General features: G+C 40.7%; 1 protein-coding gene across 2 annotated transcripts; it reads left to right on the forward strand.

Moving 5' to 3' along the window:
- The first annotated feature begins 42,161 nt into the window (after nucleotides 1-42,161).
- Nucleotides 42,162-104,825, forward strand: LOC126187501 (CCA tRNA nucleotidyltransferase 1, mitochondrial). Of its 2 annotated transcripts, XM_049928615.1 has the most exons (10): nucleotides 42,162-42,428; nucleotides 42,533-42,741; nucleotides 50,079-50,244; nucleotides 50,317-50,434; nucleotides 67,484-67,610; nucleotides 80,921-81,114; nucleotides 88,174-88,286; nucleotides 88,765-88,868; nucleotides 96,633-96,805; nucleotides 104,659-104,825. In XM_049928615.1, exons 1-10 carry the CDS (start codon nucleotides 42,366-42,368, stop codon nucleotides 104,793-104,795), a joined length of 1,404 nt encoding a protein of 467 aa, XP_049784572.1. In that variant the 5' UTR covers nucleotides 42,162-42,365; the 3' UTR covers nucleotides 104,796-104,825. The 2 variants fall into 2 exon arrangements, with proteins under 2 accessions (XP_049784572.1, XP_049784573.1); XM_049928616.1 differs by having other exon boundaries at nucleotides 42,162-42,741.
- Nucleotides 104,826-144,179: the final 39,354 nt, after the last annotated feature.

Genomic DNA, 144,179 nt, shown 5'->3' on the forward strand with positions numbered 1-144,179 from the left:
AGTCTTGTTGCACGTTGGTAAAGCCAAGCGTGACGTCATTATGACGTGTACACCTTCCATCGAAATCAAGTGAGGCCGTATATCGACTTGTGTCTTCGTTCGAGGCGCTAAACTGAGGTAGCCATGTTTGTAGATTAATTAAAGGAGCGCCTCATTACATCTTCAACTGATTTATTGACTACAGATCTGGAAGCTATTGATGTCTGCATTTTCTTTGGAAGTATGAACCCGCCAACTTTTGGAAAAAAAAGGTACCCCCCCAAAAGGCTACCTAACTGGGAAAATTGGCTATTATCTAAACATAGTCACTGTAGATCAGTCATTTAATTGCGGATGGATGGTGACAGAGGTCCCTTGTTCAGAGCTACTGAAAATTATTTTTTTAATGCGAAAATTGCCACCAAGAAGCAGCCTTGTACGGGATTCACGTTTAACTCGATACAAATAGGGAATTACCTTCAGAAATGATTCAGTTGTTAAAATTAAATACTGAAACGTCTAATGCCAAAGCACAATTTGACAGATACCCTCCATTTTGTCAACCAGTTACACATACTAGTTCAATGAAGAACTGCATCAGTGTGTCTGAAGTCCGTCTTGATAGCTGAGTGGTCAGCGCGACAGGATTCTATGCGAGGGACTTGGGTTTGATTCCCGGCTGGGTCGGAGATTTTCTTGGCTGGGGGTTCAAAATGGTTCAAATGGCTCTGAGCACTATGGGACTTAACGTCTGAGGTCATCTGTCCCCTAGAACTTAGAACTACTTAAACCTAACTAACCTAAGGACATCACACACATCCATGCCCGAGGCAGGATTCGAACCTGCGACCGTAGCGGTCGCGCGGTTCCAGACTGTAGCGCCCAGAACCGCTTGGCCACTTCGACCGGCTTGGCTGGGGGACTGGGTGTTGTGTTGTCTTGATCATATCATCCTCATTGACACGCAAGTCGCTGAAGAGGCGTAAGCTAAAAAGACTTGCACCAGGCGACCAGTCTACCCGATGGGAAGCCCTAACCACACGACATTTCAGTGTGTCTGAAGTTGTACTAGTAAGTTTATTACTACCGGTAAGGATTATTGAACACACTTTTGAGATTTTCAACATCACCAGGGAGAAAGACAGGTGCTAGTTTGACTTATTCGCTGCGAGACATCAGGAAAGTTATTAGTCACATCTAATGTTAAATTTAACTTCTCATTTCGTTACTGTGCACATGATAGGTACAGCATCTTTGCTGAACATGGTGACTGGAGAGCTTTTTTCTCAAATACCATTTACCCATCATACTTTAAAAGCTTAGGGCACGACTAATGGCAGTGTATGTAGCAAAGTAGTGCCTCAATACACGAAACATAATGTTCTCCCCTTAGATGCAGAAGGGCATAGCATGCCACAGATTATTTTTCCAAGTAGTTTGATATCTTCGTCCCATTTTACCCAGAAGTCAACATGTACAGAATTCTTCAATTCAGTACTCATCAACATGTGGAAACTACAATGGAAGTACTGTTGCAAATTTTAAAACGTATTGAAAGTAAGTGTCAGATGGGTAATGTTAATAAAGCTTTGTGTTGTACTAGTATAATTGGTCATTTACAAATATTGTCACCTTAGTACGATCAAGTGAAACTCGTTTTCGAGAAAAAAAACTCTTAGTCACCTAATTTCAGCAAAAATGACGTACCTATCACGTACATGGAAACGAAATGAGAATTTAAATTTGACATTAGACATTAATGTTAAATTTAGCTTCTCATTTCGTTTCCATGTACTACGTTAACATTATATGTTACTAATGACTTCTCCCCCCCCCCCCCATGAACCATGGACATAGCCATTGGTGGGGAGGCTTGCGTGCCTCAGCGATACAGGTAGCTGTACCGTGGGTGCAACTACAACGGAGGGGTATCTGTTGAGAGGCCAGACAAATGTGTGGTTCCTTAAGAGGGGCAGCAGCCTTTTCAGTAGTTGCAGGGGTAACAGTCTGGATGATTGACTTATCTGACCTCGTAACATTAACCAAAACGGCCTTGCTGTGCTGGTACTGCGAACGGCTGAAAGCAAGGGGAAACTACAGCCGTAATTTTTCCCGAGGGAATGCAGCTTTACTGTATGATTAAATGATGGCGTCCTCATGGGAAAATATTACGGAGGGAAAATAGTCCCCCATTCGGATCTCTGGGCGGGGAATACTAAAGAGGACGTCGTTATCAGGAGAAAGAAAACTGGCGTTTTGCGGATAGGAGCGTGGAATGTCAGATCCCTTAATCGGACAGGTAGGTTAGAAAATTTATAAAGGGAAATGGATAGGTTAAAGTGAGATATAGTGGGAACTAGTCAATTTCGCTGGCAGGAGGAACAAGACTTTTGGTCAGGTGAATACAGGGTTATAAATACAAAATCAAATAGGGGTAATGCAGGAGTAGGTTTAATAATGAATAAAAAAATAGGAGTGCGGGTGAGCTACTACAAACAGCATAGTGAACGCATTATTGTGGCCAAGATAGACACGAAGCCCACGCCTACCACAGTAGTACAAGTTTATATGGCAACTAGCTCTGCAGATGACGAAGAAATTGATGAAATGTAGGATGAGATAAAAGAAATTATTCAGATAGTGAAGGGAAACGAAAATTCAGTAGTCACGGGTGACTGGAATTCGATAGTAGGAAAAGGGAGAGAAGGAAATGTAGTAGGTGAATATGGATTGGGGGTACGAAATGAAAGAGGAAGCCGCCTGGTAGAATTTTGCACAGAGCACAACTTAATCATAGCTAACACTTGGTTTAAGAATCATGAAAGAAGGTTGTATACATAGAAGAATCCTGGATATACTAGAAGGTATCAGGTAGATTATATAATTGTAAGACAGAGATTTAGAAAACAGGTTTTAAATTGAAAGACATTTCCAGGGGCAGATGTGGACTCTGACCACAATCTATTGGTTATGAACTGTAGATTAAAACTGAACAAACTGCAAAGGAGGGAATTTAAGGAGATGGGACCTGGATAAACTGACTAAACCAGAGGTTGTACAGCGTTTCAGGGAGAGCAGAAGGGAACAATTGACAGGAATGGGGGAAAGAAACACAGTAAAAGAAGAATGGGTATATTTGAGGGATGAAGTAGTGAAGGCAGCAGAGGACCAATTAGGTAAAAAGACGAAGGCTAGTAGAAATCCTTGGGTAACAGAAGAAATATTCATTTTAATTGATGAAAGGAGAAAATATAAAAATGCAGTAAATGAAGGAGGCAAAAAGGAATACAAACGTCTCAAAAATGAGATCGACAGGAAGTGCAGAATGGCTAAGCAGGGATGGTTAGAGGACAAATGTAAGGATGTAGAGGCTTATCTCACTAGGGGTAAGATAGATACTGCCTACAGGAAAATTATAGAGACCTTTGGAGTAAAGAGAGCCACTTGTATGAATATCAAGAGCTCAGATGGAAACCTAGTTCTAAGCAAAAAAGGGAAAGCAGAAAGGTGGAAGGGGTGTATGGAGGGTCTATACAAGGGCGATGTACTTGAGGACAATATTATGGAAATGGAAGAGGATGTAGATGAAGATGAAATGGGAGATATAATACTGCGTGAAGAGTTTGACAGAACACTGAAAGACCTGAGTCGAAACAAGGCCCCGGGAGTAGATAATATTCCATTAGAACTACTGACAGCCTTGGGAGAGCCAGTCCTGACAAAACTCTACCATCTGGTGAGCAAGATGTATGAGACAGGCGTAATACCCTCAGACTTCAAGAAGAATATAATAATTCCAATCCCAAAGAAAGCAGGTGTTGACAGACGTGAAAATTACCGAACTGTCAGTTTCATAAGCCACGGCTGCAAAATACTAACACGAATTCTTTACAGACGAATGGAAAAACTGGTAGAAGCCGACCTCGGGGAAGATCAGTTTGGATTCCGTAGAAATACTGGAACACGTGAGGCAATACTGACCCTACGGCTTATCTTAGAAGAAAGATTAAGGAAAGGCAAACCTACGTTTCTAGCATTTGTAGACTTAGAGGAAGCTTTTGACAATGTTGACTGGAATACTCTCTTTCAAATTCTAAAGGTGGCAGGGGTAAAATACAGGGAGCGAAAGGCTATTTACAATTTGTACAGAAACCAGATGGCAGTTATAAGAGCCGAGGGGCATGAAAGGGAAGCAGTGGTTGGGAAGGGAGTGAGACAGGGCTGTAGCCTCTCCCAGATGTTATTAAATCTGTATATTGGGCAAGCAGTAAAGGAAACAAAAGAAAAATTCGGAGTAGGTATTAAAATCCTTGGAGAAGAAATAAAAACTTGAGGTTCGCCGATTACATTGTAATTCTGTCAAAGACAGCAAAGGACTTGGAAGAGCAGTTGAACAGATTGGACAGTGTCTTGAAAGGAGGGTATAAGATGAACATCAACAAAAGCAAAACGAGGATAATGGCTCAAAATGGCTCTGAGCACTATGGGACTCAACATCTTAGGTCATAAGTCCCCTAGAACTTAGAACTACTTAAACCTAACTAACCTAAGGACATCACACACATCCATGCCCGTGGCAGGATTTGAACCTGCGACCGTAGCAGTCCCGCGGTTCCGGACTGCAGCGCCAGAACCGCTAGACCACCGCGGCCGGCGTGGATAATGGAATGTAGTCGATTTCAATCAGGTGATGCTGAGGGAATTAGATTAGGAAATGAGACAATTAAAGTAGTAAATGAGTTTTGCTATTTGGGGAGCAAAATAAATGATGATGGTCGAAGTAGAGAGGATATAAAATGTAGATTGACAATGGGAAGGAAAGCGTTTCTGAAGAAGAGAAATTTGTTAACATCAAGTATAGATTTAAATGTCAGGAAGTCGTTTCTGAAAGTATTTGTATGGAGTGTAGCCATGTATGGAAGTGAAAATGGACGATAAATAGTTTGGACAAGAAGAGTATAGAAGCTTTTGAAATGTGGTGCTACAGAAGAATGCTGAAGATTAGATGGGTAGATCACATAACTAGTGAGGAGGTATTGAATAGGATTGGGGAGAAGAGAAATTTGTGGCACAACTTGACTAGAAGAAAGGATCGGTTGGTAGGACATGTTCTGAGGCATCAATGGATCACCAGTTTAGTATTGGAGGGCAGGGTGGAGGGTAAAAATCGTAGAGAGAGACTAGTAGATGAATACACTAAGCACATTCAGAAGGATGTAGGTTGCAGTAGGTACTGGGAGATGAAGAAGCTTGCACAGGATAGAGTAGCATGGAGAGCTGTATCAAACCAGTCTCAGGACTGAAGACCATAACAACAACAATGACTTCTCCGATGTCTCATGGTGAGGAAGTCAGACTGGCAGTGGTCTTTCTCCCTGGTGAGATCGAAAATCTCAAACTTGTGTTTGAAGGTCAGATTCAATAATCCTTGCCGATACTAATAAACTCCTAGGACAACTTCAGACACGCTGATGCAATTCTTCACTGATACCGGTATTAATAATTAGTTGACAATATGGAGGGTATCTGTCAAATTCTACTTTGTTGTTGGAAATTTCAGTCTTTAATTTTAACAACTGAATCATTTCTGAAGGTAATTCCCTACTTGCGTCGAAGTTAACGTGGACTCTGTAAGACTGCTTCTTGGTGGCAAGTTTCGGATTAAAAAAGTCATTTTCCTGGTAGTTTTGAACATGGGACATCTGACACTCTATATGTGCAGTTACAGTGAAGTGCCAAAGAAACTCGTATAGGCATGTGTTTTCAAATACAGAGATATGTAAAACGCAGGATACGGCGCTGCGGTCGACAATGCCAATATAAGACAACAAGTGTCTGGCGCAGTTGTTATGTCGGTTACTGGTGCTGCAATGGCAGGTTATCAAGATTTAAGTGAGTATGAACCTGGTGTCATAGTCGGGAAGCAAGCGATGGGACACAGCATCTCCGAGGTAGCGATGAAGTGGCGATTTTCCCATACAACCATTTCACGAGCGTACGTAGTTCCTGCAAGAACGGGACCAACGACGATTGAAGAGATTCGTTCAGAGTGACAGAAGCGCAACCCTTCCGCAGATTGCTGCAGCTTTCAATACTGGGCCATCAACAAGTGTCAGCGTGCGAACCATTCAACGAAACATCATGGATACGGGCTTTTCGAGCCGAAGGCCCACTCTTATACCCTTGATGACTGCACGACACTAACCTTTACGCCTCGCTTGGGCCCACCAACATTGACATTGGACTGCTGATGACTGGAAACATGGTGCCTGGTCGGACGAGTCTCGCCTCAAATTGTATCGAGCGGATGGATGTGTACGGGTATGGAGAGAACCTCATGAATCCAGGTCATGTCAGCTGGGTACCGTTCAAGCTGTTGAAAGCGTGTGGAGCGTGTGCAGTTGGAGTGATAATGGACGACTGATACGTCTAGATACGAATGTAAGCCTCATGTCTGATCACCCGCATCCATTCGTGTTCATCATGCATTCCAACGGATTTACAACACGACACCCCATACGTCCAAAACTGCTACAGAGTGTCTCCAGGAATACTCTTCTGAGTTTAAACACTGTCGCTGGCAACATTATTGATCATATCTAGCATGCCTTCCAATGTGTTGTTCAGAAGAGATCTCAGCCCCCTCGTACTCTTGCGGATTTATGGACAGCCCTGCACGATTTATGGTGTCAATTCCCTCGAGTACTACTTCAGTCAGTAGTCGAGTCCATACAACATTGTGCTGCGGCATTTCTGCGTGCTCGCGGGGGCTCTGCACTATATTAGGCCAGTGTACCAGTTTCTTTGCCTCTTCAGTGTAAATGACTGAGCCACACTGCCTATCCTCTGACAAGAGCCAATTTTACTATTTAGATAGCCCACTGTGGAATCTTCTTTCCCAAAAGTTGGCAGGTTCACACTTCTGAAGAAAATACAGATTTCAACAACTTCCAAAATTGTAGTGAATATACCAACTGAGGATATAATGAGCCGCTCCCTTAGTTCGTCTGCAAAAATGGCTACTACAGTTTAGCATCACGAATGACCTTGAAAGTCGATACATGGCCTCTTTGATCTTCGATACAGCGTTTACAAGTTGTAATGACGTCACGCATGACTCTTTCATGTTATTTTTCACTCGCTATTAATGAAGGCTGGGGGGAGGGGGAGTGCAGTAATACAGTACTGTACATCTCAAAGTAAATTGGTTAGCTGATACAGTACCAGGATCTTTGAATGATCAGTGGATAAATCTAATGATTGTCATCGTCGATTATTGTCACTATAATTTCTGGAGATCAAATACTGTACAGAAACACGATCTGGCTGGAAATCCGAATTAACGAAGGCTGGATAAATGTGGTTCCATTATACCATGAAAGAATGGCCAGAAGAAAATGAAATTTAGTGATACATTTAAATAAGTCATGTACAGAGCAAGAGCCAATATTCCACTAGCGTACGAAGACACTCAAAAAATGATAGCATATTTATTACTTGCAAAAATACAGAAACCAGTCACTATTTTTTTAAATTTACAGAAACCAAGATTTGTGATTGGTTGTCACTTGAGTCACGTCTGTACGCGAGATTTCCACTCTCCGTAACATCCCTAGGTCCACGGTTTCCGATGTGATCGTGAAGCGGAAATGTAAAGGGACACGTAAAACACAAAAGCGTACAGCCCAATCTCGTCTGTTGACTGGCAGAAACCGCCGACAGTTAAAAAGGGTTGTAATGTCTAATAGGCAGACATCTATCCAGACCATCACACAGGAATTCCAGACTGCATCAGGATCCACTGCAAGCATTGTGACAGTTAGGCGGGAGGTGAGAAAACTTGGATTTCATGGTCGAGCGGCTGCTCATACGCCACACATCACGCCGGTAAATGCCAAACGACGCCTCGCTTGGTGTAAGAAGCGTAAATATTGGATAATTGAACAGTGGAAAAACGTTGAGTGGAGTGACGAATCACGGTACACAATGTGGCGATCCGATTGCAGAGTATGGGTATGGCGAGTGTCCAGTGAACTGAACGTCCTCTACCAGCATGTGTAGTGCCAACAGTAAAATTCGGAGGCTATGGTGTTATGATGTGGTCGTGTTTTTCATGGAGGGGGCTTGCACCCCTTGCTTTGCGTGGCAGTATCACAGCACAAACCTACAATGATGTTTTAAGCACCTTCTTACTTCCCACTGTTGAAGAGCAATTCGGGGATGGCAATTGTATCTTTCAACACGATCGAGTACCTGTTCATTATGCACGGTCTGTGGCGGATTGGTTACTCGACAATGACATCAATGTATTGGATTAGCCTGCGCAGAGTCCTGACCTGAATCCTACAGCACACCTTTGGGATGTTTCGGAACGCCGACTTCGTGCCAGGACTCACCTCTCCTCAATGCAGCACTCCGTGAATAATGGGCTGTCATTCCCCAAGAAACCTTCCAGCACCTGATTGAACGTATGGTTGCGAGAGTGGAAGCTGTCATTAAGGCTAAGGGTCGGCCAACACCACATTGAATTCCAGCATTACTGATGGAGGGTGCCACGAACTTTTAAGTTATTTTCAACCAGGTGTCCGGATACTTTTGATCACATAGTGTATAATAAATACATGACACTTGTTGTGAAATCCATTTGTAATTTTACAATTAACGTAATACTTGTAACACCTCATATGGAAAGAAACATTCGTGCAGGAATAACCTACAAGCATAGGTCGATATATGAAAATGATAAAGGTGAAATAAAATAAATAAAAACAGTAATCCGAGTTTCGAACACTGGGCGTTGAATCAAGTAGCCATGTCGCTAAACAGTGAGCCAGCGTTTGATCTGAGGATATCGTGGGGTAGCAAGAAGATAAAGTACCTGCAAAATACCTTTTCTAAAAAAAAACTGTGTACTACCTAAGGATAAGCCGAGACATGTGTTTGCTTATTGTGACTCCTTTTCCACTTGGCGAACTTCCTGGGAAATCGGGCGATGGCACTTGTCGTGTTCTCCTCGTAAATATGTGATGGTTAAATGATGTTCTGCTCGACCACCTAATTGGCCGCAAGGGGCTAGATGACAGGCCCTCCACGTTCGCCCGATCTCGCGCCATGCGATTTTTACCTTTGGGAGTTAATAAAGAATTATATCAATTTGCATCCACAACCAGCTGATCTATCTGACTTAAGGAACAAAATTGAAGCACTTGTTGCTACAATTACTCCAGGCACACTGATCAAGATTTGGGAATAACTCGCCTATCGAGTCCATGTGTGCCATGTGATGAATGATACTCACATTGAACACATGTAAGAAAAACAATGTGATTTGCTCATTTGATGCATTATTCACAATTGTTTAGTTGAATGTAAAAAATGCTACACAGCCTTAAGACCCCGATACTCATTTTGAAACACCCTGTACAGTGGGGAGTATCTGCGGACAGCCCAAGCTATCGTAAGGTTCCAGAGGAGGGGCAGCAACCTTTCCTGTAGTTACAGGTATAACATTCTGGATGATAGAGTGATATGGTCGTGTAACATTAGCAAACATGATCGTGGTATGTTGGTGGGAAACGGCAGCCATTATATTTTCCGACACTACGCAGCTCTACTACATGGGTTAAATATGGTTAAAATAGTGGCGTTTCCAGGCGGGGACTACTCAGGAGATTGTCATCAGGAGAAACAAAACTGGCGCTCTGCGAGTCATATAATGGAACGATATATCCATTAATCGGTCTGGTAGACTAACGAATTTTAAAAGAGGAAAGAATTTGGTGACGTTAGATATAATGGAAATTAGTGAATGGCAGCAACAATAGGACACCTCCTCAAGGAAGAACAATGTCATCAACAAACAAAATAAACAAATGTAAAGCAGGAGTAGATTTATACTGAAAAATAAAACAGGAATATGGGCAAGCTACTACAGACAGCATACTGAACGCATTAACTCAAGAGAGACACGGAGCGAACACGCAAGGGAAAGCTACCTGGCAGCGTTTTGCACAGAACGTAATTTAATCATTGCTAACCTTCAGCTAAATAATCGTGAACAGATATTGTATATGCGGAAAAGACCTGGACGCACCGGAAAATTCCAGACGGATTATAATTAGGCAACGACTGAATGAAACAGGGCAAGGAATAAAATAGAAGACGAATGGAAGAAGTGAAAAAAAAATATTTTAGAAATGAAATAGCGAAGGGAGGAAAGGACCAAATAGTCAGAAAGACACGGTCCAATAGAAATCCTTGGATTACACACGAACGTTGAATTTAAATGAGAAAGCAGAAAGTAATTATAAAAATACATAAAATTAAACAAGACTAAATGGCTAGAGGAGAAAAAAAAAGCTGTAGAAGCAAGTATGACTATGGGCAGATAAATGCCGCCTATACGAAAATTTAAAAAACGTTTGGAGGAAAGGGAAGCATGTTTATAAATATTACGAACACAGATAAAAAGCAAGTGCTAAAAAAATAAGCGAAGGCTGAAGTCTTGAAAAGAATGTACAGAAGAGATGTAGAAGGAAAAAGAGCTTGAAGACAATATTATGGTAAGGGGGAAGAAAGTAGAAGACGATGAGATTGGAGATGTGATACCGCAAGGAGAATTTGATATAGCACTGGAAGACCCAACTAATAACAAAGAAGTTGGAGTAGATGACATTCCCTGAAAATTATTGAGATTTTTGGGTGAACATATCATGATAACATTGTTTCACATCATATGCAAAATGGATGAGAGTGGCGAAATACCCCCAAGCCTCAAGAAGAATGTAATAATTCCTACTCCAAAGCAAGCAGGTGCAGGCAGGTGCGAATATAAAGGAACCATCATAGTTGCATTATTGGCACATCAAGGAGGATCAGTTTGGGTTCTGTAGAAATGTAGGAACACGCGAGGCAGTTTGATCCTTATTTTACAAAGTGTACTGAAGAAAGGTTAATATACATTTATAACTCAAGAATTTTCAGGTATAGCAATGGTAGTATCTGGAGAGCTTTAAATAGGGGTTTGCAAGGGTTTCTGGGTGCTGTATTTTCAGTTGCCCTTATGATCCTCCTTTGTGTTATGAAACAGTTTTTGCTTAATGGCGAGTTGCCCCAAAAGTTACCCCATATAACAGTCGTAATTCTGCAATTTTGTATTTCATATTGTACTCCTGCAGTAGTCTTGTCTGTTATTAATATATTTGTGTTGTCCGAAAAGTTTATATGTTTCTGGGAATTGCTGGATAACTCTAGGTCATTGGTAAATATTAAGAATTACACTGTGCCCAGAATAGATTCTTGAGGGACATCGTACGTAATTTCTTTTCTTTTACAGTGGCAGGTATATGGTCTCTTCCTTGGAAAGATAATTTAAAAAATGAAAACTGAGATTTGCAGATGTAACTGTATCACAGACTGCAAAGAACTTGGAAGATCTGTCGAAAGAAATGGATAGTGTTTTGAAAAGAGGCCGTGAGTTGAATATCAACAAAAAGAAAACAGGAATAATTGAATGCAGCCGAAATTAATCGAGCATTACACTTTAAGTAAAACATGGAAGATAAACAGTTCAGACAAGAAGAGAACAGAAGCGTTTGAAATGTGGTGCTACAGAAGACTGCCGATGAGATAGAAAAATATTATAATTAATGGGGAGGAACTGAATTGTACAAAAAAGGAATTTATGGCACAACTTGATAGAAAGAACAGATAGCGTGGTGGGACACATTCTGAAATATCAAGGAATCGTCAATTTGGTGATTCAGAGAAGAGTGTGCGGCTAAAATTACACAGGAAATCAAGGCTTGACTACAGTAATCAGGTACAAATGAATGTTGGTTACAGTAGCTGTGAACAGATGGAGATGCTTGGCAGTGTAGACTAGCATGGAGAGCTGCATAAAATCACACTCGAGGCATTACACTACAACTGAATCAGGGACAACTAAATTTTGACCAGTTAGCAAAGACTAGCATCACAGAAGGAATACATTTCTGTGTACAGCTACATCAGACTCCGTAACCATTGAAAATAAAGGGGCTTTTGATGATCGGTATCGATTCTGGAAAACCTCTCAGTTGACGGAAGGACAAAACTTTGCACGGATCCAACAACGATTTCCAAAATAACGGTATTCAGAGTTCAGACTTCAACGACGTCATACAACATCAATCATCACAAAGCAAATTACTCACGGGAGTAGTCCTGCACACCTCTACAGAGTCAAAGTTTTAACCTCTCCATACTGCAATATAGGATGGTTTGTGAAACGTACGAGTATCTCTACTTACTGTGATACGAAGAACTTACGTGCTATAAATCAAAAGCGAGACTATTAACCTATAATAAATATGCAACATTATTTTTCGTAGCTTTAGATATTAGTTGTAATACCTTTTAGTGACATATACAACACAGACGCAAATTTTCCCAAGTAAGACATTGAAACTGACGTTGTTTAAACACCAGTGGTACACAGACTAAGCTATTTCCTAACTAAGGTACGAGATTCAGATTCTCAAAACTCCTCTAGCATCAAATAAAGAATAGTAATAACTGGAAATAAGCCTACTGACTTCAGTTTAATGTTTAATCTGTAAGAATAACGGTCCTAACTTGGCAGCGAATTTTTCAATTGGGACCAACAGAGGAGAAAGAAATTCGTCATCAAATTATCCATTACGTATCGTGGTTAACTGCTGATTAGAAAGAACAAAATTAGCGCCAGCACATGAATGTAAGTGATGCATTACAACGAAAGGCTTTAAACAACTAGGGCTAGCTCCTTCACAGAATAAAATCCTATGTACTACCGTACGTTCAAGAGGCATTCGACATCTCATAACTGAGAGCACAGTAAAGAAACTGTAGATCTGCACTGAAATAACTTTGTTCTCCCTACCTGGTAGCAGGCTCCAAATAGTACATGTCGTCGCCATAGTGCAACTTCCCAAAGAAACGACCATTGCTGAGGTAGCCGTCAAGGTCTCCAGTCTGAGGCCTTTGTACGTCGTAACCACGCGCCACCTTCAAGTGGGCATCGCTTAAGTTCAAGCGGATCCCACCTAGTTCGATGATAGTTTCCCGATTTACGACATCGACGCCTGCTCCCAGGGGTTCCTCGAACACACAGAAAACGCGACTATCGCCGTCGATGGGGAGTGACAGTACGGAGCATTCCTCGGGTAGTGACCGCTTCGTCTGCCTTGCTAGGGGCCTGTGCACCTCACTGGACACCACCAAAACGTCTCGGAAGTGTATACTGTCTGCTTCTGGCAGAATGTGAAATCTCAGCACTGAAGACGTGGGTGGCACAACTGAGCACAAAATTAGCAGGGTGTAATATTTTATGACATTTCTAATTTCGGAAGGCATCGTAGAGACATTTTGTCAGAACGCCAAAGATGAAACATAGCTTCATCCTTCGTAATAACACGAGTGCCAGAGATATTTGTATTTCAAAGAAGTGTTCTATTTATTGAAAGAGGGTCACGTAGCTACGAATTTACAGCAGCGATAGTGAATCTGTTGGATACCTAAACAAAACGCGGATTCTTACTCGGTGAAATTAGCTCTCTTTATTACTTGTCTAGTTTGAATAGCGGTAAAATGAATAATCGAGTATGCGTCAGACTGTAGAATCAGCATGGCTACTATAGCATCTTATCTTTGGACATAATTTGAACCGAAGTGAAACAGGAAATCATATGAAACAGATTCACAGACTAATAAAAGGAACATCTATTATCGGGAAGAGAACGCTTCGGTTATCGTGAAAATCTCTACATGTGAAATGAACTACAGTGGGCAAACTGAATAAAAAACAAGTTTGTCGTAAAACAATCGTAACTAGTACTGTAATGTAAGCTAGAGCTCATTGTCAGATCAAGTGAAGAGAGAGAGTACGATAAACCGTTATGTATGTATAAGGAGAAAATCACAAAAAGAATTCCGCTGTGTTTATCGTAAAAAAAACATTAGAAAGGTCTACAGCTGAAGTGGATTGCCCGATATATAGTACAAACTAAAAAAATATACTTGCAAAATAGTCGAAACTAGTAAAGTAAAATAAATATTAGTTGTCTAGCTCAAGTGGAAAATACGATACGCAGTTGGGTGATTAGCCGATTTGTTGATTCCAAGTCATAGCTTAAACGATGTCAACTACAAATACATATTTTACGAATACGTCAGATGCTGAGAACCGTAAGGGCCTAAACACACTGTCATCGAGCCCAAATGGAACTAAATAAGAGAGGATCTTTGAAAGAGCTTTTCGTGAATGTTCTTATAAACAATGTGGACCTACAGCAGTGATAAACCTGACTCACTATTAGATCGACAGTGTCAGGCCAGTATTGCACTATCAAATTTCTTTGTCCAACATCTTTGTCAAATATCTTTGTCAAAGAAATTTGATGGTGTAATAGGGAACTTTGTCAAATGTCGTCAAATATTTGATCAAATCTAGGGCCTCGCTGTAGATTTGATCAAATATGTCGCTTGTCTTCTGTTCACTGCAAAGTGACATGTTACCATGTGGAGCGCTAGCATCGCTGCAGCGTTCTGTCATCTGTAGTGTTTTTTTAAACATTGCCGGTAAATACTATTGGTGTGTACCGACAACTACAAAATTAATAGAGATTTATGAAGCTGATGAGGCGCTTTACAACTTGAGGCACCCTGAATACAAAAATAGATTAAGAAGATTGGAGACCTATCCTAACCCAACCTAACCTCTCTCCTGTAGCAAGGAATCAGAATGTTAGTTATCTTGTCTTCTGCAGATATAGCAGTTCTTAAGTGAGTATTGTGGTTTGTGATATGAAGATACACTACACTGAGTACATACAGAAATGTATGCTCATTAATTGTTAAGTAACTGATGTACGACTTGACGACCTCCACTATAAGCTCACGTAAAAAGTTTTGTTGAATGCTTTTATCGCGTCGTCGTAAAACCAACGGCTTCACCCAGGTACGTTTCCTTTTTTCCCACTTCTCTTCCACATGTGCACACAGTGCAATTGTATTACATGCAACTGTTGCGTTAATAACAAGTTGTTGTCAGCCATCTTGAACTTTGACGAAAAATATGATGACGGTGTAATACTCCTTTTTAGCGCCAAGTCGAAGATCTTTGTCAAATATATTTGACGAATATTTGATCACATATTTGATCACATCTTTGACAAAGAAAGTTGATAGTGTATACCGGCCTCACGAACGTGCATAAATGCTACGTCATCGAGCCCACATGGAACAGAATAACAGAAAATCGATGAGTCAGCTTTTCGTGAAAGTTCATGCATATAGTGTGAGCCTAAAGCACAGATAAACCTCACTCACCATAAGATCAACAGATGTCAGGAGCATGCATAAATCGTAGAATCTCACAACCGACGGTAATATACTTTAGGTCCTTATGGTTCTCAGCGCCTCGTATATAACTTACGCATGAGTAAATTGAATCACTTATTACAACATCCTTTGGCAAGAGCTAAAGGGGTCATCGGATTCTTAACCTCCTCAACTAGTTTCAAATAACGAAACGCACTCCAAGAATTTCACTATCAGCTCTCCAGCCATCTTCAGAAACATCAACACAATCGGGCGCAGTACTCGCACTTGCCACCGGCTCCACATTTCGCAATGAAAACTTGGGGAAATTTTGGAGTTATCGCCGGAACAGAAAATATTTTATTTTTATGATACAAAATAAAGATTTAAAAAGAATTTGTTTCGAAACAAGAAAAAACGTGAAAATGAACAATGCTATGAAACCTTTAAAAATACAGTGTACACTACAGGCAAAGTGCTCCAAGAAATGACTTCACAGAAGCCATTAATATTACGCTGCTGCTGGAAATTGCTAATATAGTATCGCAAATTCCTCTTGACTTACAAACTAGCCTTCGTTCACAACTGTTGTACACCTGTAATACTTTTCAAAATTCATGTATGAATTCTTCAGTCTGAGGTGGAGGAGGAAACAACAATGATATCCTATGGAAAAAATTAAGCATTGGAAGGCTTGTTTTATTTCGCGGTTGTTGCATACTATTACACAGGGTGGTCAGATACTGTCTGAAAAGCTCTTAAGGATGTTTCAGGGAAGATAGTGATGAGCAAATAATAAATAAGAGAAAATTCGAAATGTTCCGCCGCTTCCGAGTTATGTAACACTGAAGTTAGCCAATCAGGTCGTTGCGTACGCTAATTCACGCACTTGCATGTGCTAAAATGCCGCAATGCACCGACATCTGTGGGCTGTGAGTTACCACTTGTTCACATGCTCATTGCCACTTAAACTGTGCATTTTTTGGAGGTGATAAATTTAATCTAGGTAAGGTTCGGTTTGAGAAAATCAAACAAAGTTTGGTGATGCTGCCTGGCGCGCAGGAGAAAGTGACTGGCTAACTTCAAAGCTAAATAACACGGAAACGACGAAACGTTGCGGATTTGTTCCTCGGTAATTATTACTGAGCACAACATCCTCTGCAACACTTCTACAAGTTTTTAGACTATTTCTGGCCACCTTGTATAACATTCTGTAGCGCCATTAAAATTACTTGATAGCCTACACTTCATGCATTGAAGCTGGTTTCCTCCAATCAGAGCGCCCAACGTCACTCCCGAACCGTTCGCCGTTGCCAAACTGCCACAACAATTAGTTCTAGTTCCTTGCCCGATCTTCTTTCTTGAAATATTTGAACCGCGAATCCTAGGTCTGGCACTTTTATTTCGCATTTCATCACACATGTTAGGCACATCAAAACAAAACACACACACACACACAACGATGCTGACGAAATACACACGTTTCTTACACAGCAATAACCAAACATTACTGGATCCTTCTGCACGGGACGCGATTAAGCGTCATTTACACAATTATATAATCACAGAGATCGGTTTACGTTAGACAAGCCTCAGACAACACGGCGTGAAGCCAGGTTTTTGAAAGCTGTCAATTACTGGTTGCGACTGGAACACCGCATTCATAAATGTAAGAGATTTTTGCAGTGGAATGGTCTAGGATAGTGCTTAGTGTATAAACTGGACCTGTAGAAGATCGAAGGTATGAATCTCGTCAAATGCAGCGAGGTTTTTAATTTTTCTCAATCTAATCAAAAGACTCTCATTATCGTTTTTATTCAATTAATTTTGGCATTCGAACGTATTTGCACCTCTTTGTGCTGGGAGAGGAGAAAACAGTTGAAAAGAGATGGGACAGTAATACATACCGGTAGACATTAGACAGCGGTTGTGATATAGAAAGAGCGAAGGATACAAATGCAGTGTGAGAGAAAGGGAGGAACACAGTGGCAGAGGAACAAGTTGACAGTGACAGAACAGTGATAGTAAAAGTGTTAAAGAGATAGTGGTAGAGGAATAAAGAGAAGGAGAAACCGGGAGTGAAATCTGTGATAATGAAAGACAGAGTCTATGACAATGACAACAAGCAAGAGAGAGATAGTGACCGTGGGAAGAGACAGAGGCATGGGAAAGAATGAATGAAACAGTAGCAGTAAGAGAGAGCAAGAGGGAGACAGTGTCAATGAAAGGTGTTGGAAACGCCATCAGTTCCATGTGAGCTTTAACTTTTGAGTAAATTTATTGTTCTCCTAATTTCAGTAGGATAGGTGTGCTGGATTTCAGCTTCACCAAATTGCGTCCGTATTGCCTCATCCATATACAACCTTGCATTTTCTAATGAACAGCTGTATCCTATGTTCTCTACAAAATGATTAGTAAAAGTATTTTCTACTTCTGAGTTTTTGAACTTTTCATTGAGTCTGATGGAAATGCAGTCTTCCTGTGCTCTTGGCTGCACTGTTTCCCTTTCACCAATATTCCAAATTGTTTGAATTTTACTATCAGACATGTTAATACCAGACATAATGCACATATTTCTTTACTTTTTAATACCTTTTCTTAATATAGTGCAGTAGCTTTTACAATGTTTTGACTGTTTGTGGATCATTACTCCCTCTAGCTATAAGATACATTTCCGTTTTCTGTTTACAACATACTTTATCCCTTAAGTAAGCCACAGCATTTTAGATGGTTTCTTACAATTATGTTTCACTGTCTTCATAGGGAAACTGTTTTTAAAAATACTGGCAAAGATATCACGATTTAGGTTATATTTTTAATGAACATGAGATTTCCTGTGCACTTTAACTGTTATAAGCTTTCCCTTAAATTCGGAGCTGTTAAATTGTTAACTGAGCGCACTATTTTGGAGGACTGTTTTTCATTACTGTTTGGAGCTATGTTATATACTATAACTAGCTGTGCATCATGATCAGAAATACTATTTTTAACTGGAAAAGGTTTGATTTGATTGAACTTATCTTGTTGTATAAAAACTTTATCTATCGGTGTGCTGCTTTCCTGTATTACCTGAGTGGGAAAATCAGTAACTGATGTCAAACTGAAAGAACCAAGTAATACTTCAAGGTCATTCTTTCTATCAGACTCTCAGAAAATCTACATTGAAAGCCCCACAAATGATAATTTGCTTGCCTTTGTCTGACAGACAGCACAACTAAGAATCCAAGTTTTTCAAAAATAGCTGAAAATTTCCCAATGGGGACCTATACGCAGCTACAGTTATAAATGTACCATTATTTAGATTAAGCTCACATCACCTTCTTCTGTATGTTCCTCTACATAAAATTTTTTAGTGTTCTAAATTTTTCCGACTATGATAAATTTTGACATATATGCCAACTGCTTCTCTCTCCATAGTGTCTCCACTTACATGCCCATAAAGCTTATACCCACCTACATTTGCCTTTTCCATATCTGTGACTATATGATGTTCAGACAGACGTAGCACATCTATCCCGCCCTCAGTTTCTAAATATTCTAAACATACAAAAAGCTCATCTACGTTCTTTTTAATTCCCTGGTATTCTAAAGCAATAGGTCGTGCAGGATACGGTGGCCGAAGCGCAGTGACCAGTTTTTGTCCAAAGCGCTGGGCAAGTTCATTCCTTTGTTCGAAAGGGGAGGCCGATAAGTGTTTTCTACCTTTCGGCCGGTCAGTGATGACAGAATCGAGGCGCGCACTGTACAATCTTTCTCATACGATTTTACAGGATCTATTTGGTAAAAAGAATTGATTTTTGCTTTAATATAGCTATATATGTCGGGTTCATGACGATGTTCCCATCATTTCGTTAATGGTCATAGTTATTATGATATTTACGTCAAAGTAAGACACTGGTAGAAAGTGGGAAAAGTGTATAATGAAAAGTGAAGGTCGCTGTGACTTTACTTTCGCTGCATATTACATAGTATCTTGTTGTATATGAAATTTAGCTACCATATTGCCTGTTTCTTTAAACTTGGGTAGACGTATCTACCTGTCACCAATCTCAAGAAAATTGATCTGATGTAGGATACTCAATTGCGATCGCGCCTCGCCAGCGATAAAACGAGGGTGATATGTCCACAACATTCATTATACTTGATAAACGATTCCAGGTATCGAAATGAGATTTTGGCAAATGATAGCACGCAAAGAGGAGAGTATTTTACCATATCATTATTAAGTAAAACTTCATTATCTACCGTGTTATTCCAGTAACTACAGACTTTTTCGGTGAAAGACAGTAATTTCTAAGAGCTGTCGATAGCTGGTGAAACGAGAAATGCCTTGCGTTTTGGAACAACATTATTAAGACATACAGGTTTTTTTTTTGTACCGAAGATGTGCTTTTTCATAAACTACTGACTTTACTTTTCCGCAGTTTCTCACTTAATAAACCACTGTTTCAGAATTATCTCGCAACTGTGTCTGCACAACATGTCAGTGAGGTGAGTCAGTGTAAACTCCGTTGTGTTTCGGCAAAAGAAGCAAGTTTTGACATGGCAGCCAGAGGAATGCGTAGGTTTTACTCAAAATACGCCAATCACGACACTTCACTGAAAGTTACGAATGATTAACGAGCAGGGGAAAATAAATCGCCGCATTTTCGGCGGAACTCTTTCTAGATATTATCGAAAACAGAGGTGACAGTAAACCTTTTTGAATAGTCACCATGCAAGTGTGAGCGTGAAAGGGCCTCCACACTTAGTATTTACAAAAAGTGCGAGCGTAAGCTTCATTTTGAATGGCACTTTCCCTTCCAGCCCTCGACATTTCCCCTGCAGCGCTCTGAGCAACCCCCCACCACTGCCGCTCTCCCCACACTTCCCCAGCCGACTGAGCACTTAGCGCCCACGGCAGTTTGCGCTTATTATACTTTTTTCACTGTACCTTTGTGAGAATCTTATGATACACTAATGTTATTTGTCACCGTACTTTTATGAAAATCTTGCGATGTTTTAACATCTCTAATACCTGCCTATCTTAGCTCCTCGCTCAAAAAGAGGTACTCCCATCAGTTTCACTGACCCCCACATCAAACACTTCTCGCTCATGGTAATTTATAATCATTTTTACAAAATGTATCTGCACAATTACAATAATATTCTATTTACTACAGATCACAAGAGTCACTAAAGTTACATGGAATACTAATATATGTGTATACTATTAATATGGTAACGTAATGCACTTAAAATAGCCTTGAAATTTAAAACTTGTACACCTGAAAAATTAGGCGTAAGAAATAAAAGAAGTTAAAACCTACATATGGCACTAAAAATATTGTGTAACTTAATACTTACCCAAGCGTCTTAAATTTGTATGGGAGCCTACGTCTAAATCATGTGGAAACAGGCCATTAGGATACCTTTTACGAGAAATACGTTGAAACAAGTGATAAGACGAAATAGGCTCGAATTAACATTTTTGCGGTGTAATATTAACTTAATAGACAGTTATTACAGAATTAACTACTTATCTTCAAGTACTCAATAATCCAGTACAGCGCACGAACTGACCTCTCGATTATGTACCATGAATGTGCAATGGGATTCATGTAGAGCAATATCGGTGGCTGAATCTTTTGCTCAAAATATCCAGAATGTTCTTCGAACCATTGTGACCTTGTTATATGAAATCATTGTTCGGGAACATGAAGCCCAGGAATGGTTGCAAATGATCTCTAAGTAGCCTAACATAAACATTTCCAGTCAGTGATCCACGTAAACACAGCCCCCACCATCATGGAGCCACCACCAGACTGCATAGTGCCTTGTTGCCAACTTGGGTGCATGGCTTCGTAGGGTCTGTGCCACACTCGAACCTTACCAACTGAAATCGGAACTTATCTCACAAGACGACGGTTTTACAGTTGGCTAGAGTCCTACCGATATTGTCACTAACCAAAGAGAGGCACTGCAGGCCACATGCAGTTAGCAAAGGGACTCGCAGCGGTCGTCTGCTGCCATAGACCATTAACCCCCCCCCCCCCCCCCCCAATTTGCAGCTCTGTCCTAACGGATATGTTCGTCGCATGTCCCACATTGATTTCTGCCGTTATTTCACGCAGTGCTGCCTGTCTGTTAACATTGAAAGCTAAGCAAGTGCCGCTGCTCTCGGTGTTACGTGAAGGCCGCCAGCCACTGCGTTGTCGGTGGTGAGAGGTAAAGCGCGAAGGTATTCACAGCATACTATTGACACTGTGGATATCGGAATATTGAATTTCCTAATGATTTCCGAAATGGAATACCCCGCCCGTCTGTCTCCAACCACCATTCCGCGTTCAAAGCCTGTTAACTCCAGTCATGCGACCATAATCACAGTGGAAACCTTTTCACAAGAGTAACCCGAATACAAATGACAGCTTTGCCAATGTACTGTCCTTTTGTAGCCTGTGTACACGATACTACCGCCATCTGTATATGTGCATATCACTGTCTCATGTCCTTTTTCCACCTCAGTGTATTTGTCTGTAGTGTAGCCTTGTATGGAAATGAAACGTGGAGAATAAACAGTTCCAACAAGAAGAGAGCAGAAGCTTTTAAAATGTAGAAGTATGCTGAAGACTGATAAATCAGAAATTAATGAGAAGATTCTGCATCGTACTCAGGAGGAAAACGTTTATGGCGTAGTTTGAATAAATAAGGAATCAGTTAATAGGACGGGTATTAGGACGTAAGGGAATATTCAGTTTGGTAATAGAGGGAAGTGTGGAACGTAAAAATTGTAGGAGACCGAGACTTGACTACAGAGAGCAAGTTCAACATAGGCTGCTGCAGTTTTGCAGAGCTGAAGAGAACTGCAGAGGGTAGACATGTAAAACTGTTGGAGTGAAGTATGCACATTGAAGTCCCCATAACAACAACAACTTTCTCATTCTACACTAACACTCAAGAAGTTTTTTATAATTCACCATTAACAATTTAAAATCCAATTTCACTCATCAGTAGTGCAAAACCAAACTATGAATTTACATAATACTTAAAAATAATGGTAATATAGAGTATCTTTTTTATTGCAAAATATTTATCTGGCGTTAATAAAACCTAACAAAAGAATTAATGGTCTGGACTAAGCCTAAAGAGATAGGTTATTGAAAATCTCTTAAAAAGTAGCTATACACGAGCTTCCACACTGTATATGTGTGTCTTGTTACGTAAAAAATGCCACCTATGTTCTCATGTTCCTTAGAAATCAGGTTTACAGCTAACAATGCAAAGTATAGTACATAAGATGATCATATAAATTATAATCTTTATATTAACATTTGGAAAAGGGATCTTAAATATTGCTGTAAAGAAATTCCTGTCAACACTGTGTTAAACACGTCGCATAATATAAAATTCCTGTGTAGTGAGAGTAGTGATACTGACCAGACAGCTTGACACTAGCACAGAAAGAATTAAATCTAGAAGGAAGGTAGTTCGTCTGGGGAAGTGTGAGAAAACACATCAAAGCCTGCTATCCACATACTGACTGTATGTAGGTTGCAAATAAAAGTCAAACAATGGAAAATCCAGGATGGAAAGTAACAATATTATGAGAAGGAAAGTAAGTTGCTACTACCATATAGTGGAGATCCTTAGTCGCCGATAGGGTCAACAAGAAGACCTTCACAATGATAGCTTTCGGCCGTTAAGGCCTTTGTCATACACACACACACACACACACACACACACACACACACACACACACACACACGTGCTCACGCTCATGTAACACAACTCACACACACAAACGACTGCAATCTCAGATAACTCAGGTGGTTTCAGTTGCCTGAGACTGCAGTCATGTGTGTGAGTCGAGTTGCGTTTGCGTGTGTGTGTGTGTGTGTGTGTGTGTGTGTGTGTGTGTGTATCTATGGTTGACGAAGGCCTTAACGCCGAGAGCTGCCTTTGTGAAAGTCTTCAGCATCTCCACTATATGGTGAGTAGCAACTTTTCTTCTCATAATATTGTTGCAAATGAAAGCGTTTTACATTAGGCAGTTCTCCATCCCGTCCAGGTAACGACAGCTGCAGGAGTCCCAGAAATTCGGCAGGCGTTCAATAATTAAAGCAACACATTTTTTTCTGAAAGGACGTTAGTTTCATTCAGGATTCTAATAAACACTATTCCCCACTCTTTTGGCTACAGAACCCTATTTTTCAACATAATCTCTGTCCAACGCGGCGGCCTTACGCTACCATACTGAATGGGTCTGCATGCCCACATGGTACCACTCTACTGTTGACGTCGGAGCCAATGTATTGCTGTATCAATAATCTACCCGACATCCACGTACTGCTTCCTGCGGAGGGCATCCTCCATTGGACCAAACTGATGGGAATAGGAAGGTGAGAGACTCATTCTGTAGGGTGGATGAAGAAAAGCAGTCCAATGAAGTTTTTTGAGGTCCTCTCACGTGTGCAGACTTGTGTTAGGCCTTACATTGTCATGGAGTAGGGAAGTTCTTGAATTTTTGTGGTGATGAACACACTGAAGTCGTTTCTTCAATTTCACAGCTATTGGCAGCCAGCAGGCAGGGGATGACCGGATAGGTTTACACGACCTTGTTGCAATGATGATAGACGCCTCGCCCAAAGACTCAGCGTGCTTTTGTTCACTGCTAGGTTTCTGTAGACATTCTGCAACTGCCTATGAATATAGGGTTTTCGCTAAAGACACTCAATGACAGCTTTCTGCTTGGAATGAACATCTGTTACAGACGTCATTTTTAAGGGTGCGTATAGTGCCATCGCCTATTAGAACTTCATGAAACTAAATGGGCTGAAGCAGGAACATTCCAAGATGTCACACAACAAGTACCGCATTTTTTCAACCGACATTCGCCAAGGAAAAAATTTATTGCGTTACTTATTGAACAGTGTAAGATCCAAAGTAATCCTCTCTATAGGCGAGAGTATTAAAGTTCTAGTAGTTAACTCGTGAAATCTTGGAACAAAGTACCACTGTTTGAAAGACTCCTGAAAAGCTGTGAAGTTCACAAAATACTAGGTACAGAAATCTGGCTAAAACATGAAGTGAAAAATAATTTTTCGGTAAAATTAAGCGTTTGTTGAAAGGATAGGCTAATGGGAAATGGAGGTGTTGTATTTGCCTCAGTACACAAGAAACTCAAACCCATCGAGATAGAAAATGAAGCTGTTTGCGAGGTAGTTTCGGCAAAACTCAGTATCAGGGGTAGGCATAAAATTATACCCGAATCCTTCTGTCAACCATCAGACTCTCTTCCTGATCCAACTGTAACTTTAGAAATACCTCAGTTCGCTAGCACAGAAGTTCTCTAGTTATCATCGGTGGAGACTAATCATCCAACAACCAACTGGAAAAATTACAGTTTCGTTAGTGGTAAACGTTTCAAGACAACCTGTGAAACATTACTAAATGCCTTCTGTGAAAACTACTTAGAGCAGATAGTTTGAAATGCCACTCATGATGGAAATACATTTGACCTAATGGCAACGAAGAGGCCTGACCTTGAGAATGTCTACATCAAAACTGGTATTAGTGACTATGTGGTGGTTGTGGCAAAATTGATTACTGAAGTGCACACTGCAACTAAAGGAAGTAGAAAAATTCATATGTTCAGTAAACTAGAAAAACAGCGGTAGTGACATTTAAATGAGGAAATATAAACTTTTAGCGCAGGAAAGGAGCATGTAGAGGAACTATGACTTAAGTTTAACAAAATAGTTGAACATGTACTGAAAACATATGTACCCAATAAAATAGTTCATGATGGGAGTGACCCTCGATGGTATACAACACTGTAAAGAAACTTCTAGAAAAACAGAGACTACTGCATAATAGGTATAAAACAAGCATGGGGCTACAGAAAGGGATCTGTTGAAAGAAACGTGTTTAGCTGTCGAGCGTAATGCGAGAAGTCTTCAATGACTGTCTTGTATGTTTGGTGCTCTGCAACTCGTAGAAATTTTAAATATGTTGCCTTATTAATTAAGTGTTCAACAAAAGCTGGTTTGTGATAGCATTTTATTTCACTGGACTAGTTTTGGGCATTGCCCATCATCTATGGTATCGTAAATGTAATGTTCTCTTGCGTATCCCAAAGACAACATTTCTTAAGGTTGGTGCTATAATACTATTACATGATTTATATACACGTAAGTGTAATCAGCATATGGAATTTACCTTACAAACTATATGCAGTTGACATTGGCAATTATATATAATCAGCAATACATCTTCCATTCGCTGTGTGCCTATTACACTATTAAAAGCATAACATGTAGTTCACTTTGATTCTCCTACATTAGTATATAGTGCAGGAAATATATCCAGTCCACAGCAGTGACTGGTAAGAGGTGACAGGCGATATGACATTGACAGTTCATGTGTCATGTAAGCATGCACCCTTGTTGCAAAGTAGTCTTTAATTTTTTACGATTCGGTCAGCTGCAATATTTGTCCAGTAGTTACTTCTGTAAAGCCATTTTCGGAATTTAGTTTGTATGCAGCTCACAGGCGACGAGACGAAGTGTTTTGGCCTGTGCATTTGAGTTAGCTAAGTGAAATATGACATGTTTGGAGATTCCTTGAATGTACAAGTCCTGACTTGTTTGTGAAAGCCCACATGCACTGATGTTGAATCCGCAAAATATGATACATTCGGAGATGGTGAAAGTATTGGCTTGCTGACCAAGCGGAAAGATAATTAATAAAAGCAAGTCAGGCACTAGTAAAAGTAGGTCTTGATGCTGCTACACTGTGTGGATTTCCACTGAGAAACATGGCTGTCGTCCTCTGTTGCTATCTTTGCAAGATGACTTTTTAGAAGTGCAAAACAGCGCAAAAAGAATGTGGGTCCAAAAACTGTGATTATGTGTTGCAGAAGTGGAATTCCATACACTATCCAAGTATCTCGAGGAAGAGCAATCTATATTTTACATAAGTATTTTAGGAACTTAAAGCACCAGTTGTTTCTTTTACCCCCCCCCCCACCCAAAACAGTACCTAGAATTACAATAAAGAACACAGTGTTATGACCTGCACTGCCATCACATCCCGTGAAAAGTTGGTTTGTGTAAGGTTAAGTTTTGTCGCCAGTCTAGTGCAAACATTTATTTAATAGTCATATCTCCCACAATACCCTTGAAGATTTATAGTTCTTTTACAGCTTCTGTTTGGCTTTTAATAGTTCAAATACCTTATTTGTCTCAGAATAGATAGTGAAACCACATAAATATGGAACACAGATGCTTGCAAAACTGTTTCATACACAATCCAGAGACCTACTTAACAATAAATAAGCCTGCCACAAACACATATTTAAACAACCAACTCTAATATATTACTTGAAGTGTACTTCACAAAAAAGCATTATGCTACTGTTGCAGTGCCTGAAAGTTTCAATCCATTTATTTATGAAACATCACAAGTACATGACAACATACAAATAAATTTCGTTTACTAATCCATCTGATTCTGCCCACGATACTTTTTTCGCTTAAAGTTGCAATGATGTTTCAATCCATCTCATTATACACTGAAGAGCCAAAGAAAATGTTACACCTGCCTAATATCATGTGGGGTCCCCACGAGCATGCAGAAGTGCCGCATCTCGACGTGCCGTGGACTCGACTTATGTCTGAAGTAGTGCTGGAGGGTAATGACACCATATCCATAAATTCATAAGAGTACGAGGGAGATATATGAACAGCATGTTGAAAGGTATCACAGATATTCTCAATAATGTCTGGAGTGTTTGATGGCCAGTGGAAGTGTTTAAACTTAGAAGAGTGTTCTTGGAGCCACTCTGGAGCAATTCTTGACGTGTGCGGTGTCGCATTGTCATGCTGGAATTGCTGAAGTCTGTCGTAATGCACAATGCACATGAATTGATGCAGGTGATCAGACAGGATACCTACGTATGTGTCACCTGTCAGAGAATTACCTGGACATATCAGGAGTCCCATATCACTCCAGCTGTTTCCGTACCAATACACATTCATCTGCTCAATACATTATAAAACGAGACTCGTCCAACTAGACAACATGCTTCCAGTCATCAACAGTCCAATGTCAGTGTTGACATGTGTCATGTGGTCATCAAGGGTACACGATTGGGCTTTCGATTCTGAAAGCCCGTATCGACGATGTTTCCTCAAATTTTTCACACGCTGACACGTTGTCTCCCCAACATTGATAACTGCAGCAATTTGCGGAAGGCTTGCACTTCTGTCACATTGAACGATTCTCTTCAGTCGTCATTGGTCCCGTTCTTGTAGAATCTTTTTCTGACTGCAGAAATGTCGGAGTCACTTGTGAAATAGTTGTATGGGAAAATCCCCACTTCATCGCTACCTTGGAGATGCTGTGTCCCATCTATCATGCACTGACTATAACACCATGTTCAGACTTACTTAAATCTTGATAACCTGCCACTGTAGCAGCAGTAACCAATCTAACAACTCCACCAGATAAAAACACAATGTTTTCATATCAGCAAGACTAAAAGAATTAAACATACCAGTAAATTAAAAATTGTGGGAACGTCTGTGTGTTAATTGGTCGAACTAATAGCTGTGAGACTGCTAATGTGTAAACCATGGTTGAGCGTGCAATGGACTAATCCTGTCTGCTTGTGTTTGTCGTGCAGTACTTGTTTTGTCTGAGAGGTCATCGTACCAGTATGGGTGCATACAGTTGATAGTTATGAATTAGCTTTTTTATGAAGTTATAAACTGGAGTAGTGTAGAAACACCTTTAGCTAAGTCATTGATTCAGGGGTCATAGTGAACAGCTTGTGGAGCACTGCTGGGATTCAAAGTGAAATAATAAAACTGTTAGACAGAATACGAGTGAAAATTGGTATTGTGCATGCAGTGATTAGCGACAGTCGAAACTTGTATTTATCTACTCTGTAACCATTATACTATTACATGTTACCATTGTATTAAAGAAATTGATAATTACACTACACATCAAAACAAAACACCTGCTATGATCTTATCTCGAGATTTTCATTAAAAATCTATAACACAGACCTGAACTATGCTATAGAAATTTTGAGGTACTCATGGTATCCCCGATAATTACAATAAACAACACTGAAGCAAAATAGACTCTCAACAAACTTGATATAATCAGTGTATCATTTATTGTAGGAATAAAAACCTAGAACAGTCAATAGGCAAAGAGATCAATTAGCCTAAGTACGATTATGCTTTAAATGGTAACAACCATCAAATACCAATGAATAACTGTCTGGAGCGACCTTAAGTGGAATGACCACACGAAACTAACTGTAGGTAAACCAGAGGCCAAGCTGAGAGTAGTTGGAAGTCTATTAATGAAATGCTATACATCTACGACAGAAGTGGCTTGCAAAACAATTGTTTGAATGATTCTTGAGTACTGTTCATCAGTCTCGCACTTTTAACTAAAAGGATCACCAGAAGAGATAGAGAAGATCCAATGAAGAGTGGCACTATCGTCATGGTATCGTTTAGTAAGCTCGTGAGTGTTACGCAAATGCCCAACAAACTTCACTATCCATCACTACAACAGAAGATTTGCCTATTGTATATAAGCCTACTACTGAAATTCCGGGTGTGTATGTTTGAAGAAGAGTCAGGCAAAATATAACTTTCTCCTACATTCGTCTCGCAAAATGAGCATGATGACAGAAATCAGAGAAATTTGAGTTTTTACAGAGGTCTAACGTCAGACGTTATTCACAAATGTAACAGGGAAGAGGGACAATGGTAGTGGTGGTGGAGGTATCCTCGACCACACACTGTAAAGCTGACTTTCTAAGTATAAATGTAGATGTAGTAACACTTCACAAAAATCATAACACAAAAGGAATACAAAACTTTAAACTAGTCTTACATATGACTAGCTTTTTTAAAATAATTGAAATAGTAATACATGGAAGGTTATTTAAGTTTGTTAACAAGAAATAGTAGTTAATTCTCAAAATGGTTTCAGTAGAAGCAGATCATGTGAAACAGCTGTCTTTGACTTCTTGAAAGAAGTCCTGAGTGCTACAGACCAAGATTAATTGAACTGAAGCCTTTGATACGCTAACTTATGATTTGCTGCTTAGGAAATTGTACAAATAATGTATTTATGGAGTCCTCCACAACTTCTTTAAATTAGATCTTTCTGATTGGCAACAGCTGGTAAACCTATGCCATTAAAAAGTGAAAGTCACTTTTCAGAATGTGGAGAAGATAGTTATTAAGTGCTTCAACACTTTGTGTTTCGTCTTCTCTGCAAGGGGTATTAAAGTATTTCATGAGACTGCTGTCTGTAGCTCCATTCATATTACTAATTATGATTTTATTACAACACTGTCACTCCCATTGCTTCAGCTGCAACTTAAACTTTTTTGTTTGGTTTGTCTGCCAATTTATCTTTACATGGAAATAAGTCTGTTAGATGACAAAAGGTAAGAAATTAATTGGTATTAGATTTTGCCTGTGGGCTTTATAACTACATCTGCATACAACTTCGCAAGCCATCACACAATGCATTGCGGAGGGTACCTTGTACCATTACTAGTCATTCTCTTTTTTGTTCCACTCACAAAATGGGGCAAGGGAAAAGCTACTATCTATCTTTCTCTGTACAAGTCCTAAATTCTCGTATCTTGTCTCTAAAGTCCACACACAAAATGTACGTTTGTTGTAGTAGAATTGTTCTGCAGTCACCTGCAAATGCTGGTACTTATGTAGGTGCCTATAAGGTTAATCTCTGTAGAGAAACGAGATGTATTAATTCATGCAGACGCCAGTTGGATTCATTAATAATTCATTAATAATGAATTAATATGAATTGATTAATTCATACTACCCCTCATAATCTGAGAGTGTGGTGGAAAATTTAAAAAACACTATTCTTCAAATTTTTTACATCACCTCTCTCGTTTTAATGCATATCTCTTTGGTTCTCGTCCGCCGTGGTGCATGGACATATCTTGTTCTATATATGCCTAACAAATAAAAAGCTGATAGCTCTATGAAGAAAAGTATTTTATTTCTACAAGCTTCAAGTACACCTGTTCCCCTCTATGTGCCTCATGAACCATTACGTGAGTCTTCGGCTGTGCAGGAATAATTTTCAAACAACTTCCGCATCGTCAGCGACATTTTCGTACCATGAGAGAGGAGAGATAATTACCATTATTAGGAAGAGAACTTTCAATGTTAATTATTCCTAGTTCATGTTGCAAAAGATTGAAAGCAGTACCTATCGTCATGTCCAGCATGGTGCTTGTGTAAAAGATAAAACTTTACAAATCGACAGGCGCTGTTACTGTCATGCCTCTCTCTCTCTCTCTCTCTCTCTCTCTCTCTCTCTCTCGCCACATTAATTGTGTTTTTACATATGCTTCATATTTTCTCAGTAGTGTTTCGTAAAAAGAACATAGACTTCCCTCCAGGGATTTTCATCTGTAATACCCATGTGTTGATCAAACTTACCAATAACAAATCTAGCACCATTTAGGAGGGACAGTCTTAATGTTTTTTTACCCCTTCAGTTAATAGGTTAGGTTAGGTTAGTGTTGGTTAACGTCCCGTCAACAACGAGGTCATTAGAGACGGAGTGCTAGCTCGGGTTAGGGAAGGATGGGGAAGGAAATCGGCCGTGCCCTTTGAAAGGAATCATCCCGGCATTTGCCTGAAACGATTTAGGGAAATCACGGAAAACCTAAATCAGGATGGCTGGAGACGGGATTGAACCGTCGTCCTCCCGAATGCGAGTCCAGTGTGCTAACCACTGCGCCACCTCGCTCGGTCCTTCAGTTAATATTTTGTTTGTTTGCAGTTCTTGTAAACATTGAAATTTCCAAGCCACAGCATGACAGAATGGCGCTACTTACGCCAAAAGAAAATTGTACAGCCCATTGATGGTTCAAATGGCTCTGAGCACTATGGGATTTAACTTCTGAGGTTATCAGTCCCCTAGAAATTAGAACTATTTAAACCTAACAAACTTAAGGACATCACATACATCCATACCCGAGGCAGGATTCGAACCTGTGACCATAGCGGTCACGCGTTTCCAGACTGTAGCGCCTAGAACCACTCGGCCACCCAGCTGGCAGCCCATTGATAAAATGAAATATGTTGTGCTGTGGTCTTCAGTCCAAAGACTGGTTTGATGCAGCTCTCCATGCTACTCTGTCCTGTGCGAGCCTCTCCACCTCTGAATAACTACCTACATCTGTCTGAATCTACTTACTGTATTCATTTCTTGGTCTCCCCCTCACTTCCCTCCAGTACTGAACTGGCGATCCCTCTATATCCCATAATGTGTCCTATCAACTAATCCCTCCTTTTAAGCAAGTTGTGCCACAAATTTCTTGTCTCCCAAATTCTATTCAGTATCTCCTCATTAGTTATGTGATCGGCCCATCTACTCTTCAACATATTCTGTAGCACCACATTTTAAAACCTTCTTTTCTCTTTTTGTCTAAACTATTTATTGTACATGTTTCACTACCATACATGGCTACCCTCCATACAAATACCTTCAGAAAAGACTTCTTAACACATAAACCTATGTTCAAGGTTAGCAAATTTCTCATCTTCATAAATGCTTTTTTTGCCATTGCCTGTCTACATTTTATATCCTTTCAACTTTGTACATTATCAGTTATTTTGCTGCCCAAATACTCATGTACTACTTTAAGTATCTCGTTTCCTAATCTAATTCCCTTAGCATCACCCAACTTAATTCGATTGCATTCCATCAGCCTTGTTTTACTTTTGTTTATGTTCATTTTATATCCCCCTTTCAAGACACTGTCCATTCTGCTCAATTGCTCTTCCAAGTCCTTCTCTGTCTCTGACAGAATTAAATGTCATCGGCAGACCTCAAGGTTTTTATTTCTTCTCCCTGGATTTTAATTCCTACTCCTAATATTTCTTTTGTTTCGTTTACTGCTTGCTCAGTATACAGATTGAATAAAATCGGGGACAGGCTTCAAACCTGTGTCACATCCTTCTCAACCACTGCTTCCGTTTCATGCCCCTTGACTTTTATAACTGTTGTCTGGTTCCTGTACAAGTTGTAAATAGCCTTTCACTCCCTGTATTTTATCCCTGCTATCTTCAGAACTTCAAAGAGAGTATTCCAGCCAACATTGTCAAAAGCTCTCTCTACGTCAACAAATGCTGTGAAAGAAGCTTTGTGTTTTCTGAACTTGCCATCTAAGATAAGTCATAAGGTCAGTATTGCCTCCTGAGTTCTACATTCCTGTGGAATCCAAACTGGTCTTCCCTGAGGTCGGCTTCAACCAGTTTTTCATCCTTCTGTAAAGAATTCATGTTAGTATTTTACAACCATGACTTATTGTACAGAAAATTCGCTAATTTTCAAACATAAATGCAACTGAAATTGGAATTACTACATTCTTCTTGAAGTATGAGGGTATTTCGGCTGTCTCATACACCTTGCACACCAGATTTAAGAGTTTGGTCTTGGCTGGCTCTCCCAAGGCTATCAATAGTTCTGATGGAATATCATCAATCCTCCTGGCCTTGTTCCAACTTAGATCTTTCAGAGCTCTGTCAAATTCTTCTTGCAGTATCATTTATTTTGAGAGCAATAAATTACTTAATGAAGCCAGTTTGGATTTAGAACTAGTCAGTCAACCATAAAAGCTATTGAAATCCTGATAACTGAAATTCCCAACGCTTTCTAAAGGAAACTGACCACCTGTGCAACACTCATAGACTTAAGCAAAGCATTTGATTCAGTATCACATGAGATAATTATTACAAAATTAGAATATTATGGTACTGCAGACAAACGACTTAATTTGATTAAGTCATACCTAAATAACAGGCAACAGTCAGTGTACATGAACAATGAAAGGTCAGATTTAATGAAAATTAAGAGAGTAATTCCACAGGGCTCCGTTCTTGGACCCTTGCTCTTTGTTATCTATGTTAATGACTTCTCAAGCTGTATAGCCTGCAAAAATGTTTTATGTGCTGATGATATGACCATGATCTCCACAGGTGAGAGTATGCAAGAGGTGGTAAACAAAAATAATGAACTTCTTGAAAAATGTAGGATGTGGTGTACTGCTAACGAGTTATGTGTAAACAACACAAAAACAGAGGAAATTTATTTTAATCTGAATGTACGGAAAGCAGAGAATCACAGTGTCAAACTACTGGGACTAAAAATAGACCAAAGGCTCTCATGGGATGACTATATAAGCTATCTGACAGGCAAAGTTGCACACGTAATATTCCTGCTGTATAAACTAAGAAATTCTGTCAGTAAAAGTTTATTGATCCTTTGCTTTATGCATTCTTTCAGTCACAGCTACAATATGGGATTCTGTTATGGGATAATTCACCAGGCACAAACCATGTATTCAAATGGCAAAAAAAGCAATTAGATGTTTACAAGGATTGGGTTCAAGAGAAAGCTGTTCAGTTTATTATACATAATGACACTCCCAAGACTCTATACATCTAACTGCTTAGTATACATAAAAGAAAATATACAACAATTAACATTTACACAGCACTCGAAAAAACTGCATGCTTGATATACCGTATTCTAGGTTGTGACACACAACAGTCACAAACACCTAAGTCTAAAGTTATATAATAAACTGCCACAATCCGTCAAAACTCCTCACCCACTTTAAATTTAAGAAGGTATTAGACACATGGCTAGAAAATAAAGCATCTTACTCAATTGAAGAATATCTTGGAAGTAATTTGAAAGGAATGAATAAACAATGAAATAATGTAATTATCATTAACTAAAAGTGTAAAACTGTATAATTAATTCTTGAACATAAACTGTATAATGATTATTGCTGAAATTGTCTTATTAGTAAGAAGTTTATGTATTTATATGTATTTATGTATATGTAAAATGATGATGTGAGTAAAATGTATGTATATGAATGCATAATGTATAATGTAAAAATTAGTACCAACCATACTTATATGAAATATGTAAAATGTATTTCGATGAAGCCAATTGCATGGTAAACATGCTGAACAGATCATAAATAAACATACGAACATATATACTCATTTCTCCTTTCAGCTTTCCCCTCTTTGATTGGGACTGGTTTTCCATCTGAGCTCTTGATTTTCATATAGTTGTTCCCCTTTTCCCCAAAGGCCTATTTAATTGCCCTGTATGCAGTATCTATCTTTCCCCTAGTGATCCTTGAATTTGTCATCTAGCCATTGCTGTTTGGCCATTTAGCACTTCTTGTCAATCTTATTTGTTAAACGTTTGTATTCCCTTTCACCTACTTCATTTCCTGCATTTTCAAATTTTCTCCTTTTATCAATTAATTTCAATACAAAATGAAGTATCATTTAGTAATTCGCTTCCTGCAGCTGAAGAAGAACAAAGATCCAATAGTTATGTCTATGTCTATCTTTCCTCTTATCTGGTATGGATCCCAAACACCCAGCCAGTAATCAAGAGTGGGTTGCACTAGTGTTATACACATGATCTTATTAATAGATGAGCTACATCTTCTCAGAATTTTCCCAATAAGCCAAAGTCGACCATTCAGCTTCCTTCAATCGACTTCACGAACTCATTCCATTTCACTCTGCTTTTCAAAGTTACGCCTAGATATTTAATTGATGGAACAATGTCAAGTAGCACACCACTAATAGTGTATTCAAACATTACAGGATTTGTTTTCCTGATCATCTGCATTAATTTACATTTTTGTACACTTAGGGCAAACTGCTATTCCACACACCAAACAGAAATTCTGTCTGTCAACCTGCATCCCTCTATACTCTCTCAATGACGACATTTTCCCCTATCTACAAAGTCATCAGTAAACAACCGCAGGTTGCTGCTTGCCCTATCCGCAGCATAATTAGAAAACAACCATGGTTGCTACCTATTACACTAGATATCGAATGAGAAAATGACAACTTGAATTTCCGACATGTGATGATTTTTAAATCCATTACATTACATTAATACTTGTTCCATAGTTCATGAATACGACATTTCATAATAATGCTAAAAATTTGAAGCGTTACGTATGTATGATTTGAAGTTTCCTGAGTGAGTGCGCCACGTTTCCGCTACTTCCAACAGACAGCATAGTTGCAGGACAGTTTCGAAGTGGCGGCTGTTGGTGATGTACGTTACAAGCAACGTGGCATCATTGAATTTCTCACTACAGACAAAGAAACTTTGGGGAATATTCACAAATGCTTGTGCAAAGTCTATGGAGTAACTGCTGTCACCAGAAGTACAGTTAGCCGCTGAGCACAGAGGGTGAGATCATCAGAAGGCGGTTCGACGGAGCCCCACGATTTGCAGCAATTGGGGAGACCATCCATGGCTGTCACACCTGACATGTTGCAGCGAGCTGATGTTGTCACTCGTGATGACAGAGACGTTACGACTCGGTAGTTGGCGCTGAATCTGTCAATCAGCAAAGAAAGTGTGGATGCAGTTGTCTGCACTCTTGGATATTCAAAAATGTGTACAAGATGAGTCCTACAGTGTCTAATGATGGATCATAAATCGCATAGAAAAAACATTTGTCTTGATTTATTGCAACATTCTGAAGCTGAGGGGGAGGCCTTCTTGTCCTGGATTGTGAGAGTTGATGAAACCTGGGCTCACCATTTTGAGTCCAAAGAAGGAAAAAATCAAAGCAACTGCTCCCGCTGGTAATGTCATGATCACCATGTTATGGGACTGTGAAGGTGTGATTCTCACTGATGTGATGCCAGGAGGTGGTACCATTAATTCAGAAGCACATGTCAACACATTAACGAAACTCAAAACGTGCTTCTGGCGACTTTGGTGCCACAGCAACGCAGGAGATGTTTTGCTACAACTTGATAACACTCGGCACCACTCAATTCTGATGACTGCTAAACACATCGCAAAACAGGGTTCAAGTCTTAGCCCATCCACACTACAGCCCTGACCTAGCCCCCTCTGACTTCCACTTCTTTGGGCCATTAAAGGATGTCATTTGTGGAAGACATTTTGAGGATGATGAGGAGCTGATTCACAAAGTGAAGTGCTGGCTCCGCCACCAGAACAGGGATTGCTACTGGCAGGGCATGCAGAACCTTGTTTTGCACTGGAGGAAGACCATAGAATGAGATGGAGATTATGTGGAAAAACGGGGTGTGTAGATAAAACACATTTTTTTGTATGTGGTTAATTCTCATTATGTTCAATAAAGAAATTTTAAAGAGAAAAAATTCGGTGCATACTTTCTGGGCAACCCTAGTATATATTTGTATAATTTTATTTTATTTTTACAGTTACTACTTCAAATCTAAAACTTCATCTACTGAGTAGAAGGAGCTGCCATTCAGAAAATCTTTTAATTTGTTTTCAAATGTTGGTTAGCTATCAGTCAAACTCTTAATGCTATTTGGCAAATGACCAGAGATTTCACCCCTTTCTGTGCCAAAGTCAGATTTAATTCAGAACAGTGAAGATCATCCTTGCTTCTAGGGCTGTAGCTATGCACTTCGCTATTATTTTTTAATTTGAATGGTTTATAAATGACAAATTTCGTAAGGATATATCATGAATATCATGAGTTCCTTAAATGAATATATGCAAGGTTATCTTGGGTGGACTCCAGTTTATATTCCGATTATACGTTTTTGTGCAATGAATACTTTTTTCTTAATGATGAATTGCCCCAAAATATGATGATATATGAAAGCAGTGAATGAAAAAGAGCAAAGGAGGCTAATTTACTGATATGTTTATCACCAAAATTTACTATAATCCTAATAGCATAAACAGCTGAACCTAACCGTTTCAGTAGGTCATCAATGTGTATCTTCCAATTCAATTTCTCATCAATGAATACACCCAGATATTTTGAATATTCTGCCTTAGCAACAAACCTCTGTTCAAAGTTGATATTTATCAATGGTGTTATGCCATTTACTGTACAAAACTGTATATATTGTGCTTGCTCAAAATTTAGTAAGAGTCTATTTGCAGAGAACCACTTAATAGTTTTCTGAAAGACATTATTTATCATTTCCTCAGCTAATTCTTGTACATGGGTGTGATTCCTATACTTGTATCATCTGCAAAAAAGAATTACCTTTCCATCTTCATGAACACAGAGTGGCAAGTCATTAATATATATTAAGAACAATAAAGGACCCAAGACTGAACACTGTGGGACACCATTCTTGATACCTCCACAGTTATAGGACTCTCCTGATTTTTGCAGACTGTCTGTATCATTAATTTCTACCTTCTGCTTTCCTTCAGTTATATGTGAATTCAAACATTTGTGCACTGGCCCACTCATAATACAAACCTGAGCTTATCTAGAATAATTTCATAATTCGCACAGTCAAAAGCCAATGAGAGATCACCAAATATGCGAATGGGTGATCTTTGGTCATTCAGAGAATTTAATATTTGGTCAGTGAAAACACACATAGCATTTTCTGTTGGAAAGCCTTTTTGAAAAACAAATCAGCATTTTGTTAGTACTTCATTTTTACAAATATTTGAAGTTACTCTTCAATAAATTTCTTTTTCAAGAGTCTTGGATAAAGCTGTCAGAAGTGAGATTGGGCAGTAGTTGTTAGCATCAGACCTATCCCCTTTTTTATGAATTGGTTTAACAGTAGCATATTTCAGTATAGCTGAAAAATGCCCTGTTTCGTCAGCTACTGCATATTTGGCTGAGAATCGTACTTATCTGTTTGGAACAAGCTTTTCGTACTCTGTTGGAAACACCATCAATTCCGTGTGAGCTTTTACTCTTGAGTGAATTTATTATTTTCCTATTTTCATTAGAAGAGGTGGGTTGAATTTCAATTTTATCATATTGTCTACGTATTGTCTCTTGCATATACAGCCTTGCATTTTCTAGTGAATAACTGGATCCTGTTTTCTGTGTAACACTTAAATATCATTATTAAAATATTTCCTACTTCTGATTTTTTGTTGATATACTTTTCATTGAGTATGATAGAAATACAGGGTTACTGTGCTCTCAACTGCGCTGTTTCACTTTTAAAAATATCCCAAATTGCTTTAATTTTGTCATCAGGAGTGCTCATGTCAGACATAATGAACATACTTCTTTACATTTTAATAGCTTTTCTTAATACAGTGGAGTAGTTTTTAAAATGTTTTACTGTCTGTGGTTGGTAACCCTTTCTAGCTATAAGATACATTTACCTTTTCTATTTACAGGACATTTTTTGTCCCTTTAGTAAGCCTTTGTCTTTTAGATGGTTTCTTACAGTTGCGTTTCACTGTTTTCACAGGGAAACTGTTTTCAAAAATAATAACAAGGAAATGAAATAGGTTAAATTTTTAATTAGCTTGAGATTTGCTGTGGACCTCATCTCATTCTAACTGTTGCCAGCTTCCTCTAAAATTTGCAATTGTTTAACTGTTAACTGAATGCACTATTTTGTAGGACTGTTTTTCATTGCTTTCTGGAGCTATGTCCTATGCTGTAACCAGCTGTGCACCATGATGAGAAATACCATTCTTAACTGGAAAAGGTTTTATTTGATACAAATTATCTTGATGTATAAGAACTTTGTCTGGTAGTGTGCTGCTTTCTTGTATTACCTGTGTAGGGAAATCAATAATTGATGCCAAATTGAAAGAACCAAGTAATACTTCAGGGTCGTGCTTTCTATCAGACTCTTTCTGAAAATCTACACTGAACTCCCCACAAACAATAATTTGCCACCCTGTGTCTGACAGACAGCACAACAAAGAGTCCAAGTTTTCAATAAATAGCTGAAAATATCCCAATGGTGACCTATACACAGCTACAATTACAAAAGTTCCACTATATAGTTTAAGCCCACAGGCACATTCTTCTGTATGTTGCCCTACACAAAAATTTTTAGTGATCTAAATTTTTCCGACTATGATAAATTTTAACATGTGAGACAACTGCTCCTATCTTCTTAATGTCTCTACCTACATGTCCTGAAATCTTACATCCACCTGGATTTATCTTTTCTTTTTCTGTGACTATATGATGTCCAGACAGGTGTAGCACGTCTGTCCCACCCTCAGTTTCTAAATCTTCTAAGCAAACAAGAAGCTCATCTACTTTGCTTCTTAATTCCCTGATATTCTGAAGCAATATAGCAACATTATTTTTCACTGCGCTTTTATGAAAATCTTGTGACATACTAACATTATTTGTCACTGCCTTTTTGTGGGAATCTTATGATTTTTTAACATCTCTAGTGCCTGCCTGCCTGAGCTTCTAATTCAGCTTAATTTTATTCAATGCTGAGATATTGGACACTGCTCTTAGCCTAAAAAAAGAGGTACTCCCATGACTTTTGTGCCCCCTATTAAAGATAAAGACTTTGCTATCACTCCAGCCGATTTACCCTTCCCTGTCCTACTGAGATGCAGACCATGCCTTGTGAAATCCCACCTACCACTAGAATCAAAAGTGACCAAACCTATGGCTGACAAAGTGCCCACCTGAAGCAGTTGATCTAACTCCACATTGACCCTTCGGACAGAGCTGTTTATTTGGGGCCGATCATACCGCATGGAAACAGAAAACTAGATTACATTTTTATGGTTCGTTGCAGATACTATTTTTAGCACATCACACGCAGTATTGTAGCCTAGATCCCTATCAATACTATTTCCCACTCCACCCACTATCACAACATGATCTTGCTTTGTAAAATCCTGGTTCATTGATCCTACATCCTCTGTCACTTGGCTAAGACATGCACTGGGCTTGAAAAAACTTGTAACCTTGTATGTGTCACCTAATCTTTCCTGCAAGATCTGGCAAGTTGAGATCACGTGACTTGAATTGACTTGACGTTCCATGATGTGACGGACAGTGTGAATACAGTTGTAATTCTTCAGGCTTTCCCAGCGAGGCGTTGTCATGTTGATTAATCGGGTTTCTATCGATTATTCGTGTCTTTCCTGCACGATATTTCAACTGCGTGACTCGCAGTCTTATTCAGGTGCTGTCAGATACTGATTCCAGTGTGGAACGAGTCCGGTATTTATGCCTACTTTGTGTTTGGCGTTCCCTCTGCGGTTCGCGCCACGTCTGGCGCTGTCCGTGGCGTGCGCCGACCAATAGCAACCGCTGTAGCGTTTTCTTCTAGCCGCGGCTGTTCCCAACTCTCTGCGCGTACTTTGTGGCTGTTTACCATTGTCAATACAGCTGAATTAAGTTCTGAATGGCGTCCAAGCTGCACTAGACGTTTTATCTTCCGATTGTCATCATTTGAGTCCTTCTGTGAATTGAGACGTTCTGTTACCGTGGCGTGCCGTGTTAGGCGTTCCGTCCGAAGTTCTAGTCCCCCAGGAGCGGCTGCACTGTCACTTTCAGGCCAATCCAGTTCAAATTGTCGCTCGAGGCTCGGAAGATCGCCCTTAGATATTGTGTCTATTGTCTGAGGTACCATTTCACATATGTGCTTTGTTACATGTACTGGGCTGTTATGCTTAATTCTACCTTTATACTTGTGTCCCTTGGGGTCTGGATGTTGCCTTCTACAGAAGATCGAGTGCTGTATTCCAAGCCAAGCTCAGCTGGAAACTGATGTCCCGCTTAATGAGCTTCTCCTCGACCTTAATCTCAATAGATTCTTTGATGACCCTGTCCAAGTATCTTGATGTTTGTGTTAAAATTTTGGCATCATTATACTTGATAGATTGATTGAGTGCTATTGCTAGTTCTGCAAGGTTCGCAGGAGAGCTTCTGTAAAGTTTGGAAGGTAGGAGACGAGGTACTGGCAGAAGTAAAGCTGTGAGGACGGGGCGTTAGTCGTGCTTGGGTAGCTCAGTTGGTAGAGCACTTGCCCGCGAATGGCAAAGGTCCCGAGTTCGAATCTCGGTCTGGCACACAGTTTTAATCTGCCAGGAAGTTTCATACTAACTATTCTGCTGCCATCATAGCCTTCCTATAGTTATACTTTATCTGCAGTCCTTTACATATGATGAAAAATATTATTTAAAGGCAAGAAAACATTTTATTAGCTTTGTAATTACACCCTGGATACGAAAAAAAAACATTTACTGAAAGAAAACACAAAAGTTACACACAAGCCAAGAATAAAGATATTGACAGCAGGGTCATGAAGCAGCACATAAATATAGACGTCAAGGAATTTTTTCTTTTCTTTTAACAACATACTTTCTGGAAACTGCACTTTGTTTTTCTGTTATATTTTGCTTCCTTAGAGTATCTGATGATTTCCTTATGCCCTTTGTAATCTATTTATTTAGCTTGACTTCAGTTACATCACCAGGAAATCAACATCAAAGCAGTATTTATAATTACAGATAAAAGTCAAACAATTCTGAAGAAATCTTATTTGGCGAAGCAGTCACGTTATTTCATATTATTAACTTTTCATACATCAATAGATTGTACCCAGAAACTCATAATGGGAGTAAAAAGAGTTTATATGCTATTTCTTTGTTTTTTTGTGGTTCAGAGGAGAAGACCACAATAATTTTTAAGGTTCACTTATGTAATTACTTTTACATTATATTTATTTCAATAATAAAAGTACTTTCCAACCTCCTGTTTATTTAATTTTAAGGATGTTTTCAATAACAACTTGTTACCAACACAGAATTTTATTAATCTTTCTCCTTTCCCATTTCGCTTACCGGGACTGAACTACGCCAAAGGATGTTTGCCAGTTTCAAGTGCATTTGATATTCTGGTTGGATACTGTTGCATTACAAAGATTTTGAGTAACTAACGTAGAACTACTTTGGATTGCCTTTGCTGTATTTGGTACGCCAGTGATCTCTATACTAGTATGGAGATCACTGGTGTACACAGATGTACGCTTTCTTCAAGTTATCTTTGAAATACTCATGTCTCAGTGTTTGTTGACAAATTTGCCGGTGAAGTAATGTGACAGTGTAGTTCTGTGTGAGAACTGCGTTGTTGACGCTCACAGTGTTGCAGACTATTGTTATTAACTCGTGTAGAATTTTTAGTCATGGCATTTAGTAACAATTATGGATGTTGAAACATGTTTGTTAATACAGTGCAGTTATTAAGTAGAGCAGGAAGACTCTCGCTTGCGAACTATGTGGTGAGATTATATCTTCACTATCTGTAGGATCATGCATTTTCGCCCGTTTCGTAGTGTGACATGACATATATGTGTATTCTCTGCGAACTATTTTACAATTCTAGATTCAAGGGACATTACTTCAACGATTAGGGTGTTGTTCACAATATACGATCATCAAATCATCAGCAAGCACTATGGCTGGAGAAAGATCGGAAACATTTAAAATAGACACTCCAGAATTTCATGCTTTGTTCACGCCTGAAGTGGACGCATTATCTGCCCTTTTCAAGAAATACGGTTATGAACTGAGAATAGCAGGTGGAGCAGTAAGGTAAGTACTGATATTTAGTGTATTAGCTCAACGTCTTCGTAATATTATCGCATAGTTACAGTGTAAAATATTCATCCTTCTTAGTGAGTAAATTTATCTTATGTTCTGAATGTGTTATTAACTACTATTTCAGTTTCTTTTTTATTGTTTTGCACCGATGTTCGCTTCCAAGGTTTTCTTAACCAGGTTAGTACGTTGAAAGAAGTCATGCATCCCATCTAGTGATGCAAGAAAATAGGAAAGGAACTTCGTGTTGTTGGTACATACTTTTGCTGTTGTGGGTACATACTTTTGCATTCTGCCAGACACTTACGATACACTCCGCGTATGATTATTCATTTCTTATTACTTTTTTAATTAAATGCATAATACATGTCAAGTTTTATTTTATTTTATGGTGCATAGATATTACATTGGAAAATGGTAGTAACCAAATTAGTGGGTAAGATTCATCTCTAAAATAGCTTTATTTATCTTGAACCATTTGTTGAAATATTCAAAACATCAACAGATCGGCCAGTCAAATGGATTATCATTGAATTTTATCAAAACTCAGAACATATAGCTCAATACGTCCCATAGAATGCCATAATCAATAGAAATAAATTTTTCTAACAATGAAATACAAAAAATAGAAAGTGTTAAATTTTTGGGACTGTAGATAAATCACAGTTAGTAATAAAATCCCTGCTTAGAATTTATGAAGCTCCTTGGTTTATCTGTTTTTGCAGTATTCGTGAAAAAACAAAGAAACTGCTTTATTCTGCTTATTTCCAATCACGAATGAGTTAAGGAATTATTTTCTGGGCAAATTCAAGTTACAGGGCTTATGTTTTCAGTGTAGAGTAGCATGTTACAACAGTTATACCTGGTGTTAATTGTAGATCACTCTACAGAGACGTATTCAAAAAGACTGAGTATTTTAACAACAGCTGCATAATGTATATAGACTTATTCATTAGTGTTTTTTTTTTTCATGATCAGTATTTCCCTTTTCTTAAAAATAGTGAAATTCACTCTGAACATAACACTAGTACAAGAAAAACTTCTTCAGATACTTTAAGAGCCTAGCATCAATTCAGAAAGGAGTCAGACATATGAGAGCACATGTATTCAGCAACTTACCAGAGCACCCATTAAATTTCATGTAGATAAATTAATTAATGAACTGTCTGTTGATGACTCCTACTGCATTGAAGAGTATCTTCACAGAAACTCTTAAATTTGATCTCTTAGGGTAATTTATGACCAGAATTAGTGAGTCAAGTGGTCTTACTGATACTGGATGTTGGGTTTGCCACGTAATATGTGATGATACAGTTTGTGACATCGTAATTCTGCAAAAAGAAAAATGACAGAAAACTAACAATATTTCTTTTGCTCCTATATTAGCTTTTAGAGCATAATTTGTGCTGTTACAGCCTGATATGTAGCACAGTTTAGGTGTGAAGGTGGCTATTTTTGAGGGTGTGAAGCCAACAGTAGTGAATGTCAAATCTTAGATGTGACGGCAGACTGATGTTTAATGTAGTCTGTCTGTTAGGTTGTAGCTAGTTGTTAAAATGTATGGTTTTTACAATTGATATTTGGATTTTGGTAGTATACTTTAAGTAACTTAGGCTGTGAGGGCAGATGTCACCCACTCCATTCTCACTCCCCAATGCGGCCTATATGCTGTTGAGTTCCCCAGATCTTGGGTTAGGTTGGAAGGTGACAGTTTGATTGTAAGTTGGTGAAGCATTATCAAATGCCTCAGTTGATTGGAATTAGCACTTAAATTCTGTGAAGTAAAGTCATTTTACTATATTGCACTTAAATTAAATGTTCATCTTTGATGCCTTTCCGCATCCCAAGAACGCACACTGTGGAATCCCGGAGTCTGACTTACGTAATATAGTCATTGTAAATTATCTTTAAAATAATTGGTAAAGGTGTTACTGTGGAAACACTAGTAAAGTAATCAAATATCGTTCAGTTTAAAAAGTAATGAAGTTATGTACGTATCAAATGTTCTTATAGTGTTATTTTTGCGAAAAGACTTAAGCATGCTGTTGTCAAGTTCCTTCAAAAATGGGAGCTAAAACATAACTAAATGATTACCAACCTTTTCATTATTGCCAGATTTCCAAGCTGTTTTGAGAACGTCATGTACTGCAATAGTTTTTATAAACACACTGGACAAAAAGCATACTTAGTAACAAAAAATTTGGATTTCAAAATGAACAGCTTATAATTGTCTTTAGTTAGCTGGTTATATGTTCTGTAGATCATATGTATGGTAACTGTGTCAGTAAAACAAAAATTGCAGAAAACATAAAATTATTTATATGGTTACACATTGCCCATTTACGGGTTTCTAATTTATTAGGCCTGCTTATTGATATTCAAGGATTTCTTGGCAGTCAGTTTATTTTCCCCCTAACGACAGTGATGGTGGCAGAGACTCAAGACTTTTATTCTAAATAGGGTCAACAGAAACATCCGATCTCACGCGTCGGCTTTGACCCGTGACGTAAGGGTGTTGTGGTGTGTGACGTCATTACGGCGCGGAGTTTGGTTTGTGAATGTGGCGTGTTTGTAGATGTTGCCTCGTTGACGTTACCTTAGTAGGAGTTTTAGGGCCTGTAATATATAGTTTACCTTTTTACTGTACTTTTTGTTTTAACGTCGTCTATGAGACTTTCATCAGTTTGCCATTAGATTGTTCAATCTTTATGGTCTATATGTTTTGTCGCTACTCGTTATGTCTAATGAATCAATATTGTTTTTTTCTTTTATTTTTTTTTTTTTTTGTTTCTTTTTTTTATCTTTTGATTGACCTACACATTGATCTGTAGCGTAGCCCTGAATACGAGGTTAGGTTGGGAGTTTTTCTTTGGCGGGGGGGGGGTCAGGGGGGGCGCAGCCCCCCTCTGCCTGGCCTTGAGTACCACTTGTTTATTATTATCTTTGTTTGCTATCAATGTTAGAAGATTGTTCTTGTGAAACCTTTGTGTGTGTTGTTTTTCTATGTGTTTTCGTCTTTGTGATCGTTTATGGTCGTTTCCGCAATATTTGTGACATCATGGGTCAAAGCCGACGGGTTGGATCGGACGCTTCCGTATTTCCCTAAATAGCATGGCTTGAAAACCAACATTTTATTCAAGCATACCACTGTTTAAGACTCAGAGAAAGCAATGAAAGTTGTACAAGGGTTTCTTTTAACATTGCTATAGTTCAAAAGATGGAAAATTCGAAATTAATATTAAAAAAATCATGGCTTCTAAAAGTACTGGCATATGTGAGGTGTAAAAAACCAGTTGTGGTGTTTTAACCTCATTATAACTGATTTTCAGGCAAATGTCAAACTTCTTACATTACATTGACCTATTAATTTTGGATATTTGTCTGCATTAGAGCCAAAGCCCTAAGTGTTGTTAGTAAATGAGGTTCAGATATGTTCCATTGACCAATGTTCCTTCTTTGTCTTCTCAGTTTAAAAATCTGAAAACTGCCCTATGATGTCCTTAAGAATAGTTTTGGTGATATGAATTCTCGAGTCTTGTGAACAATGTGAGCCATTGGTACATTCTTTGAAGTGTGACATCGTATCTTAAGTAAATGATGTCAAGACTGTTTGTTTCTATGTTTCAGTTGTAGATGGTGTTTGCATTCTGTTTACTGTACATTGTATTATTCTTGTGGTTGGTGGTTTCTGTTGCGTACACTACAGAGGGCTAGGGGATAAGGCAAAACATTGAAGGAGGAGGGGGTAGTGGCTTGGATTATGTTGTGTACTACATCTATGTAGCTCTAGTGGGTACATTTAAGAAGGCACTACAGCCATTCTGCTGGGTGTGGTGTCAAAGCCAGCATTTGTAGACTGTGGTGGAAGATGGATTTGTAGGAAGCCCAAGGTGTAGATTGGATTATTACGTCAGTTTGGTTGGGAGTTGTCGAAGCCAAGAAATATGTCATGACTATTTCTTATGGATTGTATGTTTTTAACTTTTTAATATGTTTCAAGGCATTTAAAACTAAAACATCTCTGCTTAAAGCCCCCCAATCCCTGTGGAGGTGGCATTAGTTTAACAGGTTTTATTCTGATAATGTTTTGCTGTTAGTGATGTCATTCATTGGTCATTTGTGGATTTCGTAGTTAAAGCTATGTTGATTTGGGTCGACGGAAGCGTCCGATCCCACGCATCTGCTTTGACCCGTGACGTAAGGGTGTTGTCGTGTGTGACGTCATGACGGCGCGGAGTTTGGTTTGAGTGTGGCTGTCTCCAGTTCTGTTTTATCTTATTTTGTTTACTTTCTGATCTGTTCGTTCTATCTCGTGAGATTTTTTTTTTTTTAAATTTAAAAAACGCTTATTACTTATTTTAATTATCTGTTTCCTCCAATTTCTGTTTTAGTTTATTATATTTATCTTTCTGATCTGTTCGTTCTATCCCGTGAGATTTTTTTTTAAAGACAAAAAACACTAATCAGCTACTGAAGCATCTTTATCTTCTATGGGTTGCAGGGGTTACGAGCCCTGGGGAGGTGGGTGGGTATTCATGCATGGCTGTCTTCACTCCTACACGTTGTAGCTACGCAAGATGTCTAAATTTGTTTATATTTAGTTCCCCCCCCCCCCCCCCCCCCCACCCCACCCCACCCCCCACCCAAAACACCCCATTTCCTGCGCTTGTCCCGTTAGTGTCATTAGGCTTCTTGTGGAAAGTGTGTGTGTTTGTTTTTGTTTCCGCCATATTTGTGACGTCATGGGTCAAAGCAGACGGGCGGGATCGGACGCTTCCGTATTTCCGTTGATTTGTCACTGGGTCATAGGTACTGTACCACATTATTTACTAATTCCAAATTTTCCTTGTCTGAATCCTCCTACAATTCAGTATACTGATGAAGTGTACGTACTCTGCTCTTCAGTGTAAGCAAATAATAGAGTTTCAGTTAACACATTATTTCTCAGGAATGAGATTTTGTATCTCAAATCTCTTACTATGTGGTGTAAGAGAGAAGCAAGGTTATGGTGGTCTTCCTTCCTTGCCATAGGGACCATATTCAGGAGTTCATCAGACTTCATTCATCCAGCCCTTTTCTGTTGCATTCTGGCACCATTTATTGAATTCTTCTGCAGTGACAGCCTTCGCCAGAAGAGCTTGGTACATGTCTTCGAGCTGGTTCATTTAAGTAAATGGGAGATTTTCTCAGCTTTTGTTATATCCGGGCTTGCAATGTTGCAAACTGCCAAAACACGCTGTATGTCTGTGTCATTTTCCCCTGTTCTTTTGCTAAACAGACTTGCTGTTGCTTGCTACCAAAGGCTTTCTTGAATTCGGCCTCGAATTTGTCCCAGCTGTTGACCACTTTGTTCTTTTCAAACCAGTGGTGGGCTGTGCCATCCAAGTAAAAGTGCATGTTTGCCAAACCTATCATGTCATTTCATCTGTTGTATTTGGCAACAATGTCAGATACTTTCAGCCATTTTGTCTGGTCTTGACCAGCATCTCCAGTAAACACTGATGGATGCCTGATGTGCAGCTGACTTGCCATTTGCTAGGAATTCATTGGTCTCCAGAAAACATGGACTGTAGAAATGATGAACTAGTTGTGCTCTGCTCCCTGTTCATGTAGGTGACTGCTTTTATGAGTGACAGTGATGAAGATGTCTAAAGAATACCCAGTGTCTTCACCAGCAGTGTCATGTCGAAATCATAATCAATTCCAAATCCAAAGGCTGAGTTGTCAGTGAAGCACTACACATTGAACTAAAAGCTTGTTTATACTGACACTGATGTGCAGCCAAATGGAACTGATCTCCTGGGTGGAGAGTGCAGTTGTTTATATAAGTATCAAATGTTCCAAAAAGCTAGTATTTATACAGCCATTAAATATTCTAGATGTACAAACATTACAAATGTAACATATTTCAACCAGCGGCCCGCAGCATACCAAACAGTGACACTAACCAGTACACCACACTGATAGCACCAGAACTTGCAGTAATATCTATAAAACTTTTTTCAGTGAGTACCTTTTGTGTAAGTGCAGCTTTATCTTAAATTATTATCCCACATTACATCAGTGAATGAAACTATGCCGAATGTGTTAACTTACTGATTACTGCCTCCCTGAAGTTGACCTTCATTCTTGTGGCAGAAGTAGAGAATGTATAATGGCTGTCCCAGTAGAGAAACCCTTTTGAAGTCCAATTATTGCATTATTGTACAAGCGGGTGGTAATCCTAAAATGCATAACCTTTTCGCAAATTATGCAAAATGAACAAGGCCTAAGGGAAGAGACTAGCCAGTAGTTTAAGACATTAGTGAAGCCAATATTCTCATATAGAACCTAACAACTACACATTTTAATATCTCTGGTAAAATATCCTGAATTAATGAACTTCTATACCCAGACTAAGAATGATTACATATTATTTGGTGAGATAATAAGCTGCAGAGTTGGGATGTATTTTGTGTGTAGTGTGGGGTGTACATTACTATATCGTAATTTTATTAAAGACTTACCGGTATCTTACTTGAAGCTGTTAGTTATTTGTGTGTGCCATTTATCACAGTTGTGATCTCTTGCTATGATGTGGAAAACACATACGCATTATATTGTCTACATTGTAGGAAAAGAAAGATCGCAACTTACCACAAAGAAGACACTTAAGTTGCAGGCAGGCACAATTAAAAGACATTTATATACAGGTTTCGGCCACAGTTTTCATTAGCAAAAGAGAAACACAAGTCATATACACAAGCAAGCATACCTCATGCACACATGACCGTCAACTTTAGTCTCTTGGGCCAGAATCATTATATTGTTACGCATGCAGGTATTCTGTTGTGTCAAAGGAGTTGTCAAACAGAGGTGGGTTCATTTTGTGTTTGAAGTTAATCTTGCTATGCATTAGATTCTGTACATCTTTGGATGAGTGATAAATGATATTTACGGCTGCATACCTCATTCCTTTCTTTATCACACTAAGACTGAGTGATGGATAGTGTTACTCATTTCTTGTTCCAGTATTTCATTTATGAATGTTACTGTTGTTTTTGGACTGCTGTAAATGTAAAACCTGCAGTTCTACTGCAAGAATGATACTGGTCGTGTGAATATTTTGCTTTAGCGGACTTAGTAATTTGGTCTGAGTATGCTGATAGAAATGTTGATTCTTTATGTATTGTACAGTCATTACACACACAATTGAAACTGCTTGTTGTTTCTGGCCTATGTGCATTTTACCTTTTTCTTTGCGCTTTTCTTATGTGACCAAGATAAGTTTTCTTTGAAACTGTCTCGTATGGTGCAGCTAAAGTACTAACATGCTTTTTAACTTACTTTAGGGACCTGCTGATGAAAATCAATCCAAAGGATCTTGACTTCGCCACTACTGCCACACCAGATCAAATGAAAGAAATGTTTGAGACAGAGGGTGTGAGAATGATCAATATGAAAGGAGAAAAACATGGAACAGTCACTCCACGAATAAATGACAAGGAAAATTTTGAGGTAAGAGTTACTTCTCTGCACAGTTTGATGAATTGGCAATATGTGTTTCATGAATGACCTTTCCTGGCACAGGTAACTACATTGCGTATTGATGTTCGAACAGATGGGCGCCATGCTGATGTGGAGTTTACGACTGATTGGAAATTGGATGCAAATCGTAGAGATCTTACTATCAATTCCATGTTTCTTGGTAAGTGCAGTTATAAGTTTTCTTGTTTAACAGTTTTGTTTTTACCTGCTTCGAGTGGACTGATAAAGTGACAAAAGTAAGTTTTGGAGTACAGGTTATAAAGGTAATGCCGTATTTTTTACGTGAAGATTTGCTTAAGATCTCCCTAATGTCTCAACACTCCTACATTTAGGACGCAGACTAAGGAGAGTGATGACAGTATTATTTGTGTAGCAGGTAGTACCATTTTTCACGTGCTGATACTTTTCAGACTGCAGTAAACACATCGCTTGGGGATCGCCTTTGATTTGCTAGAGGGAATAAATACTGGTCCCGGCAAGTGAATCAGCATTTCATGTCTCAACTTTGGAGTCTCCATTATGTCGATTTGTGAATACAACCCTTACTGAGATTTTCTGTACCAAGACTTTCATTTTAACTATGTTTGATTGTGAGTTTGATGTTGAAGGCAATTCTGACTGTTCAACAGTACTAATTTCGGCTTGCTGTCATGATGTTCACTCTCTACTGTGTTTTTGAAGACCAAATTGTCTCCTGTGCTTCTTCCTTCATGCCCCTGTCATTAGTCACTTTCTTTCCCTCACCTTGTCTTCTGTCCTTTTCCTTCCTTCCCTGTTAATAGTTTATCATTTTATGGATGTTGTAGTTCCTTCTTTTAATGTGGGATTTTATCGGTTTCAGTTAATCTCAGGTCGGAGGGACTGATGACTGCGTAATTTGGTCCCTTCTCCAACCAACCAACCAACCAACCACCTTGTCTCCTATATTTGTATCAACATACTTCGTGGTTCACAGCAGTGACTTGCCTAGTTTTTGTCAGGCTACAATACAAAAACTTGAGTGCCATGCATGCACACTTCCATCAAGAGTAATTAGAACACGTGCACGCAGTCGGGACAGAAAATCAGCATTTGCATGTTGTTTTGAGGTGCGGTAGACAATATCAAAGTCAAACGTCGCCAGGAAGAGTGCCCAGTGTTGGAGGGGGTGCACCATCTGGGTGGGCACTGCAGCATCCAGTTGAAACAAAGAAACCAAAGGTTTGTGGTCAGTCTGCAGTGTGAAATGATGACCATACACAAAATTGTAGAATTTCATCAGTGTGAAAACCAGCCCCAAAGCTTCCTTTTCAATTTGACAGTATTTGGTTTATGCATCGGTGAATTTTTTGGATGCAATAACCACAGGCCTCTCGACACCATCGACCACTTGTGAGAGGACTGCTCCCAGGCCATAGTTCGAGGCATCGACAGCGACAATGAGAGGCAGGGAAGGATCGTAAGTGGCCAGACAAGGAGGGTGCGAGTGAGCTGACTTGAGACATGTGAAAGCCTGTTTGCGTGCCATGTCCCAACTCACTGCGCACCCTTGCACAATAACCCCGTCAGGAGTGTCTAAATCATGGCGGCCTGGGGTATAAAACACCAATACTAGTTGATTTGGCCGAGGGCAGCATCAGTTGCTTCACATTGGTGGGAGGAGGCAGGTTTTGAATCACCTCAACATACTCCTTAGAGGCGTGCAGGCCATGGGCATCGATCATGAACCCAAGATAGCTGACCTCTCACGCAAAAGAGTCACACTTTTCTTTCCAGCAACCTGGGGAAAAAACCTGAAACATCCCATCCAGCTTGTCTGCAAGGTCCACCGTGAACGAGCCACCAACAGTGACATCATCCCGATAATTGACCGCCCCGGGCACCTGGCTTGTGAGGTGCTCCAAATAACATTGGAAAATGTTATTTGGAAACTGGAGGCAATTGTCCCAGGGAAGGCCACATGGGGTATTGATGACTAGGATCTGCTGCGATTCCTCGTCCAACAGTAGCTGCAAATAAGTGTCATGCAAATCAATTTTGGTGAAAACAGTTGAGCCCTCAAGACATGAGAGTATGTCATCCACCGATGGGACAGGATATGCATTGATGACAGACTGAGAATTGACCTTGACCTTAAAATCGTCACAGACGTGTAAAGCACCGTTTGGCTCTCAACTATCATGATAGGCGTTGCCCAGTGACTGTGCGTGACGGGCAAAAGGAGGCCTTCATCTTGTAAGCAGTGGAAGTTCCACCTGGAGCCAATCACGGAGAGCAAAGGGTGCCGGGCGGGCCTTAAAAAAATGATGAACAGCAGAGGGAATAAGCTGAACATGTGCGGCAAAACCCTTCACCCCTGGTGTGGAGGATGAGAACAATGTTTCATATTTGCTGAGCAACGGGGTGAGGAGATTATCCGATGAGGGAATCGACAGCGCCTGTACCGCGTTCGGTACTTATAAGCCCAGATGACCAAAAATGTCCTGGCCCAGAAGGTTAGTAGCACCAGCGCCCCAACCACCAAAAACTGGGCAGTGAAGGACAACCGTTGTAAGAGATTTGTGTGGAAAAAATGTCGTCGACTGATGTAGAGTGATTACTGAAACTATGCAAGATGCGAGTGTACAGGGATAAAGCTGGCGAGACCAAGCGTTGGTATGTGGCACCATCCACAACAGAAATGGATGATGCCGTGTCAATTTTGAAGACCACCGGAATATGCATGACGTCCAAGGTTAGAAGAAAATGGCACCTGACTGGAGAATGACGGAGAATACTTGTCCATCAATGGGACGCGAGGCTTCCAAGTCCTGAGGTGATTATTCGTGATGAGCCTGTGTGTCCGGAGGAAGCGTGGCACCTACGCGATGTTTCTGTGAAGCCTGTCGTATGGCCCACTTGGCTGTAAGCTGTGCATCTTGCCCGCTGGTGGAGGCACTCCGACCGTTGGTGAGTCTGGAAACAGTCCGGACTGGACGGAACCCGGGTGAAAGACTTCCTGTCACAGGGTGGACGAATGGATCGATGAGGCTCCCACTCAGCGCTAGGCAACTGGCAAGCTGCGGAAACAGCTGGGTCAAGACGCGGTGGTTGTAGCCGGTGCGACTGATCAAATGCACGAATGATGGGCAGACAGGAGTCGAGGGACGGGTCCTGTAACTTCAAAATATCAGCCCACTGACCCTCATCTGGTGCGTGAAACACCACCATATCGCGAATCAACGAAGAGGCATAAGACTGCTTGCAGGTAACGTTGACACACCAGAAATTCACAATCACGGGAGATACCCTGGAGCATCGTAATCCATTCCCGATAAGACTGATCTGGGGACTTTCGACAAGAAAAAGAAGTCTGACGGGCGGAAGTGATGTGTATTTTAGCGTCAAAGTACTCAAAAAGGCAGCCCTTGATATGAGTGAATGAGAGATCACGAGGGGACTGCTCATAGTTCAATTGTTGAATTGAACGATACACCTGTGGATTGATTGTTGCTTTAAAAAAAAAAAAAAAAAAAAAAAAGAGCCCAACTTCGATTTTCATTATGGATCCCATGTGCCAGTAAATGTTGTTCCAACTGTTCCACGTAATTCAGGGTCTATATGACCCTGGAGAACTGAGAGATCTGGGAAAAATCCGGAAATTTTTTTATCTGGGAGAAAACTGGGGAATTTTTTAGAATTCGAGGAATTTTTCATTGTTTTAGTTTTCAGCTAAATTTTTGTAATTTTGGCTGGTAAGAACCGATACTCTAACAAAGGATATTACTGGAGCCTGCTTCTGCAGAATAATAGTGCAGCAATAAAACATGAATGAGAGAAAAAAAATGAAAAAAAGACTTCAGTTGCAAAGGAAAAGTGCCTCATACAACAACAAAACACAGTGCTCATACAAGCGTCCGCCAATAGCAAAATGTGTCAAAGACTTTAGACTTTAGGAAGACTATGCAATGCTTCATAACAACAAATTGCCTCCTATGAGTATGATGTCTCAACTGTTTACATTAGATTCGTCCGAGCAGTCGCGCACATTTGAGTTGCGTATGAGTAGTACCTTCTCCTGCTTCTGGCTACAGAAGTGTGGCTGTTGCCTGTATAAGCAGTATCAGCAAGCAGCCTGATGCTACCCAGAAAAATTTTACTAGCACGCCCTGCCAGATTCGTGCATGCGCATCAGACCTGGATCTAGGGGCCAGGGGAGGAGAGGGGGAACTGAGGGTGTCTGCCCCAGGCAGCAATTTCACGGGGGGGGGGGGGGGGGGGCAAATTCGTATTCTTGAGGAAAAAAACCTTGTTTCACAATGCGTGTAGCATCCAACGCACGTCGGTCTAGCGATTATTCATATAATTTTGAAATGAATCCCTGTTCATTTTTTAACATTTTTGAGCACATTCCTTGTTGATTTCTGAATGAATCATAAGTTGATTTTTGAATGGGTGCATAGTGTACGTGATGTCTCTGCCAGAGGAATCCCGGTTGCATCTAGAAATAAACTTTCCTGCAGACAATAGGGGTGGGGCTGTATGAGCTGAGCTGAGCAGAATAAAGCCGAACGGGTGAATGCCAATTGCTGTTTGTTATGTGATTGACTGGGTTTACAGATGATCATCTTTGATCATGTATCATCTTCTCGGTGTCTCTAAGAAAATGAGCTGGGACTGGGTTTACAAATGATCATCTTTGATCATGTATTATCTTCTCGGTGTCTCTAAGAAAATGAAATTGTAACAGAAAAGTTTTGGCCAGATCGTTACACTAGTAAGGGCCAGTTGTACAGTCCCCGACTAGCAGCGGCTTAAGTTCATTTCTGGGAGTAGCGTGGAAAATGAGTTGTACGAACACGTAATAACACCTAACTGGAGAATAAACGTGGGATAACTAAGCTGATGATTATGGCAGGACTAGTGAAGTTAGCCAGAGAATGAGTATTGATACTGGCAGGAATAGTTACAGAATTAGTGATGACAAGATTGTTAGAACGAGGACGGAGAAGAATGGGGACATCACACAAATTATGGAAGAATGTGACAATTCCAAATTTATACAAAAATTTTGTACTTCTGCTTTTCGATCTCATGCTTGAGAAGCTGGAGCACATGAATGTAATGTGAAACTATTTCCTAACATAAAGCTTTTTGCTTTTAGTACGCCTAATAGGCATTTGATGTTGGTACTTCATTCTGTCGTGCTATAAAAATGACAATTTGTGCCAAAACAGTGTTATTTGGTGAGTGTTACAATTTATGCAATATTAGGCAGGCCTGTTTCATTTCATCTAGCAGACTGTGACAAAACAGAGGTAATCAGATCGATAAATCACACCAGTCTTGGGTACTATTTGTATTAACAGCTTTTTCAATATTAGATAACGACAGTTCGATTTTTCATGTAGCAAAACATTTGATGAACTTTGATGAGGTAATAGATTCTTTCGCAGAAAGGAAAGCACGCCATGTAAAACTGTAGCAATATGAGAGAGAAAAATTGCTAAGACCTAACGATAGAAGAAATGTGTACAGTCTTGCTTGTCTCTTGTCTTTGTGGTTTTATGTATCCTATATTTAATTTCATGTCACACAAAACAGCAAGTTATTAGCTAATAGGCAATAAAGAGTGCAAATTTTCTGAAGATTTCTTGTTCTCCTGCTCACAAATAATCCCATCCAGTATTAATTGTGAGTTTTTTTTAAAGAGGGGCAGGATGTCAAACCGGCCGACTGGGAGTAGGAGAGGCACCACAGGAAATTTTAATTTCCACTGTCCAGAATATAGGTTTGATTGTGTCAATCACAAAATATATACGTTTAAAGTCCAAGAGTGAAATACAGTGAATACAATGACATGCGATAGAAGAATGTTGTGTGAAGAAGTGTGGCACTGCACTTTGGCACACTTAAGACCAAATAACATGTCTTACATTTTCTCGAACATATATGCCTGATGTATCCGACTGTTTTTTGAAAGGTCAGCTTTTTAAGTTTTTGGCATCCTATGTCAAACCCTTGGGGGGTGTTTGGGAATATCGTAGATCCAGGGCAGATGCTCAGAGCAGTAAATTTATTTGAAATGAAGTGTTTAATTCCACGCTGTTGGCTAGTTTTAACTGTTCACTGCATTTCAAATGCACATTTTCGTCTTCTAGCAGGTATGGCATTATGCTATAATTAAGAACCAAACATGAAATAATATAGTACTTGTACTCCAAGAATATTTATATACTGAAAACCACACTGAAAAGCTTAATATCAGCTCGAGGCCTACATCATTGGGATTCTGGACTTGCTAATGTGCACTATAAGCTGAATTGTGCATTTTAGTGTGGTTCACAAAATTCCAATGCTCTTGGAGTTTCCTCTGCTGTCTTGTTTCTGTTAGGACATAATGTAAGATATTTTAGTGTACGAACATACGGGCTTCCTACATCATTGTAGCCGCGCGAGTGTGGCGCCTCCTGTTATCTGGTGCTCTCTGCCAACTACTGAAACGAACCTATTTCTTCTAACAGGTGGCGGGAAAATATTGCGAATGGTGGTTTGAAAACCATTAAGCCTAGTTTACACAACATCATTAGGCTGCACCAGTCGTTGCATGAAATGAGGTGCACGCAAATGATTTTATACATGATTGTAGACCCGGCAACACCAGTATACTTATCAGTTTCATCGTTTTGTGGGCTCCTAAGTCATGTCTGAAATGAAAGTTTTGGCAGCTGCAAGTCACAGCTTGTTGCGTGGAATCTCTGCATAAGAAAAAAGCAAGAAACCTGTTTCGATTTGTAACTGGATGAGGAAAAGACATAGCTCGGTTGCTTACAGATCACATTGCGTGCATTACAACTGAGAACACTTGGCTTGCTAGAAGATAAAGTTTTAGTTTGTGATGACATTTTTTCATTAACACCAATAATTATTAACATTAACTAAGGTTTATTAACATTAACAGCAATAATTATTCAAAGCAGGCCGCATAAAGAAGAGAATGGTTTACAAGCTACTGTCTTAAAGATAGATCTTTACAGCGGCAGTACTTCAAAATTCAAAAATATGTGGAAGGGGAACACTGCTGGGACATTTTAAATAGATGAATATTGAATAAAGAATGCAGCTTCTTGATTTGTGTACCCTTCCCTCCTGTCAACAATATTCCTTAAAAATGTGTCGGCAAACACTAACTATGGGATTTTAGTCTTGTAGACGAGAGCACTTCCACAGCCAGAATTTCACTTGCCTGTATTTTTCTTAATTCAATTGTAAATGTGCTTCTAATTCAATAAATTTTGCCTGCAGCTCAGATATTGTCAAACCGTCTATGTTCTGATTGCACACGACGGTCTCAGGATCAGCAATATGTTGCTTATTTTTGTTATCAGCACCACTGAAATCCCACAAACACCTATGCAGAGCATAGATATCCAAAAATTGAACATTATTATCCGTTCCCCACTTCATATTTCAGTTTGTCCACACACTATGAACACACGTAACCTCAAAGCTCGTGCAACTAATGTTGCCAAAGTTGGAACACGCCGAAAGTGTTTAGTTTCACCAATGAGTTGGGCAAACGTGCGGCACGCATGCACAGTGGCCTGTAGCGCAGTTGTCTGCAACCTAGTGACGTTGTGTAAACTAGCTTTACTTTCAAAGTAAATTTCCTTTTACGCAAAATGAACTATGTCCGAGAATTTGTGATGAATTTCTTAAGTCACAGAGCGTTTGACTCTCATTTAAAAGGCAACTTTTTGAGGACGAGCCATTTAGAAAAATTTTGAGCCCAGAAAATCAGACATTTATCTGTGATGAAATAAACTCTATGAACTACCGCTTGCAACGCTGGTGAGTGAGAGCAAATTTCTAAACGCGTGAGCATTGCCTGAATCTGCTGTTAAGTTTCTGCCAAGGACTGAAGAAGCTCCTCAGAGGAGGCCATTCTGTTCGATGTGTCCTGTGGTTGGCAGGAGAGAACTAACAATCAATTTGAGCACACTTTATTATAATTAAATAAAACGCCTTCTTAGCATGCACTAAGTTTTAAACGCAATAATAACCAGAAAACCCCACAACTCTTTTGGTTGCAAATCAGATAAGGAAACAAGACAATGGAAGGAAAATACTAACCAAAATATACTCTATGAAATACAAAATACAATGTGCTACTACAATGCTACAGTGAGTGAATACAATGCTAGGGCCGGCGTAAGTACTGGCCGGAGCTGCTCCTAGCTGTTGGTAAACACTGCCGGTCTGATGGTCTAGGCGTCCTTATACAGCCAGGTCAGTGGAGTGCTACATGAGTCATACGAGTTCCGATTTGTGGAGCACTGTCTTGTCTGGTGAGGTAGTTTTGTGTTTATTTGGAAAGTCTGTTATGGTTTCTGTCCACTGGTGATGTTTCTCTCCACGCTCCTGAAAGGGGGTTGGCAACCCATCTTGCTTGTCGGTATAAGGGGCCGCTACGAGAGTTGTCATCCACAGCTTTCGCAGGATGCTAGGTGATAAAGTACAAATCAAGTTTTGCATAACTGATGTTTTTTTAATTGATGCTGAGTGACATGGAGGAGATTACTGTTTCTGAGAAACCTCATTATACTTCAGTTCATAATTTTTTTGTAAGAGTGCACAACAGATGGATGTCAAAGCTATTTGGGGGATCACTTTTGCTGCCCTTCTTGTTGACAGTTTTGACCCATGCTAGGGCTAACTCATTTCATTAATTCATTCATCCATTGTCTTCTGAAGATCCCATGAAGAAGGAGAGCCTACAGGGATGTAAAATGAGTCAAAGTGTACATTAACAAGAAGACAAAGCATTCATAGAAGCTTAATCTGTTTACTGTATTAACAATAAACTCAGTATACTGCTTAATACTATCCTCTCTTAAGCCAGCTAACATTAATCAGATAAATTAGAATAAAAGCTTCCTGTTTGAAAAAGCAGTTGCCTTCTCAGTCATACTAGACAGCCACTGTTTGTAAGCTGTTAGTGCCTTAATGTTTACTTTATTACAGGTATTTTTCAGAAATAATATATACCTACACCTGTAAATAAGTCCTATTTACAGTACACTATAACTTGCCATGCAGCTTTCTAATGACAAGTGCATATAAAGCAGGGCATCTGATACCAGCCACCAGCATTGGCCACTGACATCATACAACATCCCAAGACACAGCAAATGGAGACCAATACTCTTACACATTTCTGTTGGTTGCAAATATAATGATTAAGTGCAGAATTGTGCAAATTCTTTATAATAAATATTGAACCTAATGTGTCTATCTTAGGAAAATGGGGGTCTTGGGTGGTGAGAAGCTAACAATTAACATAACAACCACAAAATCACATCAACAGCATAATAATACAAAATGTAACAACAGAACCAATAATTTAAAGAAAGAGTCCACAAGAGGAAAAAAATGAATAATTGGTATCAAAAACATCAGTTGAACTGTAGAACTTAACTTGAAAGACTGATACCAATACAGAAATCCAAAAATAAATTGCAAAAAAATCCCAGACACTAACAACATGCGCTATTGACATTATTTGAGCTGTAATCTTCATTGAGATTGGATCCACAGCTGCAATGTATTGTTTAAATGATTTTTTACCACTTTCAGCTGTCATGTTGATTTGTTGTACTGTTGTACAATTTTGGTCCTGGGCTGTTTTCAAGTATTTAAAACAGAAGCATTACATACAAAATGTGTTATCTTCAGTTAAGAATTAAACACAAAGTATGTTAAATCTCAACTTATTTTAAGAAAACTACAACTTACTTTGCAGAAGATTGTCAATGGTACATTATGCCACACAAGTTTTTGGTTCTGTGTATATTTAATTATTGTTCATTGTTGTTCTACTTATGAGATATGTAGCTGCCCAAATTTGAAAATTTAGCTCAGTTATTATGGAAGCATTTCACTAATAATCAGTTGTTGCAGAGATGATATACTAAGTATACATAAATAAAGTTGATATGCTCATTGTACATAAACAGTGCTTAAAGAGTGTTATTGTGTCACATGCATGTAAAAGTAGGAAAATTAATGAAATTAAAATGAAACTAAGGTATGCAATTTACCTTGTGAGCAATTAAACATTTAAAAATGTGCTCTTATAGCCGCGTAACAAAAAAGAAATGAAAAACACAAAATTTTCATTCCTTCCCTTAATGAAAAAGGGATGAGAATTGTAAAATTAGAATAAGTTCCATAATTTTCATCCCTTTTACATGGTTGTAAAAGCACAGCTTTAAACTCTTATAGACTCAAATGGTAAATTGTATAACTTGGCTTTATTTTATTTAATTAATCTTACTACTTTTACGTGTGTATGACAGACTGACACCCAGTAAGCACTGCTTGTGTATCTTGAGTACATCAGCTTTGTATATATGTGTATACTTAGTGGAAGATCTCTGCAACAACTGATTAATAGTGAAGTCCTTCCATAATAACTGAGTTTCCATTTCCAAATTTTTGGCAGTTACATATGGTCATAAGCACAACCATTATAAATTCTAATTAAATATACACAGAGGCAAAACCTTGTGTGGCAAATGTACCATTGACAATCTTGTGTGACCTAAGTTGTAATTTTCCTAGCATATCTTCAGCTCTGACATACTTTGCATTTAACTCTTTACTGATGCTAACACATTGTGCATGTAATGCTTCCATTTTATGTTCTTGAAAATGGTCTAGGACCAAAATTGTACAGTAGTACGACAAATAAGTAAAATTACAAGTGAAGGAAGTACAGCATCATTTAAATGATTTGAGCTATGTAGCTCAACTTGAAACACCGATAATGATAAAGACATCCTAAGATAAAAAGCAAGACCAGTACACATAGTGAAAATTGTGAAAACTAACAAAAGGCAGTATCGGCAACAACAGGTGACCTATCTATGGAACTGTTAAACCAAAACTCACTTGTATCACTAACGTCAAAAATCTAACCTCGACATTGTAGATAAAACAAACTCTAGCGTACCTTAACTCCAGTTTCGCCGTAGAAGAAACGCACAAATATGTACACATACAGTATATATGACAATAACAAAAAAAAACCATACTTATAAACGAAAGTGAGCCAATACACAAATCTAACAATATGCCATATGCTGGCCCATCAACAGTGTCACATACTGTGTGTTAACTAACGTATGGGAACCTCTTGGGAATTGATGGAGGATTTAAAAAGAAGATTTTTATTTTCTTAATTACAGACATTTTTTTGTTACCGCAAGTTCACTTCATTTCTGTCTTTTTGTTTTCAAATTTCTAGCTTGTTTCTACAGGTATTATTTCTTTTCAAGTGTTGTTTTCTGATAGCTAAATGAAATACTGGAAACATCAGCCATTAGCTTTAACATGAACTTCTAAATGTTGCATCATGGATTTTCTTAATTGTTCCCATAACCCAGTTGTCTTAATTGTTCCCATAACTCAAGTGTCTGTTGTTTCTGCTGAAATCCTCCTTAAATAGTCAGTTTAATATCATCAACATTCACAATAGACCTTGAATTTCCTTTAAATGCCCCCAAAAATAAAAATCCATTGCATTGAGATCAGGAGATCAAGCAGGCCGAGATATTGCTGCCACATGACCTGTTCATTTATTTGGCAGATGCTGTTTGAAAATTGTACTTGATTTCAGAGCAAAATAGTTTTTCAAGTGTTGAAATCCTTCACCAGTGCATTCAAGAAGGATTTCAGCAAATACAGCTGACACCTGAAATATGGGAGCGAGTAAGTCAATCCATATGTGCTCTGTAGAAGGTTGTGTTAGAGCAATGGTAGACATCTTGAGCATTTCATTTACCCATCAGAAGTCAACATTTGAAAGCAAGAAAACGAAAACAAAGCAGACATATAACAATAAAAAGTGTCTGTAACTAAGAAAATTTTAAACCCCCATTGTGACTTTCAGGAACGTAATTGTGTACTTCATTGCTACATCTATAACTAACAAAAAACACGCTATATTTGGAGGACAAAAGAGGCAGAATGTTCAGTTCATTAATTCCTGAAGAAATTGTGTCTAATAAAGAGACAGTAAAAGCCTTCCACTACTCTTTATAGGTATCGGTTGGCTTTCCTAGACTAACAGGGAGAGAAACCGAATAATAAACAAAGTGAGTGTGAACAACAGTGGGCTAAGACCACTGTTGTTTTGTCTCCCTCCGTAAATCAACCAATAAAAATCACACATAAAATTAAATCACCAACCATAAAAGGCATACCACACTAATAATTTAAACCCAAAACTGAATGTATGGCCCATAACTGCCAGCTTCGAAATAACTCTAACAGACCCCCACAAGCTCTTCAGTATTATTATCACAAACAGAACTCAGGAAGTCCAATATAACAAACATAAACATCCCACTCCAGAGCTTGTCACTACATTCTCTAACATGATTGCTCTGTGCAACCACACAATACATTTCAAATATGCTGCACTATCATGACACCCCACAACATAATTATGTCACAGATCAAAGCCGGTGAGTGGTATTGAAAGTTTGATTTCCTAACGTGAATTTTCAGTTCCTGATTCTAGATATTTGTATACTTTATAGAAAGTGACGTATGAGGTATGTTTCTATTATTCTATTGGATTGTTATGGATTCCCAATCTCTTGCTTACTGTTGGATGGGAGCTTGTTGGTTATATTCCCTCTAGAGTGAATAGCTCCATTCTGAATGCTAGACAACAGGACAAAGTAGGGAATTTCAAACATATCAGGGGAAAAAACTGGAAAAATCTAGTTTTTGTCTCAGTAGCATGAAATTGTTTGTTTATTTAGATGGTTGGCTGGGTGCAGCTGAGAATGTGAGTGGCTTCCCTAATCCCTCATTCTTACTGCTTCTCCCCTTCCCTCAGCTTACAGTCAGTGCTGCCACCCTACTTGCTGCTAGCCAGCAGCTGCTGGCAGGCAGGGAGGTGTGAGCAGTGGTTTGTTTGGATATCATTCTCAGAGCTTGTTGACGCTGTGGTCAAAGACAGCAGACATGTGGATGAGTTGTGTCTGAGGGATTGTGTGAATGTGTGAGTGTTTTCGTGCTCTGACTAAGGCTATGGCCAAAAATTTAGTTGTGAGAGTGTAATTGTCTTTTCTGTGTGTCTGTCTGTGGCTCAGCGATCATCTTTACGTTGTGTTGCTACCTATCTTCATTGATTCTGTATTTGTGTAAGTCATCTGTTGCATGGGTGGTCACCATGGTCTCATTTCATCAGCATGTCTGTGAGACGTTAATAGCTGGCCACACTAGTGGACTTCCATGATGGGCAAAAACCGCAGGCCATTTCTGTGGTTATCTCTAACAGATTGGGTTTGCCAATCTGAAGCTTGTAGTTTCCCATTCATGTGCTGGCCCTGCCTGTTGGATCTAGTCTTATCAATTTGACCGCAGGCCGATTCTGTCTGTGTGTGGTGTAATTCAGCGGATTTTCGTGGCTTATCCATGGACCCAGGACTGTGGTGCTGCTCGACAGGCCAGAGGCCACAGGCAATGGATTTCAGGAATTGCGATTGTCTCATTGCAAGTACATTGTTCAGTGTGGTATTTTATAGACATTTTATTTGTTCTAGTACATTTTAGCACTTCGAAAGTAGTTTATATATTAGAAAGTATGGATGATAAGAAGAAGAAAATTGTGGCAGTCACTGGCAGTTTGTACGCTATGTACTCATGTATTTCTTGAAAGAAAAATCACACAATACCTATAGAATAACATAAAACAACCGACAACAACAAACATAGTGGAACCAACACTTTATTGGCGCTCACCTGTAGTGTTAGTTTATACAACTCTTTGTACCTTATACATTTCTTTCAAGAGGCTTTTTTCTGAGGTTATTTCTGAAAGCAGTGAAGGTATTTTAAATCTGACTTGTGACTCCAACAAAATGCGTATATTTGTCACCAAATGTGTTTCGCTTTATTGAAATAAAATAACATCAGTGGTCTTAATGCAACATGTATATCATTTGGCTTGCTTTTTCCATCTAAAAGCAGTTCATTACACAATATGTTGATGTTACTTCTTAAGATTTTTGCTCACATTGTTAGAAATACAGATGTCATTAAATTTTTTTGTCAACTTATGTCTTTACTTACCCTTGAGATCTCAAAAATTGTCAGGGAGAAATGCTAAATCTTGTCTGGAAATTGGGGCAATATCAGGGAATTACACTTGGGTAAGTTTGTAGCAACCCTGGTGTCATTCTCAGTTCAGCCGACAGTAATTTTGTCATCCATTATGATAAAAAACCATTAAGGAAAAAATGTGTCTGCAGGTGAGCGTATGAGTTTCAAGACACCTAAAAAGCTTTCTGCAAGTTTTGTGATTATTCACTTCTTCTTAATAAACATTCTGTTTACTTTAATTACACCGTCCCAAAAGATAATTTCACTAGACAACAGCAAGTGAAAATATGCAAAATAAGGACACACTCTTGTATGTAGGGCCACACATCTGAGATGCCTGTAAGGGCAAACCACAGTGTTTTGATTAGTTTATTTGTGGGTTGGCTTCATTTAAAGTGTTGTTCAGCTTATGACCAAGGCATTACACACATTGTGTTTCATTTAGTGTATGGCCATTAATGATTACTTCTGGTTCTAAAAGGTCTTTTTCCTTTGTTTGAAATCACATAAAATGAGTCTTTGCCATGAGCCAGTTGTATGCGTGTTCATTTATCATCTGAGCTGTGCGTGTTAGGGTTGAGCTTGGAGACATAATTAGTATGCTTGTGTCATCAGAAAACACTACCATTTTTTAACTACCTCTTAGTCATTGGAAAACCATTTATGTGGGTTGGAAACGACTGGGCACAGTGTCAATCCTTCCGATATTCAGCATGTTGTGATCCTTCATTGTGAAGTTAGTTTCATGTCTGTGACACAGGCTCTTAATGGGACCCTCCATTTTCTATTATGAATATAAGACTCCATTCATGCTAGAGGGATCCCGAGTAGAATTTTGTGGTCCACACGATCAAAGATTGTGGCGAGCTCACAAAATATTCCCAAAGAATTATTTTTTTGTTTAACTCTGGTAGCACTTCATTTGTCGTGTTGCTTTCTTTGTGCAAAATCCTTTAGAGAAGTCAGATTGAGAGGCAGTTAAAAAATTCTGCTGAATTAAATAAGTCATTATTCAGCCAAAAATTTCGTGTAGAATTGGCTACTAATGATGCTGCTCGTTGTGCACAGAGTCAGTTGCAGGACCTTGATTACTTATAGTGCTAAGTACTTAGGACAGGTTGTTCCAACCGAGCTCCAGGAAGCTGGAGCGCTCACTGTGGCAGCTCGGAACCCGCGCGGAGGGGGAAAGTAAACTCACTGCCCCCTGGCCGCATGCAGCTGCAACTGACGCAATAATCCGTGTTCAATGACAGCTATGAGTAGCCGCGGGAGCCCTGTACCTCTGTTGGAGGATACCTTTCTATTCATTGAGAGGGGTGGTTGTCCACTGTGTCTTGTATGTCATAAAGTACTTAATTCTGCGAAGAGGTACAATATACGACGACATTATACACATCAGACCTGGTGTTCCTAGCTGACATAACTATGCATCTGAATAATTTAAATCTGTCATTGCAGGGCAAAGGGCAGCTAATTGTTGACATGCACGACCATATCGAAGCGTTCATGGAAAAGTTATGTCTATTTGAGAGGGAGATGAGTAATGGACATTTAACATTCTTCGATCATCTTGCTTCTTTAAAACTACCTGAAGGTACTACTTTCGGCGATTACCAAGCAAAGTTAAAGCAGCTCATCACATCATTTGAAACACGATTCCGAGACCTCACGAGTTTGGAAATTGAACTTAAGGTGTCCAGCACTCCTTTTTCAGTTTCCCCTGATGACTTGTCATCGTCACTTCAATTGGAGATTATTGATTTGCAAAATTCAACTTTGTTGAAAGAGAGGTACTACAACATGTTGCATTTGTCATGATGGTATCATTCATTACAGCAAAAAACATTTCCCAAGCTTCACAACAATGCCGCTCAGATCATGTGCATGTTTGGATCTACATATTATTGTGAGCAGCTTTTCTCAGCAATTACAAGAGTAAAAAGTAAGGAACGATCATTACTTCAGGATGCAACAATGAAGGTCATCCTCCGCATTAACACTGCAAACACTTTGACGCCTGATATTTCCAATCTTGTAATGAAAAGAAAATGTCAAGCTGCAGAGGCCCAATAAATTTAGTATGCAATTTATTGTAAAACAGTTGTTTCTTATTTATTTTCTGAACATCGTATTTCCTGGTGTAGCATGTCACCACGTCTTAGCAGCTAAGACTATGAGGTTGTCGATCTTGTAAGACGCAGCTGGCACATCAAAACGCTTGCCTTGCCGCCTGCCTCAGCCAGCCATGCCACGTGCCATCCCACTTGAATGGTCACAGCGAGCGACACGACTCCCTGGAGCAGGGAGCGCTCCGCAGCTCACAACGGAGCCAGTGACCTGGAACAGCCTGACTTAGGATGAGGTGGTGGAATGGCATAATCAAAGTAATTGTAATTAACTTATTTAATAAGAACTTGGGGTAAGGTTTGAAACATCTCCTTCCTATTGTTACAAGTGTTCAATGTTGCAGTTACTCATAATACTACAACCAAAGCCAGAATTCTCCACAATTATTTATCATTTCATTTTACATGGTTGGTTTTCCAAGCATTAATTAAACAATTTAATCACACAAAATAACAGTCATACACCAAAGAGCATACTTGTAACTCTCCTGTAGATGACAGTTCACATAATAACATAGGTAAACTTCCTGCCAGTTACACATCTTTGCTCTGTGCAGCTGTGATAATGAACTTTGTGTGTCCTGTGCTAAGTAACAAGCTTGACAAATCCTTGAAATAAAATAGAGTGCAGTTGAATGTCTCCTTATTATCATATGTTTCCAATATCCATCCAAAGTCATTTGACTTCCATATTGTCTGTATTCTGTGATTCCTTTTCTGCATATTACTCTAGAAAACATCAGCAGCAGTATGGTGGCCGCTGAGGATTTCTCATTTGTACACACATAGTATATTGTTCCAGTGTGTCACTAATTTTTGAATAAACTCTGCAGCACATCTGCAGCTTCAGTGTGATGCACCCTAATGAATAAGTTTGTGTGTGTGTGTTTTCGTCTGTTAGTTTTGCATGACACTTTACTGGAACTGACATTGAGTCCTTATTTCAGGTCTCGATGGAACTGTCTATGATTACTTTGATGGATATAATGATCTACTGAAAAGAAGAGTTGTATTTGTAGGTAACCCAAATATTCGCATTCAGGAAGACTATTTAAGAATTCTTCGATACTTCAGGTAAGCGTCTTTTCTAATAAGCAGGCATTTTCTTTCATTTTTTTTCAAAAACACTTAATTTTTTTTTATTTTTTTTAATTCACTTTGCATACTGCAAATGCACAGTCTTGTGAAACTTGAGTGTAGAAATAACAAGAAAGAAGTCACTGTAGCATGAGGGACAAATTAATTATATCAATAATTTTGGCATTAGTTTCTGACAGCTTTTTGTAAGTACTGTATGTTCCTTACTTTTGTCATATTTACTTGTTTTTCAGTGTTGTGTTGAAAATGAAACTCAACCCATTAATTGCATTATACCTATAACAATGGTAAGTCCAGGATGGAAAATATGTAAAATAAGGAAAGGCAACCATTTATGTACAGCCGTGCGGTACATAGAAAAACAACAGAAAATAGTATTCATAGTAGCTTTTGAGCTCTTGCTCTTTAACTAGCAGAAGTACAGACATTCACACCACAACCACACAGACACTCAAGCACACACCCACACACATTGCAAGACTGACTGTTGAGTATTGAGAGCAGTTGCCTGTATAGATGGTAGAAGGAAGGAAGGGGGGGGGGGGGGGAGGAGAGAAGGGTCACAAGGTGAGGAGGGGTAGGGTGAAAATTGTGAGGCAGATGACTCCAGCTACACAACAAGAGGAATGGAGTTCAGAGAGTAGAGCATATAAGACAGAGAGAGAAAAGAAGAGGAAGAAAGGAGATGAAGTGGGAGACAAGGAGGGAAGAGAGAAAGGGATAGTAATGGGGAATTGTGGAGAGGAGAGAGAGAGAGAGAGAGCGCACAGTGCTATGGGGAAGGCAGTATACAATCCAGACAGGGAAGAAGTCGTGTGGACAGAAGGGAGAGAGGAAGAGGTAAGATGAGGCAGTAGGAAACAGGTAAGCCGAGGTGTAGGCCATGAGGATTGCAAGGGTGCAGGATATGCTGGAGAGACAGTTCCCACCTGCACAATTCAGAGAAACTAGTGCTGAGAGGGAGTATCCCAATGGCTCGCATAGTGAAGCGGCTGTTGATGGCTCCATAAATACATCTGTTCATATAAAGTACACCATCTACCAGCAGTACCTCCACTTTGACAGTTGTCACTCAGTTCATGTCAAAAAGTCTCTTTCTTATGGTCTCACCACCCATGGATTCCACATCTGTGTTGGAAAATGTGAGTTGTTAGAATATACCAAACATCATACTGGAGTCTGTATTGACAGACAGTATCCTGTCCTGTGCATCCACAAACAGATCAGTTGTGCAGTCTCTTCCTCTGAACCCAGTAAAGTTGTTAACCAGCCACCGACCAGCACTCCTCTAATAATCCAGCATCATCCTCACCTTGAAAAGCTCAACTACCTCTTTCACCAAGGATTCAATTACCCCGTCCATGCCCTAAGATGAAAAATATGCTACCCTAAATCCTACTGTTATCACCCAAAGTCTCATTCTGATGTCCACCCAACCTACAGAATATCTTTGTTTATACTTACTACACGTCATGGGTCATTTCCTTGTGATTGATCCAGATGCAGGACCTGTCCCATACACCCATCCAATACTTCCTATCACTCCAGTCACAGGCATTTCCTACCCTAAAAAAGGCAGGGCCTCAAGTGAAAGCAGCCTTGTTATACAGGGTGAGTCACCTAACGTTACCGCTGGATATATTTCGTAAACCACATCAAATACTGACGAACCGATTCCACAGACCGAACGTGAGGAGAGGGGCTAGTGTAATTGTCTAATACAAACCATACAAAAATGCACAGAAGTATGTTTTTAACACAAACCTACGTTTTTTTAAATGGAACCACGTTAGTTTTGTTAGCACATCTGAACATATAAACAAATACGTAATCAGTGCCGTTTGTTGCATTGTAAAATGTTAATTACATCCAGACATATTGTAACCTAAAGTTGACGCTTGAAACCTCCGACGTTCAGTTGCGTGTTGTAACAAACACGGGCCACGGTCGGCGAGCAGCATCTGCAGGGACATGTTTACGATGACGACCGTGTTTACGAATGTGGCTGTAGTGCACTGTTGTGGTTTGGTCTAGCTGTCGCAGGGTCAGCATGTAGCGCTTGCTGCTATTGTTATTCTGCATTCGTCTCCGCATGCAGACCAACTGTAGTACACCGTGTTACCAGACGTCTGTGATAGTGTAGTGTTGTAGGAACTGTGACCATGGTGTATTCGAACTCTGAAAAGGTGGAGATGATACTCATCTATGGCGAGTGTCGACGAAATGCAGCTGAAGCCTGCAGGGTGTATGCAGAACGGTACCCTGACAGAGAGCATCCAATGTGCCGAACATTGCAAAACATCTACCGCCAACTGTATGCAACAGGTATGGTCGTAGCACGTAAACGGGACCGTAATAGGCCCGTCACAGAAGAAGCAGGTGCAGTTGGTGTGTTAGCTGCTGTTGCCATGAACCCACACATGAGTACACGGGACATTGCGAGAGCCAGTGGCCTGAGTCAAAGTAGTGTCATGCGCATACTGCATCGTCACCGCTTTCACCCGTTTCATGTGTTGCTACATCAGCAATTACATGGTCATGACTTTAATCATCGAGTGCAATTCTGTCAATGGGCATTAACAGAGAATGCGTTGCAGTTCTACCTGTTTACTGATGAACCGGGTTTCATAAACCATGGGGCAGTGAATCTACGGAACATGCATTACTGGTCCGTGGACAATCCTTGCTGGCTCAGACAGGTAGAGCGACAGCGACCGTGGACTGTAAATGTATGGTGCAGAATCATTGGCGACCACCTCATTGGTCCTCACTTCATTGCAGGGGCCTAAACAGCTGCAACATACATCGTGTTTCTACAGAACGATCTGCCAACATTGCTCGAAAATGTTCCACTGGAAACGCGTCGACGTATGTGGTATCAGCATGATGGTGCACCTGCACATTCCGCAATTAACACTAGGCTGACCCTTGACAGGATGTTCGACGGGTGTTTCATAGGACGTAGAGGACGCATAAATTGGCCAGCCCGTTCTCCTGATCTTACACCTCTAGACTTCTTTCTGTGGGGTACGTTAAAGGAGAATGTGTACCGTGATGTGCCTACAACCCCAGAGGATATGAAACAACGTATTGTGGCAGCCTGCGGCGACATTACACCAGATGTACTGCGGCGTGTACGACATTTATTACGCCAGAGGTTGCAAGTGTGTGCAGCAAATGATGGCCACCACATTGAACATCTATTGGCCTGACATGTCGGGACACACACTATTCCACTCTGTAATTGAAAACGGAAACCACGTGTGTACGTGTACCTCACCCCTCATGGTAATGTACATGTGCGTCAGTGAAAAAGACTAATAAAAAGGTGTTAGCATGTGGACGTAATGTGCTGTTCCAGTCTCTTCTGTACCTTAGGTCCATCACCGTTCCCTTTGGATCCCTACGTAATTCGGTGTTCTCCGATACACACGATCGATCAGCGGAGGAGTGGTACTCAAGTGTCAACTTTAGGTTACAATATCTCCGGATGTAATTAACATTTTACAATGCAACAAACGGCACTGGTTACGTATTTGTTTATATGTTCAGATGTGCTAACAAATCAAACGGGGTTCCATTTAAAAAATGTAGGTTTGTGTTAAAAAACATACTTCTGTGCATTTTTTTATGGTTCGTATTAACCAATTACATTAGCCCCTCTCCTCACGTTCGGTCTGTGGAATCGATTCGTCAGTATTTGATGTGGTTTATGAAACATATCCAGCAGTAACGTTTAGGTGACTCACCCTGTATAATTGAAAGAAATGTCATAGTGATCTCTCCATTGGCAAAATATTCTGGATTAGTACCCCATTCAGATATCTGGGAAGGGCCTGCCATGAAGGAGCTCCCCCCTGCGGGTCCGGGGATTAGAATAGGCCCGAGGTATTCCTGCCTGTCGTAAGAGGCGACTAAAAGGAGTCCATCCCCCTCACGGGGGTAGTTAGCGCCTGCGTCCGGAGACGGACGGTTCCTCGACCTATTATTGTGGTCTTTTTGGTTTTTCGCTTCTCGTTTCTTCCTTCCTTTTGTTGGTTCCTTTCCTTGCTCTTCTCCACCTCACTGTCTTCCTTACTCTTTCCCTTGACTTCTCCTTGCCTTCTCATTGCCTTCTTCTCCTTGCCTTCTCATTGCCTTCTTCTCCTTGCCTTCTCATTGCCTTCTTCTCCTTGCCTTCTCATTGCCTTCTTCTCCTTGCCTTCTCATTGCCTTCTTCTCCTTGCCTTCTCATTGCCTTCTTCTCCTTGCCTTCTCATTGCCTTCTTCTCCTTGCCTTCTCATTGCCTTCTTCTCCTTGCCTTCTTCTCCTTGCCTTCTCTGGTCTCCGCCTCGGCGTTTGAGACAGTCTGTCCTCCTTCTCCCTCTCTCTTCTTTTTCCTCTTCTTCCTTCCTCCCTGTGCGTGCCTGAAGGCCGACCCACGCGTTCGCATGCGTAGCCGGTGACGGGGTAACGCGTAAGTCCCCGCCCTGGGTAGACATGTAAGGCACGCGCGTAACCCCTGGTAAAGGCCAGGCCCGGGGAGGGGTGATTGCCTGAGCTGATACCTTCTGACCATGCCGATTGGTCCCTCCGTCTGTTTCTCGGGAGGTGTGACCTGAGGTGTAAACATTCACCTAAGGCGGGAGTGCCCTCTGAGAGGGTCCCCACAAGGGAGGAGTGCGCCATCGGAGACGCTGGCAATCATGGGGGATTCCTCCGCAATGGATTCTACTCCATCTCTCTCGACTTCGACCCAAAAACGGAAACGTGACCAGCCAACAGTGACAAAAGTACTGCCGCCTGCCCCACAGTTCCTCGTAGTTTCTCGATCTGAGGACAGAAAGGATTTTTCCTCTGTCAACCCTTTCGTTATTCAGAAGGGCGTAGATGCCATAGCCGGATCTGTCAAATCTTGTACCAGGTTGCGTAACGGTACCTTATTACTAGAAACTGAGAGTGCCTTTCAGGCACAAAAACTGCTTCGGGCCACACTCCTGTACACGTTCCCTGTCCGGGTGGAGGCCCACCGAACTTTGAATTCGTCTCGTGGTGTAGTCTATACTAGCTCCCTCGACGGATTGACTGACGAGGAGCTTCAATCTTTCCTCGCTGAGCAGGGCGTGACGGCTGTCCATAGGGTCATGAAAAAGGTCAACAATGACCTTGTACCGACCCGGACACTTTTCTTGACCTTCGATAGTGTTAAGCTGCCATCGCGCATCAAGGCGGGCTACGAGGTTATTTCTGTTCGCCCCTATGTCCCGACACCTACGCGCTGCTACCAGTGTCAGCGTTTCAATCACACTCGACAGTCTTGTTCCAATGCGGCTAAATGTGTCACTTGTGGCAGGGATGCCCATGAGGGTGACTGTCCACCTCCATCTCCTCGTTGTGTGAACTGTCAGGGTGACCATGCCGCATCCTCCCGCGACTGTCCTGTCTATAAGGAAGAACGCTGTATCCAAGAAATTCGGGTCAAAGAGAAAGTGTCCACCTCGGCTGCTCGCAAGCTATTGGCTAGTAGGAAGCCCATGCTGCTCCCAGCGGGGAAATACAATACTGTCCTCGCCTCTCCTCGGACTACCCGGGAGGTAGCAACCCAGACATGCGATTTGACCTTCAGCACCACGGTCGTCCGTTCGGCCAGTGCTAAGATCGCGCAGTCGACGTCTCCTCTTCCTCCCATCACCCCACAGACACCAGCCCCTTCCTCAGCTTCTGCTAAGACGAAGACCCCGAAGTCAGATGCATGGGCCTTCAAGAAGGAACCATCCCGTGCAGACTTCGTCCGTACCTCGACCTCCCAGCCTTCGACCGGTACTTCCACCAAACGTCCTTCCAAAAAGGCTCATAGGAAGCACAGTTCTCCTTCTCCGCCACGGCGCATTTCTTCTCCTGCGCCACCCAGCGGTTGCCGCCCCAGGCCGTCATCCGTTTCGCCTGGCCGCACCGCTGGTAGCCGTACATCTGGCCGTTCACCGGCGGAGGAAGCTCCCCCTCCCGGCCATCCTCCCGAGATGGCCGATGAACCTATAGACCCAATGGACGATGACTGTCCGCCTACTGATAGCGGCGGCAGTGCTCGCTCGAAGCCAGGCCCTAAGCGGCCTTCGAGGTGACCCCTTCTATCATCTTCCTTTTCTTACGATGGCACTTATTCACTGGAATATTCGCAGCATTCGCTCCAACCGAGAGGACTTGAAGTTGCTGCTCCGCTTGCACCGTCCGCTCGTCGTAGCCCTCCAGGAAACGAAGCTACGCCCCTGCGATCAAATTGCCTTGGCACACTACACCTCTGTGCGTTTTGACCTACCCCCTGTGGTAGGTATCCCAGCTCATGGAGGGGTTATGTTGCTGGTCCGGGATGATATTTACTACGATCCTATCACGTTGCACACCGGCCTGCAGGCAGTTGCCATCCGCATTACTCTCCCCACTTTTACGTTTTCCTTTTGTACCGTTTACACTCCATCGTCATCTGTCGTTACCAGGGCAGACATGATGCAACTTATTGCTCAGCTACCTGCACCATTTTTGTTAACTGGAGACTTCAATGCCCACCATCCCCTTTGGGGCTCTCCAGCATCCTGCCCGAGGGGCTCCTTGTTAGCAGACCTTTTCAACCAGCTCAATCTTGTCTGCCTCAATACTGGCGCCCCTACTTTTCTTTCGGACACATCTCACACCTATTCCCATTTAGACCTCTCTATATGTATTCCCCAACTTGCACGCCGGTTTGAGTGGTATGCACTTTCTGATACATATTCGAGCGACCACTTCCCGTGTGTTATCCATCTCCTGCTGCATACCCCCTCTCCGTGCTCCTCTACTTGGACCATCTCCAAGGCAGACTGGGGGCTCTTCTCTTCCAGGGCGAACTTTCAGGATCAAACCTTCACAAGCTGTGATCGTCAGGTCGCACACCTCACGGAAGTCATTCTCGCTGCTGCTGAATATTCCATCCCTCACCCTCCTTCTTCTCCACGTCGCGTACCGGTCCCCTGGTGGACCGCAGCATGTAGAGACGCTTTACGTGCTCGTCGACGTGCTTTACGCACATTTAAACGCCACCCTACAGTGGCGAATTGTATCAATTATAAACGATTACGTGCTCAGTGTTGTCGTATTATCAAAGAAAGCAAGAAAGCCAGCTGGGCTGCTTTCACAAGCACCTTCAACAGTTTTACTCCTTCTTCTGTTGTCTGGGGTAGCCTGCGCCGGCTATCTGGCACTAAGGTCCACTCACCAGTTTCTGGCTTGCAGGTCGCGAATGACGTCCTTGTTGCCCCTGAGGCTGTCTCCAATGCCTTCGGCCGCTTTTTCGCAGAGGTTTCGAGCTCCGCTCATTACCACCCTGCCTTCCTCCCCCGCAAACAGGCAGAGGAGGCTAGGCCACCTAACTTCCGCTCCTCGAATTGTGAAAGTTATAATGCCCCATTCACCATGCGGGAACTCGAAAACGCACTTGGCTGATCACGGTCCTCCGCTCCAGGGCCTGATTCTATTCATATTCAGATGCTGAAGAACCTTTCTCCTGCGGGTAAAGGTTTTCTTCTTTGTACATACAATCGCATCTGGATTGAGGGCCATGTTCCCGCATGCTGGCGCAAGTCTATTGTTGTCCCGATTCCTAAGCCGGGGAAGGACAAGCACTTGCCTTCCAGTTATCGACCTATCTCGCTTACCAGCTGTGTCTGTAAAGTGATGGAGCGAATGGTTAACTCTCGATTGGTTTGGCTGCTCGAGTCTCGACGCCTACTTACCAATGTACAATGTGGATTTCGTAGGCGCCGCTCTGCTGTTGACCATCTGGTTACCTTGTCGACCTTCATTATGAATAACTTCTTGCGGAAGCGCCCGACCGCGGCTGTGTTCTTTGATTTGGAGAAGGCTTACGACACCTGTTGGAGGGCGGGCATTCTCCGCACCATGCGTACATGGGGCCTTCGCGGTCGCCTCCCTCTTTTTATTCGTTCCTTTTTAATGGATCGACAGTTCAGGGTACGTGTGGGTTCTGTCCTGTCCGACACCTTTCGCCAGGAGAATGGGGTGCCACAGGGCTCAGTTTTGAGCGTCGCTCTCTTCGCCATCGCGATCAATCCAATAATGGATTGCCTCCCAGCTGATGTATCAGGCTCCCTTTTCGTGGACGATTTTACCATCTATTGCAGCGCGCCGTGTACACGTGTCCTGGAGCGCTGTCTTCAGCGTTCTCTTGACCGTCTTTACTCCTGGAGTGTCGCCAATGGCTTCCGTTTTTCTGCCGAGAAGACGGTCTGTATTAACTTCTGGCGCTACAAAGAGTTTCTCCCACTGTCCTTACGACTCGGTCCCGTTGCTCTCCCAATCGTGGAGACAACCAAATTTTTAGGCCTTACCTTTGACAGGAAACTTAGCTGGTCTCCACATGTGTCATATTTGGCCGCCCGTTGTACCCGTTCTTTAAATGTCCTCCGTGTTCTCAGTGGTATGTCGTGGGGAGCGGATCGAACCGTCCTACTTCGTCTATATCGGTCAATCGTTCGCTCCAAGCTGGATTATGGGAGCTTCGTATACTCCTCTGCACGGCCATCCATCTTACGCCGCCTCAACTCCATACAACATCGGGGTTTACGACTTGCGATCGGAGCATTTTATACCAGTCCCGTAGAGTGTCTTCATGCTGACGCTGGCGAATTGCCACTCACCTACTGGCGCGATATACTGCTTTGTCGGTATGCCTGTCGGCTACTGTCGATGCCCGACCATCCGTCTTATCGTTCCTTTTTTGACGACTCTCTTGACCGTCAATACGGGTTGTATGTCTCTGCCCTGCTACCCCCTGGAGTTCGCTTTCGTCGCCTCCTTCAACACCTTAATTTTTCACTCCCTGCAACCTTTCGAGTGGGCGAGAGTCGCACGCCACCTTGGCTCCAGGCTCAGGTCCGCGTTCACCTTGACCTCAGCTCGCTCCCAAAAGAGGTCACCCCCGGTTCGGTCTACCACTCCTGTTTTTTGGAACTTCGTTCGAAGTTCATCAACATGACTTTCATTTATACAGATGGCTCTAAGACCAATGACGGGGTCGGGTGTTCCTTTATTGTCGGGGCACAAAGTTTCAAATACCGGCTCCATGGCCATTGTTCGGTCCTCACAGCTGAGCTCTTTGCTCTCTACCAGGCTATTCTTTACATCTGCCGCCACCGACATTCTGCTTATGTCATATGCTCAGATTCCCTGAGCGCCATCCAGAGCCTCAGTGATCTGTACCCGGTTCACCCTTTCGTACACCGGATCCAACGCTCTCTTCAGCAGCTGGTGGACGTCGGTTCTCCGGTTAGCTTTATGTGGGTTCCTGGCCATGTCGGTATCCCTGGGAACGAAGCTGCAGATGCCGCGGCCAAGGCTGCGGTCCTCCAGCCTCGGACAGCTTCTTGTTGTGTCCCTTCGTCCGATTTTAGCAGGGTCATTTGTCGGTGCATTTTATCGCTGTGGCATGCCGATTGGGCTGCACTTACAGACAACAAGCTTCGGGCCTTAAAACCTCTTCCCGTGGCTTGGACATCCTCCTCACGCCCTTCTCGGCGGGAGGAGGTCGTATTAGCCCGGTTAAGAATTGGACACTGCCGGTTCAGCCATCGCCATCTGTTGACGGCTGCACCGGCGCCGTTCTGCCCATGTGGGCACTTGCTGACGGTTAGACACATTTTAATGTCCTGTCCAGATCTTAACACACTGCGCCTAGATCTTAACCTGCCAAATACTTTCGATGTCATTTTAGCGGATGACCCACGAGCAGCTGCTCGTGTTCTTCGTTTTATCAATTTGACAAACCTTGCTAAGGACATTTGATGATGCTGTTTTTTAATCCTATGCCTGTCAGTCTGTCTTTTATCGTGTTTTCCCTTTTAGTTGTTGTTGTCAACTTGTGCCTCGCGGTGCATTCTTAGAGTAGTCAGGGCGCTAATGACCATTGAAGTTGTGCGCCCTAAAACCACAAAAAAAAAAGAAGGAGCTGTCCATGAGAAAACGACTAAATATCCAATGAAAGGTTAATATTCTGTATGTCAGGGCATGGAATATCAGAAATTTGAACATGGTAGGAAAGCTAGAAAATCTGAAAAGGGAAATGCTAAAGCTCACTCTAGATGTAGTGAGCATCAGGAGTTGTTCACATTAGAATCAACAGCAGACCAGCACTGACAACAATAGTTCAGATATACATATCGACGTCGCAAGCAGAAGATGAAGAGAGAAAGTATATGAAGATACTGAATGGGCAGTATAGTATGTAAAGGAAGATGAAAACCTAATAATCATGGGGGGATTGGAATGCGGTTGTAGGGGAAGGAATAGAAGAAAGGGTTACAGGAGAAAATGACTTGGTAGTAGGAATGAGAGAAGAGAAAGACTAATTGAGATCTGCAATATGTTTCAGATAGTAATAGCGAATACTCTGTTCAAGAATCGCAAGAGGAGGAGGTATACTTGGAAAAGGCTGGGAGATACAGGAAGATTTCAGTTAGAGTACGGCATGATTAGGCAGATACTTTGAAAGTAGATGTTGGATTGTAAGGTGTACCCAGGAGCATATATAGACTCAGAACACAATTTAGTAATGGTGAAGAGTAGGCTGGAACTTAGGAGATTAGTCAAGAAGGATCTATGGACAAAGAAGCAGGATACGGCACTATTAAGGAATGAAGAGATATGCTTGAAATTCTGTGAGGCTATTGATAAAACAATAATGAATAGTCAGTAGGCAGTTCAGTTGAAAAATAATGGACATCTCTGAAAAGGGCAATCACAGAAGTTGCAGAGAAAAACATAGGTACAAGATATATAATTGAGGTGGTCATGGGTGACAAAAGTAATACTTAAGTTGATCAACAAAAGAAGGAAGTACAAAAATGTTCAGAAAATTCAGGAATACAGATACACGAGTCACTTAGGAATGACATAAATAGGAAGTGCGGGAAAGCTAAGATGAAAGGCTTCATGACAAATGTGAAGAAATCGAAAAAGAAATGATTGTTGGAAAGACTGACTCAGCATACAGAAAAGTCAAAACAGCCTTCAGTGAAATTAAAAGCAAGGGCACTGACATTAAGAGTGCAATGGGAATTCCACTGTTATATGCAGAGGGAAGAGCAGATAGGTGGAAAGAGCACATTGAGAGCCTATGTGAGGGAAAGGTCTTATCTGATGACCTGATGGGAGAAGAAACAGGAGTTGATAGGGGATCCAGTATTAGAATCACAATTTAGAAGAGCTTTGAAAGACTTAAAATCAAATAAGGCATACAGACAGATAATGTTTCCAAAATCATTGGGGGATGTGGCAACAAAATGATTATTCATGTTGGCACATGAAATGTATGAGACTGGAGATGTACCATCAGACTCCGAAAAATGTCATCCACACCATTGCCAAGATTACAAGAGCCAACAAGTGCAAGAACTGTTGAACAATCAGCTTAACAGCTCATGCATCCAAGTTGCTGAGAAGAATATACAAAATATTGTGGATCTGTTAGATGACAATCAGTTTGGCTTTAGGAAAGGAAAGGTACCAGAGAAGCAGTTTGGACATTGTGGTTGCTGATAGAAGCAAGACTGAAGAAAAACCAAGACACATTCATAGCATTTTTCAGCATAGAAAAAGTGTTTCACAATGTAAAATGGTACAAGATGTTCAAAATCTTGAGAAAAATAGGGGTAAACTACAGGGATACATGTACAAGAACTGAGGGAACAATAAAAGTGGAAGACCAAGAACAAAGTGCACATTCAAGTAATTATGGACTTAATTCACTCACCTAAATTTATGACACAAATTGATTTCTTGAGTATGTTGTGTTACCACACTCCAAACTACAATGCAAGAATAAACTTCAACATTATTATGCACACATGGGTGTATGTTTTGTAGCATCAATGAATAGAATAAACCAAAACTTGTAGTTTTCTTACATTTCATGTTAACTAGTTGCATTTTAGGACAGAACTGGATTTTTGGAGGACACACCCCATTTTCCGTGGTGACGAAACAGCCAACAGTAGTGCTAACACAACCGTGCAGGGAGAAAATCTACAGTGTATGTGAAGTCTTTAGATCTAAATTATACATAAATATAGGGGATCTTAAACTGAGTAACATGAGATAAAAAACTAACTTTGGAAACAAGTATTTAATGTTTATTGACATAAATAACATACACCTTATCATAACAATTCAAGCTCAAAGCAGGTATTCAAAGTGATGTGTGCTTGTCTCAGTGGGTGCATTAAAAGAGAATCCATTGACAAATATGAACTCTGGATTCAAAATCATGTGGCCCCATTGCTTGGACAACTTGTTCATAACTGTGTATTTCACAGGCAAAGTGAAGAGTACTTATTGATGAATCTTCTCTCACATGATCTAACACTATCTCTTCACATTTTATCATTTTTCTCATTAGTTTCTAAGTCTGGTGATAAATTCCTTCCAATAAAGATGGTGGCGTTTGCAAAAGTTTTCTCTGTACATTTGTTCAGCTTCCCAGGAATTACATTCTTCAGTTCCATACATTAAAACTATGTCTACAGGTTCCTGTAACATGTATTGCTCCATCTTCAAAAACCAATCATGAACTTTAAACAATGCTAAACTCCACTGTCGCCACATCACCAATAACTGTATTGTTTTTTAGACAGTGCTGCCAATGTCCATGTGACAACCAGTGGTTTGTTATGAAACATAAAACAATGCCTCACACCCTTTGCTCATTCACTTCTCATATTGCCTGAAATATTTATTTTCAGCCATCGGCAAATAGTTTGAAATATCTTAGGACCCTCTACCGTCTGTATGTTATTTACCCTAAAGGGAATACTGGATTCATCCACATGCAATTTCCATATTTTTGGAGCCCTGAGGAAAGACACTCATGGCCGTAGATATTCTTTGGATGTGCATGCTTGGGTTGGGTGCAATCATCGTTCTGTAGGCAACTGCAAACATTTTTCCATGGAGGCATTGACCTTCATGTATCACAGTGGGATAAATGTATTAAAAGTTAATCCAAAGTTTTGAAGTAGTAAACAGTTTACTTCCTTTTTCCTCCATCTGTCTTATTTTCATTTGACTGCCTCTTATAATAACTTTTGCAGTCTCACTATTGTTATCCCCTCCAGAATGAAAGTCAGAAATGATTATTGGCTATACATGAGACAGCATAGATTTGTGTCTAACTATGAGATACTGAAATGTGTGAAGTTTATTGTAAATCACAGCAGTTGGTGGTTTATGAATTTGAGTGCAGTGAATGGTTGTTTTTCAGATTTTACGGCCGAATTGCAGAACATCCAGATAAACATGAAGAAAAGACAATTGAAGCAATTAGAAATAATGCTGAAGGCTTAGCACGCATTTCAGGAGAGAGGATTTGGAGTGAACTTCACAAAATACTTGAAGGGAACTATGGAGGCGATTTAATGCTGAAAATCTTAAGCCTTGGTGTTGGACCATATATTGGTAAGTACTTGCCTTGGTGCAACAGCTGGATGGACACCCTTCTTTTTAAAAACAAAATCAAATTAGATGAATTTCTGTAGTCATATTTCCAGATAAAAGAACGATGTGCTTGAGATAAATGCACAGAAATAATCACAGAATCACTGTCTTTCACAGTCAAATCTTTCTTCATTGAGAACTAAAGAGAGACTGAAATGAAAAAGTAGGTAATGGGAGTTTCTCAACTTCACCACAAAATATGAATTCAGTGTAATATGCGACACTACTCACAGCACTGTCTATGAAGCTCTGCAACAGTTACCCGTATAATATGCTGGTACTGCCTTAATAATGTTAACCACATATGAATAATAAAATGGTTGTGTTCAGTTTTTTTTTTTTTTTTTAAATGAGACATCACAAGGCTTTAACATTTTCAATTCATTTTTTGTGTCCCATTTTCATTAACCCATAGTGTAGCAAGGAAGGGTGAGATATGTTGAAGTCTGTTGTCCAAGAATGGCTAATGTGCTATAAAACTTGCTCACTTTGTTTACTTCATTATGACCCTCTGCTCAGTGAAAAGAATTGTTAATTAACTGAAAGATAATATGAAGGAAGAAGTATTTTTACATGTACTGTACAGACATTGTGGAATGTAAGTTGTATAGAATCATGGGGATTGAGAGAAAAATGTGATACAGTGTTTGGCTTTTAAACTGTATGAAGAACTCTCTATTTCAGAGATATTTTCCCATGATATGTTTGAGGCATACATGTTACCTGCCCTGTCTTCCAAGTATTTCACTAATTTTTAATCAGTCTGTAAGTTACATTGACAAAGAATGTTTGGCTTTGAAAGCCAGAGTGTAAATAGGTTGTGTTTTGTGTCGCTGTCACCAATCATTGATGATAACATTGTTTCTTTATGTTCTTGATTGATATTTAAACTATTCATTATATGTGACTATTTAGTGGTACCAGTACATGTTTTTGGTGGGTGACAGTATGAGATTATTCTGGACTTATATTCAGGATGATGATGGTTCCAATCCCCGTCCAGCAGTCCAGATATAGGTTTTCTGTGATTTCTCTAAACTGCTTAAGGCAAATGCTAGATTGTTTTCTTTGAAAGGGCACAGCTGATTTTCTTCCCCATTCTTCCTTAACCTGAGCTTGTGCCCCATCTGTAATGACCTCTGTGTTAATGGGACATAAAACTATAATCTTCCTTCCTTCCTTCCTTCCTTCCTTCCTTCCTTCCTTTTTGTGTGAGACTATATCACTGTGGCCTATTTTGGAATGCTGAAGCAAGATGATTTTGAAAAACAGTCACTTTCTGTCCATTATGTTTGCCCACAATTTTGCTTAAGTTGCAGAACTAGGCAATGTTGTTTAGTGCTAATAAAGTGGCAGGCAGTTGATTGAATTGAAACCTCTTTCCATGTGAAATTCAACTGTCTGTGTTTATTTAAAATGCCATAGAAGATACAAAATTAGTCAGTAGATCATAGTCCTCAACTGATCATTATTACAATAATGAAAAATGTAGGATCAAAACTATAAGGAAAAATGAGAATGGTTTCCAGTCACCTTTAGTTGATTAATATCTGACACAGTGAAAAACACTATAGCACAGCACAGAGTAATCAGTCACAAGTGGGTGCATATAGATGTCAGTGTGGTTATGCATGTGAGTGTGCATACTTACACTAGCATAGGAATGTTTCCCTACCTAACTTGCTAAATTAGTTACAAAATTGGAAAATAAGGCATGATAGTTACTGCACAAAGATCAGTGTCCACACATGGTTAAGAAAACAACACATTTGTTAAACAATTAAACTACTGCAGAAAAAGCATGAAATAATCTCAACATTAACTAATATCAGAGAAAGTTACTTGCTGATGTAATGGTACTATATAAAAGCATCGTGTGGTAAGAATATCGGACACTGAACAAAGTCACTATTCTGTCCCAGAGTATCCAGCAGCACAATACCAATTTTTATCGACATGAGGCACAGAATTAATCATCTCTCTGGGCGAGACTCGAACAACAAGCCTGCTCTTAACACAAAAGTGTGCTGGCAGTGACGGGTGGAGCTTGGAACTCACATAGTACTCATATAGGCACCAACACTTACCAATTGGAATAGCTTGCAGCGCACAACAGCAATTTACACACTGGGCTGCATAGCAGGCATAGAAATGGTGCGGGTGAGTCTTAAAACTTCACAATAGTGTACCGGTATGAAGAGCATCACCATGTGGCATGTCCTCATGGTGAGGCCGCAGGGCTGAAGTCAATTTGGGTGCTCCATGGAGAAGAGAGAGACTGAGAGCAAGGACAGGTCAGCAGAAGCTTCACTAGCAACTGAGACCGAGCAAGGTGGCGCAGTGGTTAGCACACTGGACTCGCATTCGGGAGGACGACAGTTCAATCCCGCGTCCGGCCATCCTGATTTAGGTTTTCCGTGATTTCCCTAGATCACTTCAGGCAAATGCCGGGATGGTTCCTTTGAAAGGGCACGGCCGATTTCCTTCCCCATCCTTCCCTAACCCGAGCTTGTGCTCCGTCTCTAATGACCTCGTTGTCGACGGGACGTTAAACACTAATCTCCTCCTCCACTAGCAACTGAGCTATTGTTCTGTACCAGTAGCCAGTAACTGTACTAGGCGGGTATTCAATTGCACAGCAGAATCAACAGTTCGGGGGCAGGAGGAAACACACAAAGTAAAAAACTCGCTGCCCTAGCAGATGGCCAGGCCGCAACGAGTAAGGAACATACAGAACCGCTAAGACCGATGTGAAGCAAAGAGCCACCACGCCCTAGGAAGAAATGTTGTAGATAGAGAGTTAGTATTGTATGTTGGATGTTGATATTCCACATGCATCAGTCAGCTATTGGCAATTTATTGCTTTTCTTCATTTTTGTCTATTGAACTGATTATCAGTTAGTTTCAGTACTTGCTCCATTATGTTTCTTTTTTCCTCCAAGTCATACTAAGTGAATAGCGTAGTTGTTACTTTGAAAAGGCCACAGTGGATTCTTCTCTCCATTCTTATAAAATGTAAGCAACTACTTTATTACTAATTATGTCATTAAGAAGAGAATACCTCATTAATAAGAATTCTGTGTAATATAAATAAGGGAAGTGGCAAAGGCAACAATGCAATGCATGTAAGCCAAAATGGGAACACTGCTGAGCCGAGCTGACTAGTATAGAAAACACATACACACCACAGCCAGCTAAGTTTTCCCAGACAACTACATGTACCAACACTGTACCTTTACTGGAGTGAGTGGCTGTGTCATGTGCAATGAGTGGAGGGAGAAAGGCATTTGGGAGAATTAAAGGCATGGGCAGCTGATGGCTGGGAAGGAAGGGCAACAAGCTCATGGGATAGCAGTGTGGCACATATGAACATGCTCTGGCACGGGCTGATGAAGTTGTATGTGCCACAGAATGAAATGGAGTAGTGGTTAGGCAGGGGAACATACGACAGAAGATGAGTTGTACTGTGGAGGAATAGGATGTGAATATAGTTTGGGTGAAGTGGGGAGTATGGGTTGATGTGGGATCCAAGCTACCAGAGATTGAGGGCAGGAGGATTACAGGATTAAAGGATGTTTTGTGAGTGCAGTTTCTACCTTCATGACTCAGAGAAGCTCATATTAGGGTGACAGATGCAGGCGGTACAGTTTGTGAAGAGGTCAGAGGCATAACCTTTCCTACCAGAGGCAGGGTCACAGATACGACCACCAAGCAGCTGTTCACGGAATGCATAGTCACTGTCAAGCTTCAGCTAAGATTAAATAACTTTGTGATCAACTTATACCAGTGACGGGAAGTGAGCTGCCAGCTCTCTCTCTCTCTCTCTCTCTCTCTCTCTCTCTCACACACACACACACACACACACACACTTGATGTTACCAACTATTGTCCCTACTCCAGACCTTTCTGCACCCTAGCAGACTATCAAATGGCAAGGTTCTGCATGTACCTGCTGCATAGGCAACACAGCTACCACGCTAAAGCTGGTATTCGGCCCATACCACTTGACCCACTGAAACGTCGATCACAAAATTATTTTAATTTAATTTTAACCATCCTTTGATAGGATGCACTGCTGAGCATAATATGCTCAACTTCAGTAGCTGCTTCAGAACCCCTCTCACGTGTCTGCTGAATCCTCCTTCCACTCCCCTCCCCTCTGACCCATCCCCTAAATTAGCTTCTCAGAGCTGTATAGATGAGAAATGTCCTTCCAACACATCCTTCAAATAAAGCTTTTTGTAGGTGACTGTCGATGGCTGATAAGTATTTTGAAAAAACAAAGAAAGAAAGAACATACCTGTATCATCTGCTGTACAACTGTATATTTATTCTCTACCGATTTCATTTATAACAGCCACATTCACAGGAGAAAAACAATGTACATCAGTGAATCAAAAATGCCATATTTACCCAGCTATAGGATGACCCTGAATATAAGACCCTCCCCCCTTTTTTTAGAGGCTCCTTGAGAAAAAATTAGTTTTGAAATATTCTGACTAATCAAAATTACAAACTTTTTATTGACATAAGATTTCTGCATAAAAAGTTACCATTACATGTATTCTAAACTTGCGCCATGTAATGGTTATCTAAATTTTGATAATACAAGGAGAAATAAAATAAACAAACAGAAATTGTTTGCATTAATTTTTATCTTCATTGCCCCTTTTGTTTAGCGTGTTGTCTTTGGTACCATTGCTTTTAATCACTGTTGTCATCATCCTAACAAGGCAGCTGTGAAACTTATATATTCCTTGTTTCAAATATTTGCCCCTTTCATCCAAGTACATTGAAGGTTTATTTTCTTTTTTCCTCTTCTTCTTTTATTTTAAAAAGAAAAACACAGAGTAGATTTCACTTCTGTACTGACATAGGATGTTCCAATGTCTTTTGCTATGGAAACATATCATCTGCCCGCCGCTCTCTTATTGGCTGTGTCACCCCCTATTGTTTGCGTCGCCCCTAATTTTGAGCATCGACAACATTGCTGCATGAAACACGAAAGTGCGCCACTGGCCCCTGGCTTGATTTTTAGCATCTCATGCAGAAATGTACACTATTGCTGAGTATTTGGCCAATTTTAAAGTCATTTTGATTTGGAGTACAAATTGATTTAGACAAACTGCAGTTTAAATGTGGTAGATGGTCATAAAAAGCCAAAGTACGCAGTATAAATTGCCATGGTTGGAAGCAAAATGAAATTTGCTGTGCGCTTGGCACTCACCTCCCCACATTCATTATAGTTCTCAGCCAAGCTCGTGTCACTGTTTCCACTCCAAGCCTTCTGTAGAGCTGTGCTTGAGCAATAGTGAAAGACAGACAGCTGTATCTTCCAGAGTACAGGTCATATCTAACAACAGCAACTAATACATAAATAAAAAATCTCAATCACAATTCACTCCAAGTCTTGAAATTTCTCTTGTCCCGTGATCCAGTGCCGTGTGTTGGTACTATCTCCATAACGGGTCTTTCCACTATAATTTATTCTTGCAAAAACAATTGCTGGTTGTTAAATGTGATATGTTTTGTTTGTTAGATATGTCATTCTGGGTTAATTTTCTTTCTCATTTCATCTGAGTGTCACCGTCACATTCTAAGGCTGGTAATATTTTCCCCAAGTATTCTAATATGTGAATAGCTAACAAATTTTCATTTGTAACTCACTTCATAAATCATTAGTTTCTCATAAACAAATATTATACTGATTTGGGTAAGAATGATGTAATGGTTTTTGAAGGACAAGATTTTCACCTATGAATGCTACCTTTACTTAAAAAGCAGCATAAGTGTATGTATAGAGTATAAGTACATGTATGTGAACTTCTTTTTTTGCAAACCTATTCATATACAACAAAAGTTTGTGAGTTGATTGAATTTAATGCTATGTCCTTCTGTGTTTCACAAAGTTGTTGTAGTGCCTAATTCATAGTTTCTCACATATACATCTGTTGCACTAGTGCCACGAGTCAAATGTCACATGATTGATTGAGCAATATCAATACTGTATCAAGTGCTTATTATGTGTATCTGAAAATCTCGAGCCTGTTTGATAGAAAGTGTTGTTTGCTAAGCTATACCCATTGGAACTCTTCAAAATAAATTTGTATAATACCTCAATAGCCAAAGCTTCACCTGCAAATGTAAGACGGCCCCTATATTAATCTATTAAACACTGAAAATGTTTATCCCAGCAGCAGTAGTTTAGTTTGCAAATATAAAATTACCCCAATTTTTTTAGTGACGAATTTGGAAAAAGAACCTTCTTATAAGTGACTAAATATAGTACATTTTCGACAGATACAACACAGCCAGACTGCAGAACATACACAACTGATGATAAGAGTCTATCTGAACATAATGGATATAAATGTGCCATACATTAGCACAATTACAGTAACATATTCACCCAACGTTCTGCCACTTACTTTCCACTCTGCACTTATGCTAAATCTTTGGTGACTTTGTTACCGACACAACTTTTATGCGTTAATGTTAACTATGCTAATGTAGTCCGCAGCTCATGGTCTAGTGACTAGCGTTGCTGCCTCTGGCTCATCGGTTCCTGGGTTCAATTCCCGGCCGGATTGGGGATTTTCTCTGCGTAGGGACACTGAGGGCCACACCACACAATAACCCTGGGTTCAGTGTGGGGCGGCAGTGGGGTGAGTGTACTACTGAGGGCTGCGGTGGAGACGAAGCCTCTCCATTGTTTCTAGGTCCCCTGTTCCATACAATCTAAAAGTGCTGCCATTGAACGCTATATGTCGCAAAACAAAATATTTATTGAACAGTTACAATAAACATTCAGTTACAAAATATGACTAATAGTTACTCTTGTCCGCAAGATAAACAGAGTATCACTTTAATTTTATATTTTCATGCTGAAGAATTAATTTTCAGTCAGTAAACAACTTAATATTTATAATTTTACCATTACATTGATACATAGCTTTATTTTGTAAAATCAGAATAGATAAACTTCTATTACAGATTTGTATTTCATCTTGTTCTTATCAGGTTTACCCAGTGATCCAAACATTGAAGAACTTCAAGCAGTATGGAAGAGACGTGAAAGTGAGGGGTTTAAAGCAATGACTTTACTAACATCACTGCTTAGAAGCCAAGAACAGGTAAGGACCTGTTTGTTTTGAGTATGTAATTTAAAAAATGGAATTAAATGATGTCAAAAATGGAAGTAGAAGAGTGCAGACTATTAGATATAGTGGACGTCTGAGCTTTCTATATGTATTCTGATACTTATCCACCCGACTTTCTGCCACTTTCTTTCCACACTGAGCTTACGCTACATCTTCGATTACTTTGTTACTGACACAGCATTTGAGTTAACATTAATCCTTTTTTTCCAAATATTTGTATGTATCACTTATATCTACCAGCCATAGATTGTTAAATTTTAAAATTAGCATTCTAATTTTAAAAAAAATGAAGATTCTTTCTGGCTAAATGAAGTACAGAAACATTTTCTTTCTTAAGACATAAGTCGCGTGAGTACACTAAGTGTATAATGTGAAAGAGTGTCCTTTTTTTGTTTACTTACTTCTGAAACAAGCATTGCAAATATGTAGAAAGCTTTTGAATTTCTTTTAGGTTATGAATTTCCACGGACGTGTGAAACTGTCAGCATATGACCGTGATTTGGGTCTATTCATTGTAGAAAATCGAGAAGACAAAATATCAGTAAATCCATTGAGGTGAGAATATTTTCCCTGCTTTTTATATATTGTTAATTAAATAATGTTAAAGATATGAGGGTTGGAACTTTAATAGTGGCAGCTATTTATTCACAACCGATACAAAAGAGTTACATGTTTGCACCTGTTACTGTCCTTCAGAGCAGTCACCAGTGTTGTGTAGAACCCGTTGCCTTCAATGTGGAAAGTGTAGTATACTGTTAGCAGAGCCTGTTCTGTTGGTGGTGCGAATGGATCGGTCTACTGCCTCCCGAATTTCTGGAACTGTTCTGAAGCAAATGCCATGAAGTGGTTCCTTCATCCTCGGAATCAAATCAAAGTCACAAAGACTTAAGTCCAGGGAGTATGGTGGATGGTAAAGTACTTCTCAGACCCATTGACCAAACAGAGCAGCCACAGCTTGCACTGTATGCGCCCACGCATTGTCATGCAAAATGATGGGTGGGTTGTTCAGAAACTGTTGCCGCCTCTTTCACCATACTGGGGCTCTGATGCACTTTCGACTTATGCAGTGACCAATAATGACGCCTTTCTTTGAATTGGCGTTTCAGTTTTGGCTCATACGATGTCGCCCATGTCTCATCCAGTGTTACGGTACGGCGTAAGAAAGCCTCTCCTTCACACTCATAGCACTCCAATTGAGTGTAAACAGCTTCCTAGCGCATCCATTTCTGCATTTCCGTCAAGTCATGCGGAACCCATCGTGGTGCAATTTTTCGCATGCCCACGTTCCTTGAGGATGCAAAGCACAGTCGTATGTGCTAATCGGATTTTGTGGGCGAGCTCACAAATCGTATGGCATTGATCGCTGTCCACTAATGCGGCAACAACATGCACTTCTTCTTCAGAGATGCTAGGACGACCTGCCCGAATCATATCTGCCACAGTTTGCTGACCTTTGTTGAAGGCTTTTACCCAATGTGCCACTGTTCTGTGCAGCAATGCCAATTCCCCGCGCACTTCTTGAAGACCTTAATGACGCTGTTGAACTGTACGACCTCTGGTACATTCAATCTTGATCCAGCTCCATTGTCCCTGTTTTGAAAACATAGTGGCACCGTTACGTTAGACCGCTTGCTCACAAGTGACTGTGTTTCCCTCGATTGTGTGCATGCCAGTGACATGGGATGGGCAAGTCCATTTGCTCAGAGGTAAGGTAGGTGTGTCAGCAACGTGTGCTAGGTGGGTGATGGAGCCCCTTAGGGAAATGGCGGGGAAGAAGGCCAGTGTTCACTCTGTCTGCTTGCTGCGGGGTCTCATCCGAGGTGTGGAGGAGGCCCTGCCGGCAGCGATAGAGAGCACTGGGTGCACCCGACTGCAAACTGTTGCTCATGTCGGCACCAATGACTCCTGCCGTCTGGGTTCAGAGGTCATCCTCAGTTCATACAGGCAGTTGGCGGAGTTGGTGAAGGCTTCCGCCTCGCTCGTGGGGTGGAATCTGAGCTAACTATTTGTAGTATTGTTCCCAGAATCGATCGCGGTCCTCTGGTTTGGAGCCGAGTGGAAAGCTTAAACCAGAGGCTCAGACGATTCTGCAGAGACCTGGGGTGCAAATTTCACGACCTCAGCTAGCGGGTGGAGAAATGTAGGGTCCCCCTGAATAGGTCAGGAAGCGGCTACAAGGGTAGCGGAGTACGTGTGGAGTGCACATGTGGGTTTTTTAGGTTAGAGAATTCCCTCCCTAGGCCCGACAAGACGCCTCCTGAGACGCGGCAAGGTAAGAGTAGGAAAAATGCGACAGGGAATAACAATATTAATCTGCTAACAGTAAACTGCAGGAGCATCTATAGAAAGGTCCCAGAACTGCTCTCATTAATAAACGGTCACAATGCCCACATAGTACTAGGGACAGAAAGTTGGCTGAAACCAGATGTAAACAGTAATGAAATTCTAAACTCAGATTGGAATGTATACCGCAAAGACAGGCTGGACAGTGAAGGGGGAGGCGTGTTTATAGCGATAAGAAGTGCAATAGTATCGAAGGAAATTGACGGAAATCCGAAATGTGAAATAATTTGGGTGAAGATCATGGTTAAAGCAGGCTCAGACATGGTAACTGGATGTCTCTATAGGCCCCCTGGCTCAGCAGCTCTTGTGGCTGAGCACCTGAAGTATAATTTGGAAAATATTTCGAGTAGATTTCCCCACCATGTTATAGTTCTGGGTGGAGATTTTAATTTGCCAGATATAGACTGGGAGACTCAAACGTTCATAACGGGTGGCAGGGACAAAGAATCCAGTGAAATTTTTTTAAGTGCTTTATCTGAAAACCGACTCGTGGCGATAACATATTAGACCTTCTGGTGTCAAACAGACCCGAACTATTTGAAACAGTTAACGCAGAACAGGGAATCAGCGATCATAAAGCGGTTACTGCATCGATTATTTCAGACGCAAATAGAAATATTTAAAAAAGTAGGAAGATTTTTCTGTTTAGCAAAAGTGACAAAAAGCAGATTTCGGAGTACCTGGTGGCTCAACACAAAAGTTCTGTCTCAAGTACAGATAGTGTTGAGGATCAGTGGACGAAGTTCAAAACCATCGTACAATATGTGTTAGATGAGTATGTGCCAAGCAAGATCGTAAGAGATGGAAAAAAGCCACCGTGGTACAACAACCGAGTTAGAAAACTGCTGCGGAAGCAAAGGGAACTTCACAGCGAACATAAACATAACCAAAGCCTTGCAGACAAACAAAAATTACGCGAAGCGAAATGTAGTGTGAGGAGTGCTATGCGAGAGGCATTCAATGAATTCGAAAGTAAAGTTCATGTACTGACTCGGCAGAAAATCCTAAGAAATTTTGGTCTTATGTCAAAGCGGTAGGTGGATCAAAACAAAATGTCCAGACATTCTGTGAGCAAAATGGTACTGAAACAGAGGATGACAGACTAAGGGCCGAAATACTAAATGTCTTTCTCCAAAGCTGTTTCACAGAGGAAGACTGCACTGTAGTTCCTTCTCTAGATTGTCGCACAGATGACAAAATGGTAGATATTGAAATAGACGACAGAGGGATAGAGAACCAATTAAAATCGCTGAAAAGAGGAAAGGCCGCTGGACCTGATGGGATACCAGTTCAATTTTACACAGAGTATGCGAAGGAACTTGCCCGCCTTCTTGCAGCGATGTACTGTAGATCTCTAGAAGAGCATAGCGTTCCAAAGGATTGGAAAAGGGCACAGGTCATCCCCGTTTTCAAGAAGGGATGTCGAACAGATGTGCAGAACTACAGACCTATATCTCCAATGTCTATCAGTTGTAGAATTTTGGAACACATATTATGTTCAAGTATAAGGACTTTTCTGGAGAGTAGAAATCTACTCTGTAGGAATCAACCTGGGTTTTGAAAAAGACGATCATGTGAAACCCAGCTCGCGCTATTCGTCCACGAGACTCAGAGGGCCATAGACACGGGTTCCCAGGTAGATGCCATGTTTCTTGACTTCAGCAAGGCGTTTGATACAGTTCCCCACAGTCATTTAATGAACGAAGTAAGAGCATATGGACTATCAGACCAATTGTGTGATTGGATTGAAGAGTTCCTATATAACAGAACACAGCATGTCATTCTCAATGGAGAGAAGGCTTCCGAAGTAAGAGTTATTTCAGGTGTGCCGCAGGGAAGTGTCGTAGGACCGTTGCTATTCACAATATACATAAATGACCTTGTGGATGACATCGGAAGTTCACTGAGGCTTTTTGCAGATGATGCTGTGGTATATCGAGAGGTTGTAACAATGGAAAATTCTACTGAAATGCAGGAGGATCTGCAGCGAATTGATGCATGGTGCAGGGACTGGCAATTGAATCTCAATGTAGACAAGTGTAATGTGCTGCGAGTACATAGAAAGAAAGATCCCTTATCATTTAGCTACAATATAGCAGGTCAGCAACTAGAAGCAGTTAATTCCATTAATTATCTAGGAGTACGCATTAGGATCGATTTAAAATGGAATGATCATATAAAGTTGATCGTCGGTAAAGCAGATGCCAGACTGAGATTCATTGGAAGAATCCTAAGGAAATGCAATCCGAAAACAAAGGAAGTAGGTTACAGTACGCTTGTTCTCCCACTGCTTGAATACTGCTCAGCAGTGTGGGATCCGTACCAGATAGGGTTGATAGAAGATATAGAGAAGATCCAACGGAGAGCAGCGCGCTTCATTACAGGATCATTTAATAATCGCGAAAGTGTTACGGAGATGATAGATAAACCCCAGTGGAAGACTCTGCAGGAGAGACGCTCAGTAGCTCGGTACGGGCTTTTGTTGAAGTTTCGAGAATATACCTTCACCGAGGAGTCAAGCAGTATATTGTTCCCTCCTACATATATCCCGCAAAGAGACCGTGAGGATAAAATCAGAGAGATTAGAGCCCACACAGAGGCATACCAATAATCCTTCTTTCCACGAACAATACAAGACTGGAATAGAAGGGAGAACCGATAGAGGTGCTCAAGGTACCCTCCGCCACACACCGTCAGATGGCTTGCGGAGTATGGATGTAGATGTAGATGTAGATGTAGATGTAGATGTAGATGCTATCAACGACAATAGTGGATTCCATTGCATAGTGTCCCCACAGCGGTGTTGCCACTATTTAAGTTCCAACCTACGTATATTAATATATACATGAATAAAAATTCATTAATGTGACTGATACTCCTTCAAGTGACATTTTTACACATCATGTTTCTTATTTATTACTGTGACAAATCATTAGTGTCTTTGCAGGTGCTGATATTTTAAGGAAAACATTCATTTGTTTGCTACCATATGTTATTGGTAATAGTCCTAAAAAAGATGGTGTGCCACTGTGTTTGACCTGCTCGCCCAGATAATTATGGAAGGATTTACAGTCTAACAAAGAACTGTGCTTGAAATATTTCACAAAGGCAAAAATTTGATAGCACTGAAAGCCTATGAGGAGGCAAAAGGGAGGAAAACAGAAAACTTGAAGTTAGGATCATTTAAACATTGTCTGGAAACATAATCCATCTGACATTCACTTCCTCTTCCTGTATTTTCTGAAAGTGTGTTGGAATGTAGGTGACAAAATGGATGAAATGCTTACAAGTAGGAAGTAGCAGTAGTATTGCACAATATATTTTAAAAAGAAATTACATTTTTGTGTTGTGAATCAAGTACGCGTGCTGTCATAAATTGTCCATACATTGAGATAATATACCACGACCGTCCTACCACTGCCTCCACCCCCCCCCTTCTCCTTTCTCTCTCTCTCTCTCTCTCTCTCTCTCTCTCTCTCTCTCTCTCTCTCTCTCTCTCTCTCTCTCGCCAGCCAGTGTGGCCGAGCGGTTCTAAGCCCTTCAGTCTGGAACCACGTGACCGCTACGGTCGCAGCTTTGAATCCTGCCTCGGTCATGGATGTGTGTGATGTCCATAGGCTAGTTAGGTTTAAGTGGTTCTAAGATCTAGGGGACTGATGACCTCAGAAGTTAAGTCCCATAGTGCTCAGAGCCATTTGAACCATTCTCTCTCTCTCTCTCTCTCGCTCTCGCTCTCGCTCTCTTTGCCTGCCTGCCTGTGTGTGTGTGTGTGTGTGTGTGTGTGTGTGTGTGTGTGTGTGGGCGCGTAATTTTTTGTTATCGTTATCATAACATCTCTGAGGAAGCTCAATTTGCAAATGAGTGTGTGTAAGAATGTGTTCTCAAGTAGCAGGGTACGGGTGGGATGGGGGAAGATGCTGTTGCTGCCTATGGGAGTGTACGGTGACATGTGGGGACTTGTTAGGGCTACTGGGTGCTGCATCAGATGGCTATGCAGGAAGGGGAGGAGGAGAAGTAGAGAAAAGGAACAGGTTTGTAGGTGCATTGGTAGAAAAGAGTGTGTGTGTGTGTGTGTGTGTGTGTGTGTGTGTGTGTGTGTGTCCTGGAGTGAGAGCAGGGAATGGCATAGGCACACTTCCACAGGCAGCACTATCTTCTTCCCCCACACCTACCCTGCTATCCCTCACTCTCCCCGTCCCCATTCCTTGCCTCCTCCATATCTCACAGTTGGGCCTTATTGCCCATTGCCAGTGTGTGTGTGTGTGTGTGTGTGTGTGTGAGAGAGAGAGAGAGAGAGAGAGAGAGAGAGAGAGAGAGAGAGAGAGAGAGTAGTTGTGTGAGAGTTCTGTTCCTGAAGAAGGCTGAAAATATTTGTAGTATTCTTTTTCATTGTGCCTGTGTACAATTTAACGCATCACCTCTACGTGTGAACAGCAACCTGTCTTTTTGATATTGCTGTTTTTCCATCAAGGACTTTACATTGTTCTATCTTACAAGTCATGAGGTATGTATACCCTCTCATCTTCCTCCAATTCTCCAAAACCCAGACGGACTTCTCTAAAGTCAGGTTTTACCAGTGTTTTCATTCTCCTGTAAATAATCTACATTAATTTGTTGAAACCATTAGTTATTAAACTGTTGCTTTGGTAATATTCACACCTGTCAGCACTTGCCTTCTTTGAAATTGGGATTATTACATTCTTCCTGAATATGTGGGTATTTGACCTTTTGTCTCGTGTATCTTGCATACCAAGTTGTTAGTTCTGTCATAGTTGCTTCCCTCAAGATTCTCAATAATTCTGATAAAATGTAATTTGCATAGGTCTTTCAGTGATCTGTCAAATTTTTCTCACAAATCACATTGCTCATCTCATTTTCATCTACTTTCCTTTTTTCTGTCCATAATAGTGTTTTCAGTGCCCCCCCCCCCCCCTCCCCCTCCTTTGTATAGCTGTGTTTCATATTCCCTCCACTGTTCATTGTTCTCTTCCTTGCTTGCCATTTGAGCTCATGCTATTCATATAGCTGCTTCTCTTTTATCCACAAAATTCTTTAATTTTTCTGTGGGTAGACCTATCTTTGCCACAGTCATGCATGCTTCTACAGCTCTGCATTTCTCCTCTAGCCATTCCTGCTTTGCCATTGTGAACTTCGTGTCAGTCTTATTTTTTAGCTATCTGTGTTCATTTTGTTTGCTTCACTTGCTGCATTTTTATCTTTTCTCATTGTGTCTATTAAATTCAACGTCATTATCAAAAGGAAAACTCATTTGAGAAAGTATAAAATTGGGAGATAATATTATTGTCCATTAATTCTTACCGTAAGGGAACAAAATTTCAATAATGCCGATACACATACATAAAAATACATATACTTTTACTGGTCTTTGTCTTTTTGCCTATTTGATCCTCTGCTGCCTTTCTGTTTCATCTCTCAAAACTATCCAATCATCTGATATTGTAAAAATTAAGGAATCTTTGCATATTTCACATACAGTGACACATCTTGCGTATTGAATCAATTTTAGCATGGGAGTAAATTCATTTTGAAGCAAATGAGCCACAAGCTTGACTCCTGAAAATGCAATTCAATTTTTAGTAGTAGTATTGCATGTCAAGTGCTAACATTAAATACAAGTAGCAAGTTAATGCTGTTAACATTTTTAGAGTAATATTATGAAATGTCATTGTTAACTATAAAAACACGGAAACTCTAGAGCATTCAGACGGCTTGTATTTGCAGTTATCCCACATTCTTGGCCTTGGAGAGAGATATTTTATCTTCTTATCCTTTAGATCTATAATGATTCAGTCAGAAAGTGATCTATGAAAACTAAGTGTAAATAAAGATTGAGTTTGAGGTCTAGTAAAGACATGTGTAATCATATGATTTTGGAGCATAGGCAGACATTGCAATGATGTATTGTTTGTGCCCTTTATAACTGAAATAATACATTTTGTAATCATATTCTTCCAGGCCATACCAGGCATTGGTCATTAACTCAAAATATAAAGCTCCTGACTGCAGAGATTATGTAAGAGAAGTTCTCAAATATAGAGGTGACCATCAGCTACTGGCTGAATTTGACAGTTGGGAACTCCCAAGATTTCCATTAAATGGCAACATGTTAAGGGAGAAAGGTGTTCCAGGTTTGTAAATAATTATTTTATTTTATGATTATTGTGTTTCTGTGGATCATTTTCCAGTGGATCCTCAAACACAGTGCAATGACAAAGTGAACTTATTGTTTAGAAATTTCTTTTATGTTCTTAAAGATGTGGGATTAATTTGAACGAACTGCTGAATTTATTTATGCCCTTTGCCTGATTTTCAATCAGACTTATTCTGCACTTTTTTTCATAAATAATTAAAGGGTAAGAACGCATCACATAGTTAAGGCACTGAGTTGTCAACAAGTACCTAAACAAGATGGAAAATGTTGTTAGCTTGTCAAAGCTATAGAGTACAGATGCATCTGTATGACTAAATTGTCTTAGTTGACTACACTGTGATCGTTCTGCTGCTTGGCTGGGAAGAGAGATTGTCAGACGGATTGGCACAGGAGAGAAAACTGATGGGAGCTGGAGGGAAGCTTAGAGAATGGTGGCTGCCAGTTGGGAAGGAGAGGCAGCAGTTGTACTGAATAGAAGAGCAGCCTCTGTAGGCAAGGGGACTTATGCACAGCACATAATGACATGGTGGAGTTTATGCAGGGGGGGGGGGGGGGGGGGTAAAACATAGGAAGAAGGAGATTGTGGAAAGTAGGGTGGGAGTGCAGGATGAGTGAAGTGAGGGTCCATGGGACAAGGATGGAGGTGAACATGGAGCATGGAATAGCAGAGATTGAGGCCAGGAGGATTACAGGATCAAAGGATATATTGCAAGGACAACTCCCATGTACATCAGTGTGTACACGGGGAGATCCAGGGATTTTTCGTTGTTTTAGTTTTCAGTTAAATTTCTGTAATTTTGAATGGTAAGAACCACTACTCTAACAAAGGATGTTACTGTATCCCGCTACTGCAGAATAATACTGCAGTATTAAAACATGAATGAGAGAAAAAAATGAGAATAAAACTTAAATTGCAAAGGAAATGCACCATATAAAATAACACAGTGCTCGTGCAAGCCTCTCCCAACAGCAAAATGTGTCAAAGGCTTTCGGAAGACTATGCAATGCTTCACTACAACAAATTGCCTTTGATGAGCATGACGTCAAAACTGTTTACATTAGACTCATTTAATCAGTTACGAAAGGGCTCATGCACACGCGCAGTTGAGTCGCATATGAGTAGTACCTTCTCTCACTTCTGGATACCGAAATGTGGCTGTTGACTGTGTAAGCAACAGTAGCAGCCACCAGCCACATGGGGAACCAGGACAAGTTTTACTGGTGCGCCCAAGCTGCCAGATACATGCGTGTGCAGCAGGTCCGGATCTGGTGGGGAGTGGGGGCAAACCGTGGTATGTGAACCGGGCGGCAATTTCTGGGGGAGGGGGCAAATTCATATTATTCAGGAAAGAAAAAACCTTGTTTCACAAAGCACCTAGCATCCATCGCACGTCAGTCTATCGATTATTCATACGATTTTGAAACGCACCCCTGCTGAGTTTTGAACACATTCTAAGTTGATTTCTGAACGAATTATAACTTGATTTTTGAATGTGTGCATAGTGTACGTGATGTCTCTGCCAAGGGAATCCTCGTCACATCTAGAAATAGACTTTCCTGCAGACAAAACGAGATGGGGCTATACGAGCTGAACGGAATAAGGCCGAACCGGTGAATGCCAACTGCTGCTTGTTTATGTGGTTGATTCGGTTTGCGAATGTTCAGCGTTGTTATGATTAGTAGCGAAATCCGTAGATTCAGACTACCAGAGAGGAAATAAACAACTAACAGGTAAGAAAGATTATGTATTATCTTTTCGGTGTATCCAAGAAAGTGAAATTTTGACAGAAATTTTTTGGCCAGATCGCTACACTAGACAGGGCCAGTTGTAGTCCCTGGCTAGCAACCGCTTAAGTTCCATTCTAAGAGTAGCGCGGAAAACGCATTGTACCGACACGTAATAACGCCTAACCAGAGAATAATTGCTGGATAACTAAACCGGTGATTGTGGCAGGGTTAGTGAAGTTAACCGGAGAATGAGTTTCGACAGTGGTAGGAATAGTTACAGAATTAGTGATGACAAGAAATGTTCAAATGTGTGTGAAATCTTATGGGACTTAACTGCTAAGGTCATCAGTCCCTAAGCTTACACGCTACTAAATCTAAATTATCCTAAGGACAAACACACACACCCATGCCCAAGGGAGGATTCGAACCTCCGCCGAGACCAGCCACACAGTCCATGACTGTAGCGCCCTAGACCGCTTGGCTAATCCCGTGCGGCAGTGATGACAAGGCTGTTTGTTAGAACAAGGAAGGAGAAGAAACAGGGACATCACACAAATTATGGAAGAATATGACTATTCCAAATTTATACAAAAATTTCGTTCTACTACTTTTCGGTCTCGTGCAGGATAAACTGGAGCGTATGACTGAAATGTGAAACTTATTTGCTAGTGTAAAACTGTTTGCTTATAGTAGGCCAAATAGGTATTTCGTATTGGTACTTCGTGAACTATATTCTGACGTATTATAAATTATCATTATTGCCAAAACAGTCTCGCTTATTTGGTGTGTGTTACAATTGCTGCAATATTAGAAAGGCCTATTTTGTTTTCTCCAGCACACAGTGACAAAATAGACGTAATCAGATCGAGAAACCACACCAGTCTAGGGTACTATTTGTATTAGCAGCTTTTTCAGTATTAGACAACAACATTTCTATTTTTCATGTAGCAAAATGTTTGACGAACTTTGATAAGGTAATAGTCCTTTCGCAGAAACGAAAGCGCACCATGTAAAGCTGTAGCAAGATTAGAGAGAAAATCGCTAGGACCTAAGGATTGAAGGAATGTGTACTGTCTTGCCTGTCTCTTGTCTTTACTGGATTTAGTTGTCCTATATTTAATTTTGTGTCACACAGAAGAGCGAGTTATTAGCTAATAGGCAATAAAGAGCCCAGTTTTTCTGAAGAGTTCTCCGGGTTACAAATTATCATATCCAGTATTAATTGCGAGGGCTTTTTTTTACCAAAAAAAAGGAAAGAAAAAAAGAAAAGAGGGCAGGATGTCAAACCGGCCGACTGGGAACAGGAGAGGCACTGCAGGACATTTTAATTTCCATTGTCCTGAAATAGTTTGATGGCATCCATTACAAAATATATACGACCTTTGAGTTCCACAGAGCGAAATACAGTGATGTGCGGTATAACAATGTTGTTTGAAGATGCATGGCGCTCCACTGCACACTTAAGACCAAATAAAGTGTCTTATATTTCCTCGAAGATGTATGTTTTATTTATCAGACTCTTCAGAAAGATGTGAGCTACAAAATGAACTTATTTTTGAAAAGCTTTTTTTTTTTTTTTTTTTTTATGTTCTGATGCGCAGAGCAGTTTCAGTTATAGTGGGGGGGGGGGGGGGTTAGGGTAGTCTCCACGTGACCCATTTTTACATTTAGTGATTTTTCTGTTTCCTCTTCATTTACTGCTCTCAAGTCAAATGAAAACAAGACGAATTTCTGTGGCTGGGAGCTATCAAGTGAATTAAAATACATTCACATAATTACGGAAAGCTAAAATATGTTACTAGTTTCAGGTTTTATTTTATTTCCACCTTTCTGGCAGTCAAGCATTAATTGCCTTGCAGAACAGTGAAGTTAGTTTATATATATATATATATATATATATATATATATATATATATATATATATATATATAGAGGGAAACGTTCCACGTGGGAAAAATATATTTAAAAAGAAAGATGATGAGACTTACCAAACAAAAGCGCTGGCAGGTCGATAGACACACAGACAAACACAAACATACACACAAAATCTAGCTTTCGCAACCAATGGTTGCCTCGTCAGGAAAGAGGGAAGGAGAGGGAAAGACAAAAGGATTTGGGTTTTAAGGGAGAGGGTAAGGAGTCATTCCAATCCCGGGAGCGGAAAGACTTACCTTAGGGGGAAAAAAGGAGGGAAAAAAGGACAGGTATACACTCGCACACACACACATATCCATCCTCATATACACAGACACAAGCAGACATTTGTAAAGGCAAAGAGTTTGGGCAGAGATGTCAGTCGGGGCGGATGTACAAAGGCAAAGATGATGTTGAAAGACAGGTGAGGTACGAGCGGCGGCAAATTGAAATTAGAAATTAGCGGAGATTGAGGCCTGGCGGATAGCGAGAAGAGAGGATATGCTGAAGGGCAAGTTCCCATCTCCGGAGTTCTGACAGGTTGGTGTTAGTGGGAAGTATCCAGATAACCCGGACGGTGTAACACTGTGCCAAGATGTGCTGGCCGTGCACCAAGGCATGTTTAGCCACAGGGTGATCCTCATTACCAACAAACATTGTCTGCCTGTGTCCATTCATGCGAATGGACAGTTTGTTGCTGGTCATTCCCACATAGAACGCTTCACAGTGTAGGCAGGTCAGTTGGTAAATCACGTGGGTGCTTTCACACGTGGCTCTGCCTTTGATCGTGTACACCTTCCGGGTTACAGGACTGGAATAGGTGGTGGTGGGAGGGTGCATGGGACAGGTTTTACACCGGGGGCGGTTACAGGGGTAGGAGCCAGAGGGTAGGGAAGGTGGTCTGCCCTCTGGCGCTGACCTGCCTACCAACCAACTGACCTGCCTACACTGTGAAGCGTTCTATGTGGGAATGACCAGCAACAAACTGTCCATTCGCATGAATGGACACAGGCAGACAGTGTTTGTTGGTAATGAGGATCACCCTGTGGCTAAACATGCCTTGGTGCACGGCCAGCACATCTTGGCACAGTGTTACACCGTCCGGGTTATCTGGATACTTCCCACTAACACCAACCTGTCAGAACTCCGGAGATGGGAACTTGCCCTTCAGCATATCCTCTCTTCTCGCTATCCGCCAGGCCTCAATCTCCGCTAATTTCTAATTTCAATTTGCCGCCGCTCGTACCTCACCTGTCTTTCAACATCATCTTTGCCTTTGTACATCCGCCCCGACTGACATCTCTGCCCAAACTCTTTGCCTTTACAAATGTCTGCTTGTGTCTGTGTATATGAGGATGGATATGTGTGTGTGTGCGAGTGTATACCTGTCCTTTTTTCCCTCCTTTTTTCCCCCTAAGGTAAGTCTTTCCGCTCCCGGGATTGGAATGACTCCTTACCCTCTCCCTTAAAACCCAAATCCTTTTGTCTTTCCCTCTCCTTCCCTCTTTCCTGACGAGGCAACCATTGGTTGCGAAAGCTAGATTTTGTGTGTATGTTTGTGTTTGTCTGTGTGTCTATCGACCTGCCAGCGCTTTTGTTTGGTAAGTCTCATCATCTTTCTTTTTAAATATATATATATATATATATATATATATATATATATATATATATATCCTTTTGTCTTTCCCTCTCCTTCCCTCTTTCCTGACGAGGCAACAGTTGGTTGCGAAAGCTAGATTTTGTGTGTATGTTTGTGTTTGTTTGTGTGTCTATCGACCTGCCAGCGCTTTTGTTTGGTAAGTCTTATCATCTTATATATATATATATATATATATATATATATAATATAAGTAAATTTGGCTTTTATTAAGCTTTTCTGCTGAGACAGTGAATTTATTCCACACTATTGACTAGTTTCAACTGTTCGCTGCATTTCAGGTGCACGTTTTCAACTTCTAGCATGTATTGCATTATGCCATAATAAAGAACCAAACATGAGATAATACAGTACTGGTACTCCAAGAAAATTTATGTCCCGAAAATCACACTGAAAAGCTTCATATCTGGTCGAGGCCTACGTCATTGGGAATCTGGACATATGAATGTGCACTGTAAGGCCAACTATGCATTTTAGTATGGTTCACGAAATTCCGACGCTCTTGGAGTATCCTCTGATGCCTAGTTTCTTTTATGACATAATGTAAGATCTTTTAATGTTTTACACGTACAAACATACGGGCTTCCTACGTCACAGTAGCTGCGCAAGCGCAGTGATGCCTTTTATCTGGCATTCTCTGGCAACCGCTGAAATGAACCTATTTCTAACAGGTGACGGGAAAATATTGCAAATTGTTGTTCGGAAAGCGTTATTTTCAAAATCAATTTCCTTTTACGCAAGATGAACTATGTGTGCAAATATACAATGAATTTCTTAAATCACAGAGTGTTTGGTCTCTTAAAAATCAACTCTTTGATGACGAGCCATTTAGAAGAATTTCAAGCTGAGAAGATCAGAGATTTATGTCGGTATTAAAAATTTTGCTGGCGTATTTGTGTGATGTATCTTAAAGTGTAACATGCACTAAACAGATCAACATTATATGTGAAAGCTTAGCTTCTCTTGTAGCTTATTAATATTAGAGACAAATATTATATGCAAAAGCTTTGCTTTTCTTGCAGCAACACTATGTATATTAATTTAAACCATTAACTTTTCCTGTTGGTGGAATTCGAATTTATACTTTCGTAATACAAAAATATGCAGCGTACATGTTGCTGCACATCAAAGATCTTTCCAAAACATGTTTTTTCCTCCTGGGTATCGTTTTCTAAAGTGCCGGGAAATTCTACGCTGCTGTATAAAACCATATCCTATCAAAGGATAAGTTTTACAGTTCCGATGGAAGGTATACTGCCACTTGACATGGCAAAAGTGTATTTTCACCCAGGAGAATACGTATTTGTAATCGGGAGATCCGGGGAAAATCCGGGAATTTTTTTTCCTTGTCCGCATATACACCCTGTACGTAATTCAGAGAAGCTGATGTAGGTGGGAGGGTCCAAGTGGCACATGTTGTGATGTGGCCATTGGAATTGATCGTGTTGTGCTCAGCAGCACGTTTGCCACTGCTCTTGGCCACAGTTTTAGTGGTGACCATTCATTTGGATAGACAGCTGCTTGGTGGTGTTGCTACCAAGAAAAGCTGCACAAAATTTATGGCAGAGCTGATGTACCATCTTCACAGTTGGCCCTGTCTTTGACAGGGCAAGATAAGCCTATGTCAGGACTCGAGTAGGATATTATGGGTGGATGTTTTGGATAGATATTGCAATATTTCACGTGAGGCTTCCACCAAGGTAGGGCCCATGCAGCAAGGGCTAAGGAGTAAGGATGGACTAGGATATTGTGTAGATTGAGTGGTTTGTGGAGTACTGTTTTGCTGTAACAAAATAAATTAATACTGTGGAGCATCTAAAACTTTGTCCTTTTCATTTATAAATCCAGCAAAGTATCTCTCAAGTTATCCCAGAGAAATGTGATCCTTTATAAAAATCACAAACATAAGTAAACATTTGAAATCCATTTTCAAAATTTGTCTGGTGGTGATCTTATTATACTAAATTGTTACTGTTCTTTATTAAATTTTCAGATGTGGCATAAGGAAAAAGTTCATCTAATGTAGAAAAGTGATTGAAACTGTTAAAGATTGGCAAAGTACCTATTAGGTGCCCCTTCTTAGATAATGTTTATTGTGAATGCTGTGTAGCAATTGCCCCACCAAGTGTTTATAAAAAACAGTGTAGGCTAAACACATTTATAAAAGAGAAAAAAGTAACAGATGTTAAAAGTAATTTAGTAGACACTAATATTTTCAGCATGGTCTCATTAAACCATTGCATGTGCAAAAGTAGGCCCTACGTGGTCTCCTCCTTCCTTCATGTGAAATATAATTTAATACTAAATGTTGCTGGCTTGAGTGAGTGATAAAGAAATGGCTTCATTTTCATTAGTGATTGGCTACAAGAAGTACTTTTTAACACTTCTTTGCTTGTAATGAATTACTGCTGTTTTCTAGCTACTTCTGTTAGATAGTGGTTGTATTATTGCCTCCCATTTTATGGCACTAATTTGCTTCTAATATGAGCTACGTGCAATTTCACAAGTTAATGTCTTGCATTCTTTTTCAGGAGGAAAGATTACTGGGCTGGTAATGAAACAGCTGAAAGAAATATGGATTGAAAGTGATTTCAACATGTCTCCAGAAGATTTACTGGCTCAGATACCAGCTATTACCAATACACTAGGAATTGGCATAAAAAGATAAAATGAGCAGTAATAAAGATACTTATTCCGATTTATTAAAAGAATAACTGTCCCATTCTCGTAAACAATTTTATACTGGAAGAAACAAACTATATGCAAAATGTTACTGCAAAGCAATAGTGGGGCAGCAGTAAGACACTGGGTTCACTCTTAAAGCTCAGATCTCTAACTGACCATCCAGATTTAGTTTTTCTGTATTGTCCTCAGTCTCCTAATTAAAATGTTGTGTTGATTCTTTTGGAATGGGTGCTCCATCCTTGTCCTGTCCTAGCTAGTTTTCCATCTCTAATGACCTCGTTGAAGAGATGTTAAACCCTTATCTCCTTTCCTCCTTTTTATAATGCTACAGCAGCCTATTTCCAATTGTCATATAAGCTCAAATTAGAATGTGATCATATGCACTCCATGTACCAATAAAAACTGGTTCAGGTTACATATTCAGAGAGAGGTTTGCTGACTCAGAGTCAACATAAAAATTATTTTTTCAACAAATTAAAATTTGTGTGCCAGACCAGGCAGCATACCGTATTTACTCGAATCTAAGCCGCACCTGAAAAATGAGACTTGAAATCAAGGAAAAAAAATTTTCCCGAATCTAAGCCGCACCTGAAATATGAGACTCGAAATTCAAGGGGAGAGTAAAGTTTTAGGCCGCACCTCCAAATCGAAACAAAGTTGGTCCATTGTAATATGAGACACAATTTGGGTCGAATGAATGACGATACAGCTACAGTAGTTTGGTTCGCGTAGTAAGCTAAGCAGTTAGGCTTTACCAGGTAGCCATAGCTATGCGTCAGGTGCTCCGTCCATAATTATACGGGTACCCTTCCTTTTTCACGTGCTTCGTCTGGTTTGGATCGATTGCTTATTTTTCTTTGATCTGATAAGTGCCGTTCTCTTTGTTATAGGTGTTTACGTCACTCTAAGCTGAAAATGCATTACTGTACTGTGTCATGCACTGTTTGTCGCATTCTGATAATCAGTGTTTACGGCCTGTCGCCGCTCGCGGCATGGCTTGCTTTTGTGCGCACTACCGCCGCTTACAATTAAAAAAAGAAAAAGAGAGAAATCGTCTCATTAGCGAAACAATGGCAAGAGACTGCTATTTGTTGTTACTAACACTGCTGCTTTCTTTGACGATCAACAAGAACCAAATAATAGACTGCGTATGATAGAAGATGTTCTGAACGAGAGTTTAGCGAAAATTTTTCTGTTTGAAAACCTTTGCAGACGTCTCTTTAGTACATAACATTCTGCACAGAAATTATTCATCTTAGATTTAAAAATCTAGTCAATTGACGTGCTTCATTTCTGACTATCACTATTAGGCATAAGAATAATACGAATATAAACATGAAATGATATGTATATTCTTCGGCGTTTGCTGTTGTCTCACTCTAGTTTCGTAGTTTATTAAGCGGACAGGATTTAAATGAGATAGCAGCAAACACGAAAGAATACATGGCAAAATGTTTATATACGTATTATTCTTATGGTGAAAAGAATACTGCATGTGATTCACAATTCATAAAAGTTCCTATTAGTAACCATCTCTTCTCATAGGTAGAAAAAATTCAGAACGTAGAGTTGGCCATATTGACAAACATCCCAAACAGTCTTGCCAGTCGGATTTTCGTAGTACAGTACATTGAAATGTTGCTACATTCGAAGACTAACAATACGGAATTTGTATTTACTTCGTTGGATAATGTATGAAAATGCAGTGGTCGAAACTCGGGGCGGAGAAAAAATTTCGTCTTCCATCGTTTTTTTTTATTTATTTACTGACGCAGAGGTTTTGGCGCCAGTATTTATCTTTGTGCCTGAAAAGCATGCATGTGAATCGCTACATATATTCGACGGCAGAAGTTAGTTGTGGCGGCACCTACCAACATTTTTCAGAACTTCCGCTTACTTTGCACTCAATTCTAAGCCGCAGGCGGTTTTTTGGATTACAAAAACCGGAAAAAAAAGTGCGGCTTAGATTCGAGTAAATACGGTAGTATCAATACACTATCCAAACATGCCTTATGGACTAGTTCAAAGATTAAAAAATATGAAAAGGGAGAAAAAGACACATTGAAACCTTGAATCAGTCCATTGGCACAGATAGTGCAGTTGTTAGTTTAAAATGAATATGGATAAAATTAGTGAAAAGCTGGCTGTCAAGATGACTCTCAACTATTCAACAGAGAAAAAGCTACACCCCATGGTCTATTTGAATTTACCAAAATGCTATTTGGATTTAGTAATGCAGTAATTGATGGATGAGATAACACATGAGATACCATTTCACTATATATACATGGACGATATTCTTGTCATGTCACACAAAGAGGCAGATATCTTGACCACCCAGCTTGATCATTAATCCACCAAAATGTGTCTCAAGAGCAACAGAAATACCGTTCCTGGGATACTCAACCAGTGGGCAAGAAGTATGCCCACTGCAAAATAGAGCCATTACCACATTTCCAGAGCCTTTTACAATATGTAAGCTAAGGGGTTTCTATGGCAACCATCTTCGAAAGAAGATTGCTGCCTGTCTCAATGCAGTTCTTAAAAGTTTTCCAAAACCAGGAGATACACTATAGGAGTACAAGCATTCTTGAGAAATTAGCACCACCCAAGGTGTGACATCTAGACTGTATGATACAGTTCACTTCTGATATCAGTTAGTTGTGTGCAGAATGTGCCAGCAGGTGACCCTTACCACATTGAGACAACTATTTAAAAAATATATTTTTGAAGCTCTTGAGAGTGCACAGAAGATTGATGAATTAAAATTGCGACTTGTTTCTTCGTCCATTTTGAAACTTCAGCACATCAGCATACCAACTGCAAATGCAAGGCAGTATTGTGACGTCTCAGCACTGAATGCTCAACTCTTTGTTACGGCTGAGTTTCAGCATTGTGCTGTACATACAGTCAACAGTGCATGTGTTTGGCAAAGATATAAAAGGATAAAAATTTCATCTGGCAGTCCATCACATGTCTGTGAAATTAAATTAGTCATCATGGTGCCTCTGCTTTTTACATAGGCCAGAAGCACTCGTGATGAAAGATGCCACAGCTCACACCACAGCCAAAACTCTATTTTGTGAGGGATGGATCACAATTTGGGGTGCCAATACTTGTAACAACACATCTAAATTGGCAATTCTAGTTTCATCAGTTGAAGGTACTAGGAACACTTCAGGAAATACACAGATTTTGGGCTTTGCCAACGATTTTTCAGCAAATAGACTAGTAGAGCACTTATATATTCAGCTGAGGGCATCTCTCAGGTGCCGTGTATCTGAAAAGTGGACAAAGACCATATCAATTGTCCTGCTTTCCACGCTGACCACCTTCAAAGACAATCAGAATGCAACAAACACAGAGTCTGTCTATGAACAAATGTCGAGTCTATCAGTAGAAGTTCTTAATATCATTCTCAGTATTGAAGAATCTGACTTTGTACAATGGTTAAGTACACAAATCCATAGGTTTCAACCTTTAGGACCCAAAGAACAGGGTTCCAACTTGCCAACTGTTAGTTTATTTTCCAAGACTTGGGATCAAGTGAAGGTGTCATGATGTGATACAGAAATTATTACAGCCATAATATGCTTGCCTCTTTAAAGTCTTGCCTATCACAATCTCAATCAGTAGGTTAAAATCACTCTTCCCAATCACCAGTGGCTTCTCTGTTGTACCTAACACTGTGTCCACATAGCAGTATTGTGAGTCGTTCCTTGGGCATTGTCCCGCCAATACACTTTTCACCATGGTAGAGATTTTGTAGGCAGTGTGTGATAAAACAGTCCCATTTCATTGACTTTGGACACTTGTTTTGGGTCACAATTCCCAATTATGTTAGGCAGTATAGTCTTCTGTTCTGTTGCTAAACTTTCCTGCACATCCTTCACTTCCCCACACACTTCATTCCACACATTGTTGTGTCTACTTGGAAACTGTCCAGCCACCTTGTGGATGCCTTAAAACTCCAAATATCCAAGCCCTTTAGCGGCTTTCAGTCTCACAGTGCAACATGGATTCAGAGAAAGATAAGTCTTTTGCCCTTGCATTTATGAACCATTCCTCACTATCTAGTTAATTTCTTCATTTTTAATCTTCCTCACCTTTCTTTTCCTTTACTCATTTCCTTTCATCCATTCACCCTGTATCTTATCCTTGTTTCTTAAATTTGTGCTTTACCATATTTGAAATGCAACATTACTTAACGCACAGAGTGTTTGTCTTTCTCACTTGGCCTGTGGCATGAGTGCCCTTTATCCTGGCTGTAGAGCTTATTAGAATTTCCAGATGCACAGCCTCATTGCAGGCATGTTAGCATATTATTTTTGACCTAAAAATGAAACATACTCGATAAACTTAAAATTATGCAATAATGTGAATAAAAGTCTGATTTCAATGACCAACGTTAGTCTTTAAGAGGAGGATAAACCACAATATGTAGCCGAATAACTAAAAAAAAAAAAAAAAAAAAGCGAGATGTAGACTCGCATTAGGGAGGAGTAGGGCTCAAATCTCTCATAGATACACTAGTTTATGATCTCCCTGAGTCACTTCAGATGATTGTTTCTCCAACAAGCTTGAGTTGATTTTCCTACTCTGCCCTGTCCAGTTAGGCTAAAACACTGTCTCTGATATTACACTCAATTCTACTCCATCTTCCATGTATGTTAGTGTGGGCTCATGGCAGAAATGCAACAGACATTAACAATCTGCAAACAACCTGTGGAAAAGGACAGAACTGCCAGAGTATAGCAGAAGTATCTGTAGATGCTTTTCAGCTTTTAAGAGACTTGATATCAAGCTGGAGTATGAAGTGTCCATGGGGAAATTAGGTGTAAACTCATCTGTGGTGCACAAGGAAAGTGACAGCAGCACACATTCACAGGGCTCTAGGAAAGATGCAACACCTCGTGCTAACATGTGTACAGCAGTAAAGAAAACTTTAATATGAAGTTTGTTTCAAGGACTAATCACATCACATGATGTATATATGTCACTATCATGACACAATAAAAATACAAGAGAGTTTTGCTGCACATACATTAGTTGTCATATTTTGTATGTGTTGATATAAAATTTTAATTGCCCTGGTCATAGAGTGGTGGAGAGGCACAGTCACAGTCCAAAATAAAATCAAGTTTGTTTCCTGCACAACGTCAGAGTCCCCAATATGACACTAAAATTGGAGTTTAAAGGAACAAAACACTGAGGATTTATGGATCATTGACAAGGTAAGCAAGTACAACCTTATCCTCGGACGGGTCTATTGCTGAAAGCTCAACTTTGCATACAGTGTCACCTGGTGGCACAATCAGTTGCAACATCACAAGTTCCTTTACCTCCCACAAGCTGTCCAGATCACTGTTGGACCATGTAACATGGTTATACATAAATTCTACAGCATTAAAAATATATATTTTTGTCTAAGTGAGTTCGCATTCCATGCATGTGTATCACTAATCCTGTGAGGCAGCTCAAATGTTGTGTATAATATCAGCTCACATACTTGCTTTTGTAATTTATCATAGGTTTTCTGCCGGGTAGAGTAATTTGTTCTGTGGGCGCATTTGGTAGAGTGACTTTGTCGTCTTCAGGTTGTTGTTGTTGTTGTTGTTGTTGGTTGCTGTTGAATGATGCCAAAAGACAATGGCAGGCTTGACTTGCGTAGAACCGCAAGGGATAATTGTGAACTACATCACTGACAGCTACCAGTAAGTTCTGAAAAGATCTTGTCAAACAAGCATTTGAGTGTCTCCAGCAGTGTTTGGCTCTCACATAGCTGATTTTCTAAAGTGAAAAAAGAGAAAGTGGGAGAAGTGCATATGAAACAGGAGAATGAAGAGGTGACATAACAATTTTCTACCTTATATCCGCTCAAAAATAAGGAGTTTTTACTTTCAATATGTTCATTATGATGGTAGTCAGTTTACCATCCTTAATATGCATCAACTAATTACACAGCTGTAAAACATAACTGCAAAATGTTATTGTTATTAGATCTTACTTCATCAACTATTAAGTGTTCTGTGAGATAAACAGAAATCCAGTGATATTCTTTGTTCTAAACCTAAGTTGTTTCAACTTTACAACAAAAACTTTCATTTATTGTAACATACATACAGATCATTATAATCATCTCCATATGAACATGGTGAAATGAGACACTTTATCTTAAGACTTCAGGCAACAGGTTGTCTGGTACACTAGGTGTACTTGTGTAGTTATCCAACCAAAACTTTAGTTAGTAACAAATTATCAACCTTAATTCTCTTTAATATATTTGTTCAATAATCTCCATTCTTTCTTTTGAAGCTACTGTCCATCAATTTCATCTATGAGGGCTGTTCAAAAGTAAAGATATGAAACAGCACTAGGTATAATTGAGTTATTTTTTCAAAAGTAATCACCAAAAGCCTGAACACAACTATCCCACTGTTTCACAAGCTGAAGGACTCCCTGTTCTCCCAGAATTCCTGTGGTTGTGATAGGAGCCAGTCCTCCGCTGTGTCCAATTCATCATCGGAGTTAAAGCACTTACCTTTGAGACAAACAGTGGAAAAACCAGGATGGAATGTAACAATATTCTGAGAAGGAATGTTGCTACTCACCATACAGTGGAGATGCTGAGTCACAGATAGGCACAACAAAAAGATTTTCACACTTAAATTGATTGTGTGTGTGTGTGTGTGTGTGTGTGTGTGTGTGTGTGTGTGTGTGTTTTTATTGTTGACAAAGGCCATTCGGCTGAAAGCTTTAAATGTGAAAACCTCTTTGTTGTGCCTATCTGTGACTTGGCATTCTGCTATATGGTGAGTAGCAGCTTTCCTTCTCAAAAGACAGTTTTTTAGTGGACCAAATACATGGAAGTTGCAGGGCAAGATGTCCAGGCTGTAGGGTGGATGCTCAAATTACTTCCACTTGAACTCCGTCGTTACAGTTTGTGTGGCCTTGGAGATGTGGGCTCACTTGATTATGGAGCAGAATCACTCCTTCTGTGAGCATCCAAGGCTATTTCTTCTTGATGGGCTTTCATAGGCTATGGAGTGTTCCACAGTACACATCATTGTTAATGGTTTGTCTGTGCTTGAAGAATTTAATGTGTATCTTACCTCAGATGTCAAAAAAGACGGTGAGCATGTAGGGGGTGACAATGCTACATTCACTTCCTGCATGCACAGAATGGTTGTGACAGTGACAACAATGCTGTTTTTTATGAAAATGTTCATGTTTTCTGTTAGCACACAGTATTAAGTTCACTTTAAAGTAGCATTGTCCTGCATAATTTCACTGCTAGAATGAACTATATTTTTGTATAAAATATACTCACTGCATACAGACGAAGCAGACAACAAAAACTAAGGACATTACTGACCACAAGTGTTTACTGTGACTACAGTAATCAGCACATGATGTATTAGAGTGAGACAAAAATGGTGTACAGAATATAAGATGTAACGTAGCCCTTTCTGCGATTGAATGTTGCTATGGCAGCTGGCTGGTAAACTGCTAGTTGTCAATCACGTTCTTATTCTGATGCTGATACAAACTGTTTCCTCACAGGTTTCATCCTCTTTCAACTGTAGCAGTGATGGAGGTTGCAGATGTACACAATCCTTTCTATGTTTGCAGTGAATAACTGCTTTCTCTGGTGTAGTTCACCTAATGGTAGCAGTCAAAATGGTCACTGAAATATCGTGGCACAGGAGTATCTAGTCGACAGTGTTTCCAAAAAGAATCTAAGTCATTAAACATTCTAGAAAATATCTGAAATCATTTTATAAATTAGTGAGGATTTAAGAGTAATTACTATATTGAACTTTATTAAAAACTGTAGAGAAAGGAAGCCATTGTATTTGAGGTTTTACAGAGATGTAAGAATTTTAAATGTTTAGCTTTTTGTCTTAATTTTTGCATTTTATTGATGCTAAAATTGCCAAGAATGAGTTGCTTTCCAGTTTTCCTTTCATTAGAAAGTATCTCCACCGCATAACAGTATGAGACTTTTTGTTAAGACTCATTCACCGCATTGAACAGTGGATAGGCACATTTGGAAATAGGCTGTAGGGTACTGCCCAGCTATTGGACAAAGGCATTCATCAGATGGAGAAACACACATCAGATTGGAGAAACACGCAAACAACTCTCTCACACTGTCACTGTTGTTTCCAGGCACTGTGGCCCTATTGTTGTGCCTGTCTGCTGCTCAGTGCCTCATGTATGTGGTGAGTGGCAACCTTGGCTTAATTCATATTGCGTTATTGCATCCCAGGTTTTCCATTATTTCATTTCAATTATCAGATCACAGACACTCAAGAGTTTTGTTTAGATGTTGATAACATGTCATTTAGATGGTGATAACAGCTGTTTCCATTTCAGGCATATTGGTATAGTGATTTTCACTATCGTGATGTTTAATCATTGTGCATGTACCTTTATACCCTTCGTATTACCATCCTGGAGGTGTTCTTGCAACATCTGGTTTGCTCTCTTCGTACATTTTATCATGTAAGAGCCAATTAGCATAGTGATACACTGGACTCTACATCAACCTTTGCAAGATCTTTGCTGCCAGGTCACTGAAAACATGTGTCTGAGATAACAAGAGAATTTTCTGTGTCTATGCATCTAGCTTCTCTCTGTAGAGTTTCCAGTTGGCCTTCATAAAACTGAATCTCCTGCTGAAATGCACTTTGCCAGATCTCACAATAACATAGACAAAGCACATGGATCAGGTTTGAGAAACAGGTTTCCTCATCATCTCACATTTCAGTGCCATCTTAGAATCAGCAAAACTGATGTTGGAGTTATACTCATTACTGCCTGATGCTGTCGAAGAAAGCCATGAATTAGCCTCAAATAAAGAGTATCGGCATGTGCCCCCAACACCATCATCTGATAGCTTGATGTGCTGCTATTACACTTGAAATGACTCACAACACCATTTGCACGCAATGGCTCACATTTGTAGGTTACTTGCTCTAGTACTGTGACCCTTATGGTCTACAGCCTGATGTAACACAACAATCAAGAGGCTGCACAAGTTGAGCTCTTGCAGCATAAGATGGACCTTGTTCGCTCAACAAGTCTTATCTCTTTCTTTTGGAGATGTATCTACTTCTGTTGAGAGTGTTGTTATTGCTACCCTGTCCTATCTACAAATCATATTGTAGTCTCCAAGTGTAGGTGTAGGTAGAATGATTCCTCACATGTGATTATGTATAATATCAAATTTTCATTCAAAAGACCTTTGTTAGTCTACAGCCTAACCTGATACTTCCAGTTGTGTCCAGTTCTTGCACCTCTTAAGTAGATACGAATATAATCCTCAAGCCTTTAAAGAAGGTCCCTGTGAGAATCCCGTATCACTAATAAACTGGTAATCCTTTGAACAATGCTACAGCAGACAGAATCCTATATAGTGCATCCCACTTTCAAAATATCAAATACATATGTTTGATGAATATGGGAAACAGTTTTTTAAATTCTGCTTGTTGCTTTGTAAACAAATCTTCTGACAAACTGTGTGGAAAACTTTCTCACACCCAGAAATGAATGATTCAACCCCTCCAGTCATTAGGGAAAGTGCTCATTCATCTTCCTCTATTTTGTATGGTTTGTTCAGTTCATAAGGACGAGGCTACTTTTAGTAAGTAATACTGTTGCTCTGACTCACACTTTAGCCTAATGTATAATGAGAAGAAGTAAGAACCCCACATTTTCAGTTTGATTTGCATATCTTCAATCTGTACATCCTAACCCTCACTTTTTTCTTCAGTTTTATCTGATGCAAGGCATTATGTATAATATGTTGTAGTCATTTTGTGACTGTAGCTGTACAGGTTGTGTGTCAGAAAATTTTCTACCTGTCATTAATACCTCATGATATGTAGAGACTTGTTTGTAATGGCTACTGTAATATAAAACATTAAATTGCTATTGGCCTGCTTTACTAGCATAAAGCTTTATACAAAAACATTTATTACTAAAGTGTCGGGAACACAAACTATATAGCAATAATACTGTCGAATACTTGACTCTAGTCTAGTCACCTTTACTATTTATAATGCAGAAACTGCCTGTTTCCTTCTCTGAAACTGTCTTGCTGTTGGTTAAGTCCAGGAGTATTCAGTTGATCTAGCTCAGAATTATCAAGATAAAATTAGTCACGGGTGCACATAGGAGAAAAAGTAGTCTTTTTTCACATACTCCATTCATTTAATTGGGGGCATGGGAGCGGACAGTTAGTCTGTGTTGTCTACAGCACAGTTACTTTCAGCAAAAGTTAAAAATAGACAATATATTTACTATGAATATAATAGAGGGGAACATTCCACGTAGCAAAAAGATATCTAAAAACAAAGATGATGTAACTTACCAAACGAAAGCGTTGGTATGTTGATAGAGACACTAACAAACACACACACAAAATTCAAGCTTTCGCAACCCACGGTTGCTTCATCAGGAAAGAGGGAAGGAGAGGGAAAGACGAAAGGATGTGGGTTTTAAGGGAGAGGGTAAGGAGTCATTCCAATCCCGGGAGCGGAAAGACTTACCTTAAGGGGAAAAATGGACAGGTATACACTCGCACACACACACATATCCATACGCACATATACAGACACAAGCAGACATATGTAAAGGCAAAGAGTTTGGGCAGAGATGTCAGTCGAGGGGGAAGTACAGAGGCAAAGATGTTGTTGAATGACAGGTGAGGTATGAGTGGCGGCAACTTGAAATTAGTGGAGGTTGAGGCCTGGTGGGTAACGGGAAGAGAGGATATACTGAAGGGCAAGTTCCCATCTCCGGAGTTCTGATAGGTTGGTGTTGGTGGGAAGTATCCAGATAACCTGAACGGTGTAACACTGTGCCAAGATGTGCTGGCCATGCACCAAGGCATGTTTAGCCACAGGGTGATCTTCATTACCAATATACACTGTCTGCCTGTGTCCGTTCATGCGAATGGACAGTTTGTTGCTGGTCATTCCCACATAGAAGGCTTCACAGTATAGGCATGTCAGTTGGTAAATCACATGGGTGCTTTCTCACGTGGCTCTGCCTTTGATCGTGTACACCTTCCAGGTTACAGGACTGGAGTAGGTGGTGGTGGGAGGGTGCAGGGGACAGGTTTTACACCGGGGGCAGTTACAAGGGTAGGAGCCAGAGGGTAGGGAAGGTGGTTTGGGGATTTCATAGGGATGAACCAAGAGGTTACGAAGGTTAGGTGGACGGCAGAAAGACACTCTTGGTGGAGTGGGGAGGATTTCGTGAAGGATGGATCTCATTTCAGGGCAGGATTTGAGGAAGTCGTATCCCTGCTGGAGAGCCACATTCAGAGTCTGATCCAGTCCCGGAAAGTATCCTGTCACAAGTGGGGCACTTTTGGGGTTCTTCTGTGGGAGGTTCTGGGTTTGAGGGGATGAGGAGTGGCTCTGGTTATTTGCTTCTGTACCAGGTCGGGAGGGTAGTTGTGGGATGCGAAAGCTGTTTTCAGGTTGTTGGTGTAATGGTTCAGGGATTCAGGACTGGAGCAGATTCATTTGCCACGAAGACCTAGGCTGTAGGGAAGGGACCATTTGATGCGGAATGGGTGGCAGCTGTCATAATGGAGGTAGTGTTGTTTGTTGGTGGGTTTGATGTGGACAGATGTGTGAAGCTGGTCATTGGACAGATGGAGGTCAACGTCAAGGAAAGTGGCATGGGATTTGGAGTAGGACCAGGTGAATCTGATGGAACCAAAGGAGTTGAGGTTGGAGAGGAAATTCTGGAGTTCTTCACTGTGAGTCCAGATCATGAAGATGTCATCACTAAATCTGTACCAAACTTTGGGTTGGCAGGCCTGGGTAACCAAGAAGGCTTCCTCTAAGTGACCCATAAATAGGTTGGCGTACGAGGGGCTTGCATAAGCTTGAATTTTGTGTGTGTGTTTGTGTTCGTATATATTTACTGTATCACACTGGAACTTGAATCCAGAACCTTGCCATTGCAGGCAAGCTCTCACTGACTGAGTTACTCAGGTAGGACCTGTGACTCATCTTTGCAGCTTCAGTTATGCCACTTTTTGAACTTCACCGAAGTGCTCTTTGATAAACTGCTAGAAGATAGGTGGCGACACATTAGTCCATTCAACAAAGGAACATTCGTTGAAGAAATTTGTCTAGTAGCAACTTTTTGTACAGTGGTAGGAGGGAGTGCCATGAACAACGTACCAAAAATCCTGATCGGTGGTGGGGAGGGTGGGGGGGGGGGGGGGGGGGGGTAAATGATATTTTTTATGTTTCTCTTGAACAACTCAAAAATCACAGTTTCTAGTGAAAATGTTTCTCAGCACAAAATTAAACTACATTATATTTCTTACAAAAGAGGTCCTATTCATTTTTTTCTTTAGAACTAAGTGTTTCCACATTGAAGGGGATGGAAAAATTGCAGATCCTGTCTTGAATGTGTACATTCCAAAAAGCAATGTTTGTATCATCTTGCATATAAAGTAATGATATGCCATTCATACGCATGCCATGCGATGTGCTGCAAAACCGTGGAACATGAAATGCCAGCTTTTTTGTATGCACATCATCCCCCACACCCAGCAGAACATAGACAAAAGATGTTGTTCCGTGTAGCTTCAGGTGCTACTGGAGTTTTGGGCGTACCGGGTCAAGTGATCTATGATCCCCTTCCAGTTGCCCGGTGGTAGGGGGTTCTTGAGCCATTGTTGTTCCCATAAATAAGTAACTCAACACCTGCAAGTTAAAATAAATGGTGTTGTGAAAAGCATTATACATAAAAAGAGAAATAATACACGTGTGAATGAACTCTAAAAAAAAGTTTTGATGTGCAGCCCACTGGAGGCAGTGAGGTAAGATGTGGTTTAGGCTTCGTTTACACTTTTAAGAATGAAGAATACCAGACTCTGTGGAGACCTTGATAACATTCAGTCACTTGGTACATTTCTAGATACCTTGTCACCAGCCTGTGCAACATTCTCTGCTGGTGTGGAGAGGTTAGTGAAGATGTTGGATAATGTCCTCATTCTTGCTGAACAGCTTAACCACCTCCTCTGCTTTTGTTGTAAAAGGCAGATGTCATGTCACACCTGCTAGAGATATGGCGGAGGAGGAGGAGGAGGATTGTTTCAGCAAAGTGAAGTTGGTGGAGTTTCATTGTTGAAAGCAATTTGGATTCAACCTTTCCTTTACCAGGCTTCATGAAGTATATATTAATGCCTAGTCATGCAAAAACAATGACTAAAATAATCAGTGTTGCCTGTAGTAATCACTGTTTCTAATCCTCTTGCTGTCATTTTGTCCTGGAATCTTCTTAAAATCATGGTTTTATTCTTGTCGTTTGCAAGAAAATGCTCCTGTTGAACAGTGACAGCCTCACTTTCATTAAAATTAGTATCATCATAGCTTTTGAGAGGATCAGAAGCTTTTTAGAGGGTCCTTGTCTTCTGCTCTACTCATTTTGTTGAAATCTCTGTAACCATTGAAAACAACAGTACAATTTTGACCATAATGTTTGAGAGTACATAGGCTGTGTATTGATTGCAAGGTACGGAAATTTTGGTGCCCACATTCCATTTCATGTGGTGGAGGAGGAAGCCTGCAGCTACTGCACTGATGCTAATTCACAGATCATGGGTTGCATGGTGGTCCTTTGGAAAAATATCATAGAGAGAAGATTCCATGCAGTGTTAATACATTTTGTGGAAAATGAACATTTTCTGGGTATCTTTATGCACTGCATCACCAGTGATTCATAAGGTGCTTTGTGGAAGGGTCGATATAACTGTGACTCACTCTGTAGTTGCTTTTTGTGACATAGCTCCTCATTGTATAGGCACATTTATGAAGGAAGGGACTGAACACATTCCAGCGACCTGTATTCCCTCACTCTTCTACCCTCCAACGCTACCTCACACTGACAGCTGTCATTGCCAGAACACAATTTAGCTTTAAATGCAGCTTTACTGTATTTAGATATGTTACAGACATTTAATATTTGGTAATAATCCACTTTATTTAACAATAAACATTACATTAATTTTACACAATCAAAACAATATTTTTAAATAATCTGCCTTTTTCCATCCCGTGTGATGCAGAAACTATTATAATGTAGTTTAATTTTGTACTGAGAATTTTTTTCACTGGATTCTGCGGTTTTTGAGACATTCAAGAAAAACAAACCAGAAGTGACCAAATGCACTGCCCAATCAGTCAGGATTTTTAGTGTGTTGTTCATGGCACTCCCTCCTACCACAGTACAACATATGTAGCTGCACAAAATTGTCATTCATTCAACTATTTTTGACCTGTGTTGACAGAGCTACAGTGGGTGACTAAAGAATGATGTGTGATTCAGGTGGATTACTAGAAAATTTCAATGTTCTTACAACCAATGTCGGAGGTTCATGAACAGTAAAATTGTAATCTGTATACTGAACTTGAGATCTCTATTGTGATTTAGGTTTCTTTAACTGTAATAATTGTAACTGAGCCATTATGTATGCAATGTATGTAAACATATTGTGATGATAAATGAAAGTTTCCGGTGTCATTTGTCTTTTCTTCTGATGGAATCGTAGAGCTCACGTAACTCTTTAATCCATAGTGTAGCTGATCGATTACAGACTTCGTTTCTTCAATGTACCTTGTACTGATCAACATTTTTCTTACAAATTCATTTTGTAGCTACTTGTGTTGCATCCAGTAGTAGTACTTTCAGGCAAACATAGATGGCAGCATGCTACTGAAGCAGTTTGACCATGAGCTGGTGGGGACTTACTGCCACATGTATGTTTTGGCAAAAAGTTGGGAAAGTTTTTCGCATTTCCGCATCAGTTTATTCATTTGAAAATTACTTTTTATTTTAAAAATGTAAGCAGACAAGATCTGAACATTTAATTTGGATGTCCTTACCGTGAGACTGAAATAATACTATGTTTGTAGTTTATCACCTGCATTTTGTGTTTAGTGCATTTCGATACTAACCTAAAAATGTCTCAAAAGATTCAAGGAGGACAGGTTATGAAGTGGTTAGAGATTCCACTAAGCAGCGAAGCTGATCTTGAGTGTTCCTCTAGTGACTCCATGCAAGATGAAGTCTACATTGTTCCTGTAAGGTTTGCCAAGAAATATAAACTACAAATTGTATTATCACAATTGCTATCATCAGTGCCACAGCTTGTTTGTTTGCATAAACAAGGAATTTTTCTCTCAGGAACGTGAGAAGGAACAGAGTGCCAGACTGCAAGCTTCCTTTTGAGACTTACAAGTTAGCTGAATAAACCTGCACGAGCTATATCAGTAGTGTTTCGCAACCATGGACTGTGTTGACATAACAAATGTGATGTGGAAGAACAACAAAAGTGTGATGCTACCTTCTATTCTTCCTGTACAGCGATCTGTGCATGAAGCCAATGTTAAAACAAGAAAACAAAGTCAAAAATAATAAAACCTTGTCCACAAATAGTAAAGTTATACAATAATATTACAAACAGGATAGATTGCTAATCTCCATGTACAGGAGACATTGAGATGTAAACAGGCACAACAAAACTACTGATGTACACTTGAACTTTTGGCCTAAAGGCCTTCTTCTACAGTAGAAAAAAAAAGCACAACTCAACAATGTGTATGTGTTTTGTACTTTATAAAGAAGCATTTGGGTGAAAGCTCAAATGTATAGCAGTCTTTTTCTTGTGCCTGTCTGTGACTTAATGTCTTCTCTACATGGTGAGTAGCAATGTATCCTTTTTATAATATTTTCTTATTCCATCCTGCAATTTCCAAAGTTATACAATAAACATAAGGGAAGTGTTGATCTTCTCAGTATCATTCGTAGACATAGAATTCTTGTAAAAAAAAAAAAAAAAAAAAAAAAAAATCAAAAATGGTACATCAGATTGCTTTGCCACCTGCTCAACAGGACTAGTCATTTCCTGGCTGTTGTACAGAAGAACAGCAGAGACCAAGGGGATAACAAAAACTCTGGAGCTTTCTGAATCTCACGGGGAGATTGCTCACTGTGTGTGTGTGTCACTCTGGCCAAATTATGAGCTTCAACATCGGATCAAGTTGTTCATCTACCATCATACATGCGAGTGAAGCAGAGGTTGTGGAGTTTCACCAGCTGCGACGTAGTCATGTATATGAACAGTGATCCAATACTGTCAAATGTTTTTTATTCTAGTGTTTGATCACAATATCAATTCTTTTGACGAGGACTGGTTTCAGTCAATGATGACCATCCGCAGATCAACAATATAAAAATATCTACATCTAGTGAGCAGTGTGTCTTTCAACACAATACAGCATTACATATCACAATATGATATCATACAACCATGGAAATGTACTGTGCAGCACAGCAATAGAATGTTGTGTGTCAGAGGGGTTGCAGATCTTCACTTAAGCAGCAGGATTGCTGGGACAATTGCTAACGGGAAACCTCTGGAGAACCTGCAGCACCTAAGTTGTCTATGGCTTACCTAGGCAAGCAGGGCTGTGTCTGTGTGGATTTCCCTAGCTGATCTTGGGAACTCCATGAAGCACAGATCTAAAGTAGATGCCAGCAATTCTGGTGGTCCATTGGGCAGTATTAACACCCAATCTCCTAACAGGCCTCGTGTGGCTCGTCGAACTCGGTCATCTCTGAAAGTTAGGGAAAGTATTAACAGCAACAAATCACATTCTGTGGTTGATAATGTCTTTGTTGTGGTGAAACATGTGATTGGTTCTTTTGAAAAATTGTCGTCCTCTTATATCCATAAAGCTCTGGAGAGACGTGCAGGTGTAGTGTTACATGCTGTTTAGGTAACCAACATTTCCTACTCCCCACTTGCAACAAGGAAAAATAACTGTGGCAAGATAAGTCATGAAACACACACTGTGCATAGTCATTTTTCTTTACGTTTGTGCAGAGTTGAATGAAGAGGTGTGCAGTTCAAGTAATTGACAAGGCACAACGTCGAGTAAACGTCTGCACCTGCTGTGGGAAGAGCCTTTTATGTTTTGAGGTCTCAGCTTGACTGTCAAGGAACAGATACCCTCCCCAAGAAAGTAGCCAACAATGAACAAAGAAAGTTGTAAAATGAAATGTCACTTACTTACAAACTATTTCTGTTTGAGATGTTATATTTTGGTTAAATTGTGTCTGCTCCAAGTTACAAAGTAATTGTGACCTGTACACCCATTGAACCAAATACAAGACATTCAATAATGAAATGTTGGCATTGTTTCGTAGTTAGAATAGATATTGTTTTTCCTTACACCAATAACAGCTGCAAAGCAGAAGTGTTCTAGTCTTTCCAGTGCTGCAGGCAGTTCTACAGAGGTACTGATTTGCTGGACCTCTGCTTAAAGAAGATAATTAACAGGGACGTAGTTACATTAGAGGTAAATTAATAGATGATACATTGGGTGACAGATCAAATGTGAGTGTTGTGACTCAGCCACAAACACATAAGAAGAAGAGAGGGGGAAAAAAAACCACTTCACAGGGCAACTTAAATCTGCCAAGAGGCTGTGCAGTGGTACTCTCCTGCTTGAGGCCTTGAAGGCTCCCCAAGTAAACAAGCTGTTGACACCAAGCTACATGGAGAATTTCCCATTAATTGTGATCTGCACATTGGGTTAAGTAATGTTACAGGAGTTGTTACATGTCAGGACATCATGGATATGGATACAAATGAACTGCAACAGCAACGGGAAAGTGCACAGGTGACTGAAGTCCAAATCGAAAAGAGTTAAAGGTGAGCTTCAGAAGTCGGTGTTTTTATCGGACATTCAATCTGCTGAAGTTGCCTGAGTATATTGCAGCAGGCTTTCTCTGACTTAATGTTAGACCTTATGACCCAAATCCAATGCACTGCTTCAGGTGTCAACGCTTCGGTTACACCACTCTGGGTTGTAATGGAAATGCTGCAGCTCAAGAACTGGGTCTTCAATGCACTGCCCCAGCCATGTGTATTACTGGCTCCTAGGCCTATCCAGTTTGGAGCAGGGACTGTTCTGTATTCGCAAAAGAAAAGAAGATTCAGGACATCAAGGTCACCCAGTGTGTCTCAAGCTCTGACACAAATAGGAAGTTTAAGGCCACTCAGCCACCAAGTTTTGTGCCTCAGTATTGAAGCAGCCTGTCCAGAAGATTAGTGTTAGCACTTTTAGTATGACGGTTTAGCTGGGCACATCTACCTGCACCTGCACCTGTAAACGCAGCTGCCAGCCTGCGCCGTTGGTCCCGCAGCCCAGCCTTCCTTTCTCTGAAACATTAATAGTTGCCACACATAATGTCGATCAGGATAGCAGACCCTCATGGCAGACATTGGAAGAGATCCAGCAGAATGTTTCTGTTATATTGGCCTTGCGATCATCCTCAAAATCCAAGCTGGGGAAGAAGACCAATAGGGCCAATTGATTCACACTGAAGCCGCCATACCATATGACCTTGGACCTGTCTGATGGATCTGATGATGACCATACCATTGAAGGTATGGACGTCAACATTGACCTAAGAGAACAAGCAAGCCCCTCAAGTCACTCTCCCGCCCCCCGCCCTCTCCTCCACCACATACTTCTCCCAATGGCAAAACAACAGGGGGAAGACGAGAAAACCTCACCATTAACATGACGTATACATTTCAATTAAACTTGCAGGGGTTCAGGTCATATGTAGAACAACCATGTCTACCTGTTAAGGGTTGACCACTCATTATATGTCTTCAGGAGACTAATTCCAAATCGTTTGACATCTCTGTGCTACATTGTGTGTTCTGCACAGAAAGAATGACCTTAGTGGAGAGAGAGCTAAAGGAAGAATGGCTATTTTCAGCAACAACATCTACTACTCCTTGCCTCTCTCCTTCACCTTGAGCCTATATGCTGTTGTGTCCATTATTGGTTGACAGTATGTTACCTCTACTGCCTCATTTCAGAAAGTGGCTCTCCATGGCCTTCTTACACAGCTCTCCCACTCCATCACTCTCTGTGGTGATCTGTGTTTTGCAACTACCTGCCCTCAGCGTAGAGCAATTGAAGGCTTCTCTTGTCTCCATGTGTGTATTTACCAAATACGGGACTTCTGCACTGCAACAGAGTCATTCTGTGGTATTGATTTCTCACTTTGTGTTCATTCCTTTGCCACTCTATTCAATGGGAAGTGATCAATGACTTACATGGCAGTGATCACTTCCCGATATGGATTCACCTGCGAGGTCAGGGTGTCTACTACCCGGGAGATCCGGGAAAAACCCGGGAATTTTTTTATCCGGGAGAAAACCGGGAAAAACCCGGGAATATTTTAGAATTCCGGGAATCTATTATTGTTTTAGTTTTCTGTTAAATTTTTGTGATTTTGACTGGTAAGAATCAATACCCCAACAAAGGATATTACTGCATCCCGCTTCTGCAGAATAATACTGCAGCAACAAAACACGAACGAGAGGAAAAAGTGAACGAAAATAAAACTTAAGTCTGAAAGGAAATGCGCCATATACAGCAGCAAAACATAGTGCTCATACAATCGTCTGCCAACAGCAAAGTGTGTCAAATGCTTCAGGAAGACTATGCATTGCTTCCTAACAACAAATTGTCTCCGATGAGCGTGACGTCACAGCTGTTTACATTAGATTCGTTTGAGCAGTTGCGGGCTCGTTCTTGTGCATACGCAGTTGAGTCGCGTATGAGTAATACCTTCTCCCGCTTCTGGCTACGGATGTGTGGCTGGGCGCCACTACCTAATATTGCACCGGTTCGGAAATGTCGTAGATCCGGGGCTGATGCACAGAGTTGTCTGAGCTGTAGTGGGGAGGTGGGTAGTCTCCACGTGACCCGTGTTTACGTTTAGTGATTTTGCTGTTTCCTCTTCATTTATTGCTCTCACATTAAATGAAAACGAAACGGATTTCTGTGGCCGGGAGCTATCAAATGAATTAAAATACGTTCGCATGTTGACGGAACGCTAGAATTTTCTCCACTTTTCTGACAGTCAAGCATTAATCGCCTTGCAAAATAATGAAGTTATTTTTGTCGGTTTGCTAAAGACATTTGACTTTTATTAATCTTTAGCGAAGAGGCAGTCAATTTATTTGAAACGAAGTGTTTAATTTCACACTGTTGGTTTGTTTCAACTGTTCTCTGCATTTCAAGTGCACGTTTTCAACTTTCTAGCTCGCATGGCATTATGCCATAATAAGAACCAAACATGAGACAATACAGTAGTGGTACTCAGGAAAATTTACATCCGAAACTGGACATACGAATGTGCACTTTAAGCCGAATTATGCATTTTAGTGTGGTTCACGAAATTCCGATACTCTTTGAAGTATCCTCTGATGTCTTGTTTCTTTTGTGACATAGCGCAAAATCAATGATTTACACGTACGAACATACGAGCTTCCTGCGTCGTCGTAGCTGCGCAAGAGCAGGGGCGCCTGTTATCTGGCGCTCTCTGACAACTGCTGAAACAAATCAGTTTCTAACACGTCACGGGAAAATATTGCGAATGGTGGTTTGGAAAACGTTACTTTTGAAAGTAAATTTCATTTTACACAAGATGAACTATGTGCGAGAATGTACGATGAATTTCTTAAATCACAGAGTGTTTGACTCTCAATTAAAAATCAACTCTTTGAGGACGACCATCTAGAAGAATTTCGAGCCCAGAAGATCAGAAATTTACGTCGTTATTAAAAATTTTACTGGCACATTTGTGTGATACATCTCAAAGTGTAACACGCGTAAAAAGATCAACATTATATGTGGAAGCTTAGCTTCTGTTGCAGCTTATTAATCTTCGAGACCACGATTATATGTGAAAGCTTTGTTTTTCTTGTAGTAACACGATGTATATTAATTTAAACCATCAACTTTCCCTATTTGTATTTTCGCATTACTTATGAGTGATCTTGCTATAGGCTGACTACATCACGTGTTCTATGCTGTCTTCAACTGGCGAGATCACGTGACATGAGCTATGACTGGCTTACAAAAGCGCGTCGTAGTCTCGATTTCAATGCTTTGGAAAGTAACATGCGGTGTTTGGTGGAATTCGAAGTTATACCTTCATAACACGGAACTATGCAGCGTACATGTTGCTGCTGCACATCAAAGATATTTCCAAAACGTGTTTTTCCCCCCTTAGTTTAGTTTTCTAAAGTGCTGGGAAATTCTACGTCGCTATATGAAACCATAAACATTCAAAGTACTGGTAAATTTTACAGTGCCAAGGAAAAGTGTATTTTCACCCGGGAGAAAGTGTATTTTCAACCGGGAAATTTTTTTCCTTGTCCATATGTACACCCTGGAGGTGGAGTGGTGCCCGACAGAAAACCACCACAATGGGTGCTCTGTAGAGCAGACTGGACACTTTACAGCCACCTTGCAGAGTCTGAAATCCATGACAGCATTAGGTATGGATGGGTTGCATTACCCAAATGATCTGCCACACTACTGAAGTATCCTATCCCTTGATGAAGCTACGAATGCCGCTCTCCAATCAGGACCAGGTGGGTGGCTCTGCATAGGTTCAAGTGCTGCTCAACTGCACAGAACCTCACTGTATTTGGAGTGGCAAGGACTAAATGTCACAAGGTTATTTGAGAGAGCAAGAAGAGACTGTGACAACAGTGCCTGACCACCATAAACCATTCCACAAAGAGTACCATTGTATGAGAGACCATCAGAAAATTTCTGGGAGAGGACAGAGGTGCCCAGTGGCTGCTGTACTGGGGAATGGTACTCTCCAAACCAGCCTGGAAGACGTTGTCCTGACTATTGTGACCTACTTTGCCACCGTCAGTTACAATCCAGTTTTATGGTACCACAGGGTGACTGCTGAGAGGGGCAGTTGAGACTTTGTCCACCACTGATGAAGAGTGCAACTGCCTCTTTCCATGTGGGAGCTGGATTCTGTGTTGTCTGCAATCTGTAACGCATCTCTGGTCATTATCCTTTTTAATGTTATTTGGGCATGAGGTCACTTTTCCAGCTCATGGTGAGAGGCAATTTAGATTTTTCCTTTAAAACATGGGAAAGACTGCACGTGTCTGTGTAGTTATTATAGTGTTGTCATTACTAGCTGTGTGGGGAAGACCCTGTAGTGGATGGTCAGCTGCCACCTTGTCTGGATCTTAGGATCCAGACAGCTCCTTAGTCACTTCTATTGTGGGTTCAGGAGATATTGTTCACACCTGATAACCTGGCCTTCCGGGAGGCAGCGATACAACAGGCTTTCCTTCACTGGCATCACCCTCTGGGTATATTTTTTGACATTGATAAGGCCTAAGGTACTACTTGGAGACATCTCATCCTTAGGCAACTCCATGAATGGGGTTTTGTTGATGTCTTCCTATTTTTTATTTGATCCTTCCTCTCACAGTGTTATTCTCTACATCAAGTCAGTGATTTCTCATACTTTGAGCATGAGAAAAGTGTCCCTCAAAGGTAGTGTTTTAAGCATGACTGTCTTTGCCACAGATATTAATAGTACTACATTAGTAACTAAATGTCCTGTCCAATGTTCCTTGTTTGTGGATTTTGTTGTCTTTTGTTCCTCTTCAAGCCTTGCAATGACAACTCATCAGTTGCAACTAACTCTTCAATGGTTGAATGAGTGGACGAAGAAGAGGGTTTTAAGTTTTCAACTGAGAATCTTTGTGCACCCTTTTCAACTGTTTTGTTCTGTTTTAAACTTTCCTGAGTTAAGGATGAGAGACACTGTTCTTAATTTTAAAGTCACAGTGAGGTTTCTGGGCCTTATATTTGATTCAAAACTTACATGGTTGCCAAACCTTAAGGACTGGAAACAGTCCCACAAAGTACTGGGTGTTTTAAAATGTCTTAGACACAATTCATATGCGGCAGATAGGACTCGTCTGCTCCAGTTTTACAGAGCCTTTGTGTGGTCTCAGTTTTATTTTGTGTGCACAGTGTACGTGTCTGCAAGACCATCTTATTTAAAGATGTTAGATGTGGTGCTGAAGGGATTTGGCTGGACACTGGGGCACTCTAAATGAGCCTCATACCAATCCACTATGGTAAGGCTACTTAGCCGCCACTTCACATCAGGCGATGGTTGCTCAGTGTCCAGTGGAAAGACTTTTTCATAATTGGCAATAAGCGACAATGCCCTATGGAATTCATATAATGGATTGCCTTTTAGAGATGTGTGTGACTGGTTTTAATGTTTTATTTTAGGGTTGGTGGAAATTTCTATCTTGGATTCTCCAGAGGCCCAGACCTATTTTAAACTTGACAAATTTTAAGAAAGATTGCCCCAGATTTTACATTTCAGTCTTTGTTTTATCATTTTAGATAGGCATCACGGTTTTACTGTGGTATACACTAATGGCTCCAAACAAGGGGGATTCCTTGGGTGTTCTGTAGTGTTCCTCGACCATGTCCTCAGGATTCACTTTCTCCATACTTATACTAGTTTCTCAGCAGAACTCCACACAATCCTGAAGGCACTGATCAGATGCGGTGTGTTGAGGGCACAGTTTCTCATCTGCTCCAATTCCTTAGTGTGCTACAATTGTTGCAGAAGTTGCCTGCCACCAAGACCAAATGAGGACTGCCAAGTGCACAGCAACATCAGAGTGAGGCTGACTCCTTTCTTTGACTCCTGCAGTGTGGTACATCACGAGTACACAGGGTCCAACAGTCACCAAAGAGCACTACAGAGATGTCCTCCGTTGCTTACAGATGCTATGTGGCACAAGAGACCAGACATGTGGTCTACAGGAAATTGGTGCCTCCATCACGTCAGTGATACATCACATTACTCATATGTGATTGTGTGAAGAAAATAAATAAATAAAAAAAAATAAAAAAAAACGATTCCTGTGCTTCAACAGGCTCCTGATATTACCCTCTGTGACTTCTGGCTGTTCCCCAAACTCAAGAAGCCAAATTGATAGGAACTTGATTTAAAACGAGAGGATATTATGGCAGCAACAACAGCCAAGCTAAACTCCATTCTAAAGAGGCTTTTTCACTATGCCTCCAACACTGGCAGCACCACTAGGAGAATTGTATAAAAACCCACAAAATTGCTAGTGCTCCTAATTTTGTCACTGAATAAGAATGCTTGCACTCAGCAAGAGATCTGCTTGCAAAACTAATCACTTTTACTTCATACTTCCCCTGTTAAATTTTGAAACAAACATCTGCTCAAACCTGTGTACAAACCATCTGTAGTGACACAAAAATCTTTACTCATATCAGGATGACATAAGGTATACGCATTAACTAATGCTTGTTTGACTCCATTAAACCCATTGGTGCATATCTGTGTCAAAAGTCATAAAGCGTTCTTCTTCAGTAAACCTAGTAATGCTGTGCTATTTAATAATTGGTCTATAATATAATAATTAGGCTAACTAGAAATTTTGTTTAAGTGATCTTGCATCCTCCTACAGTCACTCAACACTGACACCTTCCCATACACCACAGCTCATTAGCTAACAAACGCAGATTGCTGTCCATGTCCATTTATGTATATAGAGGATAAAATTGGTCCTATCACATTTCCTGGGTTATTCTTGATGATATTCTTGTGTTTGATGAATACTCACCATTGAGGACAACATACTGGTTTCTGTTATTTAAGAAGTCCTCAAGCCATTCACTTACCTGGGTACCTGTTCAGTATATTTGTACCTTCGCTAAGAGTCAGGAGTGTGGTATCATGTAGGATGCTGTATGGAAATCTAGGAATATGAAATCCGCATGTTGACCTTCATCCATGGTTTGCACGATCTCATGTGAGAAAAAGGCAAGCTGAGTTTCACAAGACTGAAGCTTTCTAAAACCATGCTGATTTGAGGACAGAAGCTCTTCTTTCTCAAGGAAATATATTCGAATTGAGTACATTTTCAAGTTTTCTACGGCAAAAGATATTGATCTGTAATTTTATGGGTCCTTTCCTTTACCCATTTTAAAAGAAGCGTCACCTGTGCTTTCTTCCAGTCGCTTGGGACTTTACACTGGTTGAGAGATTTGCAGTTAATGCAAGCTACGTAAAGGACCAATGCTGTAGGGTACTCTTTATAAAACTGAACTGGGATTCCAACAGGACCTGGTGACTTATTTGCTTTCAACTCTTTCAGTTGTTTCTCTACACCAGAGACCATTATTACTACTGTATGTCCCATGGAGGTATAAGGATACCTCCATGGTATGTCCTCCATATGGGAATCTGTGCAATGGTCAAATGGCGATATGTCTGTACGAGTCTCCTGCTTGAATGCTTTCTTAAATGTGAAGTTTAAAACATCAGCTTTACTTTTGTTGTCTTCTATTGTCACACCAGACTAGTCAACGAGTGATGGATAGAAACTTTAGACCCACATAGCGATTTTACGTCGGACCAGAATTTTCTCGGGTTCTCTGCAAGATCTGTTGCTAAGGTGCAATGGTGGTAATTGTCATAAGCTTTACGTATTGCTCCTCTTACACACGCAATGATTTTTATTAACTCTTACCTGTTGTCATTTGTGGGGTATCTTTTGAACCAAAATTGCTACAGCATTTTCTTCTTCAGCATTTTTTGAATTTCGTTGTCAAGCCGCGGTGGGTCTTTTCACTCCTTAATCTACTTACTTGGCACATACTTCTCCAAAGTATGATTCACAGTCCGTTTAAGCTTTGCCCAGAATTCCCCTGCGTGCATCACACTGGAACTAAATGATGTCAATTCATTGTCTAAGTGGGTTGCTAACAACTGCAGCAGAAATACTTTCCGGGCCTTCTTGATTGATATATTAAGTTTAGTAATCAGTCACTATGATGAACTCGTGGTCACTAATCTGTTATTCTATACTGACGCCGTTGATTAGGTCAGGCCAGTTTATGGCTACAAGGTCTAAAATATTTCCCTTGTATGTAAGCTGCCGACTAGCTGCTCAGGAAAGTTTTCGAAAAACAGTCTATACTCTGTAGGTTAAAGTCGCCTCCAACTAATATTGTGTGATCTGGGTATTTCCACACTACAGACCCTAGACTTTCTGTCAATGACTCTAAAACCGTCGCAGCGTAATGGAGTGGCCGGTAAAAACATCCAACAATTAATTTGATTTCACCTAGACCTGGTATATGTGACCAGATAACTTCATTGTCATACCGAAATTCGACCTCAGGAGGGAAAGTATTTTTGTCAGCTGCAATGAACAGATCCTCTCCTATGGCATATAATTTATCTTTTCGATATACTATCCATGAATCGATAAATATCTCAGAGCTTTCTGCTTCAGTTTTCGTGCAGCTCTTAGTCCAAAGAATAATCAGAGCAAGTTTCCAGGGATGCAAATTCACGAGTACTTCGACAATTTACCGATAAAATTTTGACATTCTCAATGTGGTCTGATTTCACTATCTGCGAATCGTCTGGATAGTGTTCAGCAGAGAACCTCAACCTATTGCGTAGCCTGAGAAACCACTAAACGCACTCGATAAGTACTCTGCTACTCGAGTAGCTGCTTCCTTTGTGTAGTGCACCCCTGAACTATCAAGGGGAGTCCTACAATTTCCTAACTGATAACCAGGTCCAGAAGTCTGTAGCCAAGATGGTCGATTGGATGAAGCATTTAGTTGAGATGCTCCTCACGGCTCCAAACCAAAGGACCCCAATTAATTCTGGGAACAATGCTGCAAATTGCGAGCTGTGCTTGCACCCCATGTGCGAAACCAGCAGCCTTTACCATCTCTGGCAGCATATGAGCTGAGGATGTCCTCAGAACCCAAGTGACAGGTGTCGTTGGTGCCAATGTAAGCCACAACTTGCAGATGACTCCACCCTACATCTACATCTACATTTATACTCCGCAAGCCACCCAACGGTGTGTGGCGGAGGGCACTTTACGTGCCACTGTCATTACCTCCCTTTTCTGTTCCAGTCGCGTATGGTTCGCGGCAAGAACGACTGTCTGAAAGCCTCCGTGTGCGCTCGAATCTCTCTAATTTTACGTTCGTGATCTCCTCGGGAGGTATAAGTAGGGGGAAGCAATATATTCGATACCTCATCCAGAAACGCACCCTCTCGAAACCTGGCGAGCAAGCTACACCGCGATGCAGAGCGCCTCTCTTGCAGAGTCTGCCACTTGAGTTTGCTAAACATTTCCGTAACGCTATCACGGTTACCAAATAGCCCTGTGACGAAACGCGCCTCTCTTCTTTGGATCTTCTCTATCTCTTCCGTCAACCCGATCTGGTACGGATCCCACACTGATGAGGAAATACTCAAGTATAGGTCGAACGAGTGTTTTGTAAGCCACCTCCTTTGTTGATGGACTACATTTTCTAAGGACTCTCCCAATGAATCTCAACCTGGTACCCACCTTACCAACAATTAATTTTATGTGGTCATTCCACTTCAAATCGTTCCGCACGCATACTCCCAGATATTTTACAGAAGTAACTGCTACCAGTGTTTGTTCCGCTATCATATAATCATACAATTAAGGACCCTTCTTTCTATGTATTTGCAATACATTACATTTGTCTATGTTAGGGGTCAGTTGCCACTTCCTGCACCAAGTGCCTATCCGCTGCAGATCTTCCTGCATTTCGCTACAATTTTCTAATGCTGTAACTTCTCTGTATACTACAGCATCGTCCGCGAAAAGCCGCATGGAACTTCCGACACTATCTACTAGGTCATTTATATATATTGTGAAAAGCAATGGTCCCATAACACTCCCCTGTGGCACGCCAGAGGTTACTTTAACGTCTGTAGACGTCTCTCCATTGATAACAACATGCTGTGTTCTGTTTGCTAAAAACTCTTCAATCCAGCCACACAGCTGGTCTGATATTCCGTAGGCTCTTACTTTGTTTATCAGGCGACAGTGCGGAACTGTATCGAATGCCCTCCGGAAGTCAAGGAAAATAGCATCTACCTGGGAGCCTGTATCTAATATTTTCTGGGTCTCATGAACAAATAAAGCGAGTTGGGTCTCACACGATCGCTGTTTCCGGAATCCATGTTGATTCCTACAGAGTAGATTCTGGGTTTCCAAAAACGACATGATACGCGAGTAAAAAACATGTTCTAAAATTCTACAACAGATCGACGTCAGAGATATAGGTCTATAGTTTTGCGCATCTGCTCGACGACCCTTCTTGAAGACTGGGCTACCTGTGCTCTTTTCCAATCATTTGGAACCTTCCATTCCTCTAGAGATTTGCAGTACACGGCTGTTAGAAGGGAGGCAAGTTCTTTCGCGTACTCTGTGTAGAATCGAATTGGTATCCCGTCAGGTCCAGCGGACTTTCCTCTGTTGAGTGATTCCAGCTGCTTTTCTATTCCTTGGACACTTATTTCGATGTCAGCCATTTTTTCGTTTGTGCGAGGATTTAGAGAAGGAGCTGCCGTGCGGTCTTCCTCTGTGAAACAGCTTTGGAAAAAGGTGTTTAGTATTTCAGCTTTACGCGTGTCATCCTCTGTTTCAATGCCATCATCATCCCGGAGTGTCTGGATATGCTGTTTCGAGCCAATTACTGATTTAACGTAAGACCAGAACTTCCTAGGATTTTCTGTCAAGTCGGTACATAGAATTTTACTTTCGAATTCACTGAATGCTTCACGCATAGCCCTCCTTACGCTAACTTTGACATCGTTTAACTTCTGTTTGTCTGAGAGGTTTTGGCTGCGTTTAAACTTGTAGTGAAGCTCTCTTTGCTTTCGCAGTAGTTTCCTAACTTTGTTGTTGAACCACGGTGGGTTCTTGCCGTCCCTCACAGTTTTACTCTGCACGTACCTGTCTAAAACGCATTTTACGATTGCCTTGAACTTTTTCCATAAACACTCAACATTATCAGTGTCGGAACAGAAACTTTCGTTTTGATCTGTTAGGTAGTCTGAAATCTGCCTTCTATTACTCTTGCTAAACAGATAAACCTTCCTCCCTTTTTTTATATTCCTATTAACCCTGCGAGCTCGATAGCTGCAGGTAAGGCCTCCATGACATATCAGATGATACCACCTGGCATACACGCACAGTGGACATTAGCTTTCTTTCCAGCCCTGAACACTATATCCCTAAGGGGCTCCAAAACACGTTTAAGGTTGGAGCTCCCAATAACTAGTACACCCCTCCCACCCATGTGCCTGCTAGGACACTGCTGAAGGAGTGGCACCTGTCCACTAAGAGAGCGAATAGGTGAAGCCAGATGGCCAGCCTCAACATTGGCTCTCTGCCTCGAGTGACGGGAACACATTAGAGCCGCTACTCAATCTCCTCTGAGGGTGGATCCACTGCGTAGGATCCACTGGGACCTACCTGCCTTGGTAGCAGAGCCCATGGGTGAAATAAACCACACGTGCGGAGTCTCATGCAACGTGCCGTAATCTCCACCACCGCTACACCCCAAAGTAGCAGCAATAGGCAAAAGTGCAACCAGCTTTTCATGAAATGTGGCCAGCTCTTACTAGATCTGCACACAGCTTGCACATATCCTACTCATCCCAGTATTACTAACTTAAGAATTGACTGTAAAGGCACAGACAGAAATCTCGATAAGCAAGTTATTAACTTCCTGATGTGTCACCTATGGAGGCTGACGCCTTATGAGCTGTGAAGCTGGCTGTTCACCAGAAATGAAAATTGTCCTACAGACCACCTGACAAAACTTTATAGCAACAAAAACGCGAGAAAAAATCTCTTAGGGAAAATATGCTACTAAGAAAACACAGAATTTGCTGCTTTCCATGTGTGTATCAGACGCCAGTAGGAGCCTGATTGACGCTTAGTAGGGTTGTGGCAGGAGGTCCATGGTTCTTCAAAACAAACACGTGAATAACTAGTGCACTACTCACTGCCTGAATTTTCACTTAGTTACAAAACGCGACAATGAACCTCCTAAACACATAAAAAAAACACGCCGAAATTTAAGAAATATGTTATTAAGGAAACATAGAAGCAGCCAAATATGTAACTTGCTGCTTTCCAGGTGTGTACGAGACGGCCGTAGGATCCTGACCAGAATTACTTCAATCTTTTCGCCATTGTTGGTCAAAGAATATTTTCATAAGTAGAAATCAATTATTGCATCTTGCTCCCTCAGAAAATCCACACCTATCAGACCTTCAGTAACTAAATGATCAGTTACTAGGAACAGTCGTTCGATCATTCTGTTTCCCAGCTTGTCACAAAAAGCTACATCCTAACCTCACGTGACTTAACGCCAACTGCACTCACGATTCGGCATTTGTGGACAGGAAAGTATAGAAGAGGCCCTATATTCCTCATCATCTTATACAAATTGTACGACGCTGCACATACTGCTGCCCCTGTATTTGCGGTTGGTTCACCACCTCCGACAGCTTATGCTGTGGCCTGTATCGCTTCATTCTTTGGGCCACGACATTTCGTATTTTCTTCGATTAACTCATCGCGTTGTAAGTTGCTAAGAACGCAGCAACTGCCGGATTACTATCTGGTGTATTCTGGTTATTGAAATTGAGTCGTGGCAGGATGTTATCCACGTTACGAACCCGCTTATAGCTTATGATATGACCATTTAGCGATGTATATTCGTTACTAGCAGCAGATTTGTAGTAGTCTGCTGCAGTTTGGAATGTAGCATAGTCATGGTCTATGATCGTAGCATATCGTTTTGGCTGTTGGTTGATCGTTTATACCTTGCCTTAAGACGTTACTAAGTTGTAATCCAAGCGGCAGTCCGGCTGATACTGGCTATTACTTCCTTTTTTTCTTGCAGTCGTATAGGCCATGAGTTAGTTCACGTATGACTGCAAGATCATCTAGCAATAAAACTCTTTGGACTTCATTTCGGATCTGAACCGTTAACTGTGTTTGAACAATATGTATAACACGAAAATATGTGAAAATTTCATTTCTGTCACCAGATTATGTGACATTAAGGATTTCAAATTAAATATCTTTTAGCTGTCGATTTTCAATCTTATTTTGTCAGGCAACCAGTTTCGGGACTTTATTACGCCGTCTTCAGGTTCTTGACCGATGTGTAGGAATAATCTACGTCGCTTGTGATCGAAGTAGAGGCCAGCAAATACTGGTATAAGTAGACTGGTATAAGTGACCGCTTCAAACATCACCCGCCGACTGTTAGATAAACAGATCTACATCTACATCTACATCTACGTCCATACTCCGCAAGCCACCTGACGGTGTGTGGCGGAGGGTACCTTCAGTACCTCTATCGGTTCTCCCTTCTATTCCAGTCTCGTATTGTTCGTGGAAAGAAGGATTGTCGGTATGCCTCTGTGTGGGCTCTAATCTCTCTGATTTTATCCTCATGGTCTCTTCGCGAGATATACGTAGGAGGGAGCAATATACTGCTTGACTCTTCGGTGAAGGTATGTTCTCGAAACTTCAATAAAAGCCCGTACCGAGCTACTGAGCGTCTCTCCTGCATAGTCTTCCACTGGAGTTTATCTATCATCTCCGTAACACTTTCGCGATTACTAAATGATCCTGTAACGAAGCGCGCCGCTCTCCGTTGGATCTTCCCTATCTCTTCTATCAACCCTATCTGGTACGGATCCCACACTGCTGAGCAGTATTCAAGCAGTGGACGAACAAGCGTACTGTAACCTACTTCCTTTGTTTTCGGATTGCATTTCCTTAGGATTCTTCCAATGAATCTCAGTCTGGCATCTGCTTTACCGACGCTCAACATTATATGATCATTCCATTTTAAATCACTCCTAATGCGTACTCCCAGATAATTTATGGTATTAACTGCTTCCAGTTGCTGACCTGCTATTTTGTAGCTAAATGATAAAGGATTTATCTTTCTGTATATTCGCAGCACATTACACTTGTCTACATTGAGATTCAATTGCCATTCCCTGCACCATGCGTCAATTCGCTGCAGATCCTCCTGCATTTCAGTACAATTTTCCATTGTTACAACCTCTCGATACACCACAGCATCATCTGCAAAAAGCCTCAGTGAACTTCCGATGTCATCCACCAGGTCATTTATGTATATTGTGAATAGCAACGGTCCTATGACACTCCCCTGCGGCACACCTGAAATTACTCTTACTTCGGAAGACTTCTCTCCATTGAGAATAACATGCTGCGTCCTGTTATCTAGGAACTCCTCAATCCAATCACACAATTGGTCTGATAGTCCATATGCTCTTACTTTGTTCAATAAACGACTGTGGGGAACTGTATCGAACGCCTTGCGGAAGTCAAGAAACACGGCATCTACCTGTGAACCCGTGTCTATGGCCCTCTGAGTCTCGTGGACGAATAGCGCGAGCTGGGTTTCACATGACCGTCTTTTTCGAAACCCATGCTGATTCCTACAGAGTAGATTTCTAGTCTCCAGAAAAGTCATTATACTCGAACACAATACGTGTTCCAAAATTCTGCAACTGATCGACGTTAAAGATATAGGTCTATAGTTCTGCACATCTGTTCGACGTCCCTTCTTGAAAACGGGGATGACCTGTGCCCTTTTCCAATCCTTTGGAACGCTACGCTCTTCTAGAGACCTACGGTACACCGCTGCAAGAAGGGGGGCAAGTTCCTTCGCGTACTCTGTGTAAAATTGAACTGGTATCCCATCAGGTCCAGAGGCCTTTCCTCTTTTGAGCGATTTTAATTGTTTCTCTATCCCCCTGTCGTCTATTTCGATATCTACCATTTTGTCATCTGTGCGACAATCTAGAGAAGGAACTACAGTGCAATCTTCCTCTGTGAAACAACTTTGGAAAAAGACATTTAGTATTTCGGCCTTTTGTCTGTCATCCTCTGTTTCAGTACCATTTTGGTCAAAGAGTGTCTGGACATTTTGTTTTGATCCACCTACCGCTTTGACATAAGACCAAAATTTCTTAGGATTTTCTGCCAAGTCAGTACATAGAACTTTACTTTCGAATTCATTGAACGCCTCTCGCATAGCCCTCCTCACACTACATTTCGCTTCGCGTAATTTTTGTTTGTCTGCAAGGCTTTGGCTATTTTTATGTTTGCTGTGAAGTTCCCTTTGCTTCCGCAGCAGTTTTCTAACTCGGTTGTTGTACCACGGTGGCTCTTTTCCATCTCTTACGATCTTGCTTGGCACATACTCATCTAACGCATAATGTACGACGGTTTTGAACTTTGTCCACTGATCCTCAACACTATCTGTACTTGAGACAAAACTTTTGTATTGAGCCAACAGGTACTCTGAAATCTGCTTTTTGTCACTTTTTCTAAACAGAAAAATCTTCCTACCCTTTTTAATATTCCTATTTACGGCTTAAATCATCGATGCCGTAACCGCTTTATGATCGCTGATTCCCTGTTCTGCGTTAACTGTTTCAAATAGTTCGGGTCTGTTTGTCACCAGAAGGCCTAATATGTTATCCCCACGAGTCGGTTCTCTGTTTAACTGCTCAAGGTAGTTTTCAGATAAAGCACTTAAAAAAATTTCACAGGATTCTTTGTCCCTGCCACCCGTTATGAACGTTTGAGTCTCCCAGTCTATATCTGGCAAATTAAAATCTCCACCCAGAACTATAACATGGTGGGGAAATCTACTCGAAATATTTTCCAAATTATCCTTCAGGTGCTCAGCCACAACAGCTGTTGAGCCAGGGGGCCTATAGAGACATCCAATTACCATGTCTGAGCCTGCTTTAACCGTGACCTTCACCCAAATCATTTCACATTTCGGATCTCCGTCAATTTCCTTCGATACTATTGCACTTCTTATCGCTATAAACACGCCTCCCCCTTCACTGTTCAGCCTGTCTCTACGGTATACATTCCAATCTGAGTTTAGGATTTCATTACTGTTTACGTCTGGTTTCAGCCAACTTTCTGTCCCTAGTACTATATGGGCATTGCGACTGTTTATTAATGAGAGCAGTTCTGGGACCTTTCTATAGACGCTCCTGCAGTTTACTATTAGCACATTAACATTGTTATTCCCTGTTGCATTTTGCCTACTCCTACCTTGCCGCGTCTCAGGAGGCGTCTTGTCAGGCCTAGGGAGGGGATTCTCTAACCTAAAAAACCCCCATGTGCACTCCACACGTACTCCGCTACCCTTGTAGCCGCTTCCGGCGTGTAGTGCACGCCTGACCTATTCAGGGGGACCCTACATCTCTCCACCCGATAGCGGAGGTCGAGAAATTTGCACCCCAGATCTCCGCAGAATCGTCTGAGCCTCTGGTTTAAGCCTTCCACTCGGCTCCAAACCAGAGAACCGCGATCGGTTCTGGGAACGATACTACAAATTGTTAGCTCTGATTCCACCCCGCGAGCGAGGCTTTCCGCCTTCACCAACTCCGCCAACCGCCTGTACGAACTGAGGATGACCTCTGAACCCAGACGGCAGGAGTCATTGGTGCCGACATGAGCAACAATTTGCAGTCGGGTGCACCCAGTGCTCTCTATCGCCGCCGGTAGGGCCTCCTCCACATCTCGGATGAGGCCCCCCGGCAAGCAGACAGAGTGAACACTGGCCTTCTTCCCCGACCTTCCCGCTATTTCCCTAAGGGGCTCCATCACCCGCCTAACGTTGGAGCTCCCAATAACTAATAAACCCCTCCCCCCGTGTGCCTGCTCGGACCTTGCTGAAGGAGCAGCCACATGTCCACTCACAGGCAGAGCGGGCGATGCCACACGGCCAGCCTCCACATTGACCCTCCGCCTCGTGCGCCGCGAACGCCGCTGAACCCGCCACTCCCCTTGGGGAGAGGGTGGCCCAACCGCGCCCGGTACCCGCGAAGATGTCTCGACAGCAGGGACAGTGTGTGAAGCATGTAACACCTGGGGTGTACCCTGCGACGCACCAGACTCCCCACTGACGCTACACTCCGAGGCAGCAGCCTGAAGACGGCTGACCGCGGCCATCAACACGCTCAGCTGTTCGCGAACAGTGGCCAGCTCCTCCTGCGTCCGTACACAGCAGTCACACATCCTATCCATCCTAAGGATCAATTTACTGAAGAGAGTTGTTCAACCTTTAACTAGACTGCTAATTCACTAAAGGCGGCTGTTTATTCACTAAACTGGGGTTGCTAGCCACTTCTTGTAGAAAACAATGAAAATTGCACTACCTGTCTCTGGACTGTATTGAAAACAAACACTAGCACTACTGGCACTATGGTTGACTAAAGGGACTCTCTCTGACTGTATTCAAAACAAACACGAAATCTATTGAACACTATTAATAGCACCAGACAATTAAAGCTCCCTAAAAGCAAATACACACGGAAGAAGAAGTGACAAGTAAGAAAAATACAGTTAATACTTAAATTAAGGTAGCTCGCTGCACAGCAGACGTGAAGCAGACGGCAGTTACGACGACACTCAACGTAATAAAGAGCCGAAACTTGTTGCCTAATAAAATAAGGTTGAAAATTGACGACTGAAAATTGCTTAATTTAACATCCTCGATCGAACAGCCCAGTCCCACGACTGACACTAAAAGGATGGACATACAGACACTGTGAGAAATTAAGTGATGGAGCAGTGGCTTGTTGTGCTTTTTGTCATGTGTGTCCCTAGGCTGGTTGATGCCATGTACAACGTTCTCATAGCATTGAATTACTAAAAAAATGACCGCTGGCCCCAGATTGTAGGTTGTGTCGTGAAAAGACATATTTCCATCTAGCATATTACTGTAGTGCCTGGTTTCAAAATAGTCTTTCGTGTATACTAAAACATGACTGAAATTTGGATACACGTTGTCGAACGGACATAAAGAAGGATTTATACTAAATGTGTCAAAATTCAATTCACATTGCATTGTGCTGATGAGTGATTTGAGATTATATGGTCATTTCGGTGCATTCTTTTAAATTTCTTCACAAAAGTGATACAATTCAGATCCCTGACAAATTTATTTTTTGAGAGGTCTTCTCTGGCATTTCGTTTGACTATGAATATTAAGTCAACATTTTTGCCTTCATTGAACAAATCGTCGTCTGTAAATGGCAAGACTGAAAAACAATTTTCAAGTTTTTCTGTATTATTGCAATCACCTGCCAATTCTATTATGACAGGTAGTGGGACAGAGAAGTCATTTCTATTATCTTTTGTTCACCCAGTTGTTCAACATTTGAAAAAGACAATAAAGAGAAAAAATGTATAGATTTTTCTACCATTTGCATATTTTTAAAATCTGTGGTGTAGTATGTGCGTTAGTTCATTGAACTTTGTGGTTATTTCATCTGAGATATTTGTAGCAGATTTCATTTTTTATTTCACCTTCAAAAATGATCATACGAGTTCTAAGAGTAGACATTTTAGTGCAAAGATGAACATCTCATCGTTAGTGGCCATACTAGTTAACGTCTTATGCACCAATTCTCGCATGCTGACGGAATTTTAGAAAATGTAAATTGCATATCGTGATTTGATAATCGCTCTTTTCTGTGTGATTCATTAAAAAAAATCTTGAACTTCTCGGAATTACTGCAGGCTCTGGTCGTACAATAAGCAAAAAGGCACATGGACCAATGGAATTTTAGAAAATTTAAATTGCATATCGCGACTTGATAACTGCTCTGTTCTGCATGATTGATTAAAAAAATCTCGGACTTCTTCTCCGAATGACTGCAGGCTCTGATCGAACAGTAAGCAAAAATACACCTTGTAAATTAGTAATAAAATCACGCCAATGGCGGGTCTGTACCACATCAAAGTGTTGTGTCTTCCTCACGAGATAAGCTGGAAACAAAAAACTTGTAACACAATAAATATTGAGATCAACATGTGATCCGGCGTATTAATATAGATACAATAAGGTGGTAATCAAAATTAGTTCCTTATATTAGATATCATTTGCAGCTTCGGCGCATGATGCTTATATTCTGACGAATGGAAGAGGAAAGACCAATGCGGACAGCCAGGCTTCTCCTAGCTACGCTCTAAAAAGTTTGAAGGCCCATGCCGTCTTTTATTACACATGAAATTCTGGCATTTGGATCAATGCGTGAAATCTTTATGCACATACAAAAAATATATATTTTTTTAGGAACGGGGTATTGCAATGTCATCTACATGAGATTGAAACATACTCACAGACTATCTGCCATGGATGAACGTTATTCCTCTACAAACTAGTGGAAGAGCAGAAACATTATGTGACAATTGTGGACTTTCTTAATAGTGATTTCACCAGTCCCCACATAGAACGGCGGACAGTCTCTGAAACTAACGTCCAAATATTATGCTACGTATCTCAGAAGAGACATTGGCCACTAGTCCCCATACCCATGTGCCAAACGATTTTCGAATAATTACGCAATCTGACTGAGCCGGGGGTTAGGCCAACAGTACAGCTCATCATTCAATGCTTCGTTTGGCTGAACATGAAACGTGAGTGTCGAGCCTAGGAACAAACTTGCTTGGCAATTCAGCGCAGCAAAGCTGGCCGCCGTACACAAGCTCAATTAGGATACTTTGATATACCACAAGCACGTTTTCGACATGTGCACCTAAAACTCATAGGCCCTTTACGGAGTTTGGGTTACACACACTATCAATTATAGACAGAGTTTCTCGTTGTGTAGAATCAATGCCAGTTTAAGACATTACACCACACTCAACAGCCTGTGTGTGCTTAGACACTTGGGCGGCTCGATTCGGGTACCCTTAAATGATCACGACATGCCAGGGAAAACGATTTGAGTCCACTCTATTCGAGGCACCCTGCAACCTCTGAGGTATTATGTGTAACCCTACAACCGTGTACCAGCTTCAGAGTAACAGCCTTGTGGAGCAATGGCACAAACCATAAAAGCTGCACTCGTGCCACGAAGGATTGTGAATGGAAGCCTTGCCATGGGTGCTATTAAGTGTTTGTACAGCATTTAAGGAAGTCCTACACAGATTACTAGCAGAAATTACTGACATTCCCAGCAAAGTTCATTTTCCGACCCAGCCCCTTGAACCAGCAGACTTACCAGTGCTCGTCTAGCAGGCGAATAGCCATATCACCCATACACAGGTGCCTCTGCCTACCTCGCATACCAGTCCGAAAGTTTTCGTGCACAAGGCACTGAGTGACTGTGAATTCGTAATGCTGCAGGACAATACGATCTGGCCAGCTTTACAACCATCCTACTGAGGCCTGATAATGTTTTAAAATGGGACACTAAGACATTAAAAATTTTTCTCGACGGAAAAGCAACGGCAGTTTCATTAATCTGTCTAAAACCAGCATGGATTCTGAGCAAACACACAGCTATGTCACACACATCTAGAAGAAAGGGACAACAACCCATGTGGTCCCCTCGACAAGCAGATAGATAATTCGTACTCCAAGGATACAGTCGTCATCAACCTTGACAGAGACTTTGGTCCTGAAAAAATTCATGTCAAACTTGTAGACAGTGATCTGATAGTAGACACCTGCCATAACAATCATGTGACAGAAAATGGACCAATAGCTCAACAACTCACACACATCAGTTTCCTATGAATATCGATTATGCCGCTATATCTTCTCATTTGGCATTTGTCAGCAGATGGTATATTCACTATTATAGCCCAAAGGGAAACAAAACTGCTGTTAGTACACACCACATCACAGACAGCTTCAGGTCCTCATGTCGATGCGTCATCCCAGCCCCCACCATCGCTTGCACCCTCCTCAGCATTTGGAATCATGTAGTCTACACAGTGCGAGTACTGTGTGACAGTTCACGATGAGGGACAGTCCAACTGTGTCCTGCTTTGCAGTCAGACATGACTCGGTCACTTTTGTCACAGAGGACCAACAGTGAGAAACCATCCAGCTATGTAATGTTTGGCAACCGGCCACGACAGGGCTTGTCAAGTGCATCTGTGGACGACTTACCTGCTTGACGACACCCACCGACCATAGCTCCTCCCAGTGCTCCACACTACAGGAAGAAGGCGTGCTCTGTGGTGACTCGAACATGAGTAAAGCCTCTGACCAGAGAACACACATAGCTGAGTGCAATATTTGGATGGACTTCAAAGAAGATAGTTCAGGTTAGAACCTTATACCGTGTGGACGTCTTGCATGTCGGGTTAGGAGCAACAAAACGTTATTGTTATAAGGGGGTTGTTTGTGTTGTTGTCCCAGATGATAATTAGACGAAATATTTGTCAGGATTTGTAAGTGGTGGGTCCTTGAGTTATGGCAATACACGAACACCAGAAGTAAGTTTAAACAGTTTTATTAACAAAGGCTGATTATAAAACACACACGCTACGTGCACCCATCATCACTGTGTCCGACATCCTAATTACAGTTGTATCGAAAGGCTCCATGGTGAGCTAAGAAAAGAGACATATTCGCGCCCACGGCCACACTAGCAGGCAGTGGATTACTACTGCATCTCACTGCGGCCAGACACACACTGACCAAGCAAATTGTCAGCATTCCGGACAGGATGGCTG

This window comes from Schistocerca cancellata, chromosome 5 (assembly GCF_023864275.1).
Source record: "Schistocerca cancellata isolate TAMUIC-IGC-003103 chromosome 5, iqSchCanc2.1, whole genome shotgun sequence".
NCBI classification, from domain to species: Eukaryota; Metazoa; Arthropoda; class Insecta; order Orthoptera; family Acrididae; genus Schistocerca; species Schistocerca cancellata.

What these genes read in the sequence shown, in the direction of transcription:
- LOC126187501 (XM_049928615.1), top strand. Translation starts at nt 42,366, where the DNA reads ATGTTTGTTAATACAGTGCAGTTATTAAGTAGAGCAGGAAGACTCTCG. An exon ending in TCTCGCTTGCGAACTATGTG is followed by an intron (nt 42,429 to 42,532) that starts GTGAGATTATAT and finishes TTACAATTCTAG; the next exon opens with ATTCAAGGGACATTACTTCA. An exon ending in AAGGGAGAAAGGTGTTCCAG is followed by an intron (nt 96,806 to 104,658) that starts GTTTGTAAATAA and finishes ATTCTTTTTCAG; the next exon opens with GAGGAAAGATTACTGGGCTG.